The sequence below is a fragment of the Adiantum capillus-veneris genome, chromosome 8 (assembly GCF_014529385.1).
Source record: "Adiantum capillus-veneris isolate H3 chromosome 8, ASM1452938v2, whole genome shotgun sequence".
Lineage (NCBI taxonomy): Eukaryota > Viridiplantae > Streptophyta > Polypodiopsida > Polypodiales > Pteridaceae > Adiantum > Adiantum capillus-veneris.
The window spans coordinates 5,887,139-6,031,317 of record NC_140938.1 but is presented as its reverse complement, the minus strand read 5'-3'; the positions used below and the strand labels follow the sequence as shown (position 1 = coordinate 6,031,317).

Below are 144,179 nucleotides of genomic sequence, written 5' to 3'. Positions count from 1 at the left end.
GCAACGACTGCAAGAAGCATCATGGTCCCTACTACGCGTGTGTACGCACGCGCGATTACGCCTCAACATCATATGGCAGAGCCAACACCATACAAATCGAAGAACCACCCTCCCCCCCCCAACGAAGAATCGAAGAAACGGCTGACGCTAGCGCTGACCAACAACTTCGGATTGGAGCTGTAGCCCTCCACCCTCAATGTATGGCAGCATCAATCACGGACATTCAGAATTTGTACGTCCAGACAACGATTGGGACCCAGCAACAATGGATCATGGTAGACTCCGGTGCTACACACAATTTCCTGTCCCCTCAGTGCGCTGCTCGCCTGGGCCTACGCCTCACCACTGTCAATGAAACGACCGTCAAATTTGCCCAAGGAAAGGATAACAACGTACAGGCAGCACGTCAAGTCAGGGTCAAGATGGGTGAATTCACATGCCGCCTAGACTTCATAGTGGTCCCAATGGACGACTTTGAGGCCATCATTGGTTTGTCCTTCAACGACAAGTATCTCATTGCCCTTCTCGGCATGAAGGTGGATCAGTTACTGCTTAATAATCAAGGCAAAGCAGTGACAGTGCAAGGTGCCCGACTCACAACGAAGCAAGCATTCACCCGTCAGGCGCACACGCAATCCAAAGTCCCTACCACCAACCGCCAAGACCCTGCACAGTTAGCAGCGATGAAAGGAAAACAGAAACTCCCAGAATACTCGTCCCCCAAACTCAACCTCATGAGTGCCAAGCAAGCAGAGAGGGCTATCAAGAAAGGAGCTCAGGTTCATCTCTGCATCATGCAAGCAAAGGAGCAACCCACAGCAAGGCTCAACTCCATCACCATCGAGCAAGCTAAAGTGGGCGACCCCTCCCTTACCCCCATCCTCCAGAAGTACAAGGATGTGATGCCCCCAGAACTCCCCCCCGGCCTACCTCCCCCTCGGCAAATTCAACATGAGATTGACCTCATCCCAGGAAGCACACCCCCGGCAAAGGCCCCCTACCGCATGAACGACACCGAGCTCAAAGAGCTCAAGAAGCAACTCCAAGAGTTAGAAGACCAAGGGTTCATCCGACCAAGCAGCTCCCCTTTTGGCGCCCCAGTCTTGTTCGTCAAGAAGAAAGACGGTTCGATGCGACTCTGCGTGGATTACCGGGCTCTGAACAAGATCACTATCAAGAACAGGTACCCAGTCCCCCTCATGGAAGATCTGCTGGACAGACTACAGGGTGCCCAATACTTTACTCGCATTGACCTCCGATCGGGCTACCACCAAGTCCGCATCGCCTCTAAAGACATCCCGAAGACTGCCTTCCGCACCCGCTACGGCTCCTGGGAATGGATGGTCCTGGGATTCGGTCTCACCGGCGGTCCGGGTACTTTCTGCAGAATCATCCATGACAGTTTCCGCGACATGATTGACGACTACCTCATCACTTACATCGATGATCTGCTCATTTACAGCAAAACCTTAGAAGAGCACCAGAAGCATGTCGCAGCAGTACTCCAGCGCCTCCGGGAACAACAACTTTATGCCAAGCTGGAGAAGTGTGAGTTCGCGGTCCAGAAGATCGAGTTCCTTGGTTTCATTGTCACGTCCGAAGGCATTATGATGGATCCCAAGAAAGTGGACGCTGTCATCAAGTGGGCCCCACCAACATCCATCAAAGAGGTCCGAGAGTTCGTGGGTTTTTGTCAATACACCCGCCGCTTCATCCGCGACTTCAGCAAGATCGCGGCGCCACTGACAGAGATAACCAAAGGCCACAAACCTTTTCAGTGGACCTCTAAAGAAGAAGAAGCATTTGAGAACCTGAAGATAGCCATGTGCAGTACTCCTGTCCTCCGACTCCCCGATTTCACCAAACCCTTTGAAGTTCACACCGACGCCTCCGATGGTGCCATTGGCGGTGTCCTCATGCAAGAACACCAACCCATCGCCTACGAGTCCCACAAGTTCACAGATGTGGAGACCAGATGGACCACCCATGAGAAGGAAATGCTCGCTGTCGTCCACTGCCTCCGAAAGTGGCGACACTATGTCCAAGACAAACACACCAAGGTATACACGGACAATATCTCACTCAAGTATTTTCAGACACAACCCAAACTCACCCCCAAGCAAGCGAGATGGCAAGATACTCTTGCAGAATACGACATCGACATCATACACAAACCAGGTACTACAAATGTCATGCCAGATGCTCTCAGCCGCATGCCCACCCTCACGGTTATCTCCACAGCAACCAGCACTCTACGCCAACGGATCCTCGACGCCCAAAAAGCTGATCCTGCTGTCCTCCGCATGCTCAACGACCACATCTCTGGGAGAACGGCAGTGGGTCTTTTTGAAGTCAAAGATAACCTCTTCTACGCACATGGAAAAATCTACATCCCCAATGACCCAGAGTTAAAGAAAGACCTCATGTGGGAAGCTCATGACTGCAAGCTAGCTGGACATGGGGGCCAGAAGAGATCTTATGACAAACTTCATCAACACTACATGTGGCCAAAAATGAAGGACGACGTAATCGACTACGTGCGTACCTGCCCAACCTGCCAACTGGTCAAAGCTCAAAGAGTCAAGCCTGCTGGCCTCCTCCACCCAATGCCAACACCCTCCCGGCCTTGGGACATGGTAAGTATGGACTTCATCGTCGACCTCCCCCCCTCCCACGGCCACACCACCATCATCGTGGTCGTCGACTACTTCACCAAGCAGGCTCACTTCATACCGGCCAAGCCTCCCGTCACAGCCTATCAAGTCGCCAAACACTTCTTCGCCAAAGTATTCAAATACCACGGCCTCCCATTAGCCATAGTTTCTGATCGCGACACCCGCTTCCTCAGCGACCTCTGGCGCGAGCTCTTCAAACTGCTAGGAACCCAACTCCGCTTCTCCTCCGCCTACCACCCAGAAACCGATGGCCAAACAGAAAGAGTCAACCAAGGCATTGAAGACTACATCCGCAACTACGTCAAAGCAGATCAAAAGGACTGGTCCGAATACATGGACATCATGGAATTCCACTACAACAACTCCATTCATAGCAGCACTGGCTACACCCCCTTCGAGCTCTCCACAGGTAAAGAAGTCATCACCCCTCTTGCACTGGCAACCGGCGACGTGCATGCCCAGGATTTGGACTGTGAAGAGTTTTTGCAGCAATGGCAAACACGCATGCAAAGCGCAAAGAAGAGCCTCGAGCAAAGCAAGGTACGCATAGCCAAATATGCCAACCAAAAGAGAAGACCGGCCGAGCTGTTCCAAGAAGGTGACTTGGTACTGGTAAGCTCCCAAAATATCAACCTCCCTCAAGGCCTCTCCCCGAAGTTCAACCACCGATTCTACGGGCCATACAAGGTGCTCAAAAGCTACAACGACGTCACCTACAAGCTGGAGCTACCTCCACAAATCAACATCCACAACGCTTTCCATGTAAGTCTCCTCAAGAGGTTTGCACCGGATAGCACCTATGGTCGGAATGTCCCCGAATATGTAAAGGATGGCCCGCCCAATGAGCCGGAGGCCATCCTAAAGTCGCGCTTTGGGCGCCGGGGACAACTATTCTATGTCAAGTGGCGCAACCGACCCATGACGGAATGCACTTGGGTACCTGAAGAAATCATGCTCCGTCTCGGACGACCCCTTGTGCTCCGATTCTACAACATGCCCACTGAAGAGGAGGACATCGATCAACATGACACCACATAGAATAGTCCTCAACCCCCTTGTAAATAGCAACACCCTAGGTAGCTAGACATTGTGGGAACAACAACAAACTCTCATCTTTGTAAATATCCACCCCTCAACCTCGGCAACAAATTTTGTATCGGCACGCCTCAAAACCCTGGCTTGACGTGGGCGTCAAGCTCTCTCAACCCGGGGGAGTATATAAGGGAAGTATGTGCCACTTCCCCCAACTTTCCAGCCCCGTTTTCAAGTGATTACTTGCGTCCCTTGTATTCGGCACTTTCTTATGAAATTGATCATGCGTTCGCGTCCCTCATTCTCGTGTCCCTCTTGCGTTCAGTTTTCAAGTTGAGTTCTTGTACGTGCGTTTGCTTGCCTGCAGGTCCCGTTTGCATCGCAGGTGAGCCGGCGCGGCCCCGTTTCCGCGACGCCCCGAACGAGGGCGTCACAGTCTAGAGCCTATCGTGGATGGGTAATGGGTGTCCGTATGAACAGAGGCACCCTCAATATGCTCGTGTTCTAGCACCCGTCCAGAGCGTAAGTGCATGTGCTTTTGATACCCTAAGGTGTCAAAAAGCTGCTTTAGGAGGCCTTGTGACTAGTTTTTTGCGTGTTTTATGTTTGCTTTTTTTGCTAGATTTTTTAGAGCATGTCGTGGAATGGGCCGTGTGATAGCTCGAAACAAGCGTATCTCTAGGAGGGACGCGCTGTGCTTTATAGCCCACCGTTTGGTTCTATTTTGCTCCAGAAAAGCCCAAAACAGTCTTTTCCTAGCTGGGGAACTAGGCTCCAAATAGCAAGTCCTAGTGTGCAATGACGGAGAGGAGAGTGTAGGACTTATCCCACATTCCTCACTCCCTTCTTGTGAGTCTAGCCTATATATATAGGAGTGAGACTATCCTATATCATAAGACAGAGACAGAGCTTGAGCCTGGGCTTGGGCTTGGGCTTGGGCTTGGGTCAAACGATCCCGATCTCACTTTTATACAAACCAACCCGTTCGTTTTTATAACCTCCCTCTCACTCACGTTTTTATTTTTCAATTATTATTATTATTATTATTTTTTGAATTTTTTTTGGATATTATTTGGTACGCGTTTTGGTGCGCGTTGACCTCACCTAACTATTTACTGTCTCACCTACCTACTGACCTGCTAATCAATGGTTCACCTAATTACTAACCTACTTAATTAACTAACTGTGCGCCTAACTGTGCACAAACCAGAAAACAGAGAAAATGCAGAAAATTGAAACTTGACAAAACTGTGCAGTGCAAACCAGAAAATGCAGAAAACGCAGAAACGCAAGAAATGCTAACTGTGTAATCTGAAATCTGAGCTTAATAGAACTAGCAAAACAGAGCTTAACAGAACACAGAAAACTTGAATGCAGTCAACAACATTGTGTCTTTCTCTACTGTTTTTGCATAACAACAATAATCAAACTTAAGTCGCGCCTTTCCTACATAAAAAATAGCTTCAATACAATTTACAGGTCGCCATTGGAGCTTCACGCGCAGCAGCTCCCCGGCAGCGGCACCAAAAATGTCATGGCTAGGGACTTGCTACGCGCCGTGTGCGAGCTACAAAGGCTCCTAGCACACAGTCATACAACAGACAAGCTCACAAGGAAGAATGGTGTGTCACTCACCTTCCTGCGTAGTTGCGAATGAAGGATTCCCGCGCCGCGAAGAAGAGGGAGATGCCGCTACGCCGCGCTCAACCGCCTCGCCGCCGTCGTGCCGCCGCAACGCTCGATCACACACACACTCTCACACTCTCTCTCTCTCTCTCACACACACACACACATACACACACAAACACACAAGGAGAAGGTGGAGATGGAGCAAGAGCGGCTTCTATTGCACAATGAGAGAATGAGTAAAAATTAGGTTTAGTGGTTTTTATATGAGCTCACCCCATTCACACTTGGGCGCCCATACTTAGCCAACTAACTCCTTGAATATTCCAGTTAGAGTGCGTCTGTCATCGGCGATCACCCTTACCCTGTTCCTATTGGTCCGACAAGCCCGGTACCTGACTCTAAACAATACAACGTTTATAGATCATAGGGTGTCCGTGTGCTGTGAGGGTTAACAAACAGTTGTTATGGTCTAGGGCCCTTAAATGTTCGATGGGAACTCGTATGCTACTTTAGCCATTATATATAAGTATTTTTTCAGGATGTGGTTGTATGGCGTGATGGCATCTCTTTGATTTTTTGTAAGACTCCCTCGCGCGCTATTCAGATATACTGCAATGATGCAACTATACTTCTCTCTCTCTCTCTCTCTCTCTCTCTCTCTCTCTCTCTCTATATATATATATATATATATATATATAAAAATCTTTACGATGATGATTTTCATAACCTCTACCCTCTCCATTTTTCTCTCTCTGTCTCTGTCTCTCACTCTGCTACATAAATTGCATAAACCTTTAGCAGGCGGTTGTATGACGTGTTGGCGTGTTTTTGAGTTTCTCTAAGATTCTCCCACGCGCCATTAGGACAATTGACAATGATGCAACTATTCTTCTCTTTCTCACACACACACACACACACACACACACACTCACACTCATTATCAAGCAGGACCCTAAAAAACTAAGATCTGACCTGCATAATAGACATATATGTTTTTAAGTGTGAATGATGAAATAGATATTTCTAATTGAAATGGATGTTGTGGTCTATGGTTCTTGATTTTTTGATGAAGTCTCATGTCCTATGTATATAAGAAACTCTCTCTCTCTCTCTCTCTCTCTCTCTCTCTCTCTCTCTCTCATCATCTATACTATATATAATGGAGCCTAAATTTTTGAAGGAAGGAGAGACCCTCCATGTGTCAAATTTTGGAGGGCTTCAACCTTGCACAACTTCGCAAATCTATCGTCGTACGTCCACGTGAGCACAGCTGCCTCCCACCCCCACGCAAACAAGAGCTGATTGTGGGGGGGGGGGGAGAGAGAGAGAGAGAGAGAGAGAGAGAGAGAGAGAGAGAGATCTTATTATCATCCTCGGAGGTCACATATGACCTATGGGACCAAAGCTACATGTAATGTAGTATGTGTATGGCTGATGAGTGACTCTCGATGCTCCAAAACTGTGGTGATGAGAGTCGCAATGGAGAGCCCACACTTTGGCTGGGAGAGGAAAGTGTGTAGGTCTATATCATGGCTGAAAATGTGAGAGAAGCAAGTTCGGATGTGACTAAAAGCTGAGCACTCTAGTAGTGTGTGGTACTCAGACTCTCGAACTTGCAGTGAGGATAATGTGCACATGCGATTTGACTCTTCTCCATTGCCCCAACACCTTGTCTCGCATTGAAGGAAATGGGAGCTAAGACAAATGGCTGCAATAGTGCGTATCGCCGACAAGGGGATAGGCTCAAGCATGTATGTGTGAGTACGGTTTCCTCTTTCACCAAAGAACATGGTTTTGTAGTTGGGGCCAATATGGGTGGTGTAATGTATGAAGCGTGACCCACTAGATTTCTCCCAAGCCGTAATACATTGGCATTGTAGAAAAGCTTCATTCAGTTGGGAGTCAATTGAAGCATCATGTAGCAAGTGTAATGCATCCCATCTCCCGAACCACTTCTTTATGTCTTGCATCCATCCCATGCTCAAGATCTTGCTTTTATGCGTCTTTTGAACTTTTTTGCTTGCTTCCCATGCAATTGTAGGAAGTCGATGTGAGGGGTTTTGACTCATCTTTATCATGTACTCCACAACTCTTTCCATGCCCATAACCTCAATTGGAAGACATCCCGACTCAATAAGTAGGAGCATATATGGTGTTTGTGTCTTCACTTGGAGAAAGTTTGTAAGAAAACGCGTTTGGACATTCTCAAACTCTTTCCAAGTAGACTTTGAGATGCTCCCACCCCATACTTCAACTCCATAAAGAAGAACCGGTGTCACCAATGCATCAAAAAGATACTTCTTGAGAACCCAACACTTGATGTTTCCCGCATTACACATGTTCTCAAATGCATAATATGATCTCTTTCCTGCTTCCAAACGAGGCATAGCACATTCATGCCACTTGTGATTGGACGGAACCTGAAGGCCAAGGTACTTAAAGCTCTCAACAACTTCAAGTGTCTCATTGTTGTACACAATGCATGGCTTCTCCTTATGGTTGGTTTTCACAAGCATAACCTTTGTTTTGGATTCGTTCACAATCAGCCCACTATGCAAGCAAAAGTTCTCAAGGACAACCATAAGCTTTTGTGCATCTTCTAAAGTGTGTGCTAGAAGCACTACATCATCCGCATACAACAAAAACATGATTACCGCATTGCAAATAGTGACCTCTTCAATGCCTTCTTCTTGTATAAAGTCAAGTACCATTTGTTCCAATTTATCGATGCGTAGACCAAAGAGAGTTGGTGACAACGGACATCCTTGTTTAACCCCAATAGTGCTTACAAATTTTTTTGAAACTTCTCTTCCCATGCGCAATTAACAAATCACCTTCTCATAGATTTGAGAAACCGCAAACATAAACTCACTTGGCACTTGGAGTTCTTCCATCCTTCTCCACAAATTGTTACATGGAATCATATCAAAGGCTTTCTTAAAGTCCACAAAACAACAATACAATCGCTTGCCTTTCAATCGACTTTCCTCCATGAGAACACAAAGATTGACAAGATGATCAATGGTGCTATGACATCGACAAAAGCCCACTTGTCCCTTTGCACGCTTGTCATTCTCTTCAATCCAATCACTCAATTTCATCTCCATTATGCACCCAAACAACTTTTCCATAAGAGACCCAATCATTATAGTCCGGTAGTTGTTTACATCCCCTCCTTTATGCAAAGGCTTAACTCAATTAGTACTCCAATCATAAGGCATACCATGTTGGAGAGAGAGAGAGAGAGAGAGAGAGAGAGAGAGAGAGAGACTCTGAAGACATCCTATGTGATAGATAGAGAGAGAGATTGACGACTGTGTGTGTGTGTGTGTGTGTGTGTGAGAGAGAGAGAGAGAGAGAGAGAGAGAGAGAGAGAGAGAGAGAGAGAGAGAGAGAGAGCAAGTGGGTGTTGCATTGACAAAGGAGAGAAGAAGAAAAATGAGAATTTATAACACTGTATGAGCAATCTTGAGAGACCTTCAAGATCAAAATGATTCTTGGAAGAGAGGGAGACCGGGAGTGCAAATGGACATGACTTGATTGGAAAGTGTGTGTTGGAGATTGGCTAGAAACCACAAAGGATCACTGTATCTTTGTTGATCGAGCAACATGTGGAGGGTAGGAGGAGAGTAGCTACATCTCATGAGTTATTAGATCTTGCCCTAGAAAAAGTATATAGAATGCTAATCAAAAAGAAAAATTTACACTCGGTCCGATTAGAATGTGAAGAGTAGTTACAGTGTATGAGTTGTAAGACCTTGGCATATAATAAGTAGCTAGAGCAATAGTCGATGCAAAATGCATGTATCAAAGAGCTCCCAAAACTCAAAACAGAATCACATGCATTTACATGTCATTATGGAATGAAGGAGAGGAAGATTGCTGTGAGAGTGAGGTATACCTTCTTCTTAGCCGCGACAATGCGCGGATCATATACTAGTTAAATTTATGCATGTTCCCTTACTGCACTACAATTGGACTATGATTTTCATAGTGCCATTGTTGAGTAGAATGTTAACATTTCAAGTAGAGTACTTAAAAGAGATCAAATATCATTACTTGAGAAGTTTTCTTATATTATATATGTTTACCTTGTTTATAGTCAAAATACTATATTAGGGCAATGAGATCTCAATTCTAGTCTACCTTGGAACCTTCACGGTGATTTTAAGCATAAATTTCTTAGAAACAAAGGTATCAAAGCATAAATTTCTTAGAAACTTAACTTAAATAGAGTATCAAAGGTGATTTAAAACACCATACCTTCCAATTGTCCCTGCTTTATTGAGTATTGATTCTAAAGAACGTACATAACACTACATAGGTCATTAACAACATAGTGAATGACACACACATTACCATCCATAATGTGTTTTTTTAAGGTAGGTCACAACTTGAAGGAGAAAATTTGTTAGTGTGGTATAAATTAGCGCAAAAGAAAGATTGGATTTAAACCATGTAGAAATGCATAAATGTGTTGCGAGGGCTCTAAGACGCTAAGGATATTGGAGCCACAAGGTTACGCATCACTAAGTATATCTTTATACCACTAGGAAACTTTAAACTTTTAAAAGGTGGCAAAGAAAAGCTTAAATTTTATGTTTGGGTTGGAAGGGCCCTAATGATCATGAGGTTGGACTATTTAAGATGGGCTCAATTCTCTTGCACCATGTTACTTATCTTCTTTCTAGCAACCAAACACATTAAAGAATATAACTGATAGTGCCCTAATGAGTACAATTACTTTATGGTCTTAGCAAAGATGAAAGGTGGCAAAGACAACTTTATGCTCTTAGCAAACATGAAAGGTGGAACAGACAAAGAGAATTCCTTACTTTGACTAGATTGCGATTTTACAGTTACACGTCTCAAAGTATGCGATGCACTAATCCTATAAGTAGATTAATACCCCCATAAAGCACTTAGCTTGAGGAAAGTGGCCTTCATACTCGAGCATATTTGGTAGAGAGGCGTATACTTTCAAGTGCATTAAGCTCATTACTTATTAACTTGCATAAATCACACTCTGATAGATTAGGTTAGAGAATGTCGCTACAACATAGGTGCATATTGTGATGTAAGTGTTTAGATTGCATAATTTCACACGAGAGCATGACCGTTAGAGAGCACATAGTTTCAAAGTGGAATGTGGTAGTTGTGGTGGGAGCGGAAGGGGTTTTACCTCAATATTTCACAAGATAGGGTAAATGGGCCAATGCTGTGATAGCCTAACTGAGCCATTCTAGCTTGTGTACAAATCCTTACTCTAAAGAACCTATTTAGGAGGGGTGGAGGGTGTGTAATATGGGAATGAGGTGAGTGGATGTGTGCATAGGACACCCAAATCTTAGGGTAGTGTTGGTGTAATGTGCAAATGCGGTGTGAGAGAGAGAGAGTGTGTGTGTGTGTGTAGAGATACCCAAATCTTGGGTTGGAGTGTGGGTGTGTGAATGTGCAAATGTGTGGGGAGCATATAAAAATGTGCAAATGGGTAAGTGTGTGAATGTGCAAAAAGATTGAGGGTTTGAAAAAAATTGAAGGGGGAGAGAGTGTGGGGAATGAATGAATGCGACCTTCATGTTCCACACCAGCCAGGGGGGGACAACTACCGAGCTGCGAGCATTTCAGCTTCGCATGTGTGGAAAATTTGACCCCGACCCAAAAACTCAGAGAGTTACCACCATTTTAAGCTCTCTACTCTCACACACAGAAAAACGGGGTAGATAGGCAGCAGGCACTGGACAGGTCTGCAGGGCGGCAGCCTCTCTCTCTCTCTCTTCCCTCTCTCAAAACAAACACACACGCTTCACTCACAGTCTCTCTCTCTCATACACACACACACACACATACACACACACTCAGCAGACATACAAAATCATACGCAGAATCACGAAAGAAAAGGCAGCGTTTGCAGGTTCTCTTTCTACCCCTCCCTCATCAGAGCTAGAGAGCCAGAGGCTCGCCGTAATCCCTCATATTCGTCTCTCCCCTCTCTACCCGGAGATATCAGAGAGAGTGACGCACATACACACGCATCTGCGGTCTTTTCTGTACCTGCATGCTGTAAATTTGTGCTGCAGAAAGGAATACGCATTCTCTCCATGGTTGCAGGCTCCTTTCACCCTTGCCCATCCCTCCCCAGCTCCTCATTTTCTCCTTCTCGACTTGTTACAGTTGGTTTATCTTGTCTCATGCTGCTTCTCCTGGAACCACGTTTTCGCATGTTGCAGCACATTGCAGGTAAGCTCACATGAGAGCTTACATTCTTTAAGGTTGAGGCGCTCCTGCATGCCCAGGCCACTGAAACCTACTGTTACTGATTCCCGGGGGCTCCAAGCAAGTAGGAACGGAAACTGCAGGTTTCTCTCTGTACGCAGAGAATGAGCTTGTGTGTGTTTGTGTAAGAGCATCCCGTTCTTGAAGGAAAGCGCGACTTCTACCCTCGCCAAGACTACGCTCGAATGACTGGCAAAGCCTCGGCACGCGCAAGTGTCCGCAAATTTTCTCTCGTTTGTTCGACGCTGCCGTAAGCCATGGAGAACTGGCACCTCTTCACCGCTGCTTTCATTTTGAGCGTAGTCGACCTGGTAAGCATTTCTATGGTGATTATTAACTCTACAGCTCTCGGTGTTAATTTGACTTTAATGTGGAGAGAGGGAGAGTACGCTGCAGTTCAGTTGCGATTCTCACGCACATGCATGGCGCTCTCCTAGGTGGTTTGCTTTGAAAATGGCATGCAGGATGTTTGTAGCAAGTTCTCTTTACAAAGCAGTTCTCCTGAGTTCTGAAAACTTTTTCGACGGTTAATCCTGACCTGAAATTCATCTCTGTATGTGCAGAGCGTCTTGGGTGCGTTTCTCTGGTACCAGTTGTCCACCCTTTATTTTGCCTGGCATCTTTGCCCGATGATCGTCAACAGAATATGCGAGCTCATTGCATTTATGTTCACTGGAGGAATGCTGCCTTCCCTGGTACGAACTAATTAATGTTAAACGCAGCTACTCAAATGCTCCACACTGCTTAGGTGGTCGTGCTGATGTAGTACAAGCACTTGCTTAGTATTGAAGTGTTATAGTCGTTGTGAATGACAGAAAGTCTTATCAGAGACTGTAGAGGTGCAAGCTTGTGGAATGTGCTGAGGGAATTTTGATGCCTTCGATGTAGATTAAGGACATGGAAACCTTATGGATGCTATGTTTTATTGGAACTTTTGTTATCAAAGCCTGCTCATTGATTGATTGATGCTGTGCTTAAGGGATAGAGTTTTATGAAATTTTTGAAGCCAAGGGAATCATTTGTCATGAATAGATAGATTGTAGGACTGACATCTTCTACTTGTATATCTGGTGGACGACAGTATGTAGTTGACATGCTATTCAAGTATGAGGCAGCAAGTTTGCTGCTAGCAACAATCATGCCACTCTCAAAGCCCAAGTTTTGAAAAAATTGTGCAATGCCCTCTTCATTTCTTGCCGTGAGATTGTAGAAGTGTGCTCTTATTGTTAGTAAGCTTGGTTATTAGCTGCACTCTTTGGGTTATATATGCACAGCACTTCTTAATCCTCCTAAAATTGTCTTGTTCTTTCGAAGAAGCTTGACCAACGTATACACATTTCTATTTCTGCAGTTTGCATTCGTACAAGTGCTCCTCTCTTTGTTCTCTACCACCATATATGCTAATCGACAGCAACATCTCCAGAATAAGCTTTTGCTAGCTGTTTATTGTACACTCTTGCTCTATGAGGTGAGTCTTGTGGTGCTCTTGTAGGTTTACCGGTTGTGGGGTATGCTTATTTTTGTTAGGTCATTAACCTGTCTGCTTTTGCTTTGCAGTCCTTGGTAGCTCTGCTCCTGGTGAAGATGGGACGCTACCTTAAGCGCCCTGTTTCGGTGGGATTGCAACAAAGCCGCTCTTCGCCTGGCCAACCGGTAAATTGAAAGCTCTTTTAGGTTAAAGCTATGCATGAAAGCTAATACTTGTTGCCATTATTCAGACTGTTCATATATATGGAATTTTGTAATCTTTGAGGCTCATGGTTCGTGACTATGCTGTTTGATGTGAGCAACTAGAAAGGCAATGAAGGCTTACTTGGTGACTCTCAGAAGAGTATGATTCCATCGTGTCAGTGGCATGTTCAATTTTTTTTTGAAATTGATGCAGGCTCCCCAGCCATACATAGCTTTCCATATGTTTGCTTTGTTCACACAACCTTTGGGCCCAGGCTGTCAATATGCAATCAGTCATGATGAGAGGCTCCAGGTAAATGGTTCCTTTCAAGTGTTATTTCCAGGTGGTGCTTTCGTCATTACTGAATGGAAGAACAATATTTCCTCTTTTGATCTCGGTCTTTATTGGGCAGGATTCTCAGGTAGATGGATTTGTCACTGTTCAGCAGCCCGATGGCAAGAAGGTAATTTCTAACTGGCTTTGGATGTTCCTTTGTATGGATTGTCTTCAATCTCGATGGCTGGTTATGCTCATACGTGTTTCTGATTTGCAACTAGATTCAATTTTGAGATCTAGGTGATGGCTTGTTCGTTGTTGTGTGCGTGTGTGTCTCTTCAACCAAGTTCAATCTTGAGATCCAGGTGTATACTTGTAAGTGTATATACATGAGTGCAATCTGCAATCCAATTCATTCTTGAGATCTAGGTGATGGCTGATAATACTTACATGTGTATACGTATGAGTGCAATCGCAACCAAGTTCCATGTTCAGGTTAAGTTGAGCACAATGAAAGTGTGTTGCTAGTCAATGCTCACAAGCGTTGACATTGTTAATGTACCAGGTTATGCTTGGAAGAGTTTTGCAATCGAAATTTGAATTACCAGTTAAGGAAGAAGAGCCGGGAGATACCAAGGAGGGAAGTCAGAGTAAGGATAATGATGATGTGCGAGTTACCATCACATCCTCGTCAGTACCTTCTGAAATGGAGCATGGCTCTAATGTGTGTAGTAGTCAAGCCTCAGGCTTGCCTGGACAAGTGAACTCAATCGAGCACATACCTTCATTGCCATCATCAAAGAGTGGTCAGGTTAACAGTGTCGATGGAACTTCAGGCTTGCCTGCCCAAATGAGTCCAAGTGAGCTCATACTTACCTTGCCATCATCAACAAGTGGTCATGTCAGTCAGGACGGAACCTCGACAAGTCAGTCGACAATTTCGCCCAAAGGAACAGAACATTGTGACATTGAGATGCCTGTTCTACAATCACATGGAGAAAGTATAGGTTGCTCATAGTAAATGACAAGTTGCAGCTAGTTTGTGGGGCAAAGCTAGACAGGGGGATGATCATATACTTGTGTGTGTTATTGGGATGCCAGTCTCTCTCTCTCTCTCTCCCTCCCTCCCAATTGCTATGTTTTTGAATTGGCTTGAGTTGTCAAACAAAGCACATACTATCTTGTACATTCTCCAATTTTGTTCCCTCTCCCAGCATATCGATATTTTTTGACAAGTGTAGATTGAGCCTTTTGAGGTAGACAAGCCAAAGGGGAGTGTCCATTGTTGAGCTTTGGAAGGACTTTTTCTTGTAACAGCAAACTCTTGGATGCGGTTCTGGATTGAGCTTTCTTGCCAAAGGTCTCTGAAAATGGTAAACAGATTCTTTTCAGGGAAATATAGTGCTTTGGGCACTGGATTATGTAATTGCAAGGCCTGGTAATTATCTCATTTTGGGTCATGTTTTGAATCACCAAAAGTTCCATGGATCTTTTTGGGTCATGTTTTTACTTGCCAAGTTCCATGGATCATTATGCATTTTGTAAGCCTCTGGTGTAGAATGGTTATTCCAGTCCCTTAACTTGACTAACAGAACTTGAGTTCGAAGGCTTTGTTGGATATATCTCAGGTATCTTGGGAATGTCCCTATGATGTCTTGTTCTCTTCTTCTTCTTTATACAGTTGACAATTTAAACTTCTGCAACCAGCTCTAGTCGTATTTCCAACTTCTGAAACCAGGACAAAGGTGCTCAACCATGTCTTCATAGATTTATGAGAGATGCTGAAATACCTTTTTTCTTAGGCTTCATGTGCCTATGGCCTGCAATGGGCCGCCCATACCTTGGTATGACTTCTTCAGTGATCTTGAGAATAGTCTTGATTCTTTCTTGAAGGACCATGGAAGTTCTTCCTAGAGTACAGTAATGTATATCCATATATATGGGATGGGTTGTGGGGTTTATTGTGCACCATGGGTAGAAAAGCAAGTCACAAAATTTACGAAGTCATTACAACGAACGAGTGTTGGTGCTCTCTTTGATTTTTGATATCTCATGGACATCGTTTCTATGCAGTACCAAGTGTCACTATTTAATGTGTAGTGTGTTGCCACATGACAATGGAAAATGGGAGAATCGAAGAGGAGAATTGATGACATTGTAGGCACGACTGAGATTGAGTCTTGGAAAGGAGAGAAGTTGATTTACAGAGCACGCATGGTATCTGAAAGACGTTCATTTTGAAAAGGAAAAGGCCATTTGGCTTCAGGCTTTTATGTATCAAAAGATAAAATTATTTTCAAGGCTTAATTACAAGGGGGTAAATATACAAATCGTAAAAAAATCCTTGTCATCAAACTCAATCATTTACATGGTTAAGAAATAGGCATGCATTAACTAGTAGTGCATAGGAAGTGCTATGATGCGTACTTAACAATCACAAGAAGGTACTTATGATGCGAGGACTCCAGAGCAAGCATTGTTCTTCAACATAGATACTTCCCTTGCAAGCACAGATAACAAAAAAAAAGAAGGGACAAGCTACTATTTTCTAGTACATGTATAAGTTGAGTATTGGACGCTACAAGTGCAATTAAGACATTGCGTACATGATTGTTAGATGAGTGTGTGGGGGCAGTGTTAGAAAGAAACCGGGGTATAGTGTATTTTAACCAGCTAAAATCAGGTTACATTTTGAGCTTGCCTTAAAGAAAATTGGCAAATTTACACAAGTTTTAGTGTAAATACTGACAAAAGCTTCAAATTTTGACCTAAAAAGCGACAGAATTTCAAGTTTTTGCTTATTTTCTTCGGTTCGGAAAAATGTATTCTTCTAGCCCTGTGTGGGGGGCGGGGGCAGATGACATTATTATCCCTTATTGAAGTAATCATGAAAAGCCGTGTCCTCCCTTCTGATAGCATGGGGGACTCCTAGTGTGTGGAGTCGGGTTTGTTGGAAGCCAGTTCATGACAACCTTTGTAAAATACTAGGGAAGAGTCCTTACATTGATAGCAAAAACTTTGAATTATGTAGTGTGTCATTCTTAATGAATTCGTTCTCTTTGTCTAAAACAAAAAGTAACGCCTCAATCATAATTACGTAGTGTAAATTTTCAATCAATCACAATGTTAACAATCACACAAAATATTTGAATGGTAAAAAAAGTGACAGGTTTTCCAAAAAGCTTGACGGAAAATGCAAGTTCTTTTGTTCGCATCAATGTCTTCACGATGCCACACGCTAGCAAGACATAGTCACACAAGCGTAAGTGATTACATCTAGCGAGAGACCTCCATTGAAGGCAATCTAAACTCGAGAAAATCCCACAGCTCCATATCTACACACCATTATATCATTGAATTTTACAAAGAATGTTACTGAGGACATAATTGCTTCTATCAATACAATGATGGCTTTGAAAGGCAAAAAAAGCTATCAAAAGATTCCATAAATAAACGCCATTGACTTCATCTTTAAAATTCTCCACCAACTTTACTTTCTCATGTTTCAACATGTGTAATCTGCCAACATCTCAAAATCAGAGAACATGATATAAAAATTATTGTAATGTTAGAAAAATACATGGGCACAATGTTTTTAGAAACGGTTCACGACGTTGCTCTTTTGATAACATTGAAATGAACAAAACATAACATTTTATATAAACCAACACAATATGAATATCCAATATAATGTTATGGTACATACTACTGATACAAAAACAATATAGTGAAGGCCACAATATGCATATGATCTCTTCAATAAAAGACTAAATTTAATCATCAGGAAAAGCATAATGGTATCTTGAAACAATTTCATGGAATAATAACTATTTCAATAACAAGCAATCAACACAAATAATTTTTAGTCATCATGGAAATGCATCCTGAAGTCATGTAGCAACTCCGTTGAATTATAACCATATCAAGAATGAATGATCAATATGAGCGGTTTGTCATCATTTTCAAAATGTATCATAATATTATGAAATAAACCTATGACATAATAACCGTTTCAATAACGTACAATCAAAACAAACGATTATAAAAAACCATCATGAGTCAAAATTGTAAACGATCCAAATAATAATCATAATAATAACCCTTCGATATTTACATACAAATAATAATAAGAATGATCCAAACATAACTTTTTGACATTGATTATTGAATAAATGATAAAAACTATAATTTTTTGATATTTGCAATCATCACTCTCGAATGAATTACAAAAACCATAATCTTTCAACATTTATGATTGATAAATAAAAAAAGTCATGAAAATATAATCCTTCAATAGTTGTGTGGAATGTAACAGTGTTATCAAACTTATACAATTTGATATTGATCAAAGCTAGTTATAGCATAATATGTCAAATCTCTTTATATAATATGATACAATGGATGCAAACCTCTGTATAATAACTCCATGCAACTCTTATTAAATCTAATAATAGAATATATTTATTTGATTTTTACATTGAATCATACGTAATTGAATACGGAAAAATAGAAAGGTTGACATGATCTAACTTTGATCTAATTCGTGCACATGCATCGAATTGCATGTGATGCACATAAAGAAAAAATAAAAGGATTAATTCAAAAATTATATATATAAATTTGGTATAATTAGCTCTTGATTGAATTTCTTATGCAAAGAAAACGGCAAATGATGCATGAAAGGTAGATTAAAGATTCAAAAACAAAAAGCACAAGATATATGAATTTGAAAACATAATAGCTCTTACCTTTTGTTTGTTTTGCTTCAAAATAAATAAGAAATAATTACCAATCTGCTATCGATTACCACTAATGTAAAATTTGATGAATCTGTCACGATGAGAAGCTCTGAAATACCCCAGAACCTTATGAGCAAACACAAGGAAAGATCTAGTGACCTGAAGATTGCCTTTCAAATATTCAAAGGTGATAGGAAGGACAACCCAGATGTACACATATAAGCCTTTGAACAATATGGAGACCTAAATGATATTGATGAAGATGAGTGGGGGGAGTATTTCCCACAAACTCTAAAGGATCCAACTAGGAAATGGTATTACCACATGGGGATGAAGACATACTCTGCAAGCTGGACAAGATCAAGCAGGGAAATTTGTCAATGAAAATCTATGCGGAACAGATCAAGGAGTTGACCGACAACTAAATGAGAGAAGAGGATGTTTGCATGGTTACTCAGTTGATTCAAGAGTTAGAAACTCAGAGAATAAGAGGTACCAACACCAACTAGAAAATCCAATGACCTTGTACAAAGAGCCTTGGAATTAGAGTAGCACACAAATAAGGAAAAGGGCCATAGGGGAAGAAGAAATTTGAGTGACAATGAATCATTGACTAAGGAGTCCATTTGTAGTTCTTCTATAAGTGAGTCAGAGGACCAGTCAAAGAGTAAAAAAAAGGGATCATGGATGAAGAAGATAGAGGCAATGTCAAAGAAAACATCTAAAATGTCAAAAAACAGACCTGCAGTCAAAGGAGTGGAGACTTGGTGTACTGAGTGCAAATCAAAACAACATAGGTTTGATGAATCTTTCCAATGTACCTACTGCAAAGCATTCAGACATTTGTGAAATAGTTACAAAATCAAAATGCACCATTTCAAAGAAGATATGCATCATGCATTTCAAGGGAGGCCATCCTAGACATGACGCTCATCAAGAACTTGAACCATAATTGGCATACCTGTTTACAACATTACATACTTTGTAATCAAGGACGCCATCTCATCACGGATTTTCTTTTTTATGTTGATGGATTCAATCATAATGGGGGACTTGCAACAATGAAATCTCATCATGAATTTCCATTCAATGTAGTACTTTCTTTTCCCTTGCCCAAACTTTGCACACCCTTGCGTGCAACATGAGACAACCATGCAAAAATCGATGCTATTTTTTTTTTACCTTACACTAATTTTACCTTCTCTTGCAAAACATCAATCATTGTCTTGAGTCATTTATTTCATCTTCTATTGCAAAAATCTCGATTACAACGTGGAAAAGGTGGTGTTCATATTCATAAAAAGTCTCTTAAGTCATTATAGTGTAGAGAGAGAGAGAGAGAGAGAGAGAGAGAGAGAGAGAGAGAGAGAGAGAGAGAGAGAGAGAGAGAGAGAGAGAGAGAGAGAGAGAGAACAAAGTGAGAAATTGTGAGCCCCAAAATAATCATTTATTCAAGATCTAAACCTAAAAAGGGTTGCATACATTGTGGGAGAATACATTATCAAAGTAAATATGTCTTTCAAGTGAAGCCTTTCCTCACATTGTGGCAAGCCAAATCATCCACCTTATAGAAGCTCGTGCAAAGACAAAGGCAAAGCTTAAAATCAAGCCAAAGACAACCTATTAGTTCCATGGGACACTACCCTAAGCTAGCTCTCAATGCTTGACACAATTGATTAGGTCATGGTACAGTGACATGGTCAGTGATGTCACATCCATCTCATTCTAGCTATGTAAGTCATTTCTCTTGTACAATAATTTACTTGGTTCATTGTTAGCGAGTTAGTGATTTGGCCCATCTCTTGTCTTGTGTCTTCTCTCTCTTCCTTTATTTCCAACATGGTATTAGGAGGTTTTAGATCAAATAATTATTTAATCTATTTGTATTTATCAATGCTCTAATATAGTACAAGAGGTTATTTATCTTCTCAATTCCACCATGTTTACTGGATTATCTTGACCTTAGAGCACACCCTTAAGGGGGAGCTACACTCTCAAGGTGGAGCTTCGCCCAATCCTTGGCCTCCCATACCTCTCGTAATACCACCATCTCTATTGGGCAGGCTGCCGCTCCATCTTCACCATGGTCGACCACCCCATGCACTGCATATAGTTGCCTCTCAACACATTCTACATGCCTTCAAAGGGTGCTAATCACTTGCATCATCTCCCAATAACCCATCCATGCCTCTAGCCCTGAAGTCGTCACCTATGTCACCTCCAAAGAGAATCTTACTATCTTAATTTCCAAAAATTGGAAACCTTTAAAGCTTTATAACTTTTCAAAGTTATGATCTTTAACTTGGGATAGTTTATATGGCAAACACTAGAATCTCAAAGTATGGGATATCCATTGAAGCTCTGAGATACCAGTTTTCTTTATGAAAACCCAAAATTCAGCTCTTCATGATGCAAGGAGGAGTTTGGAAAATTGGTACACATGATGAGCCCGAGCTTGTCCACAGTGATCCACAAAAACATTCACAATGGCTCAAAAAGAATGAGTGTGCTCTTGCACTCATAGATCTTTGCCTTGTCGACAGTTTCTCAAATTTAGATCTCACCAAACAACCAAAGAAATTTGGCAATCTTTAGAAACTACTTTTGGAGGTAACATTAATACCTCTAAATTGTTTCTTAAAATTCCATTATATAGTGCACAATTTCAAACTGGTGATGCTCTCAAAAATCATGAATCTAATTTTTCAACAATTGGCTATTCTTAAGGTGTCTCCTATTGACGATGATAAAAAGACCGTTTGTTAAACAATCTTATCAAGGTGGACAAGTTTACAGAGACAATAATTGTTGGGTTAAAGGCCTAAATAACCCCTTTTTGTACATTTTATACATTGTCTAGGTTCATATTAACCTGGACACATTTTTAAAAAGTCGCTTATAATAAAAGTGGAAAAACCCAAAACTCGCTTATTGAGTTTTCCCCAAAAACATGAGCTCTCTCTCTCTCCCTACTTCGATCCCTAGTGCTTCCTCTCTGTTGCACTCTGCCTCCTGCTTCTTGCCCCAATCTTGCACTACATCGTGACGCGCACTTACTGGTATCTTTTGCTTCGCGCTTTCAATTGGTATCATAGCCATAGAGTTTCAAAACAGCCTTGTGTAGTCTGCTGGACAGCGACTTAAAATTTCTCTCCCGCGATCAATTTTGCTTCCATCGCGAAGTCCCTTGCTTTCATAGTCGAATAGGTCACCAAAACATACTGTATTTAGGTCAAAACAGGTGATTTACAGGTTATAATAGGTCAAAACAGCAATACGCAGGTGTACCAAAGTTGTGGGATCACATGTATTGATGTTTGTCGTGACAAATTGAGTGAAAAGCTGAGTACAGGTGCTTGAAATTGCACTTTTCAGCTGAAATTTCAGATTTGGACAGTTTCCTATAAAGAAATTGTGGTCTATCGTATGCAAAGTCTTGTGGTTGCTCCTATTTGCTGAAATTTTCAGCCTATTGCATCTCTCTTGTATACACACTTGTGGTTGAATTAAAATGGCTTCTTCCTCTTCCGCATCTGACACTAAAAGTTTGATGGAAATCAAATGGTTCGACGGTCAAGGCTTTGACCTCTGGCAAGAATGCATGCAAGGTATCCTTTTCTTAAAGGATTGTGAAGATGCATTGGAAGAGAATAAGCCACCAGATTTTTCTGACAAAGAGTGGCCAGGTTGAATAAGAAGGCTATGGTCTACATAAAAAATGACTATCAATGATGACATTTTGACGGACGCCAAGCGTTTGGACTCTGCTTATGCAATATGGCAAAAGCGAAAGTCCAATTATGAAAACACCACACCTGTAAACCAGGTGCATTTGATGCGAAAGTTGGTGAATATGCAGCTTGATGACTCGAAGTCAGCTTCTAAGCATTTGAGTGCTTTTACACGTGTGTGGAGTCAGTTTTGCAGGACAGTGGGCTTCAACAATTCAATGATAAGTTGAAAGCTATTTTCTTGCTTATGACATTGCCAGATACTTGGGAAACCTTGGTTGTCTCCTTGAGCACAGTCCCACCCTCACGTATGATGGTGTGAGAGGGTCTATTCTCAATGAAGAGATTAGACGCAAGTCTATTGGGGAAGGTGGCAGTTCTGCCTACAATGCAAGAGGTAGAAATCAAAAGCGTGATGCGGTCAACATGACTCAAAATAGAAGTAAAAGCAAGACAAAGGATAAGGATGTCTCTTGTTATCAATGTGGCAGAAAGGGTCACAAGAAACCCGATTGTAGGTATTTCAAGAAAGAGCAGGAAAGGAAGAAGGAAACGCAAGATAAGAAGAAGAAAGATGAGAAGAAAGGAGAAAAATCAGCAGGTGATTCCTCCAGGGATGCTGAGAATGCAAATGTATCCTCTAGTGTGGTCATTGAGGAGTTGTCAGAGGTTGAGGAAATCTTGGTTGCGGCTTCATGCCCCTTAGATTTGGTGATAGCTAATGTAGAAGACATTCTTATCTCGAAGAAAGATGTCCTTGATGCATTGCTCAATGCTAATGATGACCTATCCCAGTCATGGATATTGGATTCTAGTGCTTCATTCCATGTGACTCCATCTTTGGAGTGTTTTGCTACATATGCTGCAGGCAATTATGGCAAGGTGTACCTTGGTGATAATTTTGCTTGCAATATTGAGGGAATGGGTACTATGCGTTTGGCTCTTAACAATAGTCAAGAGCTTGTGCTGAATGATGTCAGGTTTGTACCAGGCATTAAGAAAAGTTTGCTATTTGTTGGCGAGTTCGATGCACATGGTTATACTACCATCTTTGCTGGGGGTTCATGGAAGTTGCTTAAGGGCTCTATGCTTGTTGCAAAAGGGTCTAAAAGAGGTACCTTGTACTATCTTCGATGTAAAGCTTTGCCTGACAAGTTTCTTGATGTTGCTGAAGTTGCTTCACACACGGAATTGTGGCATGAGATACTTGGCCATATGAGCCAAAAGGGTATTGATGTGCTTTCCTCTCTGAAGAGGGTTGATGTAAAAGGCAAGCTAATCCTCTTGATCTTATTCACTCCGATGTATGCATTATGCCTGTTAAGTCTGTTGGTGGTGCATTATATTTTGTTACATTCATTGATGATGGTGCATTATATTTTGTTACATTCATTGATGACTATACTAGGAAAGGATGGGTACATTTTTGAAAAGTAAGAGTGAGACTTTTAATGCTTTTAAGAAGTTTCATGCTTTTGTCACTATGCAAAAGAGTACTAAGCTTAAATGTCTCAGATCTAATAATGGAGGAGAGTATGTATCTGCTGAATTTTAACTTTTTGTGATGAAAATGGGATTAAAAGGGAGTTGAAAACCCCTTATAATCCATCTTCTAATAGTGTGGCTAAGAGGTATAATCGTACTTTATGTGAGAGAGTGCGTTGCATGTTGTCCACCGCTAATCTTTCCCAAGAGTTTTGGGGGGAGGCACTGAAAACTGCAGCTCATATTTGCAATCGCTCTCCTAATAGTACGCTGAAAAATAACATTCCAGAGGAGGTTTGGTCTGGAAAACCTGCCTCTTATGATCATTTGAGAGTATTTGGCTGTGAAGCTTTTGTTCATGTACGCAATGACTTGAGAACAAAGCTTGATATGAAGTCCATTAAAGGAGTCTTCCTAGGTTATGGGAAAGAAGGTGAACTGGGCTATAGAGTGTGGTTACCATAGTTTAGAAAGGTAATACGCAACCGAGATGTAGTGTTCAATGAGGCAAAATTGCTTAAGAATGCTACAAAATCTGATGCTGACAAGAAAACAGTCAGATTTTAGCCTTCCGTGCCACCCATTGATGTTGAAAAAGAGCCTCATGATGCATTACCACAATCTGAAATTGATAATCAGTCGGTTAAACTTGAGCCAGAAGAGGTAGGACATGATTTGATGCTCCTAATGAGGATGGACAACCACCTGAATTGGTTGAAAATGATTTTCAGCAGCATGATAGAGCTGAAAATGAGTTGCCTTATGATGTAGAACCATTGCCTGAGAATGTAGATCATTGGGTACGTAGGTCAACTCGTTCGAGAAGGCAACCGTAGAGATTTAACCCCTCTTTGGATCATGTAATGTTGACAGATGAGGGTGAACCTCTTACATATAAAGAGGCCAAATCATGTGAATCAAGCAGTAAGTGGGAGCTTGCGATGCAAGAGGAAATGAAATCCTTGTATGCAAATGATACTTGGGATCTTGTGCCATTGCCTAAAGGGAGAAAGGCTCTTCCTAACAAATGGATATACAAGATTAAGATAGTGGATGAAAAACCCAAGTACAAGGAAAGATTGGTTGCCAAAGGATATGCACAGAAAGAAGATATTGATTTTCAAGTTGAAAGCGCGAAGCAGAAGGTACCGGTAAGTGCGCGTCGTGATGTAGTGCAAGATTGGGGCAAGAAGCAGGAGGTGGAGTGCAGCAGAGAGGAAATGAAATCCTTGTATGCAAATGATACTTGGGATCTTGTGCATCGCCTAAAGGGAGAAAGGCTCTTCCTAACAAATGGGTATACAAAATTAAGATAGTGGATGAAAAACCCAAGTACAAGGCAAGATTGGTTGCAAAAGGATATGCATAGAAAGAAGGTTGAAGAAATCTTTTCTCCTGTTGTAAAGCTTACAACTTTATGTGTCCTTTTTGCTCTCGTTGTGGTCCTTGATTTGGAATTGAATCAAATCGATGTAAAGACAACGTTTTTACATGGTGACATTGAAGAGGACATATACATGAAACAACCTGAAGGTTTTGTAGTCCTACATGTGAGGAACTTGTATGCAAACTGAAAAGGGATCTGTATGGTTTGAGACAATCATCACGACAGTGGTATAAGAAGTTTGACACTTTTATGATGTCTTAAGGCTTTAAACATGGCCATGCAGATCATTGTTTGTATACGAAAAGGGATGAAGATGGTAGTCCCATCATACTTGTTCTCTATGTTGATGACATGCTGCTTGCCGGGAAACATAAGACTAGTCTTGATGCTCTAAAACGTAAGCTAAATTCAGTATTTGCTATGAAGGATTTGGGTGATGCAGAGCATATTTTAGGCATGCGTATTAAAAGAGATAGAAAGTTGAAATTGTTGTTTTTATCTCAAGAAAGATACATTGCAAAAGTACTTGACATATTTAATATGGCTGATGCTAAGTCTCTTGGGGTACCTTTACCTCCATACACTAAGCTTAGCAAAGAAGATTGCCCAAAGGATGAGGTGGCATTGAAAGCAATGAAGGGAATCCCTTATGCATCAGCTTGTGGTTCTCTTATGTATGCTATGGTTGCCACTCGTCCTGACATTGCTTATGTAGTGAGAGTTGCTAGTCGATACATGTCGAATCCTGGCACAACGCATTGGGAAGCTGTCAAATGCATTTTGAGGTATTTGAAAGGTACACAATCAAAGTGTATCTGTTATGGCAAAAGTGACTTAAAGTTGCAGGGATATTGTGATGCAGACATGGCAGGTGACATGGATACCAGGAAATCTACCAGTGGATATATATTTGCCATTGCTGGTGGTGCATCTCTTGGTGTTCTAGGTTATGGAAAGTTGTGGCATTGAGTACTACTGAGGCTGAATATATTTCAGCCACAGAGGCTTCAAAAGAGGTCATTTGGTTGGGCAGACTTGCAAAAGAACTTGGCATGCCTGCTCATACACCCGTGTTGGGTTGTGATAGCCAGAGTGCTGTCTATTTAGCAAAAAATGCCATGTTTCATGCGCGTACCAAACACATAGATGTGCGGTACCACTTCATACGACAGGTATTGGAGGATGGTCTAGTCACCTTGACTAAGATCCATACACAGGATAACCCTGCAGATGTTCTCACCAAGACTCTTGCTAAGGCTCAACATGAGAATTGCATACAGCTAGTGGGAGTTGGTTAACTTAAAGGCGTCATTTATGCCTTTAAGTGGGAGGTTGTTGGGTTAAAGGCCTAAATAACCCCTTTTTGTACATTTTTATACTTTGTCCAGGTTCATATTGAACATGGACACATTTTTTTAAAGACTTATAATAAAAGTCGAAAAACCCAAAACTCACTTATTGAGTCTTCGGCAAAAACGTGAGCTCTCTCTCTCTCCGTGCTTCGATCCCTAGCGCTTCCTCTGTTGCACTCCGCCTCCTGCTTCTTGCCCCAATCTTGCATTATATCGCGACGCGCACTTACCGGTACCTTCTGCTTCGCGCTTTCAATTACAACATTTGATGTTGGTAGAAAAATTTCATATGAAGAAATGCTTTCCATTCTTGTTAAATCTTTATAATGCCACTATGGGCATTTTTCCTAGAGGGGTTAGGTCACGAAGATTACTAGCCTATGAGACAATGCACATGGAATATACGGTAAACTTGAGAACTCTCTGGTAACTCAAGTTTATATGCTACGTCCCCAATTTTAAAGAACTTTAAAAGGACCACAGTATCTATGAGAAATTTTGTCACACTTTCCCATTTTCACAGTTTTTGACTTTCTAGGAACCTTTAGGAATATGAAGTTACCTTCTGCAAATTTAACTTTTATTTGTCTTGCATCTTAGCATGATATCTTCTTCTTCTCTAGGCCTACAACCATAAGAGATCTCGGCTAGAAACCACACATCAACATGAATGGTGTAAATCTAGTTGCTGCATGTTCGAAAATGTTGTAAGGAAATTCCAAAATAGGTAAGTATTCTTCCCAATTAGATTGCTTCTTACTTACATAAGAACATAATATATCCTCTAGGATTTGTTAATCATTTCGGTTTGACCATCAGACTGCAGATGATATGTTGTACTCATGCTCATAGTAGTATCCAATTTTTTGAAGAATTCTCTCTGAAGATGATTATGGAAATTCCTATATCTATTTGACATTATATTTGTAGGTAGGCCATATAGCTTGTAAAGATGTTCAATAAAGAGTTTTGCCAACTCTAGCATTTTAACCATTTCCTTTGTGGCAATAAACTTTTCCATTTTGGTTAACCTATCCCTACCACACACACTCTAACTCTTACTTCCCTACTTGTTGCACATTTGGCTAGCCTCTCTGGACTAGTATGACGTGTTGACCATGGAGGTGGTCACATTTGTGAGGTGGTGTGATCTCATACATCGCACTAAACCTGTGTAAAATATGGATCATGCTCACATAAGCCATGTAGTGACTCCAAGAACTCATTCTTGAATACTGAAAGCTTAATTTATGAATTTGCGGCATGCGGCTAAGTGCATTTTCCACTACGTTGTATTTACCTCTTTGATAACGTATCTGAAGGTCAAACTCCTGTAGACTCTTCGCCCACTGATCTTTTCTTCCCTTCAATTCATTTTGACTTGAAAGACATTTTAGACTTTCATGGTCTATCTCAACCTCAAAGGTGGCACCATATAAGTAGTGTCTCCACTTTTTAAGTACATGTCCTATAGCTAGTAAGTCTCGCTCATAGGCTGAGTAGTTACGTTGGACACGATCTAACTTTTTACTTTCAAATGCGATTGGACGTCCCCTTTGCATAAGTACAGCTCCAATGACCTCATTACTTACAACTGTCTCTAAGACAAATGACTCATTTGGATCCGCTATAGTCATTACAGGTGTAGCTGCCATAGCCACCTTAAGCTTTTCAAAGCTTTTTTGTTGGGATCCCCCCCTCCCCCCAACTTATACTCTTATTTTTTGATCTCAAATGAGTTATCAACGGGAGTGAAACCCCGACATACATAAAAAAAATTTGCAGCTCTTCGAGATTTTTAGCGTCGGCCACCTGAGAATAGCAAGTTCACTTTCTCAGGTTCTGTTTGCATTCCTCTGTGGTGGATATAATGTGATCTAGATAATGAATCTCTATCTCAAAGAAATCACATTTTCTTTCCTTTGCAACAAATAATTTATGTTTCTTTAGTAACTCAAATACTAGATGTAAATATTCTAAGTTTTCTTTTTGAGATTTACTATAGATTAGAATATCATCCAGGAAGTAAATTACAAATTTTCCTAACTATGGATGTAAAATGCTATCCATAAGAATAAAAAATGTCGTTGGTGTGCCTCTTTGAATTCTTGAAAACTAAGAGGAAGTCTCTGCACTGTGTGTAACTGCCTAGAGGATTTGCCATCTCTTTTAGGCTCACTGCTAGTAGTGCTAGCTTTGAGCTTTGGGCATTTAGCCCTACCTCATTGTAGCTAAAGCGTCAATTTTTGTTTTGCGCTTTAACATAGTTTTTTTGGTGTGGATTTTGGACTCTCTATTCTTTTTAAATGGTCATGGTTTTTTAGTCCAATGACCACCTTGACTCCCTTGGTCCATTCTCTCCCCATGCCTCTCATTACAGAATCCCTTTCTGTTAAATCCTGACCCTTTTTTTTAATCCCTAGCCCTATCTGCCCCATCTTGTGCAACACGACGCTTGATTTCATCATAGATTTGTGCATATTTGATTACCTCGGATAAGTCTTTCCGCTGAAGAGGCTAACGTACTCAAGATAATCATTTGTGAAGCCCCACAAAGTCTCAAATGCATCGATTCTCGTTAGGATATCGACAAGTTCGGCTACGTAATAATCCTCGTCATCGTCATCCAAGGGTTCCTCATTGTCCCCCTCGGAGATGTCGGTCTCCATAAAATCTAGCTCATCGTCCAGAAGTGGGTCATCAGGGTGTCGATGGCCTCTATGGGCACACTGGGTCCAATGATAGGGTCTAGAATCGTGGAGGGCATTGGCGAATCACGTGAGGTGATCGAAAAACACGCTCTTGAGCGGGAAAGGACCCAGAGGGCAATTTGGAAGGCTAAGGGAAACAAAAATGTAGTGGATAAATGGCAGGAAGGGCGTGAGCTTGCAACAAAAATCACTAAGAATTTGGCCAAGAAGCGACCAAAACAACAACAATGTTTTGAAGCTCGCACCATTTAGAAGCTTCTGCCCCAGTCTTCTGAAGGACATAAACACCAAAATGAGAAGGCAACATCTGGACCAACTGAGTCCATGATCAATGCAGTACAAAGTCTGGCAAATGAGGTATGGCAAGTCAGATCAGACTTGGTCGAGGCTGGAGCAACTAGTCTAACGAAGAATCAATCAGAGGATCCATCTCAAGTGCAACCAACAACATAATGAAGGATCAATCAGAGGATCCATCTTAAATGCAGCCAACAACAAGACAAGAGGAACCAACGGAATGGAACTGCGAAGATAGTGAGGAGGAAAGATCTTCCAGTTCACAAAATAGCTATGGTATTGAAGAGGATGAGATATATGTCAAGGTCTTTGAGAGGATAAAAAAAATAACGGTTGAACTTGATGATATCAGGTGGACATTACCAACAACTACAAAATTAGTTAGGCAGAAGAGAAAAGCTGAGGTTGAAGCCGGAGTAGTGGACCTGGTAGCTACACGAGACAACGAGGTTCCATTTAGCCAGGTGGACTACAAGCTGAGAAAACAATGGGAACCATTGTTAGGAGTCATACTCGATGAGGGAGCTGGTGTGAATATTTTGGGAGAACCTCAAACAAAAATTGGGAATCTTGGACTTAAAACCAATGCCATTGAGAGTTAGGATGATTGACCACATGGTGGTTCAGGCTATTGGGCTAGTTGAAAATATGCAAACAAGAGAGAAATTTAAGACCAACTTCTTAGTGTTGGGATGTGCAAGGAGCATATGGGATGCTTTTAAGTAGACCTTGGCTCAGAACTGCTGGTGCTATACATGATTATGGAAACCAGACATTGACTATTCAAGGGGGCAACAGAAGAATTTAGATAAAGAATAACAACACCAGAAGTTGGAAGAAGGCTTTGAGACCTGAAGAATTATGCAAGAAGTATGGGACAAAGAAAATTGAAAAGATGCTTGCCTCCACGAACATTTTTTCCCTGACAGAGATTGATTTGAGTGCTATGCTAATGGATAAGGAACATGCTGAAAGGCAAAGAAAAAAAATACCCACATCAATTAACTCAACTGATTCTAGAGAAAGATCAATTTAGATAGATGGCCAATCACCAGAACAACCAACACCATACAAATTTGATTTTAGACCCATTGGGAAAACCACTTCATCAAATTCTGAGGAAGGGAACCTAGTAGCTAAAGGACCAGAGATTCAAAATAGCCTTTTGGAGTTAAGTAATCCTTTCAATGATTATGCTGCTGCTATTCAAGCTGAGAAGGAAGCAAAATCAGTGGCCAAACGAAAGGGAGGAGGGCCAAATTGGCTCCTTCCATATGATCAAGATGTAGAGGAGTGGAATCTCGGCTCAGAGAAACCCCCAAAATGATCAAGATCAATAAGCATCTGAAGCCGAAGATCAAGGAGAAGGCAAAGCCATTGTTCCATAAATATAAGGATGTTTTTCGCATGGGAACATACGGATTTGAAAGAGGTAGATTCAGAAGTGCCACAGAATTGGATTCCACTAAAACTCGATGCCAGACCAGCTATATATATAAAGGTAAAGGATGAACCCCAATTATTCAAAGAAATTAAAGGAGGAGAAAGATAATCTTCTCAACACAAAGTTCATTACTGAAGTAGCAAGAAACGACTGGCTGTTTTTGACAGTTGTAGTCCCCAAAAAGAATAAGAAACTGAGAGTATGTGTGGACTACAAGAAGTTGAATGCTCAAACAATTAAGGATCCTTGTCCATTACCTTTTACAGACATCATGCTAGATGAGATTGCAGGCCACAAAATGTACATCATCATGGATGGATACAATGGCTACAATCAACTAAAGATTTCACCTGAAGATCGGGCCAAAACTACATTTATCACTAAATGGGGAGCATTTATGTTATGGTAATGCCATTTGGATTTTGTAATGCTCCTGCGACCTTTCAAAGATGCATGATGGAGATTTCCAGTGAGTTCTTGGCCATATTTATGGATGACTTTACTATTTTCTTCACTGAAGAAATGCATTTGTTCTAGAGATGGTCTCTTAAAGGTGAAAGAGGATCTGTCTGAACCCCTTCAAATCACTGTTTATGTTTAAAAGCGACAGCTTTTGGGATACAGAGTGTCCAGAAATGGGATTTAAATGGCTAATGACAAAGTCAAGTGTATTCAGTAGGCTAGAGCACCAACAACAATATTTGAATTGAGTTCCTTTATGGGATATATCAACTTTTACAAGAGGTTTTTACACATGTTTGCAACAAAGGCATTAACTCTATATGAATTAACCAAGAAAGGAAACAAGTTTATCTAGACTGAAGGATGTGAGTAGAGTTTCTAGTGCTTAAAGGATACAATCATTAGGAATCCATTCCTTCGCCAACCTAAGTGGGATGTGATTTTCCATGTACATGTAGATGCTTTTGGCATGGCGATGGGAGCTATACTGGCCCAGCCTGATGGGAAGATAGATTACCCAGTCTACTTTGCCAGATGTAGGTTCAGTTAAGCTAAACAAGGACACTCTACCATTGAGAGAGAAGCATTGGGGATGGTATTCAGTGCTACCAAGTTCAGACACTATCTATTGGGAAAAACTATTTCATTTTTACATGGATCATCAAGCTCTATTGTTTTTTATCAATAAAGTTTTTATACAAGAAAGGTTAATCAGGTGGATGATTTTTCTAATGGAATTTGAATTTAAGATCTTCCACAAACTAGGGAAAACACCTTGTGGTGCAGCCTTTCTTCCCAAAAGCACAGAGGATTGTTCGAAAACATCGTTAAGAGATGAGCCAATAGATGGTGAGTTATTTTATAATACAGTTGAGGAGAAGCCAAAAACCTAGAGTGGTAGGATGTTTATGATTTTCTTCAGCTCAAAAGTTTTAAGCCAGACAATTGGTCCCATAATAAGAAGAAGGCATTGATTATAAGAAGTCTAAAGTTTACCATCATTGTTGGAGCACTCTACAGATTGGGCATTGATGGTGTACTTTTAGATGTATGCCAATGAAAGGACGAATGCAAGTTATGATTGAAACTCAAAATAGAGATGCAAGGGGGACGCTTCTTGATTGATAGGACATATAAGAAGATCCTCCAGACAGGATTATGGTGGCAGACAATGATGGCTGATGTCAAAGATTTCTATAAGACTTGTGATATTTGCCAGAGGATGTGAAGGTCGACAAAAATTGATATGACACCATTGACTCCAGTAAATCCTCTTGGAATATTCATGAAATGGATTTTGGATTTTATGGGGCCATTCAGAAGATTACACCAAGAAAGAATAAGTACATCATCATGGCCAAATGTTATGTCAGAAAGTGGGTTGAAGCCAAGGACTAACCGGACACCTGTTGGCAGTCTGGAGTGTAGGTCTCCCCCCCTGCATCACTACCATCCAGCTGGTGGAAGATAGCAAAACTACCAAATCCACAACTATATTCTTGTATAAGAACATTATATGCAGATATAGATGTCCAAATGCAGATCAAGGAACACATTTAAAACTATTCAGATACTGATTGAGATTTTTTCAGTTAAGCATAAAAAATTTATGCATTATTATCCCAGGTGCTATGGTTAGGCAGAAAGCAATAATAAAACTATCAAGGCCATTCTCACAAAAATAGTTCAAAAGGAACCACACCATTAGGATGTTAATCTCCAGACAGTGCTATGGGCTTATAGGATTGCTTATGAGGTCACTGTTGGCATGACACCTTTCAAAATGGTGCATGGAACAAAGGCAGTAGTCCCAATGGATTTTGCCATTCCCAGCCTTAGATTGATAGTTGAACATGGAATGGATTTTAACTAGAATCTCAACTAGAGGTTGGACGAGCTGCTATAGTTGGATGAGATCAGACAAAGGGCCATGTTAGAACAACAAGTAGTCCAACAAAAGAGGAAGCAATGGCATGACAGTAAGGTCAAGATCAGAGAATTCAAGAAGGGTGATCTAGTGTTGTTGTAATAGTCCAAAATTGGGACTGAAGAAGCCTAACCTAAAAATAACATGGTCAGGAACCTTTGAGGTTGATTGGGTATTCACTAATGGAAGAGTCAAATTAAGAGACTTGTTTGGATTACTGTTGCCTGGAGTCTACAATGGGGCCAAGATCAATCTATATTGTGTCGCCAGATTAGAAGAACTCCCAGTAACTCCAAAACTAGAAGACCCTTCTATATCAGAAAGTGAACCTTTAAATTTATTCTACACCAGGTCAGCTCAAGAAAGGTGTCAGATAGTAACTAAACCTATTGAGGATTTCAATATAACTCTGAATCAGACAAATGCATGAGTGACACATGGTGAGAACAGTGGTCCTAAAACCAAGAGAGCAAGATCGTGGAGCATTATGGCACATGTAGAGATTAACATGCAAAAGGTACGCAACCCTGCACTTCTATCCCAAGCTATTGTGCACCTTACTTCTCTTGCAGACATCTCCTTACCGTCATCATCCACAACACACACAACAAGCTCCACACCTTCATAGTCATCACCATCCACTGCTACACCTTTTCACCATAAACCTGACACTTCGAAGATCTCTTTCTACCACCATAGCAACTTCTTCATCTTCACAAGATAAATCAGAGGACAAAGCTATGGCTAAGAACAAGAAATCGTCATAACAAACGCATGTGAATGTGGATAAAGCCACACAATCTATTACTGAGCAGGTGGCACATACACAACTATAAGAGCTCGTACCCCACACCAAGATCGAGAAATATGTTTTTCATCAAAAAGAGAAAGCACTTCTCAAGCTCTGGGATCTAAAGGTGGTACTGGAGGCCACCAGAATGGAGTTTGACGGTGGCCTTGTCAAATAGGTAATTGACACTTTTGACAGTGAACATTATTCTGCTGAAAGTAATGCTTGGGAAATTCAAGTCACAATAGAAACTTTGGGACACATTCTTAGAATACTAGACAATGACAAGGCCAAGGCATGCACCTCAAACAAATTCTTGAATAAAGATGCTGAAGCGCTCAAGAAACGCCAAAAGGGAGCCCAAGGAGTTCCAGTCGCAGTCTGGAATTTGGGCTAGCCCATAAATTTATTGTTGAGGCTATTAGCTTGAAAAATAATCCAACCTTTTTTTGCTAAAAAAATCTTTGGGATGCTACTGAAGAGAGTGAAGGACCCTAAAGCTAAGATCAATTTGGCAACTTTTCTACAAAGCAGCCTTGTTCAACAAAAAACTACAATAAAGACTCAAAATCAGAATGTGTTTAAAGTGTGGTATGCCTAGAAATTCTTGTATTGGGCAACCTGCATTCCATCCTATCCCAATGCTGACAAAGCTTGGCACAAAGCAAGGGGGACTAAAGCAGGTACCAATTAGGCTGCTAGACAAGATATAGTTATCCAACAACAGGAACAACAAATGGGCACTGGTGGAACTGACTTAGCCATTGTCACCACTGGAAAGAGAAAAATCGCACAAGATGGTTTAGGGACACTAGAAGCGGGAACGAATGACACCACTAAGCCACCTAAAAAGTAGTAAACCGTAACCCTGCTAACCAAGTCAGCAGAATAGACCACAAGTTAAGGGGCCTCTGTAGCTAAACCCATTGACCTAGCTACAACATACACCAAACAAGCCAACAGAATAGACCACAAGTCAAGGGGCTTCTGTAGCTAAACCCATTGACCTAGCCCATACCTTGCCACAAAAGACACAACAACAAACCACGTAAACTCAGCAAGCCCCACCAATCGATACACAAGGGCGCCTCATACCTAGTTGGTTCTATTAGAACCTTCAGTTTAGAACAAGCAACCAAAAAACTACAACGCCTTCGACAAAAACGAATGCATGCAAAATGGTTGTGCAACAACCAAATAAGGAAATTATGCCTCATCCAACCCTTTTCATTGCCTATGAAACATCACAAACAGATCTAGATACCATAGCAGATGGTATCTAGATAAGGAAATTATGCCTCATCCAACCCTTTTCATTGCCTATGAAACATCACAAACAGATCTAGATACCATAGCAGATGGCTGTGTCGCGACAATGATGTTTGATTGGAACACAATTGTCCATGCTATGGGACAACTAGTTGAAGCCCAACAAAAGCTCCAAGCTTTACATTTATGGCCCTTCAGACCGAGCTTCAAGATACCAAGACAAAGTTAGAGAAGGCCAAGCATGAGCTCAATGACCTCAGACAGAAGATGTTGTAGATGGCCGTATTTAATAATAATGATGCCAGAATCATGGCCGCTTAGCAACACGACATATATAAAATTCAGAAGGAAAAGCAATGACTGATTGAGGAAAAGAGGTTTGCTGAAGAAGCCATAGCTGGGGTGCAAGGCAAGTTGGAAGAGAAAAAGTCTACTATGAAGTCTTTGATGGCCAATCACCATACCCTGAGGTAAGCAGTCACATAAAAATTACATCTACCAATCTTTAGTAGACATTGTTGATCTAGAAGGAAAACCTTACACTCAGTGCAGAGTCTACTTGACTCTATGAAGTCAGACTTAGAGGAGAAATCAGAGCAATATGATGGTGCCCTTATCAATCAGGTCTTATGGAGTACATTAAAATCAAGGTGCTGATGAAGGTGAACAAGACCAAGAGGATGACAAAGACCAGGGGAGGACAACGGAGCGGGTCATGAGGATGACAACGATGATGACCAGCCAACTCCAGACTCTGCAACTGGAGATCAATCCATGCAAGGTTCTGTGGCGAAGCTCACTACCCAGCCTATGAGACTATGATGATGCCCCTTATTCCCAAACCCTATTTATAAGTGTGGCATGCAGTCCCATTGGTTCGACCACTTAGGCACTACGATCGGGCGGTCTCCCCTTGAACCCTGCCCTCTTGGCTTAAAGACCTGGTCATTGCTGTTATAGGCTACGTAAAATGGATGAAGACCGCAAAAAGACTCTTGAATTTGACACTTCTACAAAGACGTTTACTGCAAACACTAAAGTCAAGCAACACACATTTTGTACAATTGAAGTTTGCCTTAAAAGACTCGAGAAAAAACAAGGCCAACACCATGCATAGTTGGTTTCTACAAAACATGAAGAAGAAGATGAAGTAGAGAAGGCAATGCAAGCACAAGTGCTTGAAGACTCACTTGACAATGAGGATTTTTGGGCTTTTAAACAGCTCAATAAAAAAATCATATAAATCCTTTAATTTGTTTACTGCATAGCATGAATAGCCTCAATGCTTTTTTCCTACATATTTTTACTTTGACCTATAAATATGCATTGTTTGTTGAGTTAAAACACTACCCATGTCTTTGACATGTGATAAGACCCACCTTGCATCACTTCTCTAGCATTTGCATGAGCTATACCACCTTGAGACCATGGTTTTTATTTATCTCCCTAAAAAATTGGACTTGGGGGGGTTGTCTGGCCTTAAGACACATGTAGAACATGTTTGACCCATCTTTTGAATGTTCAGAACACATACCTCTGAACCTAGTGTCTACACATGGTTAATCCATCTAATATCACAATGTCTATGATATCCATGTTAGCTCCTCATCAGGTCCAGACCATTTGACTTGTACTAATCACCTTTTTTTAAGTTTTGTGTCATTTCATCTGTTAGCTCCACCAATGAGCTCAAGGGAGGTTTGTTTCTATGGGACACTACCCTAGGCTAACTCCTTATGCATGACACAATCGTTTAGGTCATGGTACACTGACACAATCAAATATGTCACATGCATCTCATTGTGGTTATATAAGCTACCTCTCTTCTATATTCTATGGTTCACTTGGTCCCCACTTGGTTCATTATCATTGAGTTAGTGATTTGCTCCATCTCTCGTCTTGTGTCTAGGCTTCTTGTCTTCCCCTATTTCCAACGAACTCAACTAATTGAAGAACCTCCCATGCCATGGGGGATTCAAACTCATACATTCTGTGAGCACTCTTACTTATTTGGAGCAACTTTATCATACCTACTCTTGTTTTAGGTAGTCTTTGAGTGTGTTTGTCGATTGCTCTAAGTTAGAGCTCTTCGGTGAATAGAGTATATATGCATCCATATAGGATGACTTGTCTTTCCTCTTGTTTTTGGTAACAGAGTCATCCATACCCCTAGGTTTAAGGGGAGGATTGTTTGTACTCGACCTAAGTCTAGGACTCCCAAATTCCTCACAAAAAAATTGATTTGATAGACTTATCGATCAACCCACAAATCAAGCCCAAAATAATTTCCCTCAATCAAGGCCATGATCCTATAAAGTTGTCACTAATTTCTCTTTTCAATGAAAATTAGTTCATTTTCTCATTTTGAATGGATCTCTCGTATATCCTTCATAGACATAGGTTTACAATACTGAGTGCTCCATCCCCTGTGTGTGTGTGTGTGTGTGCGCACGCGCACATGCATGCGCTTACGTGCAACAAAGGGAAGGCAAACATAACATAATTATAAATTTTCCTTTTGTTTAGACCCTTGTATTCTTCAAGGAAATTGTAATTTTTTGCTCTCACACCTTGCTAGCACAATCTTTGTTGGATTAGTGCAATCAATCAACTTTTATTTTCCTTGGCACAAAAGATTACCAGAGGCATTGCTTCAAACATGAACTTGAATTCCGAATTTTGCTAGTCAAGGTTGATAAACACTAATCTACTTAAAATTCTCAAGGTAATCAACACCACAAAGTATTGAAGCAACTTCTCTCTCTCTCTCTCTCTCTGTGTGTGTGTGTGTGTGTGTGTGTGTGTGTAATATTAGTTTCTTGAGCTTCCAAGGTTAGTAAAATTTGAGACATCCATTCGAGAACGGGCTGAAGCGTAACATCTCTAGCGTCCAACTCTACAATGTTGAAGAGGAAGCCAACGAGGCTCGAGCTGGACGCGGAGGACAAAGAGGAGCTAGCGGAGGCCAAGAAGCGAGCTGCAGCTGCCGCGCCCGCGTCCTCCTCTGCCCCCTCCTCCAAGCAGCCGCTCTCCGCCTCCATGCAGCTGCTTCCTAACCTCAAGCTGTCTACCAGCCAGCGTCTTGGTGTCACCAAGTACATTCTCTTTTGCCTTTGCTGCCTGCATTAGCGAGTCTGGGTGTGGATGAGAGAGAGAGAGAGAGAGAGAGAGAGAGAGAGATAGAGATATGTTAAAGTTTAGGCATCTCAAGTGAACTGTCCAATGTGATCCCATTATTTAGTTTGGCTTTTAAGTATTTATTTTACTTATTTGTCAAAGTCTTGGGTACGGCAATTTACTATACACATTCAGTTATTCATTGAGAAGGTTGATTGGTTCAAGTCTCTCTCTCTCTCTCTCTCTCTCTCTCTCTCTCTCTCTCTCTCTCTTTCACTCCCCTTGGTCTCTACGCTTCCGCATCGTCGACTTTGACATGGTATCAGAGCAACTCGGTGTAGCTTGGTGATCCTTGAAAAGAGAAGAAGAAAACCAATAGCACCGGCAACTCGTGTCCTCACTTCCTCCTAGCGTTTTAAGACGCTGCTGTGGCAGCGGCACCGTATTTTCCCTCTTGGTGCCGTATTTGCCCTCTCTCCCATGCGTTTTGAAACTCTAGATAGGCGCTTCCCCTCCTTCCACACGGCGTTTTGAGACGCCACTACCAGCCTCCCCCATCGCTAGCAGTGACGAAATTTTCCTGTTGCCCTGCGTTTTAAAATGCAAGGGCTTGTGCTCTACAACGCCTCCCCCCAAGTGCTTCTTTGCTTTGCATTTCAAAACGCTATGCCCGAAGTGACTCTCCCCCCCCTCCCCCCAGCATTTCAAAATGTTGACTGTTGGCACAAATTCTAGGAGTGGAACTTTGACACTTCGTGTCTCTTGTGACTTGTCTACTATGGGCTGTTCTCTCTTTCAAGTTCAAGTGTTTGCTGTTTCAGTTCAATTCAGTAATTGTTGCAATGATTGATTGCCTTGCCAATGACTAAGAGTGCAGCTGCATGAGGTGGCTAGTGGTCTGAAAAATGCAGCTCCTTGTTGGGTGATCTAGATTTTCAAAAATGGCCAAGCTTAGTGTAATCAACCGCCTGACTTGTGACTCCTTGAACACACAAAATCACAATCGAAAAGACTTCAGACAACTGAAAAGCACTTTGTAGATGACACAAGAGCCGCGGAGTAGAGTGTGTTGGCCCTCAAGGCGAGCGCGCGCCGCGCATAGTGTTAGACTTATACCACTCTACTACTTCACAAGTCTAGGGCGTGCATGTACGGCTAGTGTGCCTCCGGGGTTGCCATCCTTTGGATATGCATTTAGACTGCACTGTTCGGCCGCCCACTTGTGGGCCTGCCGTCCACCTTGGCCGGCGCCCTCATATTTCATTTATTGGGTCGTGGGGGATTTTTTCCATGCTTTGCCCTACCTCCCCTTGGGCACCTATTTATGGGGCCAAGGAGGTACCCACTTCCACAGTATCTGGTCATTGTGTATTGGGTCTTTTGCTCATGGTAGTCATGGGAGGCTGAGCGCCCCCTCTTCACCATCTCTAGCATTTGTGTCCTCTCTCTCTCTCTCTCTCTCTCTCTCTCTCTCTCTCTCACACACACACACTCTCTTCCGCATGCGCACTCTCACATGGTATTAGAACCAGCGTTGAGGGCGCACCACCCGCATCAAGGTACTCCTCCCAAGAAGAACCAACATCAGCGTTTTTATGCAGATCTGCCAACGTTTTGCAAACAACCAGGACGCGACCGGCCAGCTGCGTTTTATTGCGGAGGACCCCCCTCCACCTGTGTTTTTTGCTAGATCTCATCAGCCATGCTTGCGTTTTTGCTACTGAGCCTCTACATGCCTTTTCCTCGCCGGAAATGCCCCTCTTCCATTAGCGTTTTTGTTTGCCCCTTGCGTTTTTTGGGGAGCTGCGTTTTTGGCAGTAGGAGGGTAGCGCTCAGCTTTGCTCCACTAGATCTTGCCTACTCGACCCGGCTCGACATTCGGTGCCTTGCCGGTCTTGTTCCTATTCAGATCGATAGATGTTAGCCACCTGTACCTACTGTTATCTCTGTTTTCAGCCCACCAGGGGTTGACATTGATTCCCCGCCCACCCTACACCCTCTGCACCGCTCCGGACCCTGCCTGGAGCGTACGAGCACACTGAAAATGGCTGGTTAGCAGCATTCATCACCTCACAATTGTGTTTTTGGGTGCACAATAGCCACATGGCTTGTGTTTTTCATAGAGGATGAAGTTACCTCGTGTAGGACACCAACGGGGGTGGTCCGTGCGGTCTCTCAGTGACTGCTGCAGTGCACGGTATCTTCAAATGGGCTTGATCATCTACAGATCCATTCATTCCAGCCATCATTCGGCAGTTGTGCACTCCAGAGGGGGTGGTGACTTGTGGTTTGCTATGGACACTGTCACAAAGTGATGACGTGGCTACCGAGAGCAGAAACCCTAATTTCTGCCAAAAACCCTAATTCCTGCAAACCCTAATTTCTGCCAGAAACCCTAATTTGCAGAAACCCTAATTTCTGAAAACCCTAACCCTAACTGCTGGCTGAAACCCTAATGTGGCTGGAAACCCTGATTTTGGCGGCTGAAAATGCCACGTGGCTAGCGTACGGATTTTCGGAAATTGCAGTGGCTTTTAAGGGCTGAAATCCCAGCTTTTGGGCGACGCAATCTGAGAAAGATAGAGAGAGAGAGTTTATTGCTTTATTTTTACTCTGAGAGAGAGAATTTTATGCTTTTATTTTTTTGAAAGCTTTTGGGGCTCTGCTTTTGGGCATCCCTTGTAAACTTTAAATAAGTGGTTTAGGGCTCACTCTGCAGAGCATCTGGACGCAGAGTTTGAGAGTGAAACCCTAACCGCTCTCTTGTACTTTGACATTGATTTAATACATAAAGAAATACCGAAAGGGGCGCCAGTCTTTGGGGCCAATATCTCTAGGCACGGAACTTCGCCGGGCCAGTGCAAATCTATTGTGATCTTTGAATTGTTTTGAAGTGGTTATTTGGTGCTGTCGTGATTGATTCTTGACTTGGAGTGTCCAAGTCTGTTACAGTGGTATCAGAGCACGACCGATTTCTCTCCTACGAGAAATTCAATCCCCAAATTTTTTTCCGCGACACCTATGGCTTCACGCAAGGATCAGTCACTCTCTCTGCATCTGGAGATGCGGGCAGGGATCACAACGAAGATTCCGGCAAAGAGTATGGTCCGCCTCGGCCTACTCAGGCGGAGCAAAGAGAGATGAAGCGTCGTCAATTGATCGGCGATGCAACAAAGATGATGCTCAGTTTTGCGAAGGATCCGAAATTGGCAAAATATATGAGCGAGACTTCTTTTAAGGAAGTGCACGAGCAGTGGCAAAAAACCACAACACCATCCCCGAAACCCGCTCTCAAGAAACCTTCTGATCACAAGCTATATTCAGAGAAGGAATTACAAGAGGTGGTTGATGCACGGATTGCTTAGCTTTTTGATGCGCAGAACAAAGCTGAAAAGCATGGCAAAAAGCAGAAGAAAGGTACTAACTTCCCGGGTTATTTGGGTCGTCAGTCGACATTTGACAATGCAAAGAAAGAAGAAGCGTGTTCGATTTGAAGGAGTACCCAGTTCTTCTTCTTCTTCTTCTGACAGTTCTTCTAGCTCTTCAGATTCGAGCAAAGAAGACAGAAAAGGCAAAAAGCGAAGCAAGAAACAATGCTTCGGAAAGGGCAAAAAAGAGGCAAAGAAGTCTAAATCTCGCCCATTGAGTGACAGTTCTACAGAGGACTCGTCCATAGATAGTTTAGACTCTGATGACGGCAAATTTTATGCGAACAAGAACAATTTTTATAAAGCCAACCGGTATGACTCTCTGGAAGATAAAAGCAAGAAAGTCAGAGAGTTTTAAGGAAGGTGGACAATCCATCAAATTTGACACTTTTTCAGGATATGAAGATGCTTCGAAGGCTTTGTCTTTTATACAGCAGTTTGACATCGCTTTCGCGGGAGGACGCTACTCAGAGCACTCCAAGATTCGGAGAGCTCTGCCTCTTATTTTCAGGGGAATGCTCGAACTTGGTGGTCCACACTTCTATTAAAGAAGACTGCGCCAGTTAAATGGCTGAAATTTAAGAAGCTTTTTATCTCTTCTTGGTTGACTCAAGAGTATGAACGCGATATACGAGCTGCTTGGAACCTTGTTCGGATGACCAAGAGAGATATAGTGAATACTTATTGCGAGAGATTCTGGAGCTCTTTTCTACCCGTCTCTTCATTCAAGAAGATCTCGTTTAGAGAACAGATTGAGCGGTTTACCTTGGGTCTACCTACAGAGATTCGAGATCACTGCTTGGAACAGAAGGCAACGTCTATTCAGGAGTTGATGAGTCATGCGAAACGGGGCTTTGCCATTCACTCTGGCAGTCTGACCTACCCCACCGATGAGGTCATGATACCATGAGCCGAACAGACTTTAGCCAATGAAAGTAGAAAGAGAAAGAGCAATCCGAAAAAGAAGGATGCACGACCCAAGCTTACTCCTGAGGAGAGAGCTCGCTTCATCAGGGAGGGGAAGTGCTTTGGATGCGGGGAACATGGACATATCTCTGCGAAGTGCCCTAACAAGGCACCGAATAAACAAGATGAAGGCCAGAAAGTTCTAAAGCAGCTGAGAGACGTGGCAGAAAAGGTAGATAAAAAGCAGAACCGGTACCACATGGCATGGGACCTGAACCGAATCAAATGAATGAAAGTACAAACTTTGCCGCCTTTGGGGCAAAGTGAAGGATCAGAAAGCTCTTTTGAAGGAGCCAAGGCCAACTTCTTTTCACTTCAAATTGGCGGCTCGATTTGGAATTACGCCCGACAGGCTGAGGCCACATGCGGAGGTAGTTCGACTGGCACCCAGACGGGATGTTGCCATTACACCGAGCATTGGCAAACTTCGTTTGCAATGACAGGGGTGTTCAGGGCATGCGAGTAACATTCTACTCGGAATCCCTTGGTACCACAAGAACTACGCCGTGGTTGACTACCGGGCCGAGAAAGCGATTTTGATAAATGAAGAGCTCAGAGATTGTACTTGATGAACTTCAGTTTCTTTACTCATTCTTTTGGGGAGAATTGAAAGATGGATAAAGGTCGAATATGTTTTGACCTGAACAAAAGAACGCCAAGATTTTTCTCCACACTCATGCCGATTGCCTTTTAGAGGGCCTGAAGATCATACCATTGATCTGATACCTGGAACCACACCACCGAACCGGCCACCTTACCGTGTGAGCCGAGCACAGAATGAAGAGATTATGAACCAAGTGAAAGACCTCTTGGAAAAGGGTCTTGTCCAGCCTAGTACTTCACCGTATTGCTCTCCAATGTTGTTGGTTTTGAAGAAAGGCGGATCTTGGAGAATGTGCATCGATTATAGAACTCTCAACAAAATCACCGTCAAGAACAAATTTCCGATTCCTAGGATCGATGATATACTCGACAGATTACTGGGATCCTAGTGCTTTAGCAGGATTGATCTGAAGAGTGGATATCATCAGATCAGGATCGCGCCGGGAGACGTCTACAAGACAGCTTCTCGGACGACTTTTGGAGTTTTTGGTGATGCCTTTTGGCTTAACCAATGCTCCTGCGACATTTAACTGGATGATGGACAGGATTTTTCGAGAGTACATGCTATTTGTTGCCACTTTCTTTGACGATATCATTGTTTTCTCCAAGAATGAGGCAGAACATAGAGATCATATGCTTCAGAGATACACTTTTTGGGACACATTGTCTCAGCAGCAGGAGTGCAAATCGATCCGGCCAAGATAGACACTATCTGTGATTGGCCCGATTTGAAGAATGTCCATGAAGTTAGAAGCTTCTTGGGACTGTGTTCATACTATAGGCGGTTCATTCGAAAGTTTGCAGAGGTTGCTTCCCCTTTGCATATCTTGACACTGAAAGGAGCCCCTTTCTCGTGGGGATCCACAGAGGTGACTGCCTTTCAGACATTGAAAGAGAAATTGACTACCGGACCAGTTTTGACCTTGCCGGACTTGCAGAAGTCATTTGAAGTATATTGTGATGCTTGTGGTCGTAGTTTGGGTGCGGTCTTAATGCAAGAAGGCCATGTCATTGCTTACGTGAGCCGACTGTTCTCTAGGCTGGAGATGACAGCACAAATTTATGAGAGAGCTTTTGGCAGTTATCCATGCTCTTACTCAGTGGCGGCATTAGCTGCTCGGAGCGGATTTTATTGTCTTTACAGACCATCAGAGTTTGCGCTACTTCTTGTCACAGAAGCAACTTTCGGAAAAGCAGAGGCGGTGGGCGAACATCTTGTCACAGTTTCACTTCCAGATTGTCCATGTGCAGGGACAAAAGAATGTGGTGGCAGATGCTTTGTCTCGGAAGCCGTTGGTTCTGGCTATTTCCGCGATACATCATAGGAGCTTCGAGGATATGGTCGACCAATATGCCACAGATATAGATTTTGCAGACGTTTTCACACGGATACGGGATGGGGAGACAGTAGCAGGATACTCTATTCGGGAAGGCTACTTGATGAGAAAAACCATGTTGTGCGTTACACAGCCGTTGAGGGAAAAGGTTATGACTGAATGCCACTGTCGACCTTTTGCGTGTCACGTGACACATCCCAACCCTATGTGTTCGTGGACAAGCTACACCACAGCAGGGTTCAGTCAGTTCAGTCAAGTTTAGATTAGCAGTGATCTGGCACTTTTGTGAGTCTATTCGTAGACCGTGCATGCCTAGCCACTTAGCATAGATGCATATCCTTCGGTTGCACACAGCATGATCATCGGAATTCCCATCAGAATCCATTAGCATCAGTTAGGGGAATTTTCCAGTGCATTTAGCCTATTTTCCTATTTTTGGTTATTTTCACTTATTATTTTTAAGTGACTTTCCAACAAAAGTAGGTAGGGCAATTTTGCTAAGTTAATATATAAGCAAACCCAAGTTCACTTTTTGGCAGAAGAGGCAGCAGGAGCTTCCCGCTCAAGAGGCAACTTCTCAACAGTACCCCCCCTCATGACCCTCAAGCGTTTTGACTTTCCATCCTCGCCTGCACCATCAGAGTCCTAGCGTTTGCTCTCACAGTGACCGCCGGCAGTAGCAGATTCTCAGCGTTTCCTCTCTTGCATCATCGCCATCAACATCAGCCTTGTAGCGTTTTGCTTGCCCTCATCAGTACTAGAGCCCTATGGCGATTTCAGCCCATGCTTGATCGTCATCAACCCCCAAGTCACCTAGCGGTTGCAAATTCATCTAGTTTGCAGCAAAAGGACCCCTTGGCATCAGCGTTTTTTCAGCGTTTTTGCAGCGTTTTCAGCAGGTGCTTAAAGCCATAAAAATGCAGCCTGACAGGTGCATAACATCAGCGTTTTCACCTTCAGTAGGAACCCCGGCATAGCCCTCATTTTCAGCCCTTAAGACAACAGTAAAACAGTCATTTTCAGCCACCGAAACAGTCCCGAAAATCAGCAGTTAGAAGATCTCAGATTTCAGCCATCAAGTCGTCGTCGTCATCACCGTCGTCGTCACCGGCATAGTCCCAATTGCATCAGTCCATTGCATACGCATTGTACACCTTTGTGCAATCAAAGTAGACCACTCTCTCCGACGAGAGTGGGGCCTTCGGAGGAGGGTTTTACAACCTCTCGGGTGTCGTATCTCTTCTCTCTCCTTTTCTCAATCTCATTCACTTGCACGCACAATATCCACTCCCTTTGTTCGTGATCATAGCACTCTCCATAAGATGGAAAGCTCTCTCTTTCCCTAAGAACTAAAAGGAACCTTGAGCAAATAAAGATCACTAATCTTGAGAAAATACAACTGTCACGTGACACATCCCAACCCTATGTGTCCGTGGACAAGTTACACCACAGTAGGGTTCAATCAGTCTGATCAAGCTAGATTAGCAGTGATCTGGCACTTTTGTGAGTCTATTTGTAGACCGTGCATGCCCAATCACTTGGTATAGATGCATATCCTCCGATTGCACACAGCATGACCATCGGAATTCCCATCAGAATCCATTAGCATCAGTTAAGGGAATTTTCGAGTGCATTTAGCCTATTTTCCTATTTTTGGTTATTTTCACTTATTATTTTTAAGTGACTTTCCAACAAAAGTAGGTAGGGCAATTTTGCTAAGTTAATATATAAGCAAACCCAAGTTAGCACTTTCTGGCAGAAGAGGCAGCAGGAGCACCTTGCTTAAGAGGCAACTTCTCAGCAAGACCAACCCCCGCGACTACTCTGGCGTTTTCTCCACAGAAGACCTAGCGTTTTTGCATTAGATCAGCCTTGGCGATTTGTGCACAGCAGATCAGCCCGGCGTCATCACGACACAGCAGATCAGCCTAGCGTTTTGCATTTGCAGAACCCCGGCGACAGAAGGACCAATTTCAGCCCCTTGCGTTTTTGGATTTCAGCAGCAAATTAAGACCGGCATTATTCACCTAAAGTGTAGCAGATTCAGCCCGTAAAGACCATCAGTTTTCAGCCCTAAGAAACCTCATTTTTCAACCAAGAAAACGCAGCCAAAACAGTCATTTTCAGCCACTGAAACAGTCCCGAAATTCAGCGATTAGAAGATCTCAGATTTCAGCCATCGTCGTCGTCGTCATCGGCATAGACCAAGTTGCATAGTCCATTGCATACACATTGTACACCTTTGTGCAATCAAAGAATAGACCACTCTCGCCGACAAGAGTGGGGCCTTCGGAGGAGGGTTTTATAACCTCTCGGGTGTCGTATCTCTTCTCTCTCCTCTCAGTCTCATTCACTTACACGCACAATATCCACTCACTTTGTTCATGCCACAACATTCTACAAGACGGAAGGCTCTCTCCTTCCCTAAGAACTAAAAGGAACCTTGAGCAATAAAGATCACTAATCTTGAGAAAATACAACATTCATTCCGTTGCACCTAACATTGGTATCAGAGCTTTGGAAGTGTTCTGCATTACTCAAGGAAAGAACCACAAGAACCACAATAATTTTTTTTGCTTGTTGTGATCGCACGAACCCAAGTTTACTTGGGCGTGGCGATTCCTAATCGTGTTTTGTTGAAGAGTGACAAGAATCCCAAGAAAGAAGGGCTTGTCCAGCCTCCCCTTGTCTCTTTTCACTCATTGAGAGTGGACCGTGCACTTAGCGGCCGGCCAATCGACGTGAGGTGGGAAAAAACAACCTTGGTGTGAGCGCAAGGCCGCCAAGGGGTGCGCCCGCAGAAAAGGGTAGAACTCGGGTGAAGAGAAGATCCTTCTCCAACGCGATTTGCAAGCGAAAGAACACCTCAAGAACCTCAAGAACCCAAGATTCTCACGAATCACGGACCTCAAGACCCTCAAGAACCCAAGTTTCTCGTGAACTTAAGAACCCAAGACTCGCAAGAACCCAAGCTCCTCGTGAACTTAAGAACCCAAGACCCCAAGACCCACAAGAACCCACGACTTCAGAATGGTCATCACTCGAAGCGGAATGGATACTTCGCTTGGAAGTGATGAGCATGAGAGAGGCGAAGAAGAATTTTCCCCACTAGGAGGTTTTTCTGACCCTTCCCATACGACACTGATTGCACTAACTCCTATGGAGGCTTTCGACAAGAGGATGATTGACAAGAAGTTAGAAGACAAAGCAAGAGATGCCAAACGAAAAGCAGAAATAGAGCGTGACCATAAAGAAAAGATGGCAGCCATAGAGCGTCAGTACCAAGAAAGAATGGCAGCCATAGCGCGTAAGAGCGAGCAAGCACGCTTGGAAGCCAAAGCAAGAGAAGCAGAAATGGATCGCAGACACGCAAAAGACAAAGCAGAAAGAAAAGCAATACAAGAACAGAGCGACCAACAAAACACAGAGTTTTTGCGACTCTATTCTCAAGTTCAGGCACAGATGCAAGAGATTTGGGGAAAGGAGACTGTCTCAATCTCTTCTTCTCCCAAGCATGACACACAGTATTTGCATGATTGTGTGAAGCATGATGATGATTTGATTGACCATGATAAGCATGATGATTTGGATGACAAAGATAAGCATGATGATTTGAATGATATTGCTAAGCATGATGATTTGGATGTCAATGATGAGCATGATGATTTGCATGATCAAGATGTGATTTCTCACAAGCATGATGAGTTGCATGAAGAAGATGTGATTGTTCACAAGGATGATGTGTTAGTTGATGCTTTTTCTAGCGAAGCTAACCTCGTTGTAGATTCGATCAATCACCAAGACTCGATCTTGGCTTTCGAGTCAAGGTCCACAGATACCCCACAAGACGATTCGATCATTCAAGAAGAAGCGATCTTGGCTCTCGAGCCTTGGTCCAAGGAACCATCACAGGAAGTATTATGTGTTCGCATGATTGATACACACTCATTGTTCGAATGTTTCATTCGTGATCGTTTCTTGTATTTTAGTCAGCATCGTTACGTGATCCCTTTTCCTAGGCATGATATATTGTATGTTGAGCACGTTTCTCTCATGGATGAGCACGAATGTATGCGGATTGTGCATGAAAAGCTGCAAAGTTTGTATGTCAAGAAGTCACATTCCATGTCTCTTCCTTGGCATGACTCAGTTTCTGAACGAGCACATGATAGTATGAGCACCAAGCATGGGCACTTCCATAGTGATTTGCCACAGTTGATTGATTTCGATCAAACAGAAAAGATTCGACCTCGTTGTTTGCACGTGTTTGATGAACACTCCGTCTCTATGTTCGTCTACATTGCATACACCGTCTTTAGAGAAGACAAGATTTTTTTCCTTCACTTTACATGGAATGGGTATGTTCATGGTTTTGTGTTGGAGATGGTTTCAGGAATTTTCAGCCATGGAGATTCTTGAAGACGAAAGAAGTAGATCTCTAGACGAAGTTGAAGCAAGGAAGGAGCCACAGAAGACTTTGTGTCGCTTTCGGCGCGGCCCAAAGAAGCAAGCGTTGCAGACCTTTATGAAGTTCAAGTACCGCACGACCCACACATCAGAGTGGGCCGGCGAAGAGTCCCTTCCAGGATTCCTGATACTGTTGGCGATCTCCCTCGACGCTATACAGTTCGGTATGGTGGGCTGCCCTAACCAAGAAACGTGACAGTCCCAAATCTTGGCATGACTCTAAACTCGCTTTCTATCCGAGCTTTCTTGATGATACATTTGAGGTAGACATACTTTCAACTTGGTCTAGCCTCAGGATGGACCCATCAGACACTCTTGCAACATACAACCAAAGATTTTGGGACGCTTATCTATCAGTGTCTAATTTCAAAGACATTACTTTTTCCAAACAGATTGAGAAGTACATAGTGGGGTCGGCTTTCCATTGCAAGCATAACAACTATTTAGAATACACGACGTCCTGTATTGAAACGTACAATACTTCTCATAACGTTTTCTATTCTAACGTTTTTTTGCTCAAAACGTATGTCTTTTTCTAGTCGATCAATTGTGTTTTAGAGCTTCATGGTGCTTGTTTATGTATGCAATGGTTAAATATTGAAGAGTCATTGAGGAGGTGACAGGTCCATGGACCGCTTCATTTGTTCTTATTAAAGTATCGTATCTAAAAAAGTTGACGTATTTTATTTGATTCTCAAAAATACGTCTAGTATGCATATTGTACACCGCATATTAAACGTCCTGTCCTGTATTGTAGCTGCTATGATTGCAAGATTATTGCATAGGCAAAGTGATTTCAAATATGTGTCTTTTGATGTCACATGCAAGAGTGGGCTGCCACATCATGAGAAAGCAATTGGTTTTCCAAACTACACCACCACAATGGAGTGTCACTTCCCGCACTGACATTTCTTCAGCTTAAAGGAAACATTTAACAAACCTTTGGGCCTTCACAAACCCCAAATCGGCGTTTTCAATTAACTCCTCAACAGATGGTTGAGTACACAACCGTAATGTGTATCGAAAGTGATTCTTGGTGAATGCTCGGGATGAGTGCTCAAGCCTCAATGCGTACTTAAGGTTCCTTTTACTTCATGAGAGATGTGCAAAGACTAGGGAGGAGGAATCTTGTGCTCGAAAACGAGGTCGTTGCTGTTGCCCATGTCACAAATTGTTGACGTGTCAAGCCACTGAAGAACGGAGCCAACTTGCATAATCTAAACCCTAAGAAGCACAAGTAGCAGAAGCAGAAGAAGCGGAATAAGTTCCCACCAACTTATGGGACTCCGTCTGATGGGTCCAACTGACATAAAGGCATTAAAATAAAGCAAGCCCACATACATACGCGTGGAGAAGATGACGTGGTAGCTGTATGGATTTTCGCAATTCGCGTTGACATTATGACGTGGCAGTGTACGGATTTCCGCAAAACACGCTGGCAGCTTTGGGGTGCTAGTGCCAGATGATTTTGAGTTTGAAGCTTTTCATGTAACTGCTTTTCATAGGCCAAGGGCCTCTATATATGTGCAGAGGGCTCATTCTCTGGCACTCTTCTGGGTGAAGGTGTTGAGCGTGAGTACTGGCATTGTATCGAGTTCAAGTAATATAAAGAAATACCGAAAGGGGCGCCAAGGTTGGGGCCAGTACTCTCTGGAATGGAATTCCGCCACTTCGTGTCGCGTGTGCTCTCTCTCTTTCAATTCAGTTGTTATTGAAGTGCGAAAAGTCTTGTTTAGTCTGTTCTTTTTAGTTGGCACGTGGTGCCCGTCCCGTGACAATGGTATCAGAGCTTCAGGCGTGTGCTTTTCTGAAAGCATATGGGTCCCACCAAAGAGCAGACAGAGCAAACCGGCACTTCCAAAGTCTAATGAAATTTTATTTGAAGAATCTTTGTGTCCCGATCCCGGACTTATTAGCCACTCCCACCCTTACTTCATCGTGCATCGGGCGTGCTCCTGTCTTCACCGCTCTGTCTTATAGGGCATAAGCCATAAAGAACCCAAGACATGGTGTTCATGGATTCAACAGAATACTTGCAGTTTCTCCTTGACGAGCTTTGCGACATCCTCAACCGATGTTGCAAAGTTTTCAACAGTTTTTGAATTACATGTTACCCCCTCTGATGCCCTAGGGGGTAACTCTCTCCTCCTCCGGCACCAGAAAGTACGAGAGCTTCCAATCGGCAACCTTCCGAGCCGTCTGTACTGATCGGGGGAGTCTTCAAGAATATGGTGCAGCCATTTGACCCTGACCTTGACCTTGTGCAACCACCTTTGCCACCGCCGTTGCCCCCACCTCTCCCACCACCACCGCCACCAAGCTACAGTGGTTGGAGCCCATATGGATACCCTTATTATCTGTCCTGGGATACACAACCAACCAACCAAAAGATTGCGAGGATGGTGGCAACTACAACCAAATTTTTCACCTTTTGCGAGATGAATGACTAGAACAAAGCATTGGAGTTCCTACATCAATTTGACAACATCTATGCTTTGGGGAACTATACAAAAGAATACAAGATTTCTTGAGCAATGGGATTTCTTAAAGATAATGCTATGCAGTGGTGGAGTTCCATCGAGACGCAACTGCATGCTCCAAGGACGTGCCAAGCTTTCAAGACAATATTTGCACGAAGTTATATGACTTCTCTCTTTGAAGTCCGAATCTTGGCGGAATGGGGCAACTTGAAAATGCTTGCCACAGAGACCATGGACGACTGTATCGTAAGGTTTCTCGGTGTCCTTCTTTAAGTTCATTTCCTTGGAGGACCACTGCGAGTGATACACCATTGGACTACCATCACCCTTGCATGAATATTGCCTATCCAAGCAAGTCTCAACCATGCAAGAACTTATGGACCATGCCGTGGTCGGCTACAAACTGACGAAGGGAAACTTAGAGTTTTCCACAGAACCAACTCCGGCCACCAACCAAACCTCTTAGCAACAATGAACTAATCCTCGGGATCTCGTGAAACCCAATCTCAAAGGCCTCGTCTGACACAGTGTCAACGAGAAACCCTTTTACAAGAAGCCCGATGCTTCAAATGTTTTCAAATAGGGCATACATTCACTACATGTCCTAAGCGAGCCTCGACGTCTTTAGAACAACCTTCTGCTCCCATGACAGAACGATCCTCAGGGCCACCTCCAGCTAAGAGAGCTAGACTCGGTATTGGACTAGTCCCTGATATCTATGGCATAGGCCTTGAAAGTACAAATGAATCATGTTGAGCATATGGCAAAGTCAACGGTTTGAAAGCCCTAATTTTCTTTGACCTCGGGGCTACAGAGAACTTCATCCATCCAGATTTTTTGAAGCAGAGGCACTTTGATTATGATGCAAAGGGTGAAGCATTATAAGCCGAGCTAGCCACGACGCAAACTTAGAAAGTGGTGCAGCTCATTGGTGCTCTTCCAGTGACTATCCAAGATTATCATGGAAAAGCCGATTTCCACATTATGAAGTTGGGCAATTTCGACGATCTCTTGGGCATGCCTTGGCACGACAGGAATGATGCGATTCTCCATATCCGGAACCAAACCATTACCCTGATGCAGAAGGACAAGCCAATTGTCCTCAAAGTTCGATTGTCCGAACAAGAACCTGAATGAATTTTCGAGTTGTTTTATAGCTAGATACTTTTGAACTCTATTGAGGAAGTATTGTTTGAAATGTGTTTGAAATGGATTGTATTTGTTTTAAACTTGTCTTTGTGCCAATTTGAAATGTTTGACGTGGTTTTAATACAGGTTTCAATGATTGGTGATTTTACTCTCGGATGGAGTAGTGAGAAATGTTGTATTGGTATTATCTGAACCTCGGAACGACGCAGATGGGATGTCTCGGGAGCGTTTAATTGTATGCTTGAAAACCTCGGAATGACATAGACGGGATGTCTGGGGAACGTTTCAATGTATCTGGAAAACCTTTGAATGAAGCAGATGGGATGTCTGGAGCGCGTTTGGTTGTATGCTTGAACCTCCAATCCACGCAGGTTGCGGTCTGGGGAGCGTTTGGTTGTGCCAGTCCTTTGAACTCATGGTTCGGACCTTTTTAGGTTATTTGCCGGGGGGGGGGGGGAGGTAGTTGTTGAGTAGCTTCATACCACAGACCGTGTGTCTTGGGGGAGTGCTCAGTGGCGCTGTTCGTTGTGTCATGTAACATATATATGTGAGCATTTGTGTTGCATTGTGATGTGCAAAATCACTGAATTTTCTTTATTGGATGAGATACTTCTGGGAATTCAACGACCCAGGATATCAAGAGTTCCAATCTGGAATGAGACTCCTTATTGGATGAGATTCTTCTAGAAAGCCAACGACCCATGACATCAAGAGCTCCGTTTTGGAATGAGAAAACTGATTGTCTCTCGGATTGTTCCTCGGAACGACCCTCGGAAATTTTTTGAGCTAACTTGATTTGTTTTGCAAATATGTTGTAATCGCGGACGATTACTTTCTTTCAAGAAGGGGGGATGTCACAAATTGCTGACGTGTCAAGCCATTGAAGAACGGAGCCAACTTGCATATCCTGGCCGAGTGGCCTAAACCCTAAGAAGCAGAAGCAGCAAAAGAAGATGTGAGGTGCAGGAGAAGTGAATGTCGAACTTTGCTCAATGTGAGTGCTCCGAACTGTGCTCAAGGTTCCTTTTACTTATTACGGAAGGGAAAGCCTTCCGTTCCTTTAGTGAGAGAGTGCAAATGATCACAAACAAAGTGGTAAACACTGTGAATGAAGGTGCTGAGACTGAGAGATACAGAGACAAGAATACGACACCAGGATGTTGTCAAACCCTCCTCCGAAGGCCCCACTCTCTAAGGCGAGAGCGGTCTACTATTGATTGCACAAATCTCTACAATGCAATGGACTTGCCGACGATGTCGACAACGAGACTGCTGAAATCTGAAAACGCTAGGGGCTGATGTTAGGTGCAGCGGAATGAATGTTTGCGCTTTGCTCAAGATGAGTGCTCGGAACTGTGCTCAAGGTTCCTTTTAGTTCTTATGGAAGGGAGAGCCTTCCGTTCTTAATGAGAGAATGCTATGATCACAAACAAAGTGAATGGACACTGTGCGTGCAAGTGTATGAGACTGAGAGATAGAGAGAGAAGAGAGATACAACACCAGAGACGTTGTAAAACCCTCCTCCGAAGGCTCCACTCTGGTCGGTGAACTGTGCTCAAGGTTCCTTTTAGTTCTTATGGAAGGGAGAGCCTTCCGTACTTAATGAGAGAATGCTATGATCACAAACAAAGTGAATGGACACTGTGCGTGCAAGTGTATGAGACTGAGAGATAGAGAGAGAAGAGAGATACGACACCAGAGACGTAAAACCCTCCTCCGAAGGCCCCACTCTCGTCGGCGAGAGTGGTCTACTTATGATTGCACAAACTGGTACAAACTGAATGCATGTGACTGATGCAAGTCTAGGCTATGCCGGGGATGACGAGGCCGACCTAAGGGCTGAAATCTGCAATCTTCTATCTGCTGTCCAAAAACGCTATGGGCTGGAATCTGCGACTAGTCCAAAAACGCTGATTCTAGGACTGTTTCTGTAGGTCTTTGTCGCTGAAAATCTGCAGGTTTAGGGCTGAAAACTGAGGTTTTTTTAGGCTGAAAACTGATGGTCTTTCCGGGCTGAATTTGCTACTTTCTTAAGGCTGAATTTGCTGGTCTTTCTACTGCTGAATATCGCCAAGGATGAATGCTTGTAAAGGCTGGAATCTGCAAACGTTGGAAGATGCAAAAACGCTAGGTATGCTGGGTCCCTGCTGGCGATGGTGGCTGATGCAAAACGCTAGGCAAGGCTCTGCAAAAACGCTATCTGATGGGGGTTCTGGCGATGGTATCTGGATGTGAAAACGCTAGGGGATGCTTCTTCTTCTGGCGATAATCTCCTTGATGAGAAAACGCTAGGGAGAGAGGTGGTCTTGCTTGGAGGGAAAGTCCACCACGGTCTTGCTTGAGAAGTTCCCTTCTGAGCTTGGCTCCTGTTGCCTCTTTTTCCATTTAGTGCTAGTCTAGGTTTGCTTATATACAAACTTACTCAATTTGCGCTACCTACTTTCCAACAAAAGTCACTTAAAAATAATAAGTGAAAAATGTCAAAAATAGGTAAAATAGGCTAAAATCACTGGAAAATTCCCCTGAAGGATTCTGATGGGAATGCTTATGATCATGCTGTGTGGAACCAGAGGATATGCATCTACACTAAGTGACTGGGCATGCACGGTCTATGAATAGACTCACAAAAGTGCCAGATCACTTCTAAATCTAGGATGACCAGACTGACTGAACCCTGATTATGCTGTAGCTTGTCCACGGACACATAGTGTTGGATGTGTCACGTGACAGCTGAAATCTGCAAATCTTGTATCTGCTGAATTCTGACTCTATGTTGGTGACAACGGCGATAATGACGACGTGACAATGATGCGGTGAAAACGCAGATGCTGAAATCTGTGAATAGCGGGCTGAATTTGCAAACGTTGGCTGATCTGACCGTGCAATGAGGATCTGTTGCGGGAAGGTGAGATCTGCGAGGTTTGGTGGCTATTCTGCGGTTTCTATTTGTTGAAAATGCAAAACGCTGATGCAAAGGGGACTTCTATCACCGGGAATCTGCAAAACGCTAGGTGTTGTACTGTCCCAAAAACGCTAGGGTTGATCTTGTGTCTTGCTGCAAAAATGCTATGGATTCTGCTGTGGAAATCTGCTAATGCCAGGCTTGATCTGCTGTCTGCAAAAACGCTAGGCCTATTCTGCTTCTTGATGCAAAAACGCTAGGGAGTCTGCAAAGATCTGCTGTTGCCAGGCTTCATCTGTAACTGCAAAACGTTGGGCTGATTTGCAAATGCTGAAAACGCTGGCTTCTCTTGCTGAGAAGGTGCACTGTTGGACACTTGGTCCTTGTTGCCTCTTCTGCCAGAAAGTGCTAGCGCTAGGTTTTCTTATATACTGCATGAGTCAATTTGTCCTACCCAATCTCCCAACAAAGCCACTTATTAATAATAAGTGAAAAATAGCTAAAATAGGTCTGTGCACTGTAAAAATGCTCTTGATGGGTTCTGATGGTAATCTGATGATCATGCTGTGTGCAACCGGAGGATATGCATCAACTCTAAGTGCCTGGGCATGCACTGTCTGCGAACAGACTCACAAAAGTGCCAGAACACTTCCTAAGCTAGGTGAACTGAACTGAACCCTTGCCATGAGATAGCTTGTACACGTAGACATAGGGCTAGATGTGCACGTGACATCCCCTTCTTTTCAAAGTGAGGTATTGGTATCGAACTATATGGTGTCGAGGGAGATCGCCAACAGCTTTTGGAATCCTGGAACGATTCTTCACCGGCCCACTTTGATGTGTGGGTCATGCGATATTTGAACTTCATAAAGGTCTGCAATGCTTGCTTCTTTGGGCCGCGCCGAAAGCGACAAAGTCATCTGTGGCGCATTCAATGCTTCAACTTCGTCTATAGTCATGCGTCTACCTTCTTCAAGAATCTCCGAGGATGAAAATTCCTGAAACCACTTCCAACACAAAAACATGAACATACCCATTCCATGTAAAGTGACTGGAAAAATTCTAGGCTTCTTTAAAGACTGTGCATGCAATGTAGATGAACATATGCAAGGAGTGCCAAACCGTTCATCAAACACACCCAAACAATGGATTGGAAACTTGTCTTTCTGATCTAAATCAATCAACTGTGGCAAATCATAATGAAACTGCCGATGCTTGATGCTCAATCCTTCTTGTGCTCTTTTGGATACTGTGTCATGCCAAGGAATAGACATGGAATGTGAATTCCTTGAATGCAAACATTTCATCTTTTCATGAGTAATCCGCATACATCCGTGCTCATTCATGAGGGAATTGTGTTCATCGTGCAATATGGCCTGTGAAAAGGGATCACACAAGGACGGTGACTAAAATATAGGAAAGCATCACGAATGAAACACTCGAAAAATGCATACTGACTAATCATGCGAACGCATAATACTTCCTGTGGGGGTTCTTTGGACCTCGATTCGAGAGCCAAGATTGGTTCTTCGTGATTGATTGAATTTGCAATGAGATTAGCTTCACTAAAAAAAGCATCAACTAAACCATCATCCTTGTGAACAATCACATCTTTATCCTGCAAATCATCATGCTTGTGAATAATCACATCTATATCATGCAAATCATGTGTGTCGTGCTTTGGAGAAGACAAGACTGAGAGAGTCTCCTTCTCCTGATTCTTTTCAAGCTTCGCCTGCACATTAGAAATGAGAGATGAAGAATGAACAGGTAAGGTGCAGCGGAATGAATGTTTGAACTTTGCTCAAGATGAGTGCTCCGAACTGTGCTCAAGGTTCCTTTTGTTCTAATGGAAGGGAGAGCCTTCTGTTCTTAATGAGAGAGTGTAATGAACACAAACAAAGTGAATGGACACTGTGTGTGGAAGTGTATGAGACTGAGAGATAGAGAGAGAAGAGAATACGACACCAGAGGCGTTGTAAAACCCTCCTCCGAAGGCCCCACTCTCTATGGCGAGAGCGGTCTACTTATGATTGCACAAATCTCTACAATGCTTGGACTTGCCGACGATGTCGACGACGATGAGGACGACGACGAGACGGGCTGAAATCTGAAAACTCTAAGGGCTGAAATCTGCAAATCTTTATCTGCTGAATTCTGACTCTATGTCGATGACGACGATGCAACGACGACGCGCTGAAAACGCAGATGCTGAAATCTGCGTTTTCCGGGCTGAAACTGTAAACCTTGCGGGATCTCACCGTGCGGTGAGGATCTGCTGCGGAAAGGTGAGATTTGCGAGGTTTGGAGCTTGATCTGTGATGTCTGACTGCTGAAAACTGAAAATGCTGGTACTTAAAGAGGTTTTGTCGCGAAGATCTACAAAAACGCTGGCTTGTCTGGCAGATCCAAAAACGCTAGGGCTGATCTTTGTGCTGATGCAAAAACGCTGGGGTTTTGCGGTGGGAAACTGCTAACGCTAGGGCTGATTTGTTCCTTGCTGTCGCCGGGTTGATGCAGATGCAAAACGATGGCTGATCCGGTTCTTGTCCAAAAAACGCTAGCTTTGCTGCTGTGATGCAAAAACGCTAGGCCTCTTGGGTTCTGCTGAGAAGTTGCCTGTTGAACTTGTGCTTTTGCTGCCTCTTCTGCCAGAAAGTGCTAACTCTGCTTTGCTTATATATTAACTTAGCCAAATTGCCCTACCTACTTTCCAACAAAAGTCACTTAAAAATAATAAGTGAAAAATGTCAAAAATAGGGAAAATAGGCCTATGCACTAAAAAAATGCTACTGATGGGATTTGATGGTCATGCTGGGTGCAACCAGAGGATATGCATCTAATCTAAGTGTCCAAGTCTGTTACAGTGTGGACAAGCTACAACATGACTAGGGTAATCACTTCAAAACAGTTCACAGTTCACAATAGATTTGCACTGGCCTGGCGGAGTTCCGTGCCTAGAGATACTGGCCCCAAAGACTGGCGCCCCTTTCGGTATTTCTTTTTGTATTGACCAGTGTTGAAAGTACAAGAGTGGTTGGGTCTCACTCTCAGACTCTGCGTCCAGATGCTCTCCAGAGTGGGAGCCCAAACCACATATTTAATTTACAAGGGTTGCCAAAAGCAGAGCCCCAAAAGCTTAAAATAAAGCAAGGGTTCTTTTTCTCTCACAAGCTCTCTGGAGCTTACAAAAAATAAAGCAAAATTCCTTTCTTTCTCTCTCTCTCTCTCTCTCTCTCTCTCTCTCTCGATAATTGCGTAGAGCAAAAAGCTGGCCACGCAATTTCCGGAGATCTCCTTATTTGGCGCCGCAAAAAGCGGGATTTTGCCATGTCATCATATCAACGCTTTTTTCGGGATTTCCCGTGCTGCCCTAGGGTTAGGGTTAGGGTTTCTGCTGTTTTAGGGTTTTTGGCAGATTTTAGGGTTTGCAAGTTTCAGGGTTAGGGTTTCCAGATTTAGGGTTTTCAACAGCAGTCAGGGTTAGGGTTTCCTCTCGGGTAGTCACATCATCACTTTGTGACATACCCCCCTCTTGAAAGCATTGTAATTGCCCTCGATTACGTCTGCAAAACAGACAGGCCATAAACCGTCTTGGTACGTACTAGGAACACACATCTAGCACATGTACCAATCGACAATCACATCACACGACATCACACGACATCACAGGACACCACATGACATTCAAAATTCATTTGGATCTTAGACCATGATTTATCGGCAATGTAGCTAGCAATTGCATCTAGATCGTGTTATTGTAGGTAAATTCCACCAAAGGTAAGTACTTTTCTCATTGAGTCTTCTGATCCGAGTTATAAGACTTCAAAAAAAAAAATAAAACCATTGAATTGGCAATCTCAAATTGCTCGTCAGTCTGCGGGTAAAACGATGACGAGAACTACAACCGCGTGCCAATGTTCTCCCAAATTGCCTTCCAAAACAAACTCGTAAATCTAGGGTCCCTGTCGGAGACAATCGTCTCAGGCATGCCCTGTAATCTGAAAATTTGGGCCATAAACATTCTGGCCAAGTGATCCGGCTTGACTGTTTTCTTTACTGGAAGGAAATGAGCCTGTTTGCTAAATCTGTCAATAACAGTCCAGATACGATCGTGACCACTCTGTGTTCTTGGGAGATCAAAAATGAAATGCAATACTTTCCCAGGGGCGAGTGGGTATGGGTAAAGGTTGTAACAATCCCTGTGCTTTATGCCTGTCAAACTTGACCTTTTGGCATACTAAGCAACTGCGCTCAAACTCTTCCACATCCCTCTTGAGTCTCGGCCAAAAGAAGTATCTCTATCCCTTTCATGGTGGTAGCAATGCCGCGGTGGCCCATAAAAGGTGGACAGTGGCATTCAGTCATAACCTTTTCCCTTAACGGCTGTGTAACGCACAACATGGTTTTTCTCATCAAGTAGCCATTTCGAATGGAATATCCCGCTACTGTCTCCCCATCCCGTATCCGTGTGAAAACGTTTGCAAAATCTGTATCTGTGGCATACTGGTCGACCATATCCTCGAAGCTCCTATGATGTATCGCGGAAATAGCCAGAACCAACGACTTCCGAGACAAAGCATCTGCCACCACATTCTTCTGTCCCTGCACATGGACAATCTGGAAGTGAAACTGTGACAAGATGTTCGCCCACCGCATCTGCTTTTCCGAAAGCTGCTTCTGTGACAAGAAGTAGCGTAAACTCTGATGGTATGCAAAGACTGTAAAATCCGCTTTGAGTAGGTAATGCTGCCACTGAGTAAGAGCATGGATAACCGCCAAAAGCTGTTTCTCATAAATCTGTGCTGTCATTTCCGGCCTTGAGAACAATCGGCTCTCGTAAGCAATGACACGGCCTTCTTGCATTAAGACCGCACCCAGACTACGACCACAAGCATCACAATATACAAATGACTTGTGCAAGTTCGGCAAAGTCAAAACTGGTCCCGTAGTCAATTTCTCTTTCAATATCTGAAAGGCAGTCACCTCTGCGAGAAAGGGACTCCTTTCTATGTCAAGATATGCAAAGGGGAAGCAACCTTTGCAACCTTTCGATTGAACTGCCTGAAGTAGGAACACACTCCCAAGAAGCTTCGGTAAGGTGCAGCGGAATGAATGTTTGCGCTTTGCTCAAGATGAGTGCTCCGAATTGTGCTCAAGGTTCCTTTTGTTCTTATGGAAGGTAGAGCCTTCCGTTCTTAATGAGAGAATGCTGTGATCACAAACAAAGTGAATGGACACTGTGCGTGCAAGTGTATGAGACTGAGAGATAGAGAGAGAAGAGAGATACGACACCAGAGACGTTGTAAAACCCTCCTCCGAAGGCCCCACTCTCGTTGGCGAGAGTGGTCTACTTATGATTGCACAAAGTGGTACAATGCGGATGCAATGGACTGATGCAACTTGGGACTATGCCGATGACGACGACGGTGATGGCGACGACGACTTTAGGGCTGAAATCTGTGCTCTTCTATCTGCTGAATTTCGGCGCTGTTTCGGTGGCTGAAAGTGACTGTTTTGGCTGCGTTTTCTAGGGCTGAAAATGGACGTCTTCTGCAATGCTTCTAGGGCTGAATCTGCTACTGTGGGGAATGCTGACAACGCTGCTGCAGAGGCTTCAAATCAGGGTGAAAGTGAAAACGTTGGACTGATCTGCTAGCGTTAGTGAAAACGCTGAACATGGGGGAATGCTGGCGATCATGGGACTCTGCAAACGCCAGGAGTTGGGGACTGCTGGTGAAGACCAAAACGCTAGGGCTGAGTATCTGTGGCGATCAAGCAAATCTGCAAAACGCCAGGGATGGGGAAGTGCTGAGGATGTCCAAAAACGCTAGGCTATGGGAAGCTTGGCGCTTGAGGGTTCTTGCTGAGAAGAACGCCTGTTGAGCGGGAAGCTCCTGCTGCCTCTTTTGCCAGAAAGTGCTAACAAGGGTTTGCTTATATATTAACTTAGCAAATTACCCTACCTACTTTTGTTGGAAAGTCACTTAAAAATAATAAGTGAAAAATACCAAAAATAGGGAAAATAGGCTAAATGCACTGGAAAATTCCCCTGACTGAATCTGATGGATTTTGAAGGGAATATTGATGATCATGTTGTGTGCAACCAGAGGATATGCATCTATGCTAAGTGACTGGGCATGCACGGTCTACGAATAGACTCATGAAAGTGCCAGATTACTTCTAAATCTAGACTGACTGGACTGACTGAACCCTGATCATGGTGTAGCTTGTCCACGGACACATAGGCTTGGATGTGTCACGCGACAGCTTCCAACTTCATGGACATTCTTCAAATCGGGCCAATCACGGATAGTGTCTATCTTGGCCGGATCCATTTGCACTCTTGCCGCTGAGACGACGTGTCCCAAAAAGTGTATCTCTGAGGCAGATGATCTCTGTGTTTTGCCTCATTCTTGGAGAAAACAATGATATCATCAAAGAAAGTGCCAACAAATAGCTTGTACTCTCGAAAAATCCTATCCATCAACCTGTTAAATGTTGCAGGAGCATTGGTTAAGCAAAAAGGCATCACCAAAAACTCCAAAAGTCGTCCGGAAAGTTGTCTTGTAGACGTCTCCCGGCGCGATTCTGATTAGATGATATCCACTCTTCAAATCAATCCTTCTAAAGCACGAGGATCCCTGTAATCTGTCGAGTATATCATCGATCCTAGGAATCGGAAATCTGTTCTTGATGGTGATTTTGTTGAGAGCTCTAAAATCGATGCACATTCTCCAAGATCCGTCTTTCTTCAAAACCGCAACACTGGAGAGCAATACGATGAAGTACTAGGCTGGACAAGACCTTTCCAAGAGGTCTTTCACTTGGTTCATAATCTCTTCATTCAGTGCACGGCTCACACGGTAAGGTGGCCGGTTCGGTGGCGTGCGTCCAGGTATCAGATCAATGGTATGATCTTCAGGCCCTCTAAAAAGCAATCGGCATGAGTGTGGAGAAAAATCTTGGCGTTCTTTTGTTGAGGTCAAAACATATTCGACGTTTATCCATCGTTCAGTTCACTCACAAAAGAATGAGTAAAGAAACTGAAGTTCATCAAGTACAATCTCTGAGCTCTTCATTTGTCAAAGTCGCTTTCTCGGCCCGGTAGTCAACCACGTCGTAGTGCTTGTGGTACCAAGGGATTCTGAGTAGAACGTCACTCGCGTGCCCTGAACACCCCTGTCATTGCAAACGAAGTTTGCCAATGCTCGGTGTAATGGCAACATCCTGTATCCGGGTGCCAGTCGAACTACCTCCGCCTGTGGCCTGAGTCTGTCGGGCGTAATTCCAAATCGAGCCGCCAATTTGAAGTGAAAAGAAGTTGGCCTTGGCTCCTTCAAAAGAGCTTCCTGATCCTTCACTTTGCCCTAAAAGCGGCAAAGTTTGTACTTCCATTCATTTGATTCGGTGCAAGTCCCACGCCATGTGGTACCAGTTTTGTTTTTTATCTGCCTTCTCTGCACGTCTCTCAGCTGCTTTTGAACTTTCTGGCCTTTCTTCATCTTGTTCATTGGGTGCCTTGTTAGGGCATTTCGCGGAGATATGTCCACGTTCCCCGCATCCAAAGCGCTTCCCCTCTCTGATGAAGCGAGCTCTCCTTAGGAGTAAGCTTTGGTCGTGCATCCTTCTTTTCTGGGTTGCTCTTTCTCTTTCTACTTTCATTCACTGAAGTCTGTTCGGCTCGTTGTGTCATGACCTCATTGGTGGGGCAGGTCAGACTGCCAGAGCGAATGGCAAAGCCCCGTTTCGCATGACTCATCAACTCCTGAATAGAAGCTGACTTCTGTTCCGCGTTGCAAAAAGAATCGGATCCTCCACAAAAGAAGAATCTTTCTGTGCTCTAATACCACTGTAACAAACTTGGACACCCCAAGTCAAGATTCTACCGTGACACAGCAGAGATTCACTTCAAAACAGTTCATAATTCACAATTAGGTCGACGCGGCCCGGCGTAGTTCCGTGCCAAGAGGTATTGGCCCCATAGACTGGCGCCCCTTTCGGTATTTCTTTTTGTATTAATCTATGTTCAAAGTACAAGAGAGCGGGCAGGTGCTCACTCTCAGACTCTGCTTCCAGATGCTCTGAGAAGTGAGGCCTTGTCCACTTATTTATTGGTACAAGGTGTGAGTGCGCGTGTGCGGAAGTGTGAGAGAGGAGAGAAGAGAGAGACAGTAGACACGAACGCTAGAGATGGTGAAGAGGGGGCGATCAGCTCCCCATGACTACCATGAGCAGAACACCCTCGGTACAGATGATGGAAGTGGGTACCTCCGTGCCCCCACAAATACGTGCCCAAGGGGAGGTAGGGCAAGGCTTGATGAAAATTCCCACGACCCAGCAGAAAAATGATATATGGAAATATATGTGGGCGCCTGGACAAAAGTGGGCAGCCCGCCCCAAACTCGAGCGGTCGGACCAGCAGAAACCTAGGCTATGGGTGGCTAGCCCGAAGACATACTAGCCGTACAAGTATGCCCTAGACCTGTGAAGCAACAGAGTGGTGTAAGTCTAACACCCCCTCTCAACATTGATGCTGAACAAACCGCGTGAAGCCGAAGATGTGAGGCAAATGTCAAAGTTTACGCTACTTCTTGTTATAGAAGCAGCTATCGGAAAAGCAGATGGGGTGGGCGAACATCTTGTCACAGTTTCACTTCCAGATTGTCCATGTGTAGGGTCAGAAGAATTTGGTGGCGGATGCTTTGTCTCGGAAGCCGTTGGTTCTGGCTATTTCCGCGATTCATCATAGGAGCTTCGAGGATATGGTCGATTAGTATGCCACAGATACAGAACACGGCTTTTGGGAAAGAATCTTCGTGTCCGGACCCCGGACTTATTAGCCACTCCCACCCTTCATACATCGCGCATCGGGCGTGCTACAGTCTTCGTCGCTCTGTCTTACAGGGCATAAAGCCATAAAGAATCCCAAATTACACATGGGTTCTCGTGAAGAATCTGAGAGAGATGACACCTCTCAGTGGGAAGGCAAAGGAAAGCTGAAAATCTGGCACGAGAACTGAAGAAAAGAGTGAAGATTCGAGCAAAATTTTTCGGACAAGTTTGCCAGAAAGGAGTACAAACGTCAACTGCAGATTGACACATGAACATATTGATTAAGTACTCCAGGGACCCGAGATTGGCGAAACACCTGAAGAATCACTCGATTGATAAGACTTACTCGAGATGGCGTGTGGCCATTGCTTCTCCTCTCAGGTAGGGAGGTAAGCTGAAAGGACGGACGAGTGCAGAATAGCGGTAGCTGTACCCGCAGAAAGACATAAGCAAGCACTCTTGAAAAGCAGCACTTCTACAGAGCCAACCAATAAGACTTTCTCGAAGACAAAAGCAAGAAAGTGAAAGAATTCAAAGAAGGTGGACAGTCAATTAAATTTGAATCCTTTTCTGGGTTCCGAGATACCCCGAGGGCTTTGGCCTTCATACAACAGTTTGACATAGCTTTCTCTGGAGGACATTACTCAGAGCACTCCAAGTATCACAAACGGGAGCGCATAACAATATAAAATACATTCGGATAAATAGGATTTATCACTTATTACTGAAGCCAGAGGATATAGAGAGAAATAGATAGAGAGAGAGAGATAGAGAGTGAGAAGATCGACACAGTACTGGGGACCAGAAGATGGGTTGGTCCCCCCCCGTAATAGTATCTTTATTACTGAGGAGAAGTCTATACAAGCACTTGAACCGAACGTATTACCACGTTCGTTCTAGAATAAGACTTGATGGTTCCCAGAAGCCTCGACTTCCTATTCCTACGGCAAAGCCCTATTCCAAGGAACTTCCGTTCCTATCCTTGAGAACCGAGGTTCTCGCCTCTGGATCTCACCTTCCAGACTCAGGGCATGACATCCTTGCAACTCTCTTTTCCAACTTTGTTTCCAGAGTCCTCTTCCCGCAGAACAACTCTGCTTTCCCGGACACGAAGTCCTTACTTGGGAATTCCAACTTTCGGATGACAACTTGAGAGACTACCTCGCTGCGATCCGTGGATCTACTTCCCAAACTCGGGTATGAAACCCTTGGGCTGATCTGGCTCTAGTTCCTCAAAACGCTTTTCTCCTGCAGAGAGAGGCTCATGCCTTCCTCTGCTCCTACTCCCTCACGAAGAGAAAGTACACCTGCAATCAAATACTCAGTGATCATAACATGAAAATCGTTACCTTCCAAGTCTCGACGCTCGAAACGCAACTCGGTTCTCGAAAAGCAATTCCCCGGAAGAGATCTCTGCATAGAAAATCCTCTCTTCCAATCCTACACACAAAAGAGGTGTGTTCTCGGGTTCCTTCTCGTAAATCAGCCCCGTTTACGACGTTTATGGGCTGAAAACAGAGAAAAACAGCAGCTTGTCGCGATGGAAACACGCTCCGTAGGCACTTCTTCGTGAGGGAACTCGCGCACTAGGCCTTGGCGACATCGGGTACACTTGGGATAGTCATGGGCATCACCGGCAAATGTATTCTTTGTGGGTGAACTCTGTAGCAGCATCTCCTTCTTGCAAAAACTGATCCTCTCCTTTGAGTGAGGGCATGTGATGATTTTATAGCTGTAAGGTGCAGCGGAATAAATGTTGTATTTTCTCAAGATTAGTGATCTTTATTGCTCAAGGTTCCTTTAAGTTCTTAGGGAAAGAGAGAGCTTTCCGTCTTATGGAGAGTGCTATGATCACGAACAAAGTGAGTGGATATTGTGCGTGCAAGTGAATGAGACCGAGAGAAGGAGAGAGAAGAGATACGACACCGAGAGGTTGTAAAACCCTCCTCCGAAGGCCCCACTCTCGTCGGCGAGAGTGGTCTACTTGATTGCACAAATGCGTACAATGCATATGCAATGGACTGATGCAATGGGACTATGCCGACGACGACGACGACGACGACGATGACGGCGGCGACTTAGGCTGAAATCTGGGATCTTCTTGGTGGCTGAAAATGGCTGTTTCTCGCTGTGTTAATGGCTGAAAATGACTGTTTTTGTCGGGGTCGAAAAGGTGATGAAAAACGCTGCTGTAGACTGCTCTTTGGCTGCGTTTTTGGGGAGAGAATCCTTGCTGAAAATTGCAGGTTTTCAAGTGCTTAATAAACCCTTACCCGGCTATGGTGATTTGATGCAAATGGCTTGATGAAAACGCTGCATTGGCTGAGGCTTCCTCTGGCGTTAGTGCTTGCAAAAAACGCTGATCTGACCAAGCCAAAAACGCTAGCTCTTCCTGCTTGCTGGCGATAGTTGCATGGGATGAAAACGCTAGGCAGCCAATGGGTTTGGGCGATGGCAGATCTTGGAAACGCCAGGGAGAGAGAGGTGGTCTATGATGAAAATGCTGGCCTTGAGGGAGTGGCTTCGCCAAGGGAATGGAGAGGGTTCTGTTGAGAGAGGGTGGGACACCTGTTGCTTGGGGAAGCCTGCTGTGTCTTTGCTCATCTGCCAATTTGTGCTAACTTGGGTTTGCTTATAAATTAACTTACCTAATTTGCCCTACTGAGTACCCAACAAAAGTCACTTAATAAATAAGTGAAAAATGTCAAAAATAGGGAAAAACGGGATAAAGTCATCTGAAAAATCCCCAAACTGACTCTGATGGAATATGATGGAAATGCTTATGCTTATGCAAGGTGCAACTAGAGGATATGCATCTACACTGAGTGGCTGGGCATGCACGGTCTACGAATAGACTCACAAAAGTGCCAGATCACTCCTAATCTAACTTGACTGGACTTGACGGAAACCCTGTTATGGTGTAGCTTGTCCACGGATACATAGGGTTGGGATGCGTCACGTGACATCCCCTCCTTTTTAAAGCGAGGTACTGGTACCGAGCTGCATGGCTTCCTTGTAGTTTGCCAACAACTCTGGATAATCCTTGAAGAAGTCTTCGTCTACCCACACCGCTTCATGGGTTCCTCGATCTTTGAACTTCAAAAAATATTGTCGCACTTGTTTCTTCGAACCATGGCGAAACCGATGCAACAAGACTTGCTCCGGCTCCATGACTTCTGCTTCATCGATGATCTCCGGTTCTTCTTCTTCCAAAACGTCCTTTGGAGGTGTTCCCTGAAACACTTTTAACCAAGAAACATGGAAAACGTTGTGCATTGACCATGAGTTAGGCAACTTTAATTTCATTGAAACCTCATTAATCTTTTTGATGACTGGAAATGGATCATACATACGAAAAGATAACTTAGGACATTTTTTTCCAACTTGCTTAAGACGCTGTTTCATAATCCGTAGATACACCCAATCTCCTTCCTTGATTGAGACCTCCTGACGATGCTTGTTAGCCTGACGAGAATAAGATTCCTGAACCTTGCTTAGCCGAAGCTTCACACTCTCAGAAATCTCATCCAATGTGACTCTCAGCATTGGCATCGGGCATTTGACTGACCGATCAAGTCAACAATGACTGGAATCGGCGGCCAAAAGCTGTCTCGTACGGAGTTCGACCATTAGCAGAAGAGAAGGAATCATTGAGAATAGCCTGTACCAATGGGAGATAGAGCTTCCATTCAGACTGCTGATCATGAACATAAGACTTCAACACATCAAAAGCCAACTGATTATAAATTTCCGTTTGACCATCTGACTGTGGATGAAAAGCGGATGAAAAATTCAACTTTGTGTCAAAATTTTCAAAGAGTGCATGCCAAAAGTTGGACGTAAACTTAACATCCCTATCTGAAACAATGGACTTTGGCAAACCACAGAGGGGGTACCAATGCTTTATGAACAATCGTGCAACATCTTGTGCAGTAACTGTGGCCTTACAAGGAATCAACATGCAAAATTTGCTGAAACGATCAACAATAGTTAAACATTGAGTGTTCCTTGAATGCTGACTTGGTGGTAAGTTAGTCACAAAATCCATAGAGATATCCTGAAAGGGTCCCTCGGGAATAGGCAGCGGAAGCAAGAGGCCTTGCTGCTTACCCCGAGGAGCTTTTACTTTTTGACATATAGTGCAATGTGTGACATAACTAAACACATCTTTTCGCATTTTAGGCCAATAGAAAAATCGTTCAATCTTTTCCAATGTGGTGTTCATACCCCTGTGCCCACCCGTGAGAGAGTCATGTGCATCATACAATATGGCTGGCGTGAGAGAGGGCAACACACATAGACGTTGACGAAAAAATAACAATCCATCACAAACGAGATAGTTGCTAGGCCCTTGGGAAACAAGAGCTTGCAACCAATACTTACCAAACTCCGAATCTGCATATTGGTTCTTCATGCTGTCAAAAGACTCACCCTGTATAGAAAAAGTGGTTCTTGGCTCAAGAGCCAAAATCTGTCCTTTGCGACTCAACGCATCTGCAATAGGGTTAGCTTTTCCAGGCACATACTCAATCAAACCGCGAAATTGCTCAAAAAATTGTGACCACCGCGCTTGGCGATCACTCCAATGTGCACTAGGCATAGATTGTAGCCACTTGAGGGCTTGATGATCTGTGCGCACTGTTAACTCTCTACCATACAAAAAATGCTTCCAATGCTTAAGAGAGTGAATGACAGACAAAAGTTCTTTATCATAAACTGAATAATTCTTTTCCACACTATTGAGCTTCCGGCTAAGGAAAGCTACTGGGCGACCATGTTGCTGGAGCACAGCGCCTATGGCGACATTGCTCGCATCCGTCCATACCTCAAAGGGGTCATCCCAAGAAGCAAGGATAAGACAAGGTGCTTCTGTCACCGCAACCTTGAGAGCTGCGAAAGCCTCAATGGCTGCCTCGGGAAAGTCTACGCGCTGACGGCGAGTCTTTACCCCTTTCAAAACATCAGTCATAGGTGCAGCAATGCGTGCAAAATTCTCTATGTGCGAACTATATGCTTGACATAAACCAAGAAAAGAACGCACATCATATGCAGTTTTGGGCAAATCCCAATTACGAACCTGTTCCACCTTCGCGGGGTCTAGCTTGACGCCTTCTGCAGAAATGATATAACCCAAATAAGTGACTTCAGTAAGAAAAAATTCAGACTTCTTAGCTGCAATGTACAACTGACACTCATCCAAACGAGTTAATACCCTTTCAACATCTCTTTCATGTTGTTCCCACGATGCAGAAAAAAATGAGAATATCATCTAAAAAGATGAATACACATACACCTACCATGTCGTCGAAACGACCTACCATGAGACGATTGAACGTACCCACGGCTCCTGTCAATCCAAATGGCATAACAATATACTCCCATTGCCCTCGCTCGGTGCAAAAGGCGGTCTTGAAAATGTCGCCTTTGAATACCCGTACCTGATGGTATCCACTTTTGAGATCGACCTTGCTGAAAACCTTTGCCCCATTGAGCCTATCGAGGATATACTCAATGCGAGGCATCGGAAACTTGTTCTTGATGGTCATCTTGTTTAATGCCTTGTAATCAACACACAAATGAGACGAACCATCCTTCTTGCGAACGAACAAAATAGGGGCAGCAAAAGGACGTACACTAGGACGTATGAATCCTCTAGCCACCAACTCCGTGAGTTGTCGCTCTAACTCTTCCTCCTGTGACTCGTTCAAACGGTAGGGAGCCTTACTGACAGGCTGCGCTCCCTCCATAAGCTCGATGCGATGGTCCTCCGGCCGCTCCGATGGAAGACGAGGTGGAAGATCATCCTGCAAAAAGAGATGTTTAAATTTCGTAAACAACTCCAAATACTTACCTGGAGCCTGAATGCTCTGGGAAACTGGGGCAGCATAGATGACTGCCGCTTGTGCTCCTCGTCGTAATTCATGCTTTACTTGCACATGCGAGATGAGAGGCAAAGAATGCAAGCCCTCTTCAGCACGAATGATGAGGGGGGAATCTGTTTTGGCATGCAAAGTGAGAGTGAGAGCCTCCCAATCAATGAGAGGGTTCAGTTCACGAAACCACTTCATGCCTAAAATCATATCACATCCTGAGAGAGGAGACACAAGAAATTTCCTACGAAAAGAAGCTTGCTGAACGGTAAACATCACATCAAGACACTCCTTCGTGATGAGAGAGTCCATACCAGGAGCTAAGCCAGAAACCTCGATAGGAGATTTCTGACTAACCTCTAGGCGGGCCCTCTCAACAAGAGGGGGACTAATCACATCATGCATACTGCCTGGATCACACAATATGATAAAACGCTGTCCTTTTACATGACCATAACACTTCATGAGAGATTCATCAATGTGTGTGTCAAAGTCATGAGAAGATGCAGGTTGTGTTGTGACAGAGTTTGTGGTAGTTGCGGGTGCCTTTGGTTCTTTAGGTGGGACTGTCTTAGGACAGTTTTTCTTAATGTGACCCTTAATGTGACATTGAAAACATCTACCTTCTTTAGCATAAATTACTTGTTCTTCAGCCGTGATGTATCCTCCTATAATTCCTTGAGAATTTTTTTCATCAGGGGTTAGCTTAGGTTTTGCAGGTGCTTTAGCTTGACCCTTAGATTCATTGTTGGAGTTCTTTTCCGAGGAATTAGAGGAAGAAGGGCTAGAAGAAGTACCATTCTTACCATTCTTACCGTTCTTACCATTCTGTGTGTTCTGAGAATTCTGCGGGGCTCCTTGAGAAGTCTTGTTTTCTTTAGGCTTTCCTTTGTTGTGTTCATCTCGTGGGTGAGAGCAATGGCTACCGCTTTGTTGAGATCGGGTGGATCGAGTACCTCGACATCATACTTGATATACTCGTCCAATCCGTAAAGAAATGCCTCCTTGCGCTTCTTATCCGATTTGTGTAATTGAGTGCCGAGCTGCAAAACCCGATTAGAGAAAGACATAACCTGCGTACTGTTTTGCTTGAGAGCTCGCCAATCGTCCTTCAGTCGTGCAAGGTACTGAGGTGGCATAAACCGCGCCTTGAGCTTGTCTTCGAAATCAGCCCAACTAAAAGAGAGGGGCGTGAGATCGGCGGCTGCCTCTAGGTGCGCGGCTAGTTGTGCCTCTTGCCAAGCCTGATACCAATTTATGGCATCACCGGCAAGGTACATAGCTGCCGTCAAAACTTTGCTATTGCCTGTTTTCTTAGTTGTCGCAAAATAAACATTAAATTGATGCAACCAAGAATGAATAACAGTAGCATCCATCTTACCGTCATACTTACTGAAAGTCAACTTCTCTGTGATTGGATTGTGTGAATCCGCATCGTAGCTTACGCCACTTGACGAACTCCCACGATCTTTGGGTGATTCCGTCTTCGAGGCTAGGACTTGGGAAATAAATTCTTGACGACGAATCTCCCTTTGAGCTTCTCGCTCGGCGTCCCTTTCTGCTTTGCGTTCTTTTCGTTTAGCGCGCTCGCGTTCTAGAGCAAGTCGTTGTTCTTCTTGTCTTGTGGCAAGAGCAATGCGCTCACGTTCCTGAGCAAGTCGATTTTCTTCTTGTTGTGTAGCAAGTTTGTCGTTTCTTTCATCGCGCTCGCGGTCCTTCGCTTCTTGTGCACGGTCCTTTGCTGCTTGTTCATCTGTTTTGCTTGCGAGTTGTGCCAAGGCAACTCGATTCGTTTCTTGTTGTTGTGCCATCATGTCCAACATTGACTTGACCATCATCTCCATAGGAGTGAGGACAACTTGTGGCGTAGATGGCGAAGGGGGAGGGTTGGAAAAATCTCCTGGTGGGGAGAATCCTTCGTTGCCTCTCTCATGCTCATCACCTGAATGCGAAGTATCCATGCCGCTTCGGGTGACGACCATGCGCTAGGATCTTTGGTTCTTAAGTTCACGAGGAACTTGGGTCTTGAGCTCTTGAGGTTCTTGAGGGTTTCTTTCGCTTGCAAATCGCGTTGGAGAAGGATCTTCTCTTCACCCGAGTTCTACCCTTTTCTGTGAGCGCACCCCTCGGCGGCCTTGCGCTCACACCAAGGTTGCTTTTTCCCACCTCACGTTGATTGGCCGGCCGCTAAGTGCACGGTCCGCTCTCAATGAGTGAAAAGAGACACAAGGGGAGGCTGTACAAGCCCTTCTTTCTTGGGATTCCTGTCACTCTTCAACAAAACACGATTAGGAATCGCCACGCCCAAGTAAACTTGGGTTCGTGCGACCGCAACAAGCAAAAAAAAAATTCTTGTGGTTCTTGTGGTTCTTTCCTTGAGTAATGCAGAACACTTCCAAAGCTCTGATACCAATGTAAGGTGCAGCGGAATAAATGTTGTATTCTCTCAAGATTAGTGATCTTTATTGCTCAAGGTTCCTTTTAGTTCTTAGGGAAAGAGAGAGCTTTCCGTCTTATGGAGAGTGCTATGATCACGAACAAAGTGAGTGGATTGCACAAATGTGTACAATGCAAATGCAATGGACTGATGCAATGGGACTATGTCGACGACGACGACGACGATGACGGCGGCGACTTAGGCTGAAATCTGGGATCTCCTTGGTGGCTGAAAATGGCTGTTTCTCGCTGTGTTAATGGCTGAAAATGACTGTTTTTGTCGGGGTCAAAAAGGTGATGAAAACCGCTGCTGTAGACTGCTCTTTGGCTGCGTTTTTGGGGAGAGAATCCTTGCTGAAAAACGCTGGGACAGCAGAGGGTTTCTTTCTGAAAATTGCAGGTTTTCAAGTGCTTAATAAACCCTTACCCGGCTATGGTGATCTGCTGCAAATGGCTTGATGAAAACGCTGCATTGGCTGAGGCTTCCTCCGGCGTTAGTGCTTGCAAAAAACGCTGATCTGACCAAGCCAAAAACGCTAGCTCTTCCTGCTTGCTGGCGATAGTTGCATGGGATGAAAACGCTAGGCAGCCAGTGGTTTTGGGCGATGGCAGATTCTGGAAACGCCAGGGAGGGAGAGGTGGTCTATGATGAAAATGTTGGCCTTGAGGGAGTGGCTTCGCCAAGGGAATGGAGATGGTTCTGCTGAGAGAGGGTGGAACACCTGTTGCTTTAGGAAGCCTGCTGTGTCTTTGCTCATCTGCCAATTTGTGCTAACTTGGGTTTGCTTATAAATTAACTTACCTAATTTGCCCTACTGAGTACCTAACAAAAGTCACTTAATAAATAAGTGAAAAATGTCAAAAATAGGGAAAAATGGGATAAAGTCATATGAAAAATCCCCAAACTGACTTTGATGGAAATGCTTATGCTTATGCAAGGTGCAACTAGAGGATATGCATCTACACTGAGTGACTGGGCATGCACGGTCTACGAATAGACTCGCAAAAGTGCCAGATCACTCCTGATCTAACTTGACTGGACTTGACAGAAACCCTGTTATGGTGTAGCTTGTCCACGGACACATAGGGTTGGGATGTGTCACGTGACAATAGCTCCTAGCAACGGACACGAATAGCTGCTCGCATAGAGATCGCGGCCGTTTTTTTTTTTTTTTTTTCAATTTTCTTTTTCACTGTTCTGCCATAAAAAGAGAGAGAAAACGCTGGCTGATCTGTTGCCTTATTTATGAGATGGCTGCCCACTTATTAAATGGACGGCCGACGTATTTTAAAAATAGTCCGAATCTGCTCAAAAACTCAATAAAAGCTTATAAGTTAAAAACAATGCTTTCACAGCATTTCCCAGGCGTCCCTGGATGCAATCACACGCAGAGTTGCAATGCAGACATAGACTTTCTCGCATGAAAGAATCTGCTTTCCTGAAAAGCAATCCCGCTTTCTCAGAAAGCATCTGTTTTTCCTCAAAGTTTCCTCTGAACCCATCTTCATTCAAGTGCTTGCTTTTCCTTGTGCACAATTCTAACACGGTTTGGAATTTCCTCTTGACTATAGATATTCCCTTTCCGATGCTCTCATCACCCACTTTGTGACGCATCAGGAATACCCATCACCTAGTTCTTTCCTACCGAACTTACGGCACAATCTCCTTCGCGATGCTCTATGTCACCCATCCTATGACGCATCAGAGATGTCCGTTCCCGGATGGTCAGATACTTCTTTCCGATGCTCCCTGTCACCCATCCGATGCGACGCATCAGAAGCACCCGTTCCTGTTGGCCTTACAGATGTTCCCTTTCACAGTGCTCCCGTCATTACTTTGAATGACGCACTAGGAATACTCTGTACTCGGATGTCTCTAGTGAGAAAAACCCTCTCACTTAAAATTCCAATAATTCATTTAGAATTATTTTTCCTTGGTATTCCAAGCGAGAAAACCCTCTCACTTATAAATCCAATAATTCATTTAGAATTATTTTTTTTGTCAGATAAAGCCAATTTAGCAACACCAAGATTAGGAGGACTACATCTTTCTTCAAGGGACATGCTCGAACATGGTGGTCCACCCTTCTTTTGAGAAATGAAGCTCCGGTTAAATGGTTGAAATTTAAAAGGCTTTTTATTGCCTCTTGGCTGACTCGGGAGTACGAACGAGATATACAAACTGCTTGGAATCATCTTCGGATGACCAAGGGAGAATCTCTGGACGCTTATTTCGAGAGATTTTGGAATTCTTTTCTACCAATCTCTTCATTTGAGAAGGTCTTGTTTAAGGAATTGATTGAGCGGTTTTGCTGCGGACTTCCTACAGAGATTGGAGCCTACTGCTTGGAACAAAAGTCGAATTCTCTTTAAGAATTGATGGGTCATGTGACATGAGGTTTTGTGATACATTCGGGAAATTTGACTTACCCCACTGATGAGATCTTGACTTAGAGAACCCAACAGACCTCTCACAATGAAAGTAGAAAGAGAAAGAGTTCCCAGGACAAAGAAAAGAAAGATACACATCCCCGACAGACTCTTAGAGAAAGGGCTATCTATCTCAAAGAGGGGAAGTGTTTTGGTTGCGGGGAATTTGGACACATCTCTGCAAAGTGCCTCAAAAAGGCACAGCAAGAACAGACTGAAGACATGCCAAAGAGTTCTAGAGCAACAGAGGAATGTGGCAGAAAAGGCAGATGAAAACAGAACTGGTACCACATTGCTTGGGGCCCGAACCGAATCAAATGAACGAAAGTACAAAACTTTGCCGCACTTAGGGCAAAGCGAAAGATCAGGAAGCCCTCATTTTCTTTGATGGAGGAGCCAAGGTCAACTTCTTTTCACTTGAATTGGCGGCTCGATTTGGAATTACGCTCGACAGGCTGAGGCCATAGGCGAAGGTAGTTCTAGCAGCACCCGGACGGGATGTTGCCATCACACCAATCATTGCCAAACTTCGTTTGCAATGTCAGGGGTGTTTAGGGCACAACGACTTCTACGTAATGCCCTTAGGAGGTTGTGACATCCTGTCACAAACCGGTGACGTGGCAACCCTTCCAACTTATGGCCAAGTGACGAGGGGACCCCGGGACACAAGAAATTAAAATAAAGCAACTGTTGATGTGGCTGGCATACGGATTTCCGCAGATCACGCTGGTTGTACGGATCTCCGCAAAACGCGCTGACTGCTGTATGGAATTGCCGGAAATTGCAGTGATAGGTTTTGCAGATTTTGACGTCCAGTTGCTTTTAGAACTTACTGCTTTATTTTTGAGAAGCTTTTGATTACTTCTTTTGGGGCTCTTCTTTTGGGCATCCCTTGTAACCTTTATAATGAACCCAAGGGGGACTCGCTCTGCAAAGCATCTGGATGCAGAGTCTGAGAGCGAGCACCCACGGGAGTTGTACTTTGCTCAAAGATTAATATAAAAAGAAATACCGAAAGGGGCACCAGTCTTTGAGGCCAATACCTCTTGGCACGGAACTACGCCGGCCTGTGTCGACCTAATTGTGAAGTGTGAATTGTTTTGAAGTGAATCTCAGCTGTGTCGCGGTAGAATCTTGACTTGGGGTGTCGAAGTTTGTTATAGTGGTATCAGAGCACATAAAGATTCTTCTTCTATGGAGGATCCGATCCTTTTTGCAGCGCCAACAGCTTTTGGGAAATAAGTTCCGACCCGGGACTTATTAGCCTCCGGCACGCCAACTAAAGAAAAGAATGAAGATTTGGGCAAATTTTTTTTCGGACAAGTTTGCCAGAAAAGGAGTACAAACATTAGCTGTAGATTGGCATATGTGTGAACAGATTGATTAAGTACTCCAGGGACCCGAGATTGGGATACACCTAAAGAATTACCCGATTGATAAGATTTACTCAAGATGGCGTGTGGCCATTGCTTCTCTTCTCAGGTAGTGAGGAAAGCCGAAAAGACACAAGAGTGCAGAAAAGCAGAACCTGTACTCACAGAAAGACATGGACAAGCGAAGCAAAAAGCAAAGCTTCTGAAAGGGCAAGAAAAAGGCAAAGAAGCCTAGATTTCGCCTAGTTTCTTACAGTCCTACAGAGGAGTTATCCTCAGACAATTCGGGCTTTGACAATCACATGTTTTATGCAAAGAAGAAACATTTTTTTTTTAAAGCCAATCAATATGACTTCCTCGATGATAAAAGCAAGAAAGTAAAAGAATTTAAAGAAGGTGGACAAGCGATTTGAATCCTTTTCCTGGGTTCTGAGAGGCTCGAACATGGTGGTCCACTCTTCTATTGAGAAAGGAAGCTCCGGTTAAATGGTCGAAATCCAAAAGGCTTCTTATTTCTTCTTGGTTGACTCGGGAGTACGAACGAGATATACGAACCGCTTGGAATCATCTTCGGATGACCAAGGGATATTCTTTGGACGTTGATTGGGAGAGATTTTGGAGCTCTTTTCTATGAGCTTCTTTATTTAAGGTCTCGTTTAAAGAATAGATTGAGCGGTATGCGGGAAGAGACACGAAGAAGATTCTCACGAGGAGTACGGCCCGCCTCGGCCTACTCAGCGGAGATTGAAGAGATGGAACGTCGACAATTGGTTGACGATGCGACAAAGATGATGATCAACCTTGCGAAGGATCTAAAATTTGCAAAATTTTTGACTCAGACATCTTTCGACGAAGTGCACTCTCAGTGGTAGAAGGCCACATAACCACCCCTCAAACCGGCACTCAAGAAACCTCCTACTCCGAGGATGTTTACAGAGCAAGAATTTGAAGAGGTGGTTGATACACTGATTACCCAGCTTTTTGACGTGAACAACAAAGCCAAAAAGCTCGACAAAAAGCAGAAGAAAGGAACTGACCTCCCACGTTATTTGGGTCGTCCATCTACTTTTGCCTCGGCACGAAAGTAGAACCGACAATCACATATTTTATGCAAAGAAGAAGAATTTCTGTAAAGCCAACCAGTATGCCTTTCTGGAGGATAAAAGCAAGAAAGTTCGAGAATTTAAAGAAGGTGGACAGTCAATTAAATTTGACACTTTTTTTGAATTCCAAGATGTTTCGAGGACTTTGGCCTTCATACAGCAGTTTGATATAGCTTTCTCTGGAGGGCATTACTCAAAGCACTCCAAGATTTGGAGGGCTACCTCTTACTTCAAGGAAAATGCTCGAACATGGTGGTCCACTCTTCTATTGAACAAGAAAGCGCCAGTTAAATGGCTGAAATTTAAAAGGCTTTTTATTTCTTCTTGGCTGATTCGAGAGTACGAACGAGACATACGAACTGCTTGGAATCATCTTCGGATGACCAAGAAAGATACTTTGGACGCATATTGCGAGAGATTTTGGAGCTCTTTTCTACCCGCTTCTTCATTTAAGAAGATCTCGTCTAAAGATTAGATTGAGTGGTTTAGCTGCGGACCAAGGTAGGATCAAAACGTATGTACGGATCCGTTCCGTACGATACAAATGTATTGTACGATCCATACGGTACAGATCGATCCGTACAAGGCACTTTTTAGGACTCTCTTCAGAACCCAAATTCCACTCTTCGATCTCTTGATCATCTAGAAGCAGCCAATTCAGATCACCTCCTTTCCTTTTGGTTGACTCTGCAGCATAATCCCAGGACGGATCTGTTAGTTCTGAATTCTCATTCTGAACTCCAGTGACCTCTTCAGTGTGCACTAGTGTACTGGAATCTGAATATCCCTCTTTGGATTCGGATGGTTCCTTTGGCTGTCCAGTCAACTGAATTGGTCTCTCCCCAGGATTTAGTTCAGTGAACTGATCTGGAAACTGCTTTCTCTGTTTCTCAGCTTGAGCCTTGTCGAATAATAGTGCATTTAAATCGGTTTTAGCTGACGGAAAAATGTTCATGGCTGCAAGCATCCATTCAATCTTCTTAGCCCCATATTTTTGGCAAAGTTCCTCAGGTCAAAGTGCTTTCTTCCAGCTACATCAAAGAGGGGAAGTGTTTTGGATGCGGGGAACCTGAGCATATCTCCACGTAGTGCCCTAAAAAGGCACAGCAAGAGGGGAACTGTTTTGGATGCGGGGAACCTAGGCATATCTCCGCGAAGTGCCCTAAAAAGGCACAGAAAGAACAAGATGAAGAAAGGCCAGAGAGTTCGAAAGCAGCTGAGGAACGTGGACGAAAAGGCAGATGAAAGCAGGTTTGGTTCCAGATTACATGGGTACTGACCCAAGCACGATTGATGAGAGTACAGATTTTGCCGAGCTTGGGGCAAAGTGAAAGATCAAGAAGCCCTGATTTTCTTTGATGGAGGAGCCAAGGCCAACTTCATTTTTGTAAGGTGCAGCGGAATGAATGTTGAACTTTGCTCAAGATGAGTGCTCCGAATTGTGCTCAAGGTTCCTTTTACTTACGGAAAGGAGAGCCTTCTGTTCCTTTAGTGAGAGAGTGCAATGGACACAAACAAAGTGGATGAACACTGTGAATGAAGGTGCTGAGACTAAGAGATAGAGAGAGAAGAATACGACACCAGAATGTTGTCAAAACCCTCCTCCGAAGGCCCTACTCTCTATGGCGAGAGCGGTCTACTTATGATTGCACAAATCTCTACAATGCTTGGACTTGCCGACGATGTCGACGACGACGAGCCGGGCTGAAATCTGAAAACGCTAGTGTCTGAAATCTGCAATCTTTATCTGCTGAATTCTGACTCTATGTTGGTGACGACGATGCGACGACGATGCGCTAAAAATGCAGATGCTGAAATCTGTGTTTTCCGGGCTGAAGCTGTAAACTTCGATGGATCCCACCGTGCGGCGAGGAACTGCTGCAGGAAGGTGAGATCTGCGAGGTTCGGGACTTCTTTTGCGATGTCTGACTGCTGAAAACTGAAAACGCTGAGTCTAGGGCTGAATCTGTCGTGCGATGGAATTGCAAAGCGCTGAATGTCCTGTTGCTCCAAAACTGCTAGGGCTGAATTCTGAGGTTGTACTGTTGCCGAGAATCTGCAAGTGCAAAAACGCTAGGACTTCCGGTGAGTGAAAACGCTAGAGTTGTCGCGGGGGGGGGGGGGGGGGGGGGAGTTTAGCTGAGAAGTTGCCTGATGAACAAACTGTTCATGTTGCCTCTTCTGCCAGAAAGTACTAGCTTTGGTTTGTTATATATTATCTTAGCAAAATTGCCCTACCTAGTTCCCAACCAAAGTCACTTAAAAATAATAAGTGAAAAATGTCAAAAATAGGGAAAATAGGTCTATGTACTGTAAAAATGCTACTGATGGGATCTGACTAGAATCTGATGGTCATGCTGTGTGTAACTAGTGGATATACATCTAATCTAAGTGTCTGGACATGCACGGTCTGTGAACAGACTCACAAAAGTGCCAGATCACTTCCCATCCTAGAGTGACTTGACTGAACTGAACCCTGGTCATGCTGTAGCTTGTCCACGGACACATAGGATTGGGTGTGTCACGTGACAATTTTACCTAAATTGGCGGCGCGGCTCGAGATTATGCCCGATCGGATGGGACCACAAGCAGAGGCAGTTCTAGCGGCACCCGGCAGGGATGTGGCCATTACACTTGTCATTGGCAAACTTCGGTTGCATTGTCAGGGGTATTTGGGGCACGAGGACTTCTACATAATGTCCTTGGAAGGTTGTGATGTTCTCTTGGGAGTCCCTTGGTACCATAAGAACAAGGCCGTGGTCGATTATCGGGCGAGGAAAGTGACTTTGACTACTGAAAAGGGCGAACCATTGTACTTGATGTGAAACTTAAGGGCGAACCATTGTACTTGATGTGAAACTTATATATTATCTTAGCAAAATTACCCTACCTAGTTCCCAACAAAAGTCACTTAGAAATAATAAGTGAAAAATGTCAAAAATAGGGAAAATAGGTCTATGCACTATAAAAATGCTACTAATGGGATCTGACTGGAATCTGATGGTCATGCTGTGTGCAATAAGAGGATATGCATCTAATCTAAGTGTCTGGACATGCACGGTCTGCGAACAGACTCACAGAAGTGCCAGATCACTTCCTATCCTAGACTGACTTGACTGAACTGAACTCTGGTCATGCTGTAGCTTGTCCACGGACACATAGGGTTGGGTGTGTCACGTGACATCCCCTCCTTTTCAAAGTGAGGTACTGGTACCGAACTATATGGCGTCGAGGGAGATCGCCAATAGCATCCGGAATCCTGGGAAGGACTCTTCGCCGGCCCACTCTAATGCGTGGGTCATGCGATACTTGAACTTCATAAAGGTCTGCAACGCTTGCTTCTTTGGGCCGTGCCGAAAGCGACACAAGGGCTTCTGTAGCTCCTTCAATGCTTCAACTTTGTCTATGGACGTAGGTCCATTCTTCAAGAATCTCCAAGGCTGAAAATTCCTGAAACCACTTCCAACACAAAAACATGAACATATCCATTCCATGTAAAGTGACTGGAAAAAATCTCGTCTTCCTAAAAGACTGTGCATGCAATGTAGATGATCAAATAGACGGAGTGCCAAACCGTTCACCACACACATGCAAACAATGAGATCGAATCTTGTCTTGTTGATCTAAATCAATCAACTGTGGCAATTCACAACAGAAATGCTGATGCTTGATGCTCATACTTTCTTGTGCTCTTCCTACAACTGTGTCATGCCAAGGAAGAGACATGAAATGGGACTTCCTTGAATGTATACTTTTCAGCTTTTCATGAACAATCCGCATACATTCGTGCTCATTCATGAGTGAAACGTGCTCAACGTACAATATGTCATGCCTAGGAAAAGGGATCACATAAAGACGTCGACTAAAATACAGGAAACGATCACGAATGAAACACTCGTACAATGCGTGCTGACAAATCATTCGAACACATAGTACTTCCTGTAAGGGTTCTTTGGACCTAGGCTCGAGAGCCAAGATCGCTTCTTCCTGAGGGGGTTCTTGAGACCTAAGCTCGAGAGCCAAGATCGGTTCTTCTTGAGGGGGTTCTTTGGACCTTGACTCGAGAGCCAAGATCGGTTCTTCGTGGTTGATCGAATTTGCAATGAGGTTAGCTTCACTAGAAACAGTATCAACTATCCCATCATTCTTGTGAACAATCACATCGTGGTCATACAAATCATCATGCTTGTGAGAAATCACATCTTGGTCATGCAAATCATCATGCTTGTCATTGTCATCCAAATCATTATGCTTGTCATTATCATTCAAATCATCATGCAAATCCTGTGTATCATGCTTTGGAAAAGAAGAGACTGAGAGAGTCTCCTATCCCGAATCTCTTGCATCTGTGCCTGCACTTGAGAAAGAGTCGCAACATCTCTCGCGTTCTTGCTTTGTTCTCGTGATCAAATTTTGCTAGTCTTTCTTTGTTCTCGTGCTCGTGCTCACGCTCTATGGCTTCCATTTTTGCGTCGTATTCACGATCTATGGCTGCCATACTTTCTTCGTAGGACTTCCTTTTTGCTTCTCTTGCTTCGCATTCGAACTTGTTGTCCATAAACACCTGCTTCAACTCCTTCATAGGAGTTAGTGCAATCCTTGGCGTAGATGGGTAAGGGGGAGGGTTGGAAAAACCTCCTGGTGGGGAAAATTCTTCTTCGCCTCTCTCATGCTCATCACCTTCAAGCGAAGTATCCATTCCGCTTCGAGTGATGACCATCCATTGAAGTCTTGGGTTCTTAAGTTCACGAGGAACTTGAGTTCTTGGGAGTCTTGGTTCTTGAGGGTCTTGAGGTTCTTGAGGTTCTTGGGTTCTTCTTTCGCTTGCAATCTGTGTTAGAGAAGGATCTTCTCTTCACCCGAGTTCTACTCTTTTCCGCGGGCGAACCCCTTGGCGGCCTTGCGCTCACACCAAGGTTGCTTTTTCCCACCTACGTCGATTGGCCGTTCGCTCTCAATGAGTGAAAAGAGGCACAAGGGGAGGCTGGACAAGCCCTTCTTTCTTGGGTTTCCTGTCACTCTTCAAATACACGATTAGGAATCGACACGCCCAAGAGGACTTGGGTTACGTGCGACTTCAACAAGCAAAAAAAAACTTTCTATGGTTCTTGTGGTTCTTTCCTTGAGTGATACAGAACACTGCCAAAGCTCTGATACCAATGTAAGGTGCAGCGGAATGAATGTTGAACTTTGCTCAAGATGAGTGCTCCGAATTGTGCTCAAGGTTCCTTTTACTTACGGAAGGGAGAGCGTTCTGTTGCTTTAGTGAGAGAGTGCAATGGACACAAACAAAGTGGATGAACATTGTGAATGAAGGTGCTGAGACTAAGAGATAGTGAGAGAAGAATACGACACCAGAATGTTGTCAAAACCCTCCTCCGAAGGCCGTACTCTCTATGGCGAGAGCGGTCTACTTATGATTGCACAAATCTCTACAATGCTTGGACTTGCCGACGATGTCGACGACGACGAGACGGGCTGAAATCTGAAAACGCTAATGTCTGAAATCTGCAAATCTTTATCTGCTGAATTCTGACTCTATGTTGGTGACGACGATGTGACGACAACGCGCTGAAAACGCAGATGCTGAAATCTGTGTTTTCCGGGCTGAAACTGTAAACTTCGATGGATCCCACCGTGCGGCGAGGAACTGCTGCAAGAAGGTGAGATCTGCGAGGTTCGAGACTTTGTTTGCGATGTCTGACTGCTGAAAACTGAAAACGCTGAGTCTAGGGCTGAATCTGTCGTGCGATGGAATTGCAAAACACTGAATGTCCTACTGCTCCAAAAACGCTAGGGCTGAATTCTGAGGTTGTACTGTTGCTGAGAATCTGCAAGTGCAAAAACGCTGGCTGTTCTGATGCAAAAACGCTAGGCCTTCCGGTGAGTGAAAAGTTAAAACGCTAGAGTTGTCGTAGGGGGGGGGGGGAGTCTTGCTGAGAAGTTGCCTGATGAACAAACTGTTCCTGCTGCCTCTTCTGCCAGGAAGTGCTAGCTTTGGTTTGCTTATATATTATCTTAGCAAAATTGCCCTACCTAGTTCCCAACAAAAGTCACTTAAAAATAAAAATGTCAAAAATAGGGAAAATAGGTCTATGTACTGTAAAAATGCTACTGATGGGATCTGACTGGAATCTGATGGTCATGCTGTGTGCAACCAGTGGATATGCATCTAATCTAAGTGTCTAGACATGCACGGTCTGCGAACAGACTCACAAAAGTGCCAGATCACTTCCTATCCTAGAGTGACTTGACTGAACTGAACCCTGGTCATGTTGTAGCTTGTCCACGGACACATAGGGTTGGGTGCTATTGATTGCACAAATCTCTACAATGGTCTTGCTGCAATGGTCTTGCCAATGATGTCGACGAGGATGACGACGACGACGAGACGGACTGAAAACTGAAAACGCTAGGGGCTGAATTCTGCAAATCTGCTATGTGCTGAATTCTGACTCTGTCGGTGACGACGACGATGCAACGATGACGCGCTGAAAACGCAAATGCTGAAATCTGCGAATGGCGGGCTGCATTGTTGCAGGAAGGTGAGATCTGCGAGGTTTGGGGGCTGCGGTACAGAGTTTGACTGCTGAAAATGCAAAACGCTGATGCAAATGAAGGTTTCGTCGCTGGGAAACTGCAAAATGCTGATGGTAGTCTGCTGTTTCAAAAACGCTAGGGTGATCTGCTGTCTTGTTGCAAAAACGCTAGGTAATCTTGCTCTGAACTGCTATATCGCCAGGCATGATCTGCAATTTGCAAAACGTTGGGGCTGATCTGCAAATGCTGACAACGCTAGGCTTTTCTTGATGGCTGAAAACGCTAAGTTGTTCCGCCGAGGGTCTTGCTGAGAAGGTGCACTGCCAAACAACTGGGTCTTTGTTGCCTCTTCTGCCAGAAAGTGCTAGCGCTAGCTTTTCTTATATACTGACTTACCAGAATTGCACTACCCAGTTTCCGAACAAAGTCACTTATTAATAATAAGTGAAAAATGGCTAAAATAGGGAAAAATGGGTTCTATGCACTGTAAAATACCCCTGACGGGTACTGACTGTAATATGATGATCATGCTGTGTGCAACCAGAGGAAATGCAACTACTGTAAGTGCCTGGACATGCACAGCATGCGAACAGGCTCACAAAGGTGCCAGAACACCTCCTAAGCTGACCTGAACCCTAGACATGAAGTAGCTTGTCCACTTGCACATAGGGTCAGATCTGCACGTGACACGTCCTGAGGATCATACCATTGATCTGATACCTGGAAGCACACCACCGAATTGGCCACCTTACCGTGTGAGCCGAGCCCATAATGAAGAGATTATGAACCAAGTGAAAGACCTATTGGGAAAGGGTCTTATCCAGCTGAGTACTTCACCTTACTGCTCTCCGGTGTTGTTCGTTTTGAAGAAAGACAGATCTTGGAGAACGTGCATGGATTATAGAGCTCTCAACAAAATCAACATCAAGAACAGATTCCTGATTCCTAGGATCGATGATATTCTTGACCAACTACAAGAATCCTCTTGTTTCAGTAGGATCGATTTGAAGAGCAGATATCATCAAATCCGAATCGCGTCGGGAGATGTCTACAAGACAACTTTTCAAACGACCTTCGGTTTATTAGAGTTTTTGGTGATGCCTTTTGGGCTTACCAATGCTCCAACGACCTTTAACCGAATGATGGACAACATTTTCAGAGAGTACAGATCTTTTGTGGGCACTTTCTTTGATGACATTATTGTCTTCTCCAAGGATGAGACAGAACATTGAGAACACCTGCTACAGGTCTTTCAGGCATTACAAGATCACAAGTTGGTGATTAATGCAAAGAAGAGTGAATTTTTCCTACCAGAGATACACTCTTTGGGACACATTGTCTCAGCAGCTGGAGTGTAGATGGACGCGGCCAAGATTGAGACTATACGTGATTGGCCCGATTTGAAGAATGTCCATGAAGCTAGAAGCTTTTTGGGCTTTTGTTCTTACTACCAGCAGTTCATTAGAAAATTTGTAGAGGTTGCTTCCCCTTTGCATATCTTGACACAGAAAGGAGTCTTTTTCTCGTGGGGACCCACATAGGTGACTGCCTTTCAGACTTTGAAAGAGAAATTGACTACAGGACCAGTTTTGACTTTGCCGGATTTGCAAAAGTCATTCCAGGTATATTATGATGCTTGTGGTCGTAGTGTGGGTGCGGTGTTAATGCAAGAAGGCCATGTCATTGCCTATGAGAGCCGATTGTTTTCAAGGCTGGAATTGACAACACAGATTTATGAGAAAGAGCTTTTTGGCGGTTATCTACGCTCTTACTCAGTGGCTACATTACCTACTCGGAGCCGATTTTACGGTCTTCACTGATCATCAGAGTTTACGCTACTTCTTGTCACAGAAGCAGCTTTTGGAAAAGCAGATGCGGTGGGCTAACATCTTGTCACAGTTTCACTTTCAGATTGTCCATGTGGAGGGATAGTAGAACTTGGTGGCAGATGCTTTGTCCCGGAAGCCGTTAGTCTTGTCTATTTTCGCGATTCATCATAGAAGCTTTGAGGACATGGTCGATCAGTACGCCACAGATCCAGATATTTTCTGATGTATTCAGTCGAATACAGAATGGGGAGGTAGTAGCGGGATATTCCATTCGGGATGGCTACTTGATGAAGAAAACGATGTTGTGCGTTACACAGCCGTTGAGGGAAAAGGTTCTGATTGAATGCCATTGTCCACCATTTACGGGTCTCCGCGGCATTGACACCACCTTGAAAGGTGTGGAGCGATACTTCTTTTGGCCGAGACTCAAGAAGGACGTGGATGATTTTGTACGCAATTGCTTGGTATGCGAGAAGGTCAAGTTTGACAGGCATAAAGCACATGGATTGTTACAGCCTTTACCCATTCCCACCCGCCTATGGGAAAGTATTGCTATGGATTTCATTTTTGATCTCCCAAAGATAAAGAGTGGGCACGATGGTATCTGGACTATTATTGACAGATTTAGCAAGCAAGCTCATTTTATTCCAGTGAAGAAAACAGTCAAGCCGGATCACTTAGCGATACTGTTCATTGCCCTTATATTCAGATTGCATGGCATGCGTGAGACAATAGTCTCTAACAGAGATCCCCGATTCACGAGTTTGTTTTGGAAGGCTATTTGGGAGAACATTGGCACACGGTTGTAGTTCTCGTCATCTTTCCACCCGCAGACAGATGGGCAATATGAAATTGCAATTTTAGTCGTACTGGATTTATTGAAGTCTTACATTTCTGATCAGAAGACTCAATGGGAAAAGTTTTTGCCCTTGGTGGAATTGCCTACAATAACACGATCCACTCTTCGACGGGAATGACGTCATTTGAGATTATCGAAGGTGCTACGAAGGTTCCATCCTTCCTAAGCACGAAAGATAAGATTTTTGAAGCCGACCAGTACACGAGGAACTTGGACATTGCTTTTGCCAGGGTCCGGGAGGCTTTAGCGAAATCTCAGGAAAGACACAAGAAGGCAGCAGAACGACACCATCGCGATTTGAAATTAAAGGAAGACGATTGGGTTCTCTTACGTTTTGAGAAGGCACGCCTAAGAAAGAAAAAGAGAAAGGAGCGGTTTTTTCCAAAGCTTAGCATGAGATACTATGGACCTTTCTAGATAAAAAAAAAGATAAATGATGTCTCCTTTAGATTGAAGCTGCCCGATACTTGGAGAATTCACAATGCTTTTCATGTGAGTCTCTTGAAGCCTTTTAAAGGCGATGTGCCCGATGATGGGGAGCCAGATGAGCAACCCGAAGTGAAGGAGAGCGAGGAGATACTCGTTCCAAAATTGATATTGACACATAGAGATAGAAAGATTAAAGGTAAAGTGATTAGGCGGTTCTTGGTTAAATTCAAGAACTGTCCTGCATTGGATGCAAAGTGGATGGAGGAGGAGGACCTAGCAGATACTCCTCAGATTGTGAAACTTTACCTTGAAGCATTCGGTTTAGCATTGTCTACTCCGATAGAACCTCGATTTCAGCATGGGTGAATCTAGTGCAGCAGGCATGTACAAGAGGGGAGGCACTCCAATTCTTTGTCAACAGATCACTCCGTTTTTTGATATAGAGTCACTGATGTCCTTTGGGTTTCAGGGATACTGTTGGGCTGACAGTATTCTGTTGAATGACTTTATGAACTGGAATTCCCGAAAATGATACTGATTGATTTGTACTTGACTTGTTTGAGTACAGGAACTGAAAGAACAAGTGATTGCAGCATTTCGGTCTCATAAATCTCTATAGACATGATCGCAATAAGGATTAGTTAATTGGGCATCTGTGAGGTCCGGTCTGGATCTAGATGCGATTGCTAAATACATTGCCGATTAATCATGGTCTGAGATTTGGAATGATTTTGAATGTGACTTGTCAAGTGATGTCAAGTGATGTCCTGTGATGCGACTGTCGATTGGTACATGTGCTAGATGTGTTGTGCCTAGTGCGTCCGTACTACCAGTCAGTGTCTGCTAAGACAATTGATGGCTTCTGTAATTTTTGTAGGCATAATCGAGGGCGATTACAATGCTTTCAAGAGGGGGGTATGTCACAAACTGGTGACGTGGCAGCAGGCCCCCGGACAAGCACACTGACACGTGGCAGCAGTGATACGTGGCAGAACTGTACGGACCCCCGCAAACTGCACTGATTTTACTGACATGGCAGTTTTCGTAAAACGCACTGACTGTGCTGACGTGGCATCCATACAGTTTTCCACAAATTATGTTGGCTGATTTAATTAGCAGCTTTTGGGGCAAGTGGTTTTTAGAGAGAAGCTTTTAAATTACAGCTTTTGGGCCTCTGCTTTTAGGCATCCCTTGTACCAATAAATAAGTGGGCAGGGCCTCACTTATCCGAGCATCTAGACGCAGAGTCTGAGAGTGAGCACCTACCCGCTCTCTTGTACTTTGAACACGATTAATACAAAAAGAAATACCGAAAGGGGCGCCAGTCTCTGGGGCCAATACCTCTTGGCTCGGAACTACGCTTGGCCGTGTCGACCTAATCGTGAATTTTGAACTGTTTTGAAGTGAATCTCTGCTGTGTCGTGATAGAATCTTGACTTGGTGTGTCCAAGTTTCTTACAAATTCTTTCCGGAATCCAAAAGTGTCGCGAAATAAGGGATCAGATTTTCTGGCAGAAGAGAAATCGGCCGTGCTCTGACACCATTGTAACAAACTTAGACACCCCAAGTCAAGATTCTATTGCGAGACAACAGAGATTCACTTCAAATTAACTGACATAACAAAAGAGAGATGACACGGCTCGGCGTAGTTTCGTGCCAAGAGGTATTGGCCCCAAAGACTGGTGCCCCTTTCGGTATTTGTTTTTATATTAATCTGTGTGCAAAGTATACTGAGCTCGCGGGTGCTCGCTCTTAGACTCTGCGTCCAGATGCTCTGAGAAGTGAACCCCTAAGGCCACTTATAAAGATTACATGGGATGCCAAAAGCAGAGCCCCAAGAACTCAAACTCAAAAGCTTCTAATTTCCAAAAGCTACTGGTCTTCAAAAACTGCCAAAAGCAGTTAGCGTAATTTGCGGAGAATCTGCACGCTATCAGTGCGTTTTGCGAAAATCCATTCGCTGCTACGTGTGCATGTCATCGCGTTTTGCGAAGATCCGAACTGTCTGGCTGTATACTGTCACATCAGCAGTGAGCGCATTTTCCGGGTGTTCCGTACGTTGTCGCCACGTGAGCAAGCGTGTAGAGTGTGTGTTTGTGTCCGGGTGGCTCTGCTACGTCACCAGTTTGTGACAGCTAACACGATAAGGTGGCCGGTTCGGTGGTGTGCTTCAAGGAATCAAGTCAATGGTGTGGTTCTCAGGAGGAGGTGGAGCTACCTTGCCTGGTAGTCCTTCTGAGAAACAGTCATTATGCGTGTGCAGAAATTCTTGTCGTTCTTTATCCAATTCAGACATGCTGGTTTGTTGTTCATTATTCAATTCTTTCGAGTAGATCGAGTAAACAAAAAAACTGGATTTCATTAATTTCGAGGAATCAAGTCAATGGTGTGGTTCTCAGGAGGAGGTGGAGCTAGCTTTCCTGGTAGTCCTTCTGAGAAACAGTCAGTATGTGTGTGCAGAAATTCTTGTCGTTCTTTATCCAATTCAGACATGTTGGTTTGTTGTTCATTATTCAATTCTTTCGAGTAGATCGAGTAAACAAAAAGACTGGATTTCATTAATTTCGAAATGACCGAAGCCGATACAATAGGGACGGACCCGCCCTTCAATTTTACAGCAAGTACAATTTTCTTGCCCTTCTCGTTCGTCAAAGTCGCTTTCTTGGTCCGGTAGTCAACCACGGCGTTGTTCTTGTGGTACCAAGGGATTCCTAGGAGGACGTCACATCCTTCCAAAGGCATGATGTAAAAGTCCTTGTGCCCTAAATACCCCTGACAATGCAAACGAAGTTTGCCAATGACAAGTATAATGGCGACATCCCGTTTGGGCGCCGCTAGAACTGCCTCCGTCGGTGGCCCCATCCTGTTGGGTGTAATTCTAAATTGAGCCGCCAATTCAGGTGAAATGAAGTTGGCCTTGGCTCGTCCATCAAAGAAGATAAGGGCTTCTGTCACAAGACGGGCACCACGTGCCAATGGAAAAGAACAAATTGAACAGACTTTTAGCACTTCAATAACAACTGAACTAAAAAAAAGAGAGACGACATGGGGAGTGGCGACGTTCCACCCTAGAGAGTATTGGCCCCAAACCTTGGCCCCCCTTTTTTGGTATTTCTTTATATTACTTAAACTTAGTACAATGCCGGTACTCCACCCTCTGCACCTTCGTACTGAAGCATGCCAGAGAATGAGGCCTTGGCGCATATTTAAAGGCCCTTGGCCATAAAAAGCAGTTACATGAAAATTTCTCAAACTCAAAAGCAACTCGTCTTCAAAAGCAGGTGCTCAAAAGCTGTTAGCACAGAAGCAGGAATCCGTATAGCTCTGCCATGTCAGCAGGCCAACACAAAATGCGGAATCCCGTACAATCTGCCACGTCGCAGGCCAACGCAAAATCTGGAAATCCGTACAACAGCTGCCACGTCATCAAGCTACTTGCTACATGCAGTCATCAATGTGGAAAAATTTAGGTTGAATGTGTTTTGAAATCATAGGGCAATCTGGGAGAACATTGGCACGCGGTTGTTGTTCTCGTCCTCGTTCCACCCATAGACTGACGGGCAATTGTATTGGATTTGTTGAAGTCTTATATTTCGGATTAGAAGACTCAATGGGAAACGTACTTGCCCTTGGTGGAGTTTGCTTACATTAACACAATTCATTCATCGACGGGGAAGGCTCTATTTGAGGTAATCGAGGGTGCTAAGAAGGTACCACCATTTCTAAGCACCAAAGATAAGATTTTTGAAGCGGATTAGTACACACGAGATTTGGACATTGCTTTTGCCAAGGTTTGTGAGGCTCTTGAAAAGTCTCTAGCACTGCATAAAAAGGCAACTGACAAACATCGACGCGGCTTGCAGCTAGAGGAAGATGATTGGGTGCTCTTACGGTTTGAGAAGGCACACATGAGGAAACGAAAGGGAAAGGAGCTACATTTTCCAAAGCTAAGTATGCGATACTATGGCCCTTTCCAGATTGAAGAGAAGATCAATGATGTATCCTTCATACTGAAGTTGCGAGATACTTGGAAGATTCACAATGCGTTTTATGTGAGTCTATTGAAACCTTTCAAGGATGAGGTGTCAGTCGACAAAGAGCCTGAGGAGCAACCTGAAGTAGAAGAGAGCGAGGAGATTCTCGTTCAGTATAGATTATCACTCACAAGGAAAGGAAAGTGAAAGGTAAAGTGATACGACAGTTCTTAGTTAAATTCAATAACCATCCGCATTGGATGCAAAGTGGATGGAGAAGGAGGACGTGACAAATACTTCTCAGATACTAGAACTTTACCATGAGGCTCTTGGTCTAGCTTCGACTACTCCGCCCAGATGGAATAAATTCACCGATTTTCCTTTGGATTTCAATGATACTGATGGGTTGATAGTATTCTGCTGTATGACTTTATGAAAGACATACTTGAAATGGGAATTCCTGAAAAGAATCTGATATACTTGTGCTCTCTCATGTGAGTAGTGTTTGAGTGCATCTTTGAAAGACAAAATGATTGCAGTATTTCAGTCTTGTGATTCCAGAGAGATGAGGTGGACATGATAGCAATAAGAATTAGTCAATCGACATCTGTGGAGATCTGGGATAGATCTAGATGTGATTGCTAAACACGTTGTCGATGATCATGATTCAATATCTCGAGAGACGTAGTGACGTGAATGAGATTTGAATGTTCATTGACTGTTGTCTTTGTGCAAGTGCTGGATATGTGTTGTCTAGTCCGTCGGTGCTTTAGTGTCTATTGAATTGGTTTTTGTTTTGATTTTGTAGGTGTAATCGAGGGCGATTACAATTCTTTCAAGGAGGGGGTATGTCACAAAATGATGACGTGGCATGTCCAACCGAACGAGATTAAATAGAAGCTGACAAAACTGAAAGTTTTAAGTTGTTCCAACTTAAGATATTCCATCCGGGGGACACAAGGGCATTTAAAAATAATGCCAATAGCGTCGAGCTGTTGATGTGGCAGGCAGTATGACCTTCGGCAAATCGCGTTGACATGGTAGGTTGTACGGACATCTGCGTTTCCCGCCGCTTTGCACGCTGGCAACCTGTAGCGTTAGAAACTAGATGCTTTTGGAACTTACAGCTTTTCATGTCCTGCTTTTAGGCCCAAAGCCTTTATAAATTCATTACCAGGGTCTCTCTCCCTCAGATTGGCTTGGGAGCACTGAGGAGAGAGGACCCTCGGACATTGTACTTTGCTTGAGAATTAATATAAAAATAAATACCAAAAGGGACGCCAGACCTTTGGGCCAACACCTCTGGGTACGAAACTACGCCGGGCCATGTCATCTCTCTCTTAACTGTGATAAAGTCTGTCAAGTGATTTTAAGTATTTTCTCGTGTGTCGTGCTAGATTCCCGACTTGGGCACCCCAAGTCTGCATCACGGATTACTGATTTCTTCACACTAGATACTGGATAGATAGAGGAGCAATCACCAATGCAAAGCTCAACTCATACTCACACCCTTGGTACTCTCATTGACCGAGCATTGGAGCTATGGAGAGATGCCCACGACTCCGGAGAGAAGCTTCATAACATCGACGAAGACTACAATAGAGGATTTGAGCCGTACTATCTCGACATCTAGAGCACAAATGAGGATGGATTCGTATCTTTCTCTTGTATTGGGCACCCATTGTATCAATGATTACACATACCCCACACAGTTCCAGCTAGTAGCCATACTCAGGAGAGGAGCTTCACAACATCGACGAAGACTACAACAGAGGATTCGACCCATGCTATCTCGACATCCAGAGCACAAATGAGGATGGATTCATCACCCATTGTATCTTTCTCTTGTATTGGGCACCCATTGTATCAATGATTACACATACCCCACAGAGTTCGAGCTAGTAGCACTTCTAGATTCATTTTAGTATCTCTTTTTTAGTACTCAGACATGGTATCAAACTCACCAATTTGTAACGGGTTGGTCTCATAGGTCATTCCATTTCATATCATTTCATCTCTCTCTCTCTCTCTCTCTCTCTCTCTAGTATTTGTTTCCATGTCCACTTTTTCTTACATGTCTTCTTTGGAGTTTATGCAGGTAGATGGCTTGTGTAATGGGCTTGCATCATCTCAAAGCTTTAGTGTTAGTTTTAGGTCCTACTCAAAGATGATCTGCACCAGTTCTCTCTTTTCGTGTAATAAACTCCACGCTAAGCTGCTAGTTTATGAGATGTGGAGAAATAATGTTTATGGATGTTCTCATTGTTTCTAAGCTTGCTTGCGTCAGAAGCTTGCTGGTTAAAGTAAAAGTTTACCGAGGCCAATGAGCAAATTAGACTGGATGCAAATTTTGTAAAGCTCGCAATGTTTGGGCTTCTTTTCCACCCCTTTTTCCCTGCTTATGTTGAATAATGTAGAATTGAAAACATGTTAAGGGCCACTTTTACAACTGGAAAGGTGCCACTTGCAGGTCTCATGAATGAGGAGCAATGATTGCGAAGAAGATGCATAGCCGATATATGATGGTTCCGGTTAACTGTCTAGTTGCAGTGCTTTGCTAGCTTCTTCTTCCTATGCAAAGGTCCTATTAACATTGCTGGTGCTCAACAATGCGCGCACACAGCTGCATTTTGGCAGCTTATCTGAAAAACTATTTTGCTAATTGTGTATAAGTCGGCCTCGATACCTTGTGAGACGCTTCTCATACTAAAGAACTTTATGACAATGGTCTTTTAATAGCAGTTGTAAAGGTCCTAGTGTCCTGTCTTCATGTCGGTAAATATCAGTTGCATTGTTGTTGCCTTCTTTTTTGCTTGATTTTTGGGCCCATGGTGTCATAAGCCATCTTGGTATTGTTAGTTGAATATTTGGCTGTCTCTTCTCAATTTGATGGTCAAATGAGGATGGATTTATCACCCATTGTATCTTTCTTTTGTATTGGGCACCCATTGTATCAATGATTACACATACCCCACACAGTTCCAGCTAGTAACACTTCTAGATTCATTTTAGTATCTCTTTTTTAGTACTCAGACATGGTATCAAATTCACCAATTTGTAACGGATTGTCGTATAGGTCATTTTGGCCTTTTGAAGGCGTTAGTATATCATTTCAGTTCAGTTCATTTCATCTCTCTCTCTCTCTCTCTCTCTCTCTCTCTCTCTCTCTCTCTCTCTCTCTCTCTCTCTTTCTCGCTCGCTCGCTCGTATTTGTTTCCATGTCCACTTTTTCTTACACGTTTTTTTTGGATATTTCTGAGCTTATGCAGGTAGATGGCTTGTGTGATGGGCTTGCACCATCTCAAAGCTTTAGTGTTAGTTTTAGGTCCTACTCAAAGATGATCTGCACCGGTTCTCTCTTTTCGTGTAATAAACTCCACTTTAAGCTACTAGTTTATGAGATGTGGAGAAATAATGTTTATGGATGTACTCATTGTTTCTAAGCTTGCTTGTGTCAGAAGCTTGCTGGTTAAAGTAAAAGTTTACCGAGACCAATGAACAAATTAGATTTTCGACCCCTTTTTCCCTGCTTATGTTGAATAATGTAGAAAAACATGTTAAGGGCCACTTTTACAACTGGAAAGGTGCCACTTGCAGGTCTCATGAATGAGGAGCAATGACTGCGAAGAAGATGCATAGCCGATTTATGATGGTTCCGGTTAACTGTCTAGTTGCAGTGCTTTGCCAGCTTCTTCTTCCTATGCAAAGTTCCTATTAAACATTGCTAGTGCTCAACAATGTGCACACTTGGCAACATTTTGGCAGCTTATCTGAAGTAACTATTTTGCTAATAGTGTATAAGTTGGCTTCCGTACCTTGTGAGATGCTTCTCATACTAAAGAACTTTATGACAATGGTCCTTTAATAGCAATTGTAGAGGTCCTAGTGTCCTGTCTTCATGTTGGTAAAGATCAGTTGCATTGCCTTCTTTTTTGCTTGATTTTTGGGCCCATGATGTGATAAGCCGTCATGGTATTCTTAGTCATTTATGTGGCTGTGGTTGCTTGTGGAATTGGAATTGGCTTCTCCCTTCTCAGTTTGAGAGCTGAGATTATAGACCTCTTTTGAGTCCAATTTGATGGTCAAAGTGGGTGTTATTGTGAAGGATTTGGTGGGAATGGAGGGAAGCGTGAGAAGCTGCCATGTGGCATTCCCACATGGGAAGGAGTGAGGCAAAATGCGAAGGTATAAGTAGAGGGTGATCGCCCGTATCACAAGAAGTTTTGGACAAATTCTCACAATAATTCCCACATTGTGACTTACCTCAACATCATGAGCTTCTGTGAGGGAGGCACCGCATACCTAGCTAGGTGCGATTGGGGGCAGGGGACCGTCGGCCCTGTGGGGGGGCCGGTGGTCCTCTGCCCCCAATCGTACCTAGCTAGGTATGTGGTGCCTCTTGAGCAGAAGCTCATGATGTTATTCATTGTATGAAAAACATTGGAAAAGACTCCGCTTTCCTACATGAGAAAATTTCTAAATCTTCGTGTATTCGCCCAAAGCAAAAGGGAGGGCTGCTATGTTTCCTGCCTTAGTTCTCCCAAGTTGTTCTCCCATACATTGATACCAGGAGTCTTTATGTAGCTCCCACAGATTTCAGTAGTGTTACTTGGGCAATTCAAATGTGCTTGCTATAATGAGAGTCTTAACTTTATTGATTCCAAATGCACCTTGTAAAACTTTCCATTATAGCAAGTTCAAAGTGAGGTATTATTCATAAAGCATTGAGTAATGATTGGAATGGCTTGAGCTAATGTCACAACCACCAATTTATTTCTTCTTTCTCGGGTTACGTAGTTCTTTGAGGTAATGATTTCCAGTTTCCACATGATAAAATAATATAGGTGGTTACTCTATTGTTTTTTGTACGGAAGGTGCCACTATACATGAGTGGGTTTGGATTGTAACTTGATGTAATTATCTTGAACTAATTTATGTATATGGATATGGAACAATTAACCTTTATGTTAAGAAAAAGGTTTATTAACATATTGAAGTGAAAAATCTTGTTATTGGGTCTCTACATGTTTGGACTTTTGTTGTGATTTGTGATGTAGAAACATGTGGAAGAGGTTGGTAACGCATGTCACAAGGGTTGTGTTGGCTTGTGTTTCTTGGATGGTTGTAGGCTATATATTCTTTAATGTGATATGCAACATAAACTATAATAACAGCAAGAAGTCCCTCCATATACATATAAGTTTTGTTGGGAATTGTGGGCTTTGTCCTATATCAGTGTGTGTCTCTTTTATCTTTCTAGAATGCAAAGGTGGCAAATAATCATGTGTTAGCATGTAGAAAAGGTACCTAAGGGTGTGGGTGTCCATGGGGATCATTACTAAAGGGTATTGACTCACTTAGGAAGAGCTAGTGCACTCCTAAAGTGCCTTGAAAAGTCACTCATGAGTTTGCAACTTGCATGTGTTGATTTGGGACCTTTGTATGACGCCATCGATGATGCCGTATGAGAAGGTTGCACTAGCTCTATATAATTAGTCTTTGGTACACTCTTGCAACACAATTAATTAATATCGTATTACCAAAGTGTGTGTGCGCGCGCACGCGCTTGGTGGAATTTAATGGCAAGAGTACCTTTGGGAGGGCAAGAGGTCCAAATCATTTAATTATTTTCAAAAATGTGGGAGGGGCATCTATTCTAAGGGTCCTTTTCTTTGACTTTTGAAGGGACAACACCACTTAAGAGCCATTGCCCTAAGCTTACATTCACATAGTTTTTTGGTTGTCAAAGGCATATGCACCACATAAGGGTAGAGCCAACCTTTGTCAATTAAAAGTGTTAGGAAATAGGACGTAATTAAATAGATATTTGAGTAGCTTACTTAACGGAGAGAGATATATTTTCACACACGAGAGATTAGAGAGAGAGAGAGAGAGAGAGAGAGAGAGAGAGAGAGAGAGAGAGAGAGAGAGTGCACACAATATACGTGGTTCACTCACTGTGAGCTACATCCCCGGGAAAGTAGCCACTCAATGGCTTTAGTACTTTAAACAAAAAGTAGGTTACAAAGGAATCGTACCCTTAATAGAGCTCTTGCCTTGCTTCACTCTCACCACCTCACACCCACCTTGTTGCATCAACTTCACACTCCAAAACGTGTATAGAAATAGCCTTTTTTTATAGGTCAAAAGGGTTGTCCTTTCTCATGATGAGAGGTAACCATGTGTAGTTGCCCTTGTGTAGACAAGTCCAAATTAGACTTTCCAATCCGTCCATGTGTGACCACCCTTGAGAAGACAAGTCTGTCTTTGAAATCAGCCACCGGCCATTGACTTCCGACCATCGGCCATTGGTCGTATTTTGGTTTTTGACGAGTGATTTTTCTTCACGCACGATGGCTTCTCCTTATAACGGGGGCCTTACAAATGTAGGGGTAAATCAGACTCCATACTTAACAATCTCCCACTTGTTGACTGACCTCCAAATAAAACTTATGACTGCTTTCCATCCTGGCTTCTTATCCTTGAATGCCAATTGAAGATGAGCAAAAGCTCAACGTCACCTTGTTGACCATCTTTGTAAACATGTCTGTATGATTTTCACTTGTATGCACCTTTCGTAGCTTTAGCTGTCCCTCTTCCAAAAGAGTGCGTATGAAGTGATATCTCACCTCAATGTGCTTTGTCCTTGAATGAAAGACTGAGTTCTTTGCAAGAGGGATAGCGCTTTGGCTATCACTGTATAAAACACAATTGTCTTATTTGAATCCAAGCTCTTCTAAGAATCTGTGAAGCCACAGAATCTCTTTGCTTGCCTTCGTCATTGCTACATATTCTACTTCCGTGGTAGAAAGTGACACCACTTATTGTATCTTTGAAGCCTAACTTACTGCAGTGCCTCTAATTGTGAAGGCGTAGCTTGTAGTGCTCCTTTGAGTGTCTTTGTCACCTGTCATATCTGCATCAACATACCCATATAAGAAAATGACAGTGCCTCCAAAATACAAACCATTCGTGGTTGTCCCCTTTAGATACCTAAGTATCCACTTCATAGCTTGCCAATGCTCTTTACTTGGATTATCTATGAACCTACTCACAACTCCCACTGCATGTGCAATATATGGACTTGTCCAGACCATAGCATACATTAGAGAACCTACCACTGCAGCATATGGAACTTTAGACATATAGTCTATCTCATCTTGTGTCTTTGGACACATATCTTTGGTTAGTTTAAAGTGACTAGTCAAAGGTGTATAAATATATTTTGCATTTTGCATTGCAAACCTTTCTAGTTCCTTCTTGATGTAGTACTCTTAAGATAACTTTATTGTCTTCTTTGTCCTCTCCCTTGATATCTTCATACCAAGTGTCCTTTTTGCAACGCCTAAATCCTTCATTGAAAAAGATTTAGAAAGCTCCTCTTTTTGGGTATTTGATGTCATGCATGTTAGGACTTGCAATCAACATCAATATACAACATTAGGATGATGAACTTCGCATCTCCCAAATTCTTCGTGTAGATGCAATGATCTGAGTTGCATCTTTTGAATCCATGATCTAACATCCATCGATCGAACTTCAAGTACCACTGTCTTGATGCTTGTTTTAAACCATACAAGCTCTTCTTTAATCTGAAAACCATTTTCTCTTTACCTTTTATTTCATATCCCTTTGGTTGAAGCATGTAAATTTCTTCCTCTAAGTCACCATGAGGAAATGCCGTATTTACATCCATTTGCTCAAGATTTAAATCATGAGCAGCCACAAGGCTTAAGACAAGCTTAATTGAGGGAAATACCTTTCTTTTGAGAAAACCCTTTTACCACAAGCATGGACTTATACCTTTTCTTCCAACCTTCTTCTTTCTTCAGCTTATCAAACTTTGGCACCTGAAGAAAGAAGAGACTGGGAGTCCTTAAAGATGGCCTTCATCGAAGAATTTCGCCGCCATGAGCCTCTAGAGGAGATATGGAGACAGCTCTTAGAGCTACGCCAAACATCACCCAATGACTATATAAGCTATGAAGGAAAGTTTTCCAACCTGTGGGAGAAATGGTGTGCATCACTAGGTGAAGGAGAAAGGGCGCCAGAATGCCTAAAGAAGGACTGTTTCCTGGTAGGGCTTTACCCCATCCTTCGAGAAAAGGTAAAAGGTAAATTCCCAGATAACTTTGATAAAGCTATGACTTATGCAAGGGAGAAGGATAGGAAGTTAAAATTCCAAGCTCAACTACAAGGGGGAATGGAGCCTCCACCGCTAGCTCAACCTACGGCAAGGGTAGTAGCAGGGACAGGAGCAACAGACCAAGAGTCCTCTCAACAAGAATTACTTCAACAAATCACCAATCAATTAGAGAGCCTGTCCATCAATCTGGTTCAAGGTGTAAGGGCTCCCCAGCCAGGAAATGAATGAAATAGACAAGAAGGACAAAGGCAAGCACGTGAGTACATTTGCTACAACTGTGGAGAGGTAGGTCACGGCATGTATTATTGCCCCCATCCACGACGCTATCAAGGAAATGGTAATCAAAGACGGCCTCCTCGCCAGCAAGTCACTCCTCCTCGAGCTAGGCCACTAAATGGACAAAATGCACACGTGGCTCCACCAATCCAAATATTGAGACCCCCTCCTCCACCACCACAAGCACTAGCAGAGATCCCTCCACTACCATCGGGAGGGGAGGACAAGGCTGTCTCTGTCATAAGTCTTGACAATGGTAAGGATAAAGGGAAAGAAAAAATGGAGGAAGCTGTTGCCATGCCAATAAAGAGAGTTAGGAGACAAAGAACTGATGAAATGGAAGCTTCAGAGCCGGATAAAGGGAATGAGGGTTCCTCCCAAGTGATAGGAGACAAGAAAAGGAAGAGTAGGTCAAGGAGGCACATAGGAGTAGAAGACTTTCCACTTGGGGTAGGATCCATACCTTACGACCTGGTAGCAGATGTGAGTAAGCAAGGACCAAAGATTTCATGGCAGCAACTCCTCCACCTTTCCCCAAAGATGTGTAGAACCTGGTCTAAGATGGTCAGCACCAGGAGGGATAAGGCAAAGTCAGTTGGGTCTATTAGTGCAAGAGGCATGAAGGATATCGTGCCAGTCATTGATGCAGAGATTAAGAGTCAGCGAGTCTCCAATGTGTACGTAGATGGTGGAGCCGAGATTTGTGTTATGACTGAGAAATTAATGCACAGGTTGGGTTTGGAAGTAAACGAGCAAACTTCCTTACAAGCTAAGATGGCAAATAATGTAAGGGTGGCTTGTGTGGGAAAGGTTAATGGAGTGAAGGTTTCAGCTTTTGGTGTTGCAATCTCAATTGATGCTTATGTGATCCCAACTAAGGGGGAGGGCTATCCGCTAATCCTTGGAAGACCTTGGCTTATGGCTATGAAAGCTAGGCAAGATTGGGAGACAGGTTCCCTTGAGTTGCGACCAAATCATAAGGTAGGTGGCAAGCAACAAAAAATTGTGTATGACATGAAGCAGGGTAGACAACAAGACCTAGAGATGGAGACTTCTATGGATGAATGGAGCACAAGCAGCTTCTCTTCATCTGAGGATGAGTCATCTGAGGAGGATGCTAGCTCTTTGGAAGTCATGGGTATAATACTGCGAAACCCAGAAGGAGAAGGTGGTCAAGACTCTCTAAACAAGGAAGAAGCCACAGGCTTAGAGGAGATGCTAGCTAAGGACCTACTAGAAGAAGAGAGAGAACCCTATTTGCAGGTACTAAAGAAGCATGCTGGCCTCTTTATAACTGATTACAAGCACATTAAAGGAGTGACGGTAACCCAACACCATATCCAATTAAAGGAAGGTGCCAAACCAGTGTTGCAAAGGCTAAGGAGATTAGGGCTAGTGCAACAAGATGCACTCTTAAAAGAAGTAAAAAGATTACTCAAGGCAGGATTTATCTACCCAGTGGAAGATTCTGAGTGGGTGTCTCCAGTTGTGGTAGCACCAAAGAAAAATGGGAAGTGGAGGGTATGTGTGGATTACAAGCCTCTAAACGCAGCCACAAAAAGGGACCATTTTCCTTTGCCTTTTCAAAATGAAATACTAAATGAAGTGGCTGGTCATGAAAGGTACACAGTGTGTGATGGGTACTCAGGCTACTTCCAAATTAGAATTGCAGATGAAGACCAAAGAAAGACTACCTTCATAACACCTTGGGGGTGTTTTGCTTATAGAGTTATGCCTTTTGGTTTAACTAATGCCCCAGCTACTTTCCAGAGGTTTATGAACTTGGTGTTTCAACCTTACTTTGGTAAGTCCATACGAGTCTTCATTGATGATTTTTGCATTTACAGCTCTAGGGAAGTACATTTGTCCAAGGTTGATGAAGGTTTCACCCGTCTGGCCCAATTGGGTGGGCAATTGAATAAAGACAAGTGCCACATAGGTGAGAGCAAGGTCACTCTACTAGGCCATGTTGTGTCTCAAGATGGTATTGAGGCTGACCTTGAAAAGGTAAAGACATTGTTAGCTTTACCTACTCCTTCAAACGTGAAGCAACTAGTCTCCTTCATTCAAAAGGTTCGCTACATGGGACGATTCATACATCTCCTTTCTCAGGCAATCTATCCTTTGCAGCAGCTCACTAAACACACTACATTGACATGGAGTGAGGAGGTTGAAAGGTGCTTTCAAGAAGTTAAAACCATTTTGAGCTCATTGCCTGTCGTCCTACAACCCACATGGGGTGAATTATTCTATGTAAATCCTAGTGTAGGTCCAGAAGCTCTAGGAGCTGTCTTGATGCAAAAAGACCCAAAGACATCTCTCATGAGACCAGTCTACTTCTCTAGTAGAGTGATGACAGCTGCTAAAAAGGGTTTCAGCGCAACTGAGCAATTGGTGCTAGCTCTTAAGTTTGCAGTGGAGAAGTTTCGGGCTTACTTACTTCCGAGACAATTTGTGGTGATCACAACTGAGGAGGTTTTTCCATATGCCCTACAACACATGGAATTGTCTCAAAGAATAGCAAAGTGGGTGGTGCAGCTTCAAGAGTTTGACTACACACTACAAGTAGAGGATTCCACCCGTGCTTGTTTGGCAGATGTCTTCACACAAAGGTGTTATGAGAAGGCCAAGAAAGAGGCACCTAGTAAGGTACCGCCTATCCCGGAGCCTGAAGTTCTACTGGGAGCACACAGTCTGTATTTTGATGGGGCTTACAAGAGGACCAAAGACAAGGCATCAGTAGGCATAGTAATATTAGGTCCAGAGAAGGAGAAGATCTTTGCAAAAGGGTTTCATCTAAAAGAGGTTCATTCTAACAATGAGGCTGAGTACCATGCCCTTGTTTTAGGGTTGCAATGTTGTCTTTCTCAGGGCATCACAAAGCTAAATGTTTTTGGTGACTCCATGTTGATTGTTAAGCAAATGGTTGGTGTATGGGCCTGTAAAAATGACAAATTGTCTGTTAAGATGAGGGAAGCAAAGGCCTTGTTGAAGGGTTTTAAAGAAGTGCGAGTGCACTTTGTACCTAGAGATCAAAATCGAGAAGCAGATGCCTTAGCAGGTGAAGAACTACAAACTCTCATAGTAGGTGCTATCCTTGTAAAAAGTCCTTTATACCAGGGAAAGGAGGAGCTGCATGATTTACTTTACTTTCTTGAGCATTGTGAAGCACCCTCTGGTATGAGTAAAAGTGAACGTAGGTGGTTGGCAAAAAAGGCTACCAGCTATAGCTTAGTGAATGAGGACTTGTATTGTAGAGGGAAAGATGCTGTCTTAAGGAGAGTTCCTGCATCCCAAGAGATAAAGGATATTTTGTTTAGTTGTCATGAAGGTGTGTGTGGTGGCCACTTTGCACAAGAGATTACTAGCAGAAAGATTTTACAAGCAGGGTTCACGTGGCCAAGCCTCCATCGAGATGTACAACATTGGTGCCGCACATGTGAGGTTTGCCAAAAAGTTGGACCAAGGCGTCTTACCCATGAAAATCAGCATCCAATCAAAACCTATGGGCCATTTGAAAAATGGGGGATAGATGCAATAGGGCCACTACCTTGCACTCAATCAAGGAAGGAATACATCATTATGGGGGTGGAGTACATGACTAGATGGGCAGAAGCTCATCCCACAAAGCGCATCACAGCCAAGGACGTGAGTGATTTCATTTTTGAATGCCTTTGTTGCCGTTTTGGCACACCTTTGGAGATTCTCTCGGATAGGGGACCGGGATTTCGAGCTGATTTAGTCGGGCAATTGATGAGCAAGTTAAAAATCAAGCGCAGGCACTCTACACCATACTACCCTCAGTGCAATGGTATTGTGGAAAAGGTAAATGGTCTTATATGTAAAATCATCACTAAGCAAGTGCATTTACATCCTAAGGCATGGGACAAACACCTAGATGCAGCACTTTGGGCCTACAGAACATCCTTTAAAACATCCTTGGGGTATACACCTTTTCACTTGGTTTACGGGCAAGAGGCACTATTGCCTATAGAAGTGGAGCTAGCGAGCCTCCGAGTTCTAAAAGCACATCAAGAGGATAGTCAAGAGAAGCAGGTGGAAGGAAGAATCATCGATTTGGAGAGGTTAGGGCTAGATCGAGAGTCAGCAGTGAAGTACTATGCAGCCCAGGCAGAGAAGAAACGAAAGAAGTTCAATCGCAACCTTGTCAAGAAAGGTATCAAGGAAGGTTCTTTAGTGCTCAGATACGACAATCGCTTTGATCGCAGGAAGGATGGTAAGTTCTTGCTTAAGTGGGAAGGCCCTTTTGTAGTGATACAGAGGCTCTCAAATGGTAGTTACCAACTAGGTGACCTAGATGGTAAGGTACATCAGACCCCGGTAAATGGTTGGCTATTGAAGGCCTACCAATGTCGTCTTTCACAGCCATATGCTGGTGAAATCAATGCTAAGGATGGTTCAGAGGAGAGCTCATCATATTCGAGCTCCAACTAAGGTAACAATCATGTACATAGTCGTTTCAAAAAAAAAAAAAAAAAAAACGAAAAAAAGAGAAGAAAAAATGAAAAAAGAGAATGCTACCAGTGAAAGCGGATATTGACAATGGATGGGGTATGGCTTTCAAGGGTCTAGGAGACCAGTTGTTAGTCATGGATGGATACAATTATTCATCAGAAAGGACTAAACACGGTGCATCAGCCAAGAAAGCAGTAACATGGAAAATTCAATTGGTACCAGGTGGGTAAGTATTCAAGAGAACCCTATTGTAGCACAACCTACAGCTAGAGGCATCAAATACCTCTAGCTTAAGGGGGAGGGCTATATGATGCATGGTTTTTAGGACCCCTTCTGAAGATGCAATAAAGGCACAGTCAGTTGTTGGGGAGATGAGGATACTCTAGTCCAAGGGATCTCGAAAGAGAAGAAAAATGTACTTCACAAGCACCAAAGAGTAAAAAGTGCCATGGACAGAAGATACGTGGGAACGAGCTCTTATGCATGCCTACAACCTATATCTTACAGAATAGCCCATTCTAGGTGTGAATTTCTAGTGAAATTTACACGAGGATGTTCGTGTGGACTCACAGCACAGCATACTCCGTTTTCACTTTTTTTACCGACAGTAAATATTTTTTACCACAGTAAATATTTTTCACCTACATGGTAAATACAAATCACTTTTTACCTACAGTAACTTTTTTTACCCATGGTAAATATTTTTTACTGCACCATAAGTATTTGGTAGGTAACAGTTCACTGTTACTAGAAGCAGTGATTGGGCATCAACAATGCAGTTACAGGAGGAGAAAAGGGGAAAATCTTATGGTAAAGGTGAGTCAACAGGGATAAAGACTTTTGAGTTGAAAAGAGACATGCTGATTTTTTCAAAGAACACATGTCAAAAGAAGCCATGGTTGAGGATTTTTTGAGAATTTGATATTCAGGAGGACCCAGCTGCCACCTCCCCCCCGCAGGTCCCCCCTTGACATGTGCAGAACCTCCAGTTTCAACAGCCACCTTACCTGCTCTTAAATGCTGGTCAAGGCCTTATCCCCATGTGTCACAATCAGAAAAATCAGCATTGACCCTCCCCTCTCACATCACTCTAGAAAATATCTTGATGGTGACATATCAGGTGACCTCAATCTGTTGACCACCCTAAGCAAAAAGTAACCCCAATCAGCGGATTTAAGCATGTTTATCCCTAATCCTACACCCTCTCAGAAACCTATATAAGGAGGCCTTCTCTCACTCAAAACCAACACTTCACCCCCTTCACCAAGCAATGAAGCTATGACGACATTGCTCACAACGAGGAGCTATGGATGGAGCTCTACTCTCTCTCCCTCTAGTATGCTACATTACTAGCCCTAAAACCTAAATAAGGAGTCTTCTCTCATGCTCCATGGCCACCATCCTCGCCATCATTCTCTAAGGTATTGATGTGTTGCTAGTAGGATCATACCTACTTGCTGGGTTGATTGTTTTTGACAAGGGATTATGTCATCCTTGGCTTGCTTCTCTATATCCTTGTTATGTATGATCATATGCCGTTGTATTGTTAAGCTGATGTCTTGTGTATATATATGCTACATAAGGTCCCTAAGCTTCGTTTCTATGTGTTTTGCCATATGTTTTGATGCCATCATAATGGCAGAAGTCTCACTTGCCTATGTGCACTATGTGTGAGGTCCCTAAACCTCTTAATTTAGGGTGGTGCCCCCTTTGTTTTGTTCTTTTCTTGTTTGCATGAGGCGTGGTTTGTGGAGTGTGCACGAGTACAGAGGCCACCCGATTGCACTGCTCTTTTTCCCACTATCAAATGGCAATGTTGATGCTTCCTCCGCCATTACTCCCACTCAATTCAAGGAATCCTTTTCTTGAGATACTTTAGCTACGAGTAAACCTTGCTATGATACCAGTTGTTAGGAAATAGGACGTAGCTAAATAGATATTTGAGTGACTTACTTAATGGAGAGAGATATATTTTCACACACGAGAGAGAGAGAGAGAGAGAGAGAGAGAGAGAGCACAATATACGTGGTTCACTCAGTGTGGGCTATATCCACGGGAACGTAGCCACTCAATGGATTTAGTACTTCAAACAAGAAGTAGGTTACAAAGGGATTATACCCTTAATAGAGCTCCCGCCTTGCTTCACTCTCACCACGTCACAGGCTCACACCCACCTTGTTGCATCAACTTCACACTCCAAAATCTGTGTAGAAATGGCCTCTTTTTATAGGCCAAAAGGGTTGTCTTTTCTCATGAGAGGCAGTCGTGTGTAGCTGCCCTTGTGTAGACAAGTCCAAATTGGAATTTTCCAATCTGTCCATGTGTGGCCGCCCTTGAGAAGACAAGTCCGCCTTTGAAATTGGCCACCAGCCATTGAATTCGGCCATCGGCCATTGATCATTGACTTTCGATCACTGACCACTGACCATTGACGACCGGCTACGGCCAACTAACCAAACGACTGACTTTTTCTGACCACTTTTCGACCGCGATCGCCATAATATTCCGACGAAGCCAGTTTTGAGCAAATCACGAGACTAGCCGTGAAGATTTTGGTTTTTGGCGAATGATTTTTCTTCACGCACGATGGCTTCTCCTCATAACGGGGGCCTTACAAGTGTGCGTTTTTAATACAAAAAATTACAAGGGGTAAATGAGGCTCCGTACTTAACAAAAAGTGCCCACAGCCAACATAAGTTTGACCAAAGTTTTTTTTAAAGGACATAATCAAATGAGAGTCCCTACCGCTGTAAAAAAAAAAAAGACTTATTGTGAAGAGTGACTTCACCGCCCCACTGGTGAAGGGGTACTTTACATGAGAGCATCGAAGGAAATTTGTTTTCTCTTTGTCTCAAAATTAAATTCTATAATTTTATGCTCCCAAGAAGAACAAATGTTTTGAAAAGCTTACCCATTGATATTAAGTGCTTGTAAGGAGCACAGACTGGCCTTGGTATTAAAATCCAAGGGCTAAGACCTCTCGATTGCATGCGGGTAGTAGAGTTGGAAGACGAAGAAGTAGAGTGGAGGAGGACAATGAATCTATGGCAATGAAAGTTCTTTTTGCAGACTCTTGAACGAGAGCTTTGTGGTGGGCTCTTGGATTGGAGTTGTGCTCCTAGATTGGAGTGGTTACCATCAGTTGTCTCCTGGATTAACTCCATATTAGAGAAAGTGGGTATAATTCCATTCCCAACTTGGACTAATCTAAAGGAATAATGCGATCAAATCCATTTTAATGGAGGGTAATGTGCTAAATAAATGAGGGATATAGTGGTCAAGGAACAATTTTGTCCATTCTTTTCTTTTATTAAGAGGCTTTGTACAATAGTTTTATAATGTGAGGTTCTAACTTTGTATGATATTAATAGATAGGATTTAATTTCTTTATATGCATTGAAGGAACTGGATATTTGAAGCTTGCGTCACTCAATCCAATAGTTTGTGGCAATCACGTGAATGCGGCAACATACTTGTTGGAATGGTCATGAGACCATTACTGCACTCAATTTTTTACATTGGTCTGTACAAAGATGACTAGGATTGTGATTCCTTTAAACATTAAGGTGATTACACATCATAGGCTTGAGGCACTAAAAGAATCCAATATGTCTGGGTTGTTTTGCAATTACTTAAATATAATAAAGTACTTATTACAATAGTCCTGAACCATCGTTTCCATCTTTTAATTTTACTAGGAGGCTATATATGGATTTCCATTGTAGTATAGTTTATAGTTTGTGCAACATGATTGGATAAAAATTGTGATTTCTTTAGACCTTGAAGGGGATAGATATCGCAGCCTTAAGGTTCTCCAACAAAAGTAATCCCTAGCTTTTGCCAATCACTTGAATATTATAGTTTAAAAAATAAGTTTGGGATTTCTTTAGACCTTGAATGGGATAGATATCGCAGCCTTAAGGTACTTAAACAAAAGTAATCCCGTGCTTGCCGCAATCACTTGAATATAGTAGTTTAAAAACTAAGGTGGTCGTGGAACCATACTATCAACACTTCATTTCTCTGCTAAGAGGCTCTACATATTGTTTTAAAGAAAGAAAATGTATGTGTAGGGATACACAAATAAGTATGATAAGTAAGACCATGATTCCCTTTAGAATTAACTAGTTTTTGAAATGCCTCAAGTTCAAAAAGAAGTCTAGAAATGCTTGCCAACAAGGCAAATTTTGTCAACTCGGACAAAATGGTCAAATAAACTTTGAATGAAGTGGAACTTGATAGGCATGTAGCCTTGGGGGTAAAGTCCAATCTCAACGCATCAATCAACCAAAATCATTATGCGATAGTCATAGGGATCAATCAAACTGGGTTCCAAAAGACCAATATGACAAAAGTCTGCAAAAACTAGTTTGAAGCTAGGTTGCAGTCTCTTGAATATAACGTACATGCTAGAAGAATGATGAGACCATTTTTGTTTATCTTTTTCAGGTACTAAAGGACCTTACAAAGTGCATTGCTATACAAAAGACACATATGCTTGGCACAAAAGAGTCTTGAGTGAAATATGATGCAACAATATTAGACGAGGTTTCTAGTATGCAAAATAAAAAGATGTTGCACAATTTACTTGTTTGCAAAAAAACTTATCCCTTGAGTAGGTTGCACTATAACACACAACAACATGAGAAATTGTCACACCCTTACTATACATGTACACAACTTCAAGATTATAAAGAATTGTTCATGAAATGCATTGTCGTGTTGATTTTTCTCAAACTCAAAAAAATTTCTCCAACTTAAAATTTCTAAAGCATAAACCATCAAAACTACTTCAAGTCTCCTTAGAGTAGGATTCACTTGAAATCAAGCCCTTATGAAAAACCAAAACATCATAACTTCTTCAAGTCTCCTTAAAGTAGGATGCACTTGAAATCAAGCCCTTCCCAAAAACCAAAACATCAAAATTTATTCAAGTATGAGTGCATACAAGTGATTGTAGTAACAAGAGTCAAGACCATACCATCACCATCAATTGAATGAATAAAAAGCTTTTATTATAGTTCCCGACACCATGCTGGAGATCTCAAATGTTCTAGAGTTCTTCATACCATTTTGAAGACATAGAGATGAGCATGGTTGTAATTGCTACCATGCTACGGATCAAGATCAAGCTTGGACTCCACATCTTAAGTCTTGCTAGCAGACATTTCTTGAGTTTCAAGATGGTGACCCTTTGTGTACATGCAAATAGAGATCTTGGTTTCAAGACCATGGTCAAATGTAGAGAGAATGGTCTTAAGAACATGATTAAAGGCAAGGTCTCAATACCGTAATACAAAGTTCTATATATTAAGTACGGTCCCAACACCATGCTAGCATGCTTATTCTTAAGATACCTGGACTGATTCCCATGCTTGGCTCCCAAAACTTCAAAGCTTTTCATATTTGATCCTACAACCAATGATTGAATTCACTCTAGGGGAATAGTCTAAAGTACTTCCTAAGATGCATAGTTAACCCGAGATAAGAAAAAATACAAAAGACCCAAGACTAAACACCACAAACCATATGAGAATCTACAAATTCAACATGGCCCCAAGACCTTGCTAATCTAATTCCCAACACCGTGCAAGAAGAAACAAAGGCAAAATGATCATAAAAGCATGATTGGTCCATAGACCATGCAATAATTGTTAGGTGTCAAGACGATGCTTGGATTATCTATCTCAAAGTTTTTGCTCGATTATAAAGAGTGTTGTTGGTCCATAAGAGTTACTAGAATGATTGGTTGTCGGACCATTCTAGGATCCTTAATTACACAATGATCCAACAAGTTTCCTACCATGTTTGATGCAAAATCATTCCAAAATAATGGACATGATCACACTACACCTTTTCCTTCAATGTTGGGTCTCACGATAGTTTTTGAATATATACGAGTCAACAAAATTCTCGACCATTTAGGAACTTTGGCTTAGGTACTCAGTCTCAAGATCATATTTGGATTACATAAAAGTGAGCATGGTCACAAAACCATTATACCATGCAAGGGATTAATATCAAGATGGATTCTTTGTCCTAATTTCTTATCCCAAGAGAAATCTTTGGTTTTTAACTAGAGATGATGGTTGAAATACCATATGCTTGACCACTTTAGTGTCAAATGTCATTGCCATATCAAATAAAAGTCTACAATGCTTGGCTACATGATCATGCTCGAATTCACAAAGTAAGCATGTTCATAAGGCCTTAAAAAAATTCTTGGTGTTCTAGGAATGCGCTTGAATTTACGAAGGGGAATTGTTCTTCAAAAAATATTGTTTAAGCATGGTGCCAAGGTCATGCTAGCATGTTTGTTTCCTTAAGTATACTTCATCCAATGAACATGCTTGGTCCTAGGAATTCAAATCTAATACTGAATCCAAGGGTCATTAAAAAAATACAAAAGACACTTTGAATAAGTCCTGGTTGTATGACTATGATTGAATTTACTCTACGATAATGATCTAGAGAACCTCCTAGGATTTTCAAAGGACCAAGAACGTGCAAATACACAAGACCCAAGAAGAAACACCCAGGTTCCAAGGCCTTTCTAGCATGCTTTATTTAGTGTTTTGGTAGAAGATCTCAACCATGCAATAATAATCAAAGTGAACATGGTTATAAAATAAGGCTAGCATGCTCAATTTTAAGAACTCAATAGCATGCTTGCTTCCAAGACTATGCATGAATTGTCTATCTCAAAGTCTATGCTTGATTAGCAAAGTTTTGAAACCTTGCTGGTATGCTTGGTCCTAGGACCATGCAAGGATTGCTTCACTACACAATGTTCCAATAGCCTTCCTGTCATGTTTGGTACAAATACCATTCTTGCACTATAAAATAGTGAATGTGGTCAGAAGACCATGCCTTATAGCTTAAATGTTAGGTCTTAAGACTGTATTTGAATACATATGAGTGAACATGTTTGCAAGAACTAGATATCATGCTAAGGATTAGTACCCAGCTTGACTTTTTGGTCCCAAAACCACGATTGAGTTCTAAACACATCCAACTTTCCTAGATACTCAATCTCAAGATCATACTTGAACTGCAAAAAAGCGAGCATGGTCACTAGATCGTGTTAGCATTGTAAGAGACCAATATCTAGATGGATGCTTGGTCCCAATACCAATGTTTTGTTTAGAAATAGAGATCATGGTTGCAATACTATGCTTAATTAAGTATTGGATGTTGACACCATAATTAGAATGTTGGGTGTATATACCACATCTACGTACATACAACTAATTGTAGTCACAAGACCATACTACCATTAAAGGGATCAATAGAAGACTTTGATTATTCGTTACAAGACAGTGCTTGATATTGTTGGAATTAGGGTTGCGGTAAAACACACATAACTTGGAGAAGATGAAGGAAGCTCAAGGCACACAATAGAGAGTGTATTACTTAGTGCGCAATGGAAAGATAGATAGACCTAGAGTGATGGGCGTATATACAATGCATGGGGGAAAAAAACTCCTAAAGAGGAAAAAAATTCCCTGGCGGTCCTAGTGTGTTCACACACATCACTACCACATGTATATGGTAACAAATCGCCCCTGGGAGTGATGCGGTGATTGAGGGCTGGCAGGAAGAGTAAAGGGAAGTGTCATGCCATGAGGTGAGGATCAGTCCACAAAGGGGAGCAAGCCCAAAGCTTTGCGGAAAGATTCAAAATTCTCACGAGACAATGCCTTTGTGAAAAGATCTGCAAGGTTGTCCGTTGTTGGCACATAAGCCAAGCTGCTCTCTCTTGCTGAGATCCTCTCCCTGACATAGTGGTAATGCACCTCAATGTGCTTTCTGCGAGCATGAAAAACTAGGTTCCTTGCAATCGCCAATGTGCTCTGACTGTCAGTGTAAATGATGTTGGAAATGTCTTGTCCAACACCCAAATCAGCCCTAAGGCGTATGAGCCGTACACACTCAACCGTAGATATGAAGACCGCCCTATACTCAGCCTGACAACTGGAAGTGGCCACAATATGTTGCTTATTGCTCAACCATGAAGTACATGAATTGCCAAGCATAAAACAAAAACCACTTGTGGACACTCGTGTATCATAACAACCGGCCCAACTTGAGTCCGAAAAAGCATGTAAAGTTGGCGGCAATGATCCACCCTTGGGATAAAACAAGCCAAGATGCAAAGTGCCACTCAAGTAGCAAAAACTCCTCTTGACTTCCTGCCAATGCTTAGACCCTAGGCTATGCATAAATTTGCTGACTTGTGAGACTACAAACTGAATATCCGGCCTCGTGTTGCATACACAAATGACGCAACCAACAATAGTTTGGTAAAAAGTGACATCAACAGGATCACCAGCATCATGTAGACTCAACTTCAAACCTATTTCCATGGGAGTGGCAATAGGTTTGCAATCCTCAAGTCCAAATTTACATTGCAATGTCTCTATGTAACTTTTCTGACACAAGGCAATACCACCATCACACTGCTTAAACTATACGCCCAAGTAATGATGCAACAGTCCCAAATCTTTTATCTTGAATGTAGCATTCAAATCAGCCTTAAAGTCAACAATATGTGCCGCATTGGGACCAATGATTAGCAAATCATCTACATAAAGAACAAAAATGAGAAGTAAATTGCCCTCATGCTTGACATACAATGTGCTTTCTGTTGGACTATTAACGAAAGCCTCGTTTGACCAAATGAGTGTCAGCTTTCTCATACCAAGCACGAGGAGATTGCTTCAATCCATACAAAGCCTTATTCAATTTGCACACTTTGTCCTCTTGTCCTTTCTTGACAAAACCGCGAGGCTGCATTACATAGACTTCCTAAAAAATGTCACCATTCAAGAAAGCAGTGACAATATCAGATTGATGTACATCCCAACCAAATTGAGCTGCCAATGCACACAAAAAATGAACAGTAGTCATACGACAAGTGGGAGAAAAAGTTTCTTCATAATCTATGCCTTTCTGCTGCACATAGCCTTTTGCAACAAGTTGAGCCTTGTGGCGATCAACCTCACCGTCTGGCTTGCCTTTCAACTTGTAAACCCACTTTGTACCAATGACTTTTTTCCAGGAGGCAAATCACATAAAGTAAATGTATCATTTTCTATAAGTGCATCATATTTTGATTGCATGGCAACCATCCAATTTTTTGAATTCTGTGCTTCATCAAAAGATAGAGGTTCCTCTATATCACATAAGCTAGACACAACCAAAGCATGACAATTTGATGAATAAGAGGCATGGCGAGATCTTAAACGAGTACGACTAGACAAAGGTGCATCCAATCTACTGTCACGCAAAGTGTGCACCAGCCATTTTGGCATACCTCTAGCTTGCTCATTTTCATCCCTTTCCTCATCAAGTACATCATGTACATTTTCATGAATAATAGGCTAATCTATAGCATTTTTAGAAACCCCCATAGGTTGTACATTTGCATCATTTTGAATTTACATTCAAACTTCCACCACTGAAAAGAGGCAATAAAATGTCATAAATGTCATGTGACCTTACATTTCTATCTCTAGTACATGACATCAAAGGCTGAACATAATCTTCCACAAACACAACATCATGTGAGACCAAAATATGCTTTGTTTGCGAATGGTACAAGGGTAAAAGCACACTTTGGTGGTACAAAAAGGAGTGTCCTTGACAATACCTTTGACAAATCTTTGAGCTACAATTTCTACAAGTCACATGAAAAACTACCTATCATATTGTATATCACTGGATAGATATTTGAAAGAATAATCTAAAAATACAAGGTTCGACAAGTTTTGACCTAAACTACAAAAAATTTACCAATCCCCAATTTTTCATTGGTACAATTGAAATGGGTCCTTTTTTGTACCACCAAAGCATGCTTTCACCCACAACATGTAACCTTTGCTTTCAGCACTATAACCAACAAAAATACATTTGATAGCCTTATCATCCAATTTGTCGTGCTGCGCTTGTGGCACTAAACCATAAGCCAAACAACCAAAAACACACATGTGCTCAATAGACGTCTTTCTATCATGCCATGCTTCATATGGAGTCGTAGATTGCAACACTTTTGTAGGACACCTGTTGAGTACATAAGTGGCACACATGACAGTCTTGAGCCAAAAAGAATGTGCTAAAGCTTGACTCTTGACCATACATCGTGCCATTTTGGTAAGAGACCTATTTTTACTCTCAGCAACACCATTTTTTTGAGGCGTATAAGACACTATACATTGGTGTTTTATCCCCCGACTAGCCATGAATGCATTAAATTCATGAGACATATACTCCCCTCCTCGATCGGAATGGAGGGTGCTCATAGTACATTTTGAGATATTTGCAGCCATAGCAAGCAATTGCTTGAAGCATGTAAACACTTTGGACTTAGCTTTTAACGGATATACCCATGCATGCCTAGAGTAGTCATCAATGAAAGTCACGAAGTATAAGTAATTTCCCAAGGAAGGAGTTTGCATAGGCCCACAAACATCACTATGCACAAGCTGCAATCTGCATCTAGCACGAACGAACCCATCCTTTGGAAACTTAGCACACTGCATTTTACCCAAAACACAGCCTTCACAAACATGTTTGATAGGTGCTTCAAGAGGTGACAAAGAAGAAATCATATCAGAGTTTTGCAAACACAGCAAACTGGAAAAATTCAGATGCCCAAATGTGCATGCCACAGTTTTTCATCTGAAACAGCCCTTGAATCTGCAACTGCATTTGCAAAATTTTATCCACACTTGTCATACAAAGTGAGTTTATACAACCCACGACACAAAAGGCCAGATGCAACAATTTCATCATCAAAACTGAGATCATGAACTGTACATCTCTCATCCACAAATTTGACTACAAGACCAAGTCTAGCAAGTGCAGATACAAATGAAAGGTTCTTTTTGAGCCTAGGTACATGCAACACATCAACAAGTGTGAAAGAACTGCCATTTGTAGTAGTAAGCACAATATTTCCAACTCCTTGAATAGGATAAGAGGCATTGTTGGCACAAGTCACAGTATTCCCATGAAGGAAAGACTCAATAGAGGTAAACAAATCACGATGTGAGGTAATGTGCTTTGTAGCACCACTGTCAAAATACCACACATGTGAATCTACAACAACTGACATACATGCAAGATGGACAATAGGATCATAAGTGCAATCTCCTCTAAAAACCAATTTTTGCATCAACATCAACATCACAATCTCCTTTGATAGAAGACTTTACAATCACTGCACTTGTATTGGACCCTGTAGTGGATCTAGCCTCTTTCTTCTTAGCCTCTTTTGCCTTCAATATGGACACTGCTTGATCAAGGGATCATTAAATTTACAATAATGGCAACACATCATCTTTTTGCCCTTATCAGCAAAATTGCCAGACGAAGTGCTGCCAACAGAAGCATTAGGAACAAAAGTTTTGCCACTCACCGAAGAACCATAAGAAGTGGTTACATTGCTATTACCACCTTTTCTTTGAGGTGCAATAAAAGCTTGTTCAACTGCCTAGTCCTGTTTTTTTGGAAAGTGACTCTTGCAACAACAATGTGCATAATGCATCAAACTTGACAACTTCAGGATTTCCTTGGGTCATAAGTCTCCAAGTACTAGCAAAAGTCTGCACAAGTGAACTGTCAAAAATGACTTCTCCTGCAGAATTTAGTTGCTCATTAACATCCTTGACACTAGGAAGGAAAGTGTACGTTCATCTTCTTGATGCATAATCTTCGATTTGAGCTCTTTACGCAGCAAATATTTTTTCGCCTCATTGCGGCTTGCATAAAGACCTGCTAGAATATCCCAAGCCTGTTTTGCAAATTTTGTTGAACGGATGTGAGGAGTGATAGTGCGCTTCACAGACAATCCAATCAATGCACGAGCCTGCGCATCTCTTACATCCCAACAAGCTTGCTCAACCGTAGGCAAAACAGCTCTGACAGCAACAACCCTTGCAACAAAATCTGGAGCATCCTCAACATCGCCTACATCCACAGTACCAGGATGTACATCAATGCCTTGCACAACGTATCCTCAGCAGCAGCAACAAACATCTTGAACACATATGTGTTGTTGTCAGCCATGGAAAATGCCTACACCTGATGTGAAAACCACCCAAAATGAGGATAAACTAGTGAAACCAGTACGTGTTGTATAGCACAAAGCGCAATAGATTTTATGGGACCTGCTATGCAATAATTGATATTGATAAAAATTCTACACAAAATGATGAAATTGCTTGTGCACACTTGGCTGTAGTGGAAATGAGCCCAAATAAAAAATCCGAGTAGACTGCAAACGCTCGCCAAATCTCACAAAAATATGAGAAAGTGAGCAGGCGTGTGCTGGAGCTGCTGGTGACTAAGCTCAAGAGGACGCAACCTGCTCTGAGACCAATTGTTAGAATTAGGGTTGCAAGAAAACACACACATCTTGGAGAAGACAAAGGAAGCACAAGGCACACAACAGAGAGTGTATTGCTTAGTGTGCAATGAAAAGATAGATAGCCCTAGAGTGATGGGCATATATACAATGCACGGGGAAAAAACCTCCTAAAGAGGGAAAAAATGCCCCAGTGGTCCTAGTGTGTTCACACACATCACTACCACATGTATATGGTAACAAATATCTCAAATGTTCTTGAACTCTTCATATAATTTTTGAAGATATAGATATGAGCATGGTTTCAATTTCTTTTATGCTATGGATCAATATCAAGCTTAAATTCTTGGTCCCAAGTCTTGGTTTCAAGATGTCTCTTCCCCCATACTTGGCTTCATATCATTTTTGAAGACATAGATATGAGCATGGTTTCAATTTCTTTTATGCTATGGATCAGTATCAAGCTTAAATTCTTGGTCCCAGGTCTTGGTCTCAAGATGACTCTTCCCCCATAATTGGTATCAAGAGGAGTCTTCCCCCCGTGCTTGGTGCATAGACCAAGCTTGACTTCCCAAATAATAAGGATGGTATTGAAAACCATATAAGAGTGCATAGATTTAAATGTAGTCACAAGACCACGTACTATCAACATTAAAATAGTGAATTAAAGGCTTTGATTATAGGCCCCATGAGCATGCTTGAGATCTCAAATGGTCCAACATTCTATATACCATTTTGGAAGACATAGAGATGAGCATGCAATGGCTGCCATGCTAGGGATCAAATCAATCTTAGATTTTTGTCTCAAGACTTGGTATTAGAAGGAGTCTTGAGCTTCAAAATAGTGATTCTTTGTGTGCATTCAAATAAATATCATGATCTCAAGACCACCCGGAAATTCTAGTGAGCATGGTCTCAAGACCAGGCTTGGATGGAAGGTCTCAATACCATGATTGAAGTCCTAATACTAAGTATGGTCCCACCACCATGCTTGCATGCTTATTCTCAACAAGCATACTTAGCCCGACTTCCATGCTTGGTCCCAAAACTTCACAATTTTTCATGCTACCATGCTTGATGCAAAGCCAATGCTTGCATTTTGAAATAATAGACATGGTCAAAACACTATGCCTTATTGCTTAAATGTTAGGTCTTTAGAATTAAAGTATCTCAATATGTACAAGTGAACATGGTCACAACCTACTCTCACCCATGCTAAGAACTAATATCCAGCATAAATTCTTCATCCCAAGACCATGCTTGAGCTACCACATGGTCTTAAGTGCTTAGCTATTGGGTCTCAGGATCATTTGTAAATTGCATAAAAGTGAGCATGATCACAAGGCCATGATACCATGCTAGGGTTCAATATCAAGATGGAATCTTGATCCCAAGTGCTTAATCAAAGAGAAATATTTAGTTTTCAAATGGAAATCATGGTTGAAATACCATACCTAAACAATCTAGTGTTAAGTGTCAATAACATATCACTATGCAATTCCACGATGTTTGGTTGCATGACCATGTTGAGATCAATAAAGTGAGCATGGAATGTTTATAGAAATCTGCTTAAATTCATAGATGGCCAAGGCCTTGATTGTCTTCAAAGAGTGACCATGATACCATCATAGGGATCAAGACCATGAAAAAATACTCAAGGTTAGCATGGTCCTACAAGCATGCTAGTATGCCTAGTTTTAAAACATGACTAGCATGCTTGGTCCTAGGACCATGCAAGCATGATAGGTATCTTGATATTGCTTAAGATCTTTGTTGAGATCAACAAAGTGAGCATGGAATGTTTATAGAAATCTGCTTAAATTCATAGATGGCCAAGGCCTTGATTGTCTTCAAAGAGTGACCATGCTACCATCATAGGGATCAAGACCATGCAAAAATACTCAAGGTTGGCATGATCCTACAAGCATGCTAGTATGCCTAGTTTTAAAACATGACTAGCATGCTTGGTCCTAGGACCATGCAAGCATGATAGGTATCTTGATATTGCTTAAGATCTTTGTCTCAAGTCTATGCATGCAAGCCTAGTATTATAGGTTCCTAGTATTGTTAAAGATCAATATTCATAATAGTGATCATGGTTTTAAGAACATTCCCAAATGCTATAAATGGTGGATCTCAATATCTGAATACATGCAAGTCCGCATGGTCATAAAACAACAATGTCATGGAAAAGATCAATACTAGTACCATGCTAGGGTGATTAGTCATGGAACCATTATAGGATGCTTGATCAAATGACCATGCTTGAATTTACGAACTAAAAAAATCCATAAGGCTACCTAAAATGCTTGCTCTTAGGATCATGCTTAAATTCATGGAGTGGAAATGGACCCCAAATCTTACTAGAATTCATGGAGTGGGAAATTTATCAAGGATCAAGCTACCTTTCTAAGGCCCAAAACCATGAGGGAATACACAAAAGTGATTATGATGTTGTCTCTCTCTCTCTCTCTCTCTCTCTCTCTCTCTCTCTCTCTCTCTCTCTCTCTCTCTCTCTCTCTCTCTCTCTCTCTCTCTCTCTCTCTCTCTCTCTCTCTCTCTCTCTCTCTCGTCAAGAAATTTATGATAAGCATTGTCATGCTTGTATACTTATTCCCAACACCATAATGAGATTCTTGTTACCCTGACCATGCTTGGGTGCTTGCTCTGGGCCTAAGACCATGATATGATGTGCTCATCTCCAAGACCTCACTAAATACTTGGACCTAAGGCTTTGCAAGCTTTGAAGCTTGGTCCTAAGACCAAGCTTGTTCTCAAGAGAATCCTCATACCATGCTTCCTCCTAGGGGAATTCTCACAATAGCATGCTTGAAGAGGAGTTTCAAGACCAATAAAGCTTTTGGGAAGAAAATATGAAGCCTTATAAAAAGGATGATCTCAAAATCATGTTTGAATGCCAAAATTGTGTTTGCTCCCTATACCATTCTACAATGATTTCCAATGGCTACATAAATGCAAAGAGTGATCATGGTTGGTCCCAAAGTTGTACGATGGGTCCGAAAATGTATAGCATGGATGTGATTTTGGCATCCATTGCACCATCACAAACATGCTTTGCAATTTCTCTTTTTGCATCCCTCCATGGGTTGAAGTAACGACTTGAGTGTGATGTCTGCCTCTTTCTTTGACATCCTCCATGCTCACCTTGCTCCTCTCTATGCCAAGCACTTAAGGGTGACGTCTGCCTCTCTCGCTTTGATATCCTCACCTTTCTCACCTTGCTCCTCCTCTATGCCAAGCATTGTAAGCGGCACGGTCTCGACGTCTCCTATTGAACTGATCATGCCCCACTAGTGCGATAAAGGAAAACCAGGACATTAGGGAAAATTTGGACTTTCAAAGGGGCCCTATAAGGAGGTTTGACTTTGCCTCTCTTGTCCAAAGTGGGCAACCCGGTGAAGTACATAAACACTTTGTCAAAACCTTATCAACCAACATATCATTGGAAAGATCTTAGAAAGTAGGTTCTAAATCCCCAAACTTCGACAAATTTAGAGTTTATTTGTAGAAGTGATGGCCTCCCCACTGAAGCTGAAATGTGGCGAGAGATTCCATTTATAAGATGGGCTTGTCACATTAAAAAAATGGAATCTTCTAGAATATAAAAAATTTGATGGCATGGTATATATCAATAGATAGATCACGATGAGTACATTCTAAATCCAAAAGGTCCAACAAGTTTTGATTTCATTTGTAAAAATTCTACTGTGCACCCGTTTTCGATAAGAGGGAGAAAGTCGAATTCATTATATGGCCCATTTGAGAGTCCAAAATTTCCCTAATGAAGATCGTAACAGTGCATTATATTTTCCTTTTAAAGTGTGTTTACAATGGAAAATTGCTATAGGATATGGTTGACTACTTGTTATCTATTTTTTGACATAATCAATGAACTAATGTGTACTTCAGGTGTGTGATTGATAGAAGGATCAACTTACAAACTACAATTGTCTATTTTCTATAGATCTCTTTTGTGGAACATGGTTCGTGGTCATGAGAGGGTGTACCTGCATGAAATAGTGCCAAGACAAACTACATCTTGCTTGAAGTGCAAGTATTTTCACCACGTGTTCAATGGTAATGCCACTAGGATCAAAGAGCATATGATCAAAGTACCAGAAAATGTTGGGCCTTATAGTTTACCTCCATGAGACATTTATGGAAGATTACCGGATTATGCACTGAAGGTAAAGGCTATCCTTGAGAGGGTCATACAAAATAAGTTATAGTTAGGGAAGAACAGATCCAAAGGATGAAGATGTACCTATTGCAAATGAGGAGAGGATCCAATGTGCACTGAGAATAGGGAGCAAACTTTTCCCAATCTTTGTTCCCAGACTGAAGTGCATGGTACAACATCCTTTGAAGCACGTTTATCTAGTCATGCATCTAATTTGAAGAGAAATTGCATAGATAGTATTGGAAGAGGGATAACTACAAACCAAACACTCTATCAAAATAGTTGTGATACCGGGTTAGCCGCACCGCCCTCTAGCCCGGCCGGAGAAACTCAAGATTGGCTGGCTTTTGGAGAGGCGGCCGCGGGAATCAACCCCATTCAAGGAGCAACAGGTTTAAAAAAAAGAACTCTTTTTATCATTGTCACCAAACCACCACTTCCCTCCCTTGCTCGCGCGTGTGCGTAATAAGCCGCCGAGCCTCCCTTAACCACCACTCCCTCCCTCTCCTCCATTATCCCCTGTCTCCCCTCTATTATCACCAACACACCCCTCACTCCCCCTCTACCTCTTGCCACTCTCTCTCTCTCTCTCTCTCTCTCTCTCTCTCTCTCTCTCTCTCTCTTTGCATAAGGAGGGGCCGCCATGCATAAGGAGTATTTCTCTCTCTCTCCCTCTCTCCACTCACACCCACATACTCCCGCCACCGCAACCTCTCCCTTACCCACTCCCCCTCTGTCCCTGGCCCGCTACGACCCCTATTTCCCTTCTTGTCCATACCCTCCCTCTTTCTCTCCCTCGTTGACCCTTTCCCTTCTTGTCCATACCCTCCCTCTTTCTCTCCCTCATTGACCCTTTCCCTTCTTGTCCATACCCTCCCTCTTTCTCTCCCTCGTTGACCCTTTCTCTAACTCTCTCTCTCGTCCTCTTGTCCACATCCCACACGAGCGCAACATTATTGCTCTCTCTTTCTCTCTCTCTCTCTCTCTCTCTCTCTCTCTCTCTCTCTCTCTCTCTCTCTCTCTCTCTCTCTCTCTCTCTCTCTCTCTCTCTCTCTTCATTTACCCATACACACCCACACACACACACCCCCACCTTAGTCTCCCGCTCCTCACTCTATCCTGCTCTTGGACTCGCCCTCCCTCTCTCTGTCCTGGTTCACCAGCCCGGAGGGTGCAACTCACTCTCTCTCTCTCTCTCAAACCCCACCACACCCATCTAAACACACACACACACACACACACACACACACACACACACACACACACACACACACACACACACACACACACACACACACACACACACACACACACACACACACACACCAACTCCGTCACCCTCTCCCTCCCTCTCTTTCCCTGTAACTCCATCACCCTCTCATGAACTCTCTCTCTCTCTCTTGTTCTCTTCAGTGTCGACACCAGCGCGCAGGAACCGCAGAAGACTATCTCTCTCTCTCCCGTGCGCGCGCACACACACACACACACACACACACACACACACACACACACACACACACACACACACACACACACACACACACACACACACACACACACACACACACACCCTCTCGCTCATTGTTGCCATAACTCAGACTCTCTCTTGTTCTCTGAGTGGTTGACCAAAAGACATCACATAAAAAAATATGTGAAAAAATAATAATAACTACCTTCCTTATACTCTCGTTCCCACACACACATTTGCCGACGCACTTACCCATACAATATACACATACACAACCCATACACCGTACACACACACACACACACACACACACACACACACACACACACACACACACACACACACACACACACACACACACACACACACACACACACACACACACACACACACTTGCATAAACCTCACACCGGCCACCCGAACCATCAACAAACCCCTTGTAAATGCCCCGACCCCCACTCTTCTCTAATAACCTAGCCAACAGCTAGTGGATTGTAACAAAACCCCCGATCCCACTCTTACCTCCCCTCTGTCTATCTCTACCTTCTCTCCCTCTCTATTTCTCTCACTAGAGATGCATCTAGACTCTCTACAGCAACCAATGGATATTTGCAAGGACCATTACGTAAGGACCACCTCTACGGCCTATATAAAGAGACTTCCACTAAGCACAAAGGGAGGGAGAGATACAAGTGAAGGAAGAACACACTAGTTGCACCACCCAAGCTCCATGCACTCTACATTCCATGCACCACTAAGAACATAATGCACCTCCAAAGCTAGGGAGCTCATGATATCATGTTTTGTTGCAAGCATAGGAGTTTTAGCATTGGAAACATCACCATCATCACCAATCTCAATCATACCATGGTTGAGTTACTAGTCATGACCACCCCATGCACATAAGGCACTCACTATTACCCCACAAGGCAACATGAGCATGCTAGGATTGAATGCACCGACACCATGCTACCCCGAGCCACACTCGGTGCTAGTGATCGACGTTACTGGCGGCTACATTGTCTTGATATTTTCGTCAACTAACCTCCCGCTAGCATGCTAACCCCACTAACTCCAAGTTCACCATGCACCATATGGTGCGTGCATTCCATCATGCATCCCCAGTGCCAAGAGCAAGGTTTGGTAACAGTAAAGACCACCATTTGTAAGTATCATCATCATCAATAAAAGTGTGCAATGCTGTCCTAATCTTTGAGTCCATTCTCTTTTCTCCTTAGCTTTGTTTTCCCCACATTTGAGGGATATTTCATCTCTTATATATCACTCTACTTGTGCTTCATCACGTGTGCCATCACCAGTCAGACACTATGCTCCATTCCGACCTTGTCACATACCTCTCTTATACACACACACTCCTAATGGTTGACTAGAAATTTTCTATATCTGGACATTTGCTACATCATCATTTCATGTTGGCTACCTAGATGTCATCTCACTTTTGCTACTCTAGGTCATCTATGCTTGCGTCCTAGCCGCACTTATGCTAGGTGGTGCCCCTCTATAGCTGTAGGCTAATTCCTACCTTGAGATGATGCTTGGGGATGTTTAGGCTATGTGTGGTGTAGAGGCCACCCCATATGGCATGTCATTTCCGACCATCATTTTCTTGGCGCCCCCACCAAGGATTCTTTCATGAAACCCTCCAGTTTACAAGACTGAAAACCCTAAACTTTTGTGGATGGATGAATGGTTAGCAAGGTTTGCTAACTGGATGACAGAAGAAGAAGAGATCCAAGCACAACTAGACAAACTTCACATCTCCATTGAGGCTCAAGTGCCAGGTGTAACGGTGTTTGATTTGAAATGGGAAAGACAACAAGAACGTTAGACCTAGTGGATATACATAGGCCGGGTGCCAAGGAGAAGAAGGAGGAAGTCGAGACCATGTCTGCAACCTACAACCAACCTGCAACAACAAGATGGAGGGAGCTCTGCACAATAGAGAGTCAACACTATTCTACTTCGAGAATTGGGTAACTCAAGTCACCGAGGTAATTATCACAGTCAGTTTCCAAGTCGCACTTGATGCTGCAACACAGATAATAGAAGCACATGCTCACACTCTCACTAGAGAGACTAGGGATCTACTAAGGCTGTTTTAGGAAAGGACACCACCCTCTCCCACAAGTTTGGATAGTGACTAAGAACCTAAGATTCACATGAATCAGTACAACCTACCTCAAGGCAAATCACACATTCCGATATGAGTACGTTCAATCAAGGCAGATCACACATTCCGATACGAGTACGTTCAATCAAGGTAATATTAAACTGGAAGGCTTACTACCAGCACGTCATCGACACCATGCTAGGTGTGGAGCACTTCTCTGAGGTTCTGGCATTAGATCAGCCATTTGTACTACCTTTGGTACAAGGCAATGTACCGTTTGAAATTTTAATTTATGTTCTAGTATAAAAAGGGTATACACGCCTCCTTGTAAAGAAAATAAAAAATCTTTTGATTGCAAGCTAACCAATGTGTCTTTCTAGCTCTCTCTCTTAATAGTCATGGCAAGTGTAGCATTTCCAACATTTAAAGGAAAGAAGGGGGAGGATTTGGGAACAGATTTCTTAGACGACTTTGAATTAGCATGTGTAGTAAGCAACAAAGATACAGATAAATCCCGGGTTAGAATATTTAAGCATCTCATGAAGCTAGAAGCTAGGTTGTGGTACAATGCACTTCCACAAGCAACTAACGATGACTGGGAGCCCTTAAAAATTGCTTTTAGGAGGGTCTTTTAGAGTATGCCACCTATGAGTCCAAGTTTGTGGATTTATGGGAACGGTGGGTTGAATCACTGGCAAGAGGGGAAGTTGCACCCGATTTCCTAAAAAAGGACCGATTCACGCATGGCTTGTGGCTGCTGCTCAAAGAGAAGGTGAAGGGTAGATTCCCAGCTACTTACGAGTTAGCTGTGGATTGCATGTCTTAAATACAAGAAGCTACGGATGAAGGCCAAAGAAACCAAGTCAACAGAAGCAAGAACATCGTGTCGACCAACAACAACGACAACCACCATTCCTCCACCATCGGCTCCTGGGGTAAGAAATGACCAACAAGAGATGTTGGCCCACATTACTTACCAACTGCAGAATTTGTCTGTCCACTTGATACAAAAATGAAGGAATCAGGAGAGAGATCAAGACCCAGGGAGAGCACAACGACAAAACATGGAGTATCACTGCTACAACTGCGGAGAACATGGTCACGGTATGTACGACTATCCCAAACCGCATCAAAACTATAATAGGGGAGGTAGGAGAAACCAACTATCACCCCCTAGAGAGAGAACACCTCCACCCCGAGCACCAGCCCCACCAACACAAATTCTACATCCACCCCAGGCACCACCACAAGCACCCATTCAACCTTTTCCACCGACACCACCACCTAATCGCCCTATAAACATCTTAAGGTTAAAGGAGAAAGGAAAGGCCGTAGTAGTGGATCCACCTAGAGTAAAGGAGAGAGATAAGGGTAAGGAGAAGGTAACCTTTGAAGAACCATTTAAATCCATGACTATAAAGAGAGCTAGGAGGGAATTGCACAAACTAATGATGAGAGAAGCATGAAAGGAGAGACTAGCAAGAGGCTGTCAAGGCCACAACAAAAAATAGGCATCATCGACTTTCAGTTAGGGGAGAGTTCTAGGCTCTATGATCTAACATTGGATTGGATGTGTCAGAGCAAGGACCAAAGATTACATGGCCACATAAGGCGGAAATGGTCCAAAATGAGGCGCTCCAAAGCAAAGTTAGCCGGAGCAATTTCGGGTTGCGGCATGGATGACATCCTTCCAATCGTCGACGTCAACATAAAGGGTAAGAGGGTTGGAAACACCTACATTTATGGTGGTGCACAAATTTGTGTGATGAGTGAAGCTATGATGCTTCAGCTAGGGCTCGAGGTTGACATGCCTTCTCCATGCAAGGCAAAGATGAAAAACAACACAAAAGTAAAATGTGCGGGTGTGGTAAGTGCTGTGAAGGTAAAAGACTTCAATACTGAGGTAGAAGTATATGTTTTTGTGATGCCAACTAAGAGGGACTGCTATCCATTGATCTTGGGAAGGTCATGGTTGATGGCCATGAAGGCAAAGTAGGGCTGCGGAACTGGCCTTCTATGCATGACTGGTAAGAAAGGGGAAACAATTTACTACGACATGAAGACCGGCAAGCAGAAGCAAATGGACCTAGAGACATCAGCAGATGAAACCACTAGTGAGTCCTCCACTTTTGAGGAGGAGACCACTTTCATCGATGAAAGTGTTAGTTCCATCGATGTGATGGGTATCATCATGAAGGATCTACAAAGGGTAAGCACAACTGGCGACCCATCACCATAAGGGCAAAACAACAAAGAGAAAAGTAAATCACTTGGCCTAGGAGAAAGTAGGTTGAAGAGCATGTTGTCCATGGAGTTAACAATTGAAGAGAAGGATAAATTTTTTCAAATGTTGAAGGGATATCCTTATTACAATAGCGGAACATCATATTAAGGTGAAGGAAGGGGTAAAACCAGTTGTGCAAAATCTACGACGGCTGGGGGTCATATAAGAAAAGGCACTCCTTGCCGAGGTAAGGAAGCTACTAGAAGCAATGTTCATCTATCCCATGGAAAACTCAGAGTGGGTGTCACCCGTAGTAGTGACGCCTAAGAAGAATGGTAAGTGGAGGGTCTGCGTTGACTACAAGCCACTAAATGCAGCCACAAAGAGAGACCATTTCCCTCTCCCCTTCTTGGATGAAATTCTGAATGAAGTAGCTGGTTTTGAATGCTACACCGTGTGTAATGGGTATTTCGGGTATTTTCAAATACGCATAGCCTTGGTAGATCATCTAAAAACCACTTTCATTACGCCATGGGATTGTTTTGCGTACAGAGTTATGCCATTTGGTCTCACAAATGCACCTGCCACATTCCAAAGATATGTTACATATGTCTTTCAACCGTTCTTTGGAACATCTACAAGAGTGTCCATTGATGATTTTTGTATATATATCCCTCACCTTTCACACTTAGAAAAGGTAACTGAGGGTTTGGCAAGGCTACAAAGCCTAGGTGGGCAATTAAATGTAGACAAGTGCCACATTGGGGAAAGTAGAGTCATTCTTTTAGGCCATGAAATTTCAGCTAAAGGTATCAATGCCGATCCAAGTAAGTTGTCAATACTCATTGCACTACCTTCACCAACAACCGCACGTCAACTAGTCTCTTTTCTACAAAAGGTGAGATACTTGAGTAGATTTATAAATCTACTATCACAACTTGTTCTACCACTGCAATAGCTCACACAACGATCAACTTTCACATGGGGCGAAGAGATCGAACATCACTACAACACGGTAAAGGAGGTCTTAGCCACCCTATCAACTATCTCACTGCCTAATTGGAATGAAAAATTATATGTCACCTCAAGCGTGGGTGATGACTCCTTGGGGGTTGTGCTACTCCAGAAGGATGCAACGACATCTTTCATGAAGCCAATCTACTTCTCCAATCGAATGATGACAACAGCAGAGAAAGGTTTCACCCATGTGGAACACTTAGCTAGCTCTTAGATTTGCAACTACAAAGTTTCGGTCATATTTGCTGCCTAGGCAATTTGTGATTTTAACCATGGATGAGATGTTTCTCTATGTTGTACAACACATAGATGTTTCTGCTAGGATTACTAAATGGCTAGTTTGTCTGCAAGAGTTTGATTGCACGATACAGGTGGAAAGCACAACAAGGGCAAGCTTGGGGGGACTCATAACCGACAAAAACTTTGAGAAGAAGGTAAAGCAATTCAAAGGGGAAGGAGTTCAACCACTTACAGAGCCACCGGTGGTAGAAAGAGCACACTCTCTCTACTTTGATGGAGCCTACAAGCGAGCATCTGACAAAGCAGCTGCTGCACACATAGTGGTCTTTGATGACAAAGGTATCAAGGTATTTTTTCTTGGCCATTTGTTAGAATCACATTCTAACAATGAAGCTGAGTATGAAGCACTGACCAAGGGGTTGCAATGGTGCGTCTCGCAAGGGGTAATGTGCCTTAATGTATTTGGGGATGCTCTAGTTTTGGTAAGGCAAGTAAATGGAGTATGGACATGTAAGAATCCTAGCTTGAGGACCCACTTAAGCTACGTAAAAACTTTGTTGGCTAAGTTTGAATCAGTTCAACTACACCACATCCCAAGGGCTCAAAACCATGAAGCCGATGCATTAGCAAGCGAAAGGCTGGAGGAAGTGGTGGTTGGGGCTATAAAGCTAAAGCTTCCCCTATTTCAAGGTAGTGACACTGTCAAGCATTTTTTGGATGAGTACAAAGGCCATGAATGATGCCAAAAAAACTTGCTGACCACCCTCATGTATATATATATGTACATAGTGCTTCCAGCTTTGAAAGTGTCCATGTGAAAAACCCTGTACAAAGGCTTAGTTTTGGTTAAGCTATTGGTTGATTTTTGGGTTGGTCGAGCTTTCAAAAAATAGTTTTTAATGAGCATTCTAGCCGTGCTTGATAGCTTGCAAATCGGACTCCGACATCATGAGTTACATGCACTCGAAGTGGATGGTTTTTCACTTAAAAAGTGTTGACGGGTGCACGTGGGAAGACGGCAAGTGGGCCGACTTGATGGTTTTTTTTTAGCAATGGCATGTTTAGAAATTTCTGGAGTTAGCAGGGGTAATAAGCTCCAAGCCATGCTTTACGGCGCTATGTTTGGTGGTCGGGGTCACCCGCTACGCCTCCGAGAAAATGGCTCAGTTTGGGGGCAAAATAGAAATTTCAGGTTTGGACATGGGGAAGTTGGGGAGAGCATGCCATGTGGCAATGGACTAAACCCACATGTGGGGGGTTGAGGGGAAAGTGGAGGGTATATATACTGAAAGAGGACTAGTCTATGGTGTATCAAATGGTGAAGGAATGCACTCAAGGCCTTGCAAGGAGAGCTCGTGGGCATTTTGGGGAGCTAGGGGCACCATGTTGAGTTTCCACCAGCCTGGCCAGGTGCCTGGACTTCAATTTTGGTATGAAGTGGAAAATCCCCCCATTATTTTAGTTGCATTTTCTTGCACATCCTTTTTGGCTTACAGAGACTTGTTTTTTGGAGCTTTTGAGAGACTTTCCATCTTCAAAAGCTTGTAACTCCACTTCAATAAAGTGGAAAATCCCCCCATTATTTTAGCTGCATTTTCTTGCACATCCTTTTTGGCTTACAGAGACTTGTTTTTTGGAGCTTTTGAGAGACTTTCCATCTTCAAAAGCTTGTAACTCTCTCGTCGGTTATTAGAATCAAGCATAGGGATGCTCTATGGAGATCCTCACGACACAAGATTCGTTTTTATGGTCTCAATTTTCTGAAATTTTAGCCATGGTTTGAGTTAGAGCTGTTTCTCGCCCATCTTCACAGGTGTTCGACTTTGGTGTTTTCTATCGTCATACAGGGTTTCTTTCCAATGGTGTAACTCATGGAGAGCTATAGAGGCGCTTGTTTTTCTTGTCCTTTGCATGCTAACATTGTTTTGGTGCCCCCACTGAGGAGAAATCCTCATGTGCTCCAATCTTTGCAAAATTTGTTCAGTATGGAGGCAGAGAATGTAAAGGGGATGTGGGTCCTTATGGACAACCGCCTATGTATGTGCTATTTGTGGACAATATTTGAGGTGGTTGTTTAATTTGGATTGTAGCCTTTGTGAGGGTCATGAGGTTTTGTGAAGCCAAGCACTGGGGCTGGGTTACCCAATGTGAGGTGGATTAGGTACTGAAGAGATCCATCGACATCCCTTGAGCTTACGATGTAACATGTAAGTTTTAGTGGCAATCAAACATGGCAGATGAATTTCCACAGTTTCATGGATTGCCTAATGAGAATGCGCAGACTTTCATTGAGAAATTGGAAGTTAATTGCTTGCTGCAGAATATATTAGACCAAGCTATCTTGTTGCGGTTGCTGCAATATAGTTTACAGGATGAGGCAAAGGTCTGGTTACATAACTATGAAGAGGTGATGCAAGCACAAACTCTAGGGTTGGTTTTGGACTACAACCGTGTGAAGCAAGCCTTTCTGGCACAATACAGGAGCATTGAAGCACATGAAAAATTTTGGCATGAAATTTTGGGGTACACTCAGAAGGCTAATCAAAGCGTGGATGTTTTGTCATGCAGTTTACCCATTTATGGGATAAATGGGCTCGAGCTTTGGGAAATGAAATTCCGCCGGCCATGTTAAAGAAGGACCGTTTTGTAGCCAATCTCAAGGAAGATATGAAGTTCAAAATTGAGCTGAAAAGGCCTGTTACTTTCGAAGAGGCAGTCACGATTGCCAGGGAGAAAGAATGGAAGGCTCAACGACTCCATGAGTACGCAAGGTGGTTCTTGTGCAAGCTAATGTTGGCCAAGGTGAAGGAAATCAGGCAGACACTAGATTCCCACCCACTCAAAGGGCTGTAGACCCTGAGAAATTACAACGTAATATGCATGACATGATGCAGGAATTACGACTCAATGTCCTTGGAGGTGGAGGTGGTCGTGGTTGCGGTCGGGGCCGTGGTAGAGAAATGGCCTAGCCATATGGAGCTCAACCTAATGCTAATGCAGGTCGTGGACATGGTGGATTTGAGCCATGAGGAAGGTTCATTCCAACTTGTTATAATTGTGGGGAACTTGGTCATATCAGCACTCATTGTCCAAGACCAATAAGGATGGGAGGTGATATGTTTCCACTTCCTCAATATATCCCTAACAGGGCCAATGATTATGCATTGGATATATGGGGAGATCAAGGTACTGGATAGGAAAATCAAGCCTCAACCTCTGGTGATCATGTGGGTATTGTGCGGGTAGAAAAGAAAGACGCAAATGTGTTGCCACTAGGCAAAAGAGAAAGGGAAGGCTATGCAGCACCAGGGCCTAGTTAAAAGAAAGGGAAGGATAAGGAGGGTGAAGATGCGAAATCCAAGAGAAAGAAAAAGCCTCGTAGACGATTTGAAGTGGTAGATTTGCCTTTGGGAGAAGGCCAAACAACTTACAGTTTAAAGGAAGACCTGATTGGGAGGAGAGTAGATTGTACTTTTGGACAGTTGATGAATATGGTGCCCAAACTTAAAAGGCAGTGGAAGTCATTAATGAATCCATAAAAAGAGCCGAAGCATGGACAAGTCAGAGTGTTTTCCGTGGGAGAGTTACCCGACATCTGTCCTGTGGTGAACGCTTGGCATAAAGGTGTGGGCATGGGAGAAGCCTACATTGATGGAGAATCCATAAAAAGAGCCGAAGCATGGACAAGTCAAAGTGTTGTCCGTGGGAGAGTTACCCGACATCTGTCCTGTGGTGAACGCTTGGCACAAAGGTGTGGGAATGGGAGAAGCCTACATTGATGGCGGTGCTCAAGTTTGTGTGATCACACAGTCATGTGTCGAGAGACTTGGTCTCATCACATGCTGAAGCTTTGGGTTTTGAATTCGACTAGCAAACCATGCCAAGGTGAAATGTTTGGGGATGATCAAGAATTTGGAAGTTGAAGTCTTTAACGTGAAAGTTATGGTGAACTTTCATGTTATGCCAGCCGGTCTGGGAGCCTTTCCTCTCATTTTGGGACGACCTTGGTTGAGAGCCGTTGGTGCCATGCAAGATTGGGGCAAGGGAACAATCGGTGTGCATGGCAAGAAGGGTGAAAAGAGGGTGTTTGATATGACTACCAAACAACCTATGGCACTTGAAGATGTGAGTGAGAATGATGAGTCCGAAACTACTAGTGATGATAGTTCTGAAGACTCAGAAAGTAGCACTACTTCAAGTTCTAGTGATGAAGGTGAAGTGTCATTCTTGTTGTTGGACGAGGAACAGAGAGAAGTTAGTGAAGTGCTAAGGGAATATAAATGCTTCAAGCGGTTTAGAGAAACTTGAAGAGATGATGCAACCTAATCAGGAACTGCCATTGAAGAAAGAGTTGATTCAAAATATGTTGATTACTGATTTGACACAAGGAGAAAGAAGGGAGTAGTTGAAGGAGTACGAGCGGAAGTGCGACGCGAGAGAGAGTGCAAGAAGAAGAGCACGACGATATGGTGAACTCGCTCTACTGTAATGTGTAGAGCATAGTGAGTTCTTATTAGGTTTTTCAAAAGAATATGTGTACATACCTGGCGGCCCGCCCACTTACCTGGGCGACCACATTGGGCTTTATACCCCAACAACCTCCCACTTAAAGTCCAATGTGGTACTTTAAGTGTGAGAGAAGCTACTATACAAGCTAATATACAAGAAATGTAGAGAAGTGATGTACTACCCTACACCTAACTGCTTGCGAAAATGCGCAAAGCTCTCTGAGGGAAGTCCTTTTGTAAGTAGATCAGCAGGATTTTCTGTGGTGTGAACTTTGACAAGCTGAAGTTGCTTATCCTCGAGCATTTCCCTGATGAAATGATACTTCACATCCACACGCTTTGTCTTTGAGTGATAAACTGGATTGAGAGGTCTCAGAATGAAGAAGCTCATGATGCTGCCCAAGAAATGATCACTTGTGTGTTTTTGTTGAAGGTTGATGCCCCTCTGTATCATGGAAGAGAAGTGCTATCAAAGGAAGCGGATTTTCTGCTTACAGGTGTTTTACCTAAAGATATGCCATCATCCAAAAAGTATGCTTTTATGAGAAGAGTCAAAAAGTACAAAATGCTTGATGATGTGCTTTACATGAAAGGAAGTGATTTGATATTACGACGTGTGCCCTAGAAAGAAGAAATCTATAAGATTTTGGAAGAGAACCATGAAGGATCCTGTGGAGGACATTTTGCCATGAAAATTATGCTACATAAGATTTTACAAGAAGGCTATGTGTGGCCGAGTGTCCATCAGGATGTGAACCATTGGTGCAAGTCTTGTTTGTCTTGCCAAAAGATGGGGAAGAGAATTTTGAAGCCTGAATTGCGAAAGACGATCTTAGCTTTTGATGTATTTGAAAAATGGGGTCTTGATGCTATTGGACCCTTACCCATGACTGGTAAAAGAAATGTTTACATTTTGACACCAGTGGATTATTTGTCACGATGGGCGAAAGCTAAGGCTATCAAACAGATTACCATTAAAGAAATGGGGAAGTTTGTGTACGAAAATATATGCTGCAAGTTTGGTGTGCCTTTGGAACTACTTTCTGATCGGGGACCAGGATTTAGAGGAGAGTTGTTTGATTTCCTTTGTGGAAAGCTTAATACACAACATAGGTATATTTCTCCTTATTATCCACAATGCAATGGTCTTAATGAGAGATTCAATGGGGAGTTAGTGAATATTTTGACAAAAATGACTCAGACACATGGGAAGACTTGGGATTCAGAGTTGCCTTGTGCACTATGGGCTTATAGAACCTCTATCAAAACAAGCACAAGGTTTTCTCCTTATCACTTGATTTATGGAAAGGAAGCTTTATTGCCTATTGAAGTGGAAATCCCTGCACTTAAGTGGTTGTCATTGAAGGGTGAAGAGCAGCGAGATGCTTGGTGGAAAAGGTTGTTGGATTTACAATGCTTGCAGTTAGACAGAATTTTGGCCTTGAGTCATTATGAAGAAGTGTCAAAGAAGTCTCAGATGAAGACCAATGAATGCGTCAAGAATAAAGCAATTGAAAAGGGTGATCTTGTGTTACGATACGATAGTAAACTGGACAATACTTTCTAGAAAAAGTTTCAGATTAAGTGGGAAGGTCCTTTTACAGTTGTAAAGAAATTTGAAAATGGGACATATCAGTTGGAAAACTTAAATGGTGCAAAGCATAAATACCATGTTAATGGTTATAGATTGAAGAAGTATCTGGCACATTTGATGACAATTGTGACTGATGAAATGCTATCAATAGAAGGAGACAATGCAGAGACATCTGAAAATGTGGATGAGGTTTCTGGGGATGAAATGCAGCAGTTATTCATCCTAGGGACCTTTGCTTGTCATGAATGACTAAGCAGGCAAGGGGGGTTGACAAGTTATGTCAGACATTTTTTGGATGAGTACAAAGGCCATGAATGATGCCAAAAAAACTTGTTGACCACCCTCATGTATATATATATGTACATAGTGCTTCCAGCTTTGAAAGTGTCCATGTAAAAAACCCTGTACAAAGGCTTAGTTTTGGTTAAGCTATTGGTTGATTTTTGGGTTGGTCGAGCTTTCAAAAAATAGTTTTTAATGAGCATTCTAGCCGTGCTTGATAGCTTGCAAATCGGACTCCGACATCATGAGTTACATGCACTCGAAGTGTATGGTTTTTCACTTAAAAAGTGTTGACGGGTGCACGTGGGAAGACGGCAAGTGGGCCGACTTGATGGTTTTTTTTAGCAATAGCATGTTTAGAAATTTCTGGAGTTAGCAGGGGTAATAAGCTCCAAGCCATGCTTTACGGTGCTATATTTGGTGGTCGGGGTCACCCGCTACTACGCCTCCAAGAAAATGGCCCAGTTTGGGGGCAAAACAGAAATTTCAGGTTTGGACATGGGGAAGTTAGGGAGAGCATGCCATGTGGCAATGGACTTAACCCACATGTGGGGGGTTGAGGGGAAAGTGGAGGGTATATATACTGAAAGAGGACTAGTCTATGGTGTATCAAATGGTGAAGGAATGCACTCAAGGCCTTGCCAGGAGGGCTCGTGGGCATTTTGGGGAGCTAGGGGCGCCATGTTGAGTTCCCACCAGCCTGGCCAGGCGCCTGGACTTCAATTTTGGTCCCCTGGACACTTCCCCACCTCCCCCTTGGTCAAAATCACTGACATGGAGCTTTCCTTTCCCAAAAAAGGCCAAAAATAGACCAATTAAAAGGGGAAATGAGAGAGAAAGATGACGGCTGAGAAAAGGAAGAAGACTCCACTTCAACAATGTGGAAAATGCCCCCATTATTTTAGCTGCATTTTCCTGCACATTCTTTTTGGCTTATAGAGACTTGTTTTTTGGAGCTTTTGAGAGACCTTCCATCTTCAAAAGCTTGTAACTCTCTCGTCGGTTATTAGAATCAAGCATATGGATTCTCTACGGAGATCCTCACGACACAAGCATCGTCTTTATGGTCTCGGTTTTTTGAAATTTTAGCCATGGTTTGAGTTACAACTGTTTCTTGCCCATCTTCACAGGTGTTCAACTTTGGTGTTTTCTACCATCATACAGGGTTTCTTTCCAACGGTGTGACTCGTGCAGAGCTATAGAGGCGCTTGTTTTTCTTGTCATTTACACGCTAAAAATGCCATGCTTATTTTGGAAACAGGGGAATGTCCACCAGACCTAACAAAAGGGCAAAAGAAATGGCTTTCTAGGAAGGCCATAAGGATCACCTTATCAATGATGGTTTGTATTGTAAAGGTAAGGACCAAGTACTCAGGAAGGTCCCTCTCTCTAATGAAATTATAGGGGTAATTTCTAGTTGTCATGATGGTGTTTGTGGTGGCCACTTTGCCCTAGATATAACAAGCAAGAAAATCTTGCAGGCTAGTTTTGTATGGCCTAGCCTCAATCATGATGTACACCACTGGTGTAAGACATGTAAGTTGTGTCAAAAGGCCGGCACCAGGTCACTTATGCCTGTACCACAGATACCTATCCTTTCATATGGGCCATTTGAAAAATGGGGTATAGATGCCATAGGACCATTGCCTAGGGCCAACTAAGGGAAGTTCTACATCATCATGGGAGTCGACTATATGATTAGATGGGCGGAAGCCATAGCCACAACTAGGATCACAGATTTGGAGGTAGCTAAGTTTTTCTATGAGCACATATGTTGCAGGTTTGGCCCACCATTAGAAATCATCTCTGATAGAGGGCCAGGTTTCAGAGACGTAAAGATTTAAAGAAGGGCATGTTGGTGCTCCGCTATGACAATCGCTTTGACACACGCAAGGATAAGAAGATCCTCCTTTGATGGGAAGGCCCTTTCATCATCAGAATGAAATATGCTAATGGGAGTTACCAATTCATGGAAGCTGTTGGTAAGCTTCATAAGACCAAAGTCAATGGTTGGCGGCTTAAACCTTATATTCTACGTTTTGATCAAACTCCACCTATCGACATTCCTGATGAGGATACACCATCAACCTCAGCCTCTAATGACAATGACCAGACAAATGTGTTAGAGACATAAATTCCCTAACCTAGGGGAAGGGATAATGATACCGGGTCAGCCGTACCGCCCTCTAGCCCCGGCCGGAGAAATTGAAGATTGGCCGGCTTTTGAAGCAGCGGCCGAGGGAATCAACCCCATTCAGGGAGCAAGAGGTAATTTTTTTTTTAAAATAATCATTGTCGCCAAACCACCACTTTCCTCCCTTGCTCGCGCGTATGCGCAATAAGCCATCGCGCTTCCCTTTAGCACCACTTCTTTGGCATACACTTGGCTACTTGAGATGGTCTCATACGTCTATGGTATGCTACCAATCTCATTGCTCCTATGTCCCGGCTAAAGCTTTCTCTAGCATCATGGACTTCATGGGTTACCCTTGTCGGTTCCCCTGCCCTGAGTCTACTACTAGGAGGTAAATGTGATGGTTCCGCTTCGAACCTTGGACCTGGAGTGGTATACGTGGGGATTGGAACTGCACTACCTCAATTCGTATCCATTGACTCTCTGGAATGTAATGATCCCATTGGTCCGGGCTTCGAGTACTGAGGTTGACTGAAAGAGTCAGCAGCCTCAGTTCTTTGTCCTCCTGTTGTCATTGGGTTTTGCACTCCATTTGTTGGTGCTGGTCTTTGTGAGCTAGAAGTAACATAATACTAATGTAGTGGTCCCCCAAAGTATGTATATCCTTCTAATTCTTTCTTGCCCATTGTTGAGTATTGCCTCCCATACTTGTCGTAAGCGGAAATTTTCACTTCCGATCCTTCTGTGTAGGTAAAGACATAAAGTCTTTTTTGGTCTGTCAACTCTCCGGTGTAGGGTTCTTCACATCTATAATAGAGATCTTGCTCCCCATTATTATATTTGTATAGCCCCACATAGATGTTATCAGTGTTGATCCTTGTAGTTTCATTCTCTCTTCTTAACCTCGCATCAGGGAAGTTCATTATTGGTGCTTTCTTCTCAAGTTCTTCATCTACTTTGGCTTTGGTGCCCATCAATCCCCACTTGTCCACAATGATAGGGTTTAGGACTACCAAGTACATGGTACCCTCGTCATCTAGATCTATCTCCGCTATAGCTCACAGGCACTAAGTCCTTGAACTCACTAGGTCTATCTTCTATCTTTACACAATAGCGGTCCATTCCATCTTTGTAGATCTTGGCACCTTGCTCATTGTCGTACTGGTATTTTATGAACAATAGCTTCATTGTGGCGGAAGGGTTTGATGGTCCTGCTGCCATATTTTCTCTGTTGTTCAGGTTCAAGTGTTCCAAGTGTTCGGTGAAAATCTCGTAAGATCTCTCCGAAGAAGTGTCAGAAACACTTCCTTCAAAGATCGGCTCTAATGGTTGCACCCAACTTTGGTTTACACTTCCCTCGGTTGATATGACACTTGCTTGTTCCCCTTGTTTTGGTTGGTTATTCTGGAGATTCCTGCCCGATCTCAAATTCATAAATTCCCCTAAAGGACTTTAACTTTTCCGTCTCGGCAATTTGTTTTCCCAAGTTTTTGTGGTCAGAATTGATCCAAACTGATTGATACTTGGTCAATTGTTTAATCTTGTCAGTTGGACAACTTCTGTTTCATCAAGTGAGAATTTTGTTGCAGTTATGCTGAAAAAGACATTATACGAGTATGATGTCTTTTTTCACAGATTTGGACTATTTTGGTTATGCTCACTCTCAGTAGCCCCCTTATGCTCTGTCCACTCACAAAATTCAGTTTGAACTCTGTTTGAGCAAGTTATGGCTAATTTAGGCTTTTCTTGGCAATTTTCCGCTTTTGACTTGTTTTGGGTCAATTGTGATCCAAATGGGATGAAACTTGAAATATAACCTCTAGACAGCTATTACAATGGATCTGTGTTGGCAAAGTATCAAAATATGTCCAAAATTAGGTCAAAGACATCATATGCGTATGATGTCTTTTTCATCAATTTGGGTCAAGACTTGATATTTATGCTTTCTGCAGTGTTTGTAACAATCTTGTCAGGTCAGATATAAAAAATAAGCAGTGGATGTGCTAAAAGACATTACACGCGTATGATGTCTTTTGTCCCAGATTTTGACTATCCTTGGTTTTAAGCCTTCTCCAATGTTTATAATTGAGTTTCAAGTGTTTTTGTCAGGTTTGAATGTAAAAACAAGATCTGAATCCAAAATTTCCTATTCTTTGCGTTTCTTGGACTCCGACTTGTCTTTTTGGGTTTCTTTGAGTGTTAATGCTCTTGTTTTAAGTTGAAATTAGGGTATAACCCCCCTTTTGAACATTCTGGTAAAGTCAAAATTTCTGTTTTGGTCTCTGTTTGGTCATTTAGACATCATACGCGTATGATGTCTAAAGTTGCAGATTTCCAATTTTTTGGCACAGAATCCTTCCTAAAGCTTTCTCAAGTGCTCAGCAACTCCCAGATACACAGAAAATTTCTCTGACTTTTGTTTATGGCAAGTTTCACTACTAACTCGACGGTTTAGTGATCTAACATACAATCAACCATATCAAGCAAATACTCCAATGATTACTAGCTCTAGATTAGGATCAAATGAAGTCCTACCTAAGCTATTCCTAATCATAAAATGGGTTTGGTAATTGTGATTTTAAAGAGATCCACTACCACTCGCGGACTAGCAAATTCTTCTTCTATCAACAACTACTCAACACCAACAAAACAACAAACAAATCTAAGCTAAACTAAAAATACTGTCAACACGGAAGACCCAGGAATACCCCACTTCCTAGTATCTCTCGAGATCTTCGGAGTCCACCACTCCTAGATCTTTTCTAACTAAAGTATACAAAGTAGTTTATACGACTCACCTCGTAGGATTAGTCTAAGGTCACCTACTTAGGGCTCTCGTCCCCGGCAACGGCGCCAAATGTTAAGGCGGTTACGCCGCTAGCGGAAGCTAAATAGCGAGAACTCAACCAACAACAGAATTTGTCAGACGAGGACGGAGCTTGACCCGCAGGCGCATGGAAACAACTAGGTGGGTGTCAAATCACCTACTCGACCTTCTAATGACAATCACTACTAAGGAAATCAAATCTAAGTTCTAAAATACGCAAGTGACTGAAATCCGTACTATGAACGAATGCTATACGAAACAGGATCTAGAATCATTGAATCGATCTCAAACTCAAGGGGAAGTCTATACACTAGGTAAGAACAACACCCTAAAGACTTGAACTGCAAAATCAACCTATAACCACTTCGTGCGGTAAACGCGTATGAAGACAGGCCAAAAAATACAGGTGATCGAAACTTGACCCCGATGGTACTAATGTGTTGCTCTACTCGTTGTGGTTCTATAGATATGCTGCACGCTCCATTCCGACACACGAGTTGGAAGAAAACTCACACCGAAGCTCGTAGGAACTTACCACACATAGAAGCCAATAACGCGCACTCTTGGTATCTGTGCGTAGCTCTCGCCGTTGCTAACACAATGGCGGTGTCGCTTCTCCAATGGCGGCTCCGTAGCTCGCGTAGCAAGTAGATAAGACTCTCACTCTCTCTCTCTCTCTCTCTCTCTCTCTCTCTCTTAGACACAGTCACGGCGCTCCAAAAAACTCACGTTGATTAATAATCTACCTTTTTTTTTTAGGTTACAAAAACTTTGGCTTATATACCTCAGCCTTGGAGGTGAGAACATCTCTAACTAATTACATCAGCAAGTGAAATTACTTCGGGATTACAAGCTGGAAACTCAATTGAGTCCCGTTACTTAAGGAATGGCTCAAATCAAAATTAATGTCGGAAAGACATTTATTACAATCAATGGTTACAAAATGATGAGTGTGAGCAAAAATGTGGGTGTGATCCTCTGCTGGCTCAACACTCCCCCCCCTCCGTGTTCATGTCGTCCCTGACATGAATTTTATGCTTGGTCAATAAACAACTGTCGTCTTGAGCGTCTGCAAATGTGATTCGTATCGTAGGTTGCCGATGGTCAAGGTTGGGCCGAATATTTTGCTTTTGTGGGTGAGAAAGCCGGTGTAGAAAGCTTCTTCGAATGTTTGCATGTGGAAGCTACGCAAAAACATAATCCTTTGGTATAGGAGGTGTAACACTTTTGGAGAAGGCTGCAATGAAATATCGTACATCATATCAGTCACCGTGTCGGCCGTCGATAGTAGACTCAAGGTCGTGGCTTTATCTGGCGCGAACACTTCAATGCAAGCTAAGAGAGTCCTGCAGATTTTCTTGAGCATCTGACATGAAAGGTCAGGAGAGCCAGTAAAGAGCTTGATGGTGCCCATTAGGGTTTTCACCATGTAGGCTTTACCTATTCTCTCTCTTGCCTTTGGTCCTCGCATCCTGGGATAATTAAGCCAATTTGGCTTCTTTTCTGCAATCCTGCCATGCTCTTTCCAGTTTCTGACTCTTGGCACCGGGCAGAAGGTTGCATCCTCCCGAATCTCCTTTGGTACCTCCACCAAGTAGATGAGGTAGGCTGGGTATTTGTTCAGCCAACCTTTCCTCCATCTAGGTTGTGAATCTACTATCTTCTTTGATTGTTCCTCCTTTGTGATGTCGCCTTCGTAAAGAGCGACATACTGCTCCTCCTCTATTCTCTTTTTCTTCTTTAGCACTTCAAATTTCATCAAAGGGAAAGGCAGGCTGGGTTGCATCCACTGTTCATGGAGCACTTTTGTGTCTAGTCCCTGAAGTCTAATGGAGATTAGGAGTCTCCTCTCCCATTCCATTTCCGCCTTGGAACTCTCCTCTGCTGACTTTTCTATTTGGTCATGGAGCCTTTGTTCTTCTTCTTCAGAGATTCTTGAAGTCGAGGCCACCTCTTGAGCTGGGGCTGGATCTTCAATTGTGGTTGCCTCTCCAGTTTCTGGTAGCTCTATGGCTGCTCCACCTGATTCTTCTTGTGGTGTCTCTGTCTCTCTTCTTTGTTGCTCTTGTAGATCTTGGAGCTGTTTGCGGAGGGCCTCATTCTCTGTCCGTAGTGTTTGATTTTTTAATGTGAGCCTCTCCTCTGCGGCCAATGATCCCTCCGCAATGTGCAACCTTTGCACTTGCTCTAATCTTAGCTCTCTTTGTAAGCTTCGGACCTGGTCTTCCAAAAGTGGTACGCTAGCTCCCTCTTGTTCTATTCCTGCTCTGCTAGCTCTGGGGGTAGACCTGAGTCTAGTGATTGTTCTTTCTCGGAGCTCGACTCTCTCCCTTAGCTCAATGAGCTCATCCTTAGCCGCCTCCAACTCATCCTCTATCCGCTCCCTTGCTTCCTGTGCACTTGTTACTTCTCTTGAAGCCTCGACTAGCTGGAGTACCAAGCCGTCTCTCTCGTTTTCCGCGTCATAGAGTGATGCTTTATGACTTTCAGATTCAGTCATAGCATTCTCTAAATTTCTATGCAACTCTGCTTCCCTTTGTTTGGCTGTCTCAATCTCTACTTCCTTTGCCTTGGACCTTTCTTTTATCTTGCTGAGTAGTTCATGCACCATGTGCATGTCTTTTTCATCATCATTGGTCAACTCTAAATCTCTTCCCGCCACCACCTCCACTGGCTTTGGCTCTTCTAGTACTTTCGGTTCGTCCAGTTTCTCTTCACTTTCTTTTTTACTCTTTGTCTTTTTCTCCGTCCCTCTCCGTTCATCTTGTTTTTGTAGGGTGATCCCATAAACTGCCTCAAGGGCCTCTTCTTCGGTGTATCCTATCTCTACCAGATCCTCATAATCATTTCTCTTTTGCTGAACTGGATCTATCTTCTTTTCTTTGGTCTCGGCTTCTGGCTTTTCCAAAACATCTGTGTCCACCTCTACTGTGGTCTCTTCCACAATTTTTTCCGTCTTCTTCGGGCTTGGTACATCAGTCATAGAGGGATGTTTGTCCTCAGCTTCCTTGTCTTTCCCCTTGTCGGCTTGCCCATCTTTCTGTTGAGGCTTAGTAGACTCATCTACTTTCCTTTTCCCCTTGTCGTCTTTTTTCAGCTCAGCTTTTAATTGCTGTACCTCCTCTTCAGTGTATGGCTCGACAGGTTGCTGCTCCAAAATAGCCTCTGACTCCTCATAAGCTTTAATATATTGATCGTATTGATCAATATGTGGCCTGGCCGAGCTAGTTCCGACTTTAGTGGGGTCTGGCACCCACTTTTCTTCAAAGTCACCCTTTAGAGCTCTTTCCGCTCTAAACTGCTCCACTAATCTTTCCATCCTTGCCGCTTTCTGACTTTTGGTTTGCTTGGGAGCAACCTTCTTCTTTACTTTCTTCTTAAGTGGCTCGTCCACATCCTCTTCAGGTTTTGAAACTACTTCTAGTTTCCGGTGTGCTCTTGTGGATGTCCTCTTGGGTACTTCGGGCTGTTCTTCCTCCTCGTCGGCTTCTCTAAGCCACTCATTCTGGGAGGGAGCCTTTGGCCACTAATCTCTAGCTCCAATAGCTTCATAAGCTATTCTTGTCAGAATTTCCGCTCCTCCTATGTATTTTGGCTTCTCATTGTGCATGGCAATTACTTGCTCGTGGATGTGTTGAGCATAATTCACCTCTTTTGGCATATTGCTCTTGAATGCCCAGGTGATAGTGGTCGCAATGGCATGGGGTGGTGTCGTATACTTTTGCGGTCTTTTACTGCAAACATGAAGAAATTGGTTGTACAGTCGGCAGAGGGTTGCCGCTCTTGGGTCCGCCATATCTCCATAGGTCGCATTCTGTTTCTTGGGCCCATAGACCTCTATGGCCTCTCTTCTTTCCCTGACCGAGCTCCCTTTGTTGTGCAGCTTCAATGCGTTTGCAATTAGCTATGGAGTGATCTATACTTCTACCTTCTCTCCATCCATGGCTGTCAATGTGGCTTTTCCATCCTTCTGAATGGATGTTGCCAACTCGTACACTCTTCTTGTATCCACACCTGATGGTCTCGAGGTGAAGAAACTGTGCAATTCTGCCCTTTCCAGGTACCTGCTGATGTCTCCTGACCTGCTATAATCTACCAATTCCTATGGGATCATAGGTACATCCACCGCTTGCCCTTGAGGATCTCTGAAAGTCCCCTGGTAGATCTTTATTCCCTCTTTCTCCAATACTGCTTCCTCCACCCAAGTTTTGGTTGGCTTGAGGGTTTCTGCTAGAATGTCAAAGGGTTCCGCTTCTGCAATAGCATCTTTGATTGTCGGTCTTTTTCTCTTCGTTGCCGATGACTTGGTGGAATCCATGGATCCTGTAACTCCAATTTCAGAAGTTAGCGTCTTTTTAGTACTGAAAGCCGAAGTGAAGCTTTTAACTATCCAAATGACTTGAAAATTGAAACATGAGCTATTCAGGGCCTAAGGATGCAAGGTAGGTGAAAAAATATGCAAAATGGGCTCAAAATCATGCTGGAGACATCATACGCGTATGATGTCTTTTGTGTCAAAATGACTTCATATTGGTTGTGCTTGTAGCTGATAGTGTATACATGATTATCATATGCTTGGTTTTGAGTTTGGATCCCATTTGGTCAAGTTTTGGCCAATTTAGTCCAGTTCCGGCTCTTGGCAAAATTTTGAAAGGGAATTGGATGTTATGATCCAAATTGGATAAAACTTGGTGGTTCACTTTCAAATGGCATGTAGATCACTTCTGTTTGGTGGTTGAAGCCCTGAGGTGCCAAAATCACATAGTGAGACATCATACGCGTATGATGTCTTTTAGTGTATTTTGGACCAAATTTCTCTATAAGCTTGGATTTGGCTTTAGATAGGCTTATTCAGTGGATTTATGAAGTTTGGATAGATTTTACGCGTATGATGTCTTTTTCATCAATTTTGCATGGGATTGGTTCTGTGGACTCCCCCTGTACTAGTGAAGGACTGTCTCTACTCAAATCTTGGTTTGGACTTGAGTATGTTGGATTTGGGCCAAA

At 43.0% G+C, this 144,179-nt stretch overlaps 2 protein-coding genes and 1 long non-coding RNA gene across 4 annotated transcripts; all 3 read left to right on the top strand.

Annotated features, from left to right (window-relative positions):
• Nucleotides 1-10,851: 10,851 nt before the first annotated feature.
• Nucleotides 10,852-14,905, top strand: LOC147451621 (uncharacterized). The gene is made up of 7 exons (XM_086517519.1): nt 10,852-11,923; nt 12,176-12,307; nt 12,964-13,080; nt 13,170-13,265; nt 13,498-13,596; nt 13,697-13,747; nt 14,126-14,905. Exons 1-7 carry the CDS (start codon nt 11,870-11,872, stop codon nt 14,576-14,578), a joined length of 1,002 nt encoding a protein of 333 aa, XP_086373645.1. The 5' UTR covers nt 10,852-11,869; the 3' UTR covers nt 14,579-14,905.
• A 23,079-nt stretch (nt 14,906-37,984) lies between these two features.
• On the top strand, nt 37,985-94,086 carry LOC147451620 (uncharacterized). Of its 2 annotated transcripts, none has more exons than XM_086518781.1 (2): nt 37,985-38,249; nt 93,380-93,667. In XM_086518781.1, the coding sequence occupies exons 1-2, from the start codon at nt 38,056-38,058 to the stop codon at nt 93,381-93,383; spliced, it is 198 nt and encodes a 65-aa protein (XP_086374907.1). In that variant the 5' UTR covers nt 37,985-38,055; the 3' UTR covers nt 93,384-93,667. The 2 variants fall into 2 exon arrangements, with proteins under 2 accessions (XP_086374907.1, XP_086374906.1); XM_086518780.1 differs by lacking the exon at nt 93,380-93,667 and adding an exon at nt 93,752-94,086 and having other exon boundaries at nt 38,003-38,249.
• A 464-nt stretch (nt 94,087-94,550) lies between these two features.
• On the top strand, nt 94,551-95,190 carry LOC147451619 (uncharacterized). Its single transcript, XR_015188976.1, has 2 exons — nt 94,551-94,647; nt 94,879-95,190. It is a non-coding gene; the product is annotated as an uncharacterized LOC147451619 (long non-coding RNA).
• Nucleotides 95,191-144,179: the final 48,989 nt, after the last annotated feature.

What these genes read in the sequence shown, in the direction of transcription:
- LOC147451621 (XM_086517519.1), top strand. Translation starts at nt 11,870, where the DNA reads ATGGAGAACTGGCACCTCTTCACCGCTGCTTTCATTTTGAGCGTAGTC. An exon ending in GCTCTTCGCCTGGCCAACCG is followed by an intron (nt 13,266 to 13,497) that starts GTAAATTGAAAG and finishes AAATTGATGCAG; the next exon opens with GCTCCCCAGCCATACATAGC. An exon ending in AGCAGCCCGATGGCAAGAAG is followed by an intron (nt 13,748 to 14,125) that starts GTAATTTCTAAC and finishes TTAATGTACCAG; the next exon opens with GTTATGCTTGGAAGAGTTTT.
- LOC147451620 (XM_086518780.1), top strand. Translation starts at nt 38,056, where the DNA reads ATGTTGAAGAGGAAGCCAACGAGGCTCGAGCTGGACGCGGAGGACAAA.